General features: G+C 37.2%; 4 protein-coding genes across 21 annotated transcripts in view; 3 read left to right on the top strand and 1 right to left on the bottom strand.

The window, feature by feature from the left end:
- The window catches only part of LOC127649212 (kin of IRRE-like protein 1), a 52,517-nt gene extending 27,604 nt beyond the window's left edge, over positions 1–24,913 (top strand). The window contains exons 2-15 of the mRNA XM_052134216.1: positions 3,055–3,207; positions 4,511–4,664; positions 5,625–5,781; positions 6,868–7,018; positions 7,115–7,220; positions 7,300–7,448; positions 8,040–8,167; positions 8,727–8,853; positions 9,474–9,574; positions 15,158–15,374; positions 15,556–15,663; positions 16,363–16,487; positions 18,043–18,123; positions 21,191–24,913. Coding sequence (XP_051990176.1) covers positions 3,055–3,207; positions 4,511–4,664; positions 5,625–5,781; positions 6,868–7,018; positions 7,115–7,220; positions 7,300–7,448; positions 8,040–8,167; positions 8,727–8,853; positions 9,474–9,574; positions 15,158–15,374; positions 15,556–15,663; positions 16,363–16,487; positions 18,043–18,123; positions 21,191–21,748 — 2,315 coding nt within the window. The 3' untranslated portion in view covers positions 21,749–24,913. The remainder of the gene's footprint in view (positions 1–3,054; positions 3,208–4,510; positions 4,665–5,624; positions 5,782–6,867; positions 7,019–7,114; positions 7,221–7,299; positions 7,449–8,039; positions 8,168–8,726; positions 8,854–9,473; positions 9,575–15,157; positions 15,375–15,555; positions 15,664–16,362; positions 16,488–18,042; positions 18,124–21,190) is intronic.
- A 12,590-nt stretch (positions 24,914–37,503) lies between these two features.
- Positions 37,504–74,646, top strand: zeb1a (zinc finger E-box binding homeobox 1a). Of its 5 annotated transcripts, none has more exons than XM_052133655.1 (9): positions 37,504–37,587; positions 48,500–48,661; positions 51,021–51,183; positions 52,299–52,501; positions 53,779–53,884; positions 67,087–68,780; positions 70,745–71,326; positions 73,017–73,197; positions 74,050–74,646. In XM_052133655.1, the coding sequence occupies exons 2-9, from the start codon at positions 48,587–48,589 to the stop codon at positions 74,643–74,645; spliced, it is 3,600 nt and encodes a 1,199-aa protein (XP_051989615.1). In that variant the 5' UTR covers positions 37,504–37,587; positions 48,500–48,586; the 3' UTR covers position 74,646. The 5 variants fall into 5 exon arrangements, with proteins under 5 accessions (XP_051989615.1, XP_051989617.1, XP_051989613.1 ...); XM_052133653.1 differs by lacking the exon at positions 37,504–37,587 and adding an exon at positions 38,707–38,898; XM_052133656.1 differs by lacking the exon at positions 37,504–37,587 and adding an exon at positions 48,782–48,832 and having other exon boundaries at positions 48,529–48,661.
- Positions 74,647–74,670: 24 nt separating this feature from the next.
- On the bottom strand, positions 74,671–128,768 carry LOC127648861 (rho GTPase-activating protein 12-like). Of its 7 annotated transcripts, XM_052133659.1 has the most exons (18): positions 128,599–128,768; positions 119,255–119,977; positions 92,604–92,861; positions 91,777–91,908; positions 90,300–90,398; positions 89,881–90,012; positions 87,546–87,614; positions 86,172–86,233; positions 85,970–86,051; positions 84,562–84,660; positions 84,102–84,200; positions 83,896–83,998; positions 83,694–83,813; positions 83,460–83,558; positions 81,754–81,831; positions 81,538–81,672; positions 81,340–81,445; positions 74,671–80,105 (listed from the first exon to the last, which is right to left on the bottom strand). In XM_052133659.1, exons 2-18 carry the CDS (start codon positions 119,897–119,899, stop codon positions 79,931–79,933), a joined length of 2,493 nt encoding a protein of 830 aa, XP_051989619.1. In that variant the 5' UTR covers positions 119,900–119,977; positions 128,599–128,768; the 3' UTR covers positions 74,671–79,930. The 7 variants fall into 7 exon arrangements, with proteins under 7 accessions (XP_051989619.1, XP_051989622.1, XP_051989624.1 ...); XM_052133662.1 differs by lacking the exons at positions 119,255–119,977; positions 128,599–128,768 and adding an exon at positions 97,520–97,668; XM_052133664.1 differs by lacking the exons at positions 119,255–119,977; positions 128,599–128,768 and adding an exon at positions 97,520–97,668 and having other exon boundaries at positions 92,604–92,807.
- Positions 128,769–131,897: 3,129 nt separating this feature from the next.
- On the top strand, positions 131,898–143,087 carry LOC127648670 (E3 ubiquitin/ISG15 ligase TRIM25-like). Of its 8 annotated transcripts, XM_052133387.1 has the most exons (9): positions 131,898–132,532; positions 133,417–133,512; positions 133,705–133,938; positions 134,163–134,298; positions 134,434–134,493; positions 139,147–139,253; positions 139,571–139,618; positions 139,710–139,767; positions 139,895–143,085. In XM_052133387.1, exons 1-8 carry the CDS (start codon positions 131,942–131,944, stop codon positions 139,740–139,742), a joined length of 1,305 nt encoding a protein of 434 aa, XP_051989347.1. In that variant the 5' UTR covers positions 131,898–131,941; the 3' UTR covers positions 139,743–139,767; positions 139,895–143,085. The 8 variants fall into 8 exon arrangements, 5 of the variants coding, with proteins under 5 accessions (XP_051989347.1, XP_051989346.1, XP_051989348.1 ...); XR_007971197.1 differs by having other exon boundaries at positions 139,147–139,618; positions 139,710–142,218; positions 142,354–143,087; XR_007971196.1 differs by having other exon boundaries at positions 139,147–139,618; positions 139,895–143,086.
- Positions 143,088–144,179: the final 1,092 nt, after the last annotated feature.

Here is a 144,179-nt window from a genome sequence, read left to right as displayed (position 1 = left end):
CAGAAGAGCTTGTTTTGACACAACAAAAAGAAAAAGAAAATACTACCAGCTGGCTATATGTTTCACCATCATAGGCCCCATACGTCACTCTTCCTACAGTTCAGAACCACTGAAATAAACAGCAGCAATTAACTAATCTGACCACCGAAGACAACAATCTTAACCTGAATTCACAAAGAAAATTTAACAAACAGGGCAGCCTAAATTTCTTAAAGGACACCAATTATGCCCCTTTTCAGAAGATATAATTTAAATCTTTGGTGTCCCCAGAATGTGTCTGTGAATTTTCAGCTCAAAATACTCTACTGATAATTTATTATACCATGTTGAAAATGCCCATTTTTGGGTGGGAATAAAAACTAGCTGTTTTTGTGTGTCTTTAAATGCAAATGAGCTGGTGCTCCCCGCCCCATATCCAGAATAGGGCGGAGTTTTGACATCTCTGCTTCAGATAACTAGACATCAATAGCAATATGACTGACAGTGAAAATAGTGGTGTTCAGTCCTATATGTGTGAACCAGAGTCAGACACTGATGAGGGAGAGACTCCGTCAGAAGTAACAACTTTGAGAATGAACCAGGAAGATTCCAAATGGTTATTTGATACATTTATTTATATAAATGTACAGTTTTTTCAGCAGTTTTGCAACAATGGATGAGCAACACACAGAAATACTGTTACAATGTTCGCTATGTGTTATAACAAAACAACACAAACAGACATGTCCGTCGGCAGTGTCCGTCAGCAGTCATGGGCTGGGCCTGTACAAAGTGACTTTACTTTTATACAGAATCTGCTTGTTCTGTGACAGTGAGACAGATACAAAAAAAAAGAAAAAAGGATTGGGTGGATTTTTATCATTATAAGGTGGTTGTGTACACACACTCCCAACACATTTATGTTAAACAGACACTGCGCCATAACATTATAACAATAAAACAGACATAACACAAGAAGGATGATTTTCAGATCACCACTTCATAGCCTAAGACTAACCAGAAACAATAACTTAGTATTTTGCTGTTTATACAGTGCTGTCACAGAGACAGGATTTTCATAGTGAGGTATCTCGAGACACTTATTTCAATGATATATTTCAGGGAGAAGGAACATTTTCTGCATACCATTCCATAAAATATGACAAAATAAATCACTTACAGCTCCTTTAATCTCCCCTTTTTAAAAACATGTTTTAAGTATAAAGTCATTAACATTGGCCTGCAACTCAAAAAGTGAAAATCATCTAAATCCTGCTCCAGTTGCTTAATTTTTATTGTAATCATGTCTGTAACGTTTCTCTCTCTCTCTGTCTCTCAATGACGTTTGCACTTGCTGGCTCTCCTTTTCTAAATGCTTAAAATTTGGCAGCAGTAGTTTAGGGATGTTTTCCTTATACTGTAGCATTTGGAAATACTTCAGAGTTTCTGAAAATACACACGGATAGACTCGCAGACGACGAACCAGTCTATGAATCAGACATCAGATGTTTAGTCTTTGTTCTAAGGGCACATCTTCATCACTGATGAATAGTTAACCAATGAAGATACTTTGAGCGTTCGGAAGGTCCTGACCAGTATCTGTGTGATTTTATGTATTGCGCTGATGCCACGAATGGCTGATTATATAATTGCATGAATAAGTAGGTGTACAGGTGTTCCTAATAAAGTGCTCAGTGAGTGTATATGTATTAAAGGAGAAGTCATGAAAATTCCCACTCACCATGTCATTTCCACTATATCTCAAATTCTCTATTCTGAGGTGGAAACGATGGGAATGGGAACATTTTTAATTATTCATTTGTCTTGCTTAGCTAAAATTGTATTTATTCTAAATAAACACAAATGAATACACACAAATAATATAAGTTTTTGCTCATTTGGCAAAAATAATAATTTCACACAATCAATATTTACATTTTCTATGTTTATTTAAATCTGTGTAGATTTTCAGTTTTAAACATGAAATAATTTGTATTTTTATAATGGATTTTCATAGTTAAAATTGAAAGTCTTATTTGATTTTCAGTAAATAGTGTGTCATTGTCATTAAAGGCGTTTGGTCACAATATTCAAAAACATATGGTGTTTGGCATCAAATGGCATCGATGGTGTCCATGTGACTTTTGAAGTCCATTGTAGAGCTTCAGCAACTTAAAATGTTTTCACACAAAGCTATAGATTAAAATGAGTTGTAATGGTGCTTTTTATTTTATTTTTTTATTTAATGGTGTTTTCTTTGTCACTTTGGAACCTTACAGCCTCTGGACCCACTTAGTTTTGTGATATGGAAACAAAAAAAAGCATCCAGTACATTCTTCTGCATTTCTTTTTTCATGATCCATGAATGAAAGAAAGTAAAACAAGTTTGGAACAAGGGTGAGTAAATTATTAGATTTGGTTTGGGTTTGGATGAGGGTGAGTAAATGATAGCAGAGTTGTCATTTTTGGGTGAACTGTTTTTGTGTGAGGAAGAGTTTTATGACTTTAAGTGAAATTCTCTGGAGGTGAACACTTTCTTTTTTTCCTCCTTTATATTAACGACTTTTGCCTTAATTAGCTAATTGGACTGTTACCAATAATCCTGGAGGAGTGGAGTGATCCTGAGGGGGAGAGAAAGGAAGAGTGACGAAATTTTTAGAAATATGTCTTCGCCAATGACGTAATCGTGAAAATATTTGGGATTTGGCCTCAAGTGCCTGTGTCTGATATATGTTTGTTAAAATGAACTTTTTAGTAAACTCCTTTTTGATGATATATGTTAGGGGATACTATGGTATTTACTCATGTTGTTTCAAACTCGACCTTCTTAAAAGGAGTTTAAGGAATAAAAAAGCAGACGTTAGGCAGAATGTTAGGGACTGGCAGCCTCAGTCACCATTTAATTTAATTGCATCTTTTATCATTCAATAAAAGTGATTGTGACTGGAACAACATCAGGTTAAATAAATTATGACAAAATAATTTTTTATGGAGGGGGGGTAAACTAACCTTTTATTATTTAAGGTGGAGCCTCATCTCTCTCTCTCTCTCTCTCTCTTTGTCTGTGTCTCTCAGTATTTTGCGGTCCGCGGTTCTCGCAGGAGCCTGCAGATCAGTCTGTTGTGGTTGGGGAAAGAGTGGTTCTGTCCTGTGTGGTGTTTAACTATACCGGCATTGTACAATGGACCAAAGACGGGCTCGCTCTTGGCATCGGAGAGGACCTGAGGGGTGAGCACACAAACACACACAATCAATCGATCACACTAACATGGACCATGTCAATAAAACATACAATACATGGCCAAAAGTATGTGCACACCCAAACAACATGAAATGCTTGTTGAACATTTAATTTGAAAACCATGGGCAATAATCCCTCCATTTGCTGCTGGAACATGCTGGAAGATGTTGGAACATGACTGCAGGGATTTGCTACCATTCAGACACAAGAGCATCAGTGAGATCAGGCACTTATGTTGGGGTTCATCTCAAAGGTCACTAGTTTTTTGCACGCCAAACAAGTTCTTCCACATCAGCCTCAGTAAACCATTTCTTTATGGACCTCGTTTTGTGCATAGGGACAATGTCATAATAGAACAAAAAAATAAATAAAAAAAAATCCTCCCCAAGCTGGAAATTACTGGAATAGCCAAACCCATTAATTAGAAGGGGGTGTCCACATATTTTTGGCCATGAAGTGTAAATGTTTTCCCCCTCCTTTAAAAAAATGATGCAAGAATTCATTCTTCATGTGTTTTTCTTTCATTGTCCAGACATTGCTATTTTCTCTTTGTCCTCTGTTTCATTTCCTTTTTGTCTGTGTTTTGACATGTTGATCTTTTGTCTGCGTTCTAATCTCAGACACATACACATATAGAAGTGCAAACACACACACAGGTTAAACATCTGCTTGGTGATTGGTTGAGCCAAAGGATGATGTAATCATTGCCAATACTTTTGTCCTCCTGGTATCCAGATCAATGATGTCATAGTTTGTGTGTGTGAGAGAGAGAGAGAGTGTGCAGTCAGAATGCCAATGTGCTGGTGTGCTGCCCTCTGCTGACGAACACATGTACTGCAAGACACAACAAAAGATGTGAATAAGTGTGTTTGCCAGTAAATGCTGCATGTGTATGTATTATTACACTGATTGTCTAATAATCAATTTTATTTGTCGGAAATCTGTATGGGGGTTTTGAAATTGTACATTAGCTTGAGTTATTGCCATTTGTTGGATGCATTTGAGCTGTCTATTAATAATGAGCTGAAATGATATCCATAAAACAGCAACATTCATGCATTCAGTTCAATTATGAATTTAATTGTGTATATGGGTTATGCTGGGAATTTTCCAGCACTTACAGAGAAGTCTTAACAGCATCATTAGAAAGGAAAGGGCATCAATTTTTTACAAAAAACAGAAACACTTGCCCAATCCACAATGACACATACAAGGAACCCAGAGATGGCAGTTCATTGTCTATAATGTGATGGTGATTGTATAGCAACAAAATGCATGTGTGTTTTTCAGCATGGCCGCGGTATCGTGTATTGCGTATAATGGATGTTGGACAGTATAATCTAGAGATCACGTCAGCAGACTTGTCAGATGACTCGCTGTACGAGTGTCAAGCCACAGAAGCCGCTCTGAGGTCCAGAAGAGCCAAATTGTCTGTTCTGAGTGAGTACACATGACTATGTTCAAAATAGCATACTATTATACTATTTGTACTAATATGCTATGTGCAGTATGGAAAAGTTCTGTATGCATGTTGTATACAACAATGTGTAGCATATTATACAATGCTGTCAACTTAATCTTCAATTTGCTGTGTAATGAATTAATCAAAAGCGATATCAGCCATTATTTTAACATCACTTGCTTGAATTTATTACATATAATTGGATCAAAAATGCAAAATAGCATACTTTTTTTTTGGTCTGCGATAGTGGAAAAGCACTCACTGAATTAAATGTGCAGTGTTATGAAGTCATGTGACAACAATGTATTTTGACATGTCAATAGCAATTTGATTTTTCATAAATTTACACATGATTGCATAACTGCTTGTGTATCTTTTCACATTAAATTTTAAAAAAAATAGTATGCAGTATACAGTATGCACTGCGCAGTATGTAGTCAACTAGTATTCCATTACAAGCGTAGCCACTGATACACAGTACAATCTAATTTAAATATTAATTGTTCTGTAGGGACACTAATAAGAGTTGCACTGCTCCCTTACAGCAATTTTGCCAACTTTATTCTCTCTGTCTCCTTTTTATATGTAAAGCTTTACTGACATGATGTACAAAGGTGTACATTTCCATTACACATTCACTATTGAGAAATCAAATCACTTTATGGTCACGTTACCACGCACACTGTTTTAATTATACAAATCTTGAAGTGTTTGTAGCACAACAATGCTGGAACACAAATTCCACATCTGTAGAACACAATGTACACAGAGCACAACATTTTTTTTCTCATGTTGGTGGTATGAATGGTATTTTGTATATAATTTACTGAACATAATAAGTGTTTATAAATATTTAATCTAAAATATAAAAATTTTATCACAGTGTGCAGGTCACCTTCAGCCTTGTTGTCCATCTTTCTGGTTGTCTGTCTTTCTGTGTAGTCCCCCTGAAGGTCCTGTAATTGAGGGCTCTCCAGAGATCCTATTGACTGCAGGAACCTCATATAACCTCACCTGTGTTTCTAGAGGAGCAAAGCCAATGTCAACCATAGAATGGTACAAAGATGGGATTACAGTGGAGGGAGCTCATACCAGCACTGTGAGTGAAGACTCTCTCTCTCACACACACACACACACATACATACACACACACACACACACACACACACACACACACACACGTTACTTAGCAGAGGACATGTCATAGACTTTATTTTTTTTTATATCAAGCTAATGGATTTACTATAGATTAAACCTAACCCGCACCTTAAACCTAACCCTAAAAGAAAACGTTCTGCATTTCCAGTTGAGGATGTTCCAAAATGTCCCGAAAATAGGTTGTCAGTTTTAGTCCATTTTGTCCCCTAGCTATTGCTACATTAACAAAGAACAGACATTTGTGAACATAAGATCACAGACATACAAGTGAAAAACATGCAGAAACATACAAACATATGAGGCTCAGGTGGTAGAGCGGGTCGGCTGCTAATCGCAGGGTTGGTGGTTCGATTACCGGCCCACACGACTCCACATGCCCTGGGCAAGACACTGAACCCCAAGTTGCTCGCAATGGTAGGCTAGCACCTTGCATGGCAGCACTGCTGTCATTGGTGTGTGAATGTGTTTGTGAATGGGTGATTGGGACACAGTGTAAAGCGCATTGGTAACCTCTAAGGTTAAAAATAGTGCTATATAAGTGCAGACCATTTACCATACATTTGTAAGGACAACAAAAACTCAAAGTGAATGAATGTACAGCATTCCTAATAGATTTTCTATCATAAATTGGTACTAATCCTCATGGATCCTAATGAGATCATTTTAAGATCCTACTGGACAGTAGCGATTCTAGAGGGGAGGGCGGTGGCAGAAGCTCCCAGCCCCCAAAGTCAGATGATGTAACAACATAGATCATGGTTAATCCAGTATGATCTTATTTGATTCTTAGAGAATTATTATTTTATCCCATCAAGAGTTTTATGATTGTTTCAAATTTATATTCAAATTTTATGTTAAATATGTCCTGTAGGATTTTTGACTCTGGTAACAGGGCATATGTGACACAAGTACATTCACACATATACACACAAATGTAAAAACAGATGTTTTCTTACCACACACTTGCACAAAAGCAGTTAGCTTTCATTATTAATGGCCTCTATTTCTCAATCCCCAACCCCCTCAGGAGCTGTTAGCAGACAGAAAGAGAGTGACAACGCGGAGTTTTCTGGAGATACAGCCAGCAAACACAGACACAGGACAAAATTTTACCTGCATGGCCTCAAATCTGGCCGCCCCTCTAGGAAAAAGAGCCACTGTTACCCTCAACATCCACCGTAAGTGTTTTTGTGTGTACATCTACTCACTCTGCTGTACTAGCATACTCTACATCCAAAACAAAAACAGAACCCTGATGATCTCTGTCTCTTCAGACCCTCCCACTGTCATTCTGTCCATAGAGCCTCGCTCTGTTTTAGAAGGAGAGAGAGTTGCTTTTACCTGCCAGGCCACTGCCAACCCTCCCATTATGGGCTACAGGTTAGTGTGTGTTGTGTGGGTGTAAATGCTGTTGTCAGTGGTGTGCTGTGCTTAATTTGCCTGTGTGTGTGTGTTGTAGGTGGGCTAAAGGAGGTGTGATTCTGGACGGAGCGAGAGAAAGTGTGTTTGAGACAACAGCAGATCACTCGTTCTTCACTGAGCCTGTTTCCTGCCTGGTCTTTAATGCAGTGGGCAGCACAAACGTCAGTATATTGGTGGACGTTCACTGTGAGTATCTCTTGAATCCAGCCATCCATCTATCCATCCTCCTCTTCATCTCTCAATTCATCCTTCTCTTCAGTCATCTATCTATCCAGTCATTCATCTCCTCATCCTCTTCATCCATCAACATATCATCCTCTCCATCCACCCTCCTCTACATTAATTTATTCATCCATCCACCTGTCCATCCATAAATCATCCTCTCCATCCATCTATCCTCCTTTTCATCCATCCACATATCATCATCTCCGTCCATCCCTCCATCCATCCATCTATCTATCATCCTTTCCTTTCAACCGTCCATTCATTTTTTTCTTTATTCATCCATCCAGCCACCTATCCACATCTAGTACCAGAGTTCATTATGCTGTGTTTCCATTTTGGGGGGAAATCACTCTACTAATGGCTTATTTATAGACTGAATATATTCTGCAGCTAGTGAGCAAAATTCCAGTAACCATTTTCACAATCCATTGCACATAAAACCATTTTGTGCTAGTCTTTGGATATGTGAGTGATGTGAAAAGATTACATGTTTGAGACTGTAATGGACATTAACATTCATTCCTCTGTTCATTTTTTTTTTCTCTCTCATAGTTGGTCCGATTCTAGTGGTGGAGCCAAGGCCTGTAACAGTTGATGTTGACTCTGATGTCACTCTCAATTGTAAGTGGGCAGGAAATCCTCCACTCACCCTCACATGGACCAAGAAGGGCTCTAGTATGGTGAGTGTACACTAGATATGCACCATACACCCTACAAAATGCACTACCAAAAAATAATGTAGTACAGCAGATGTACACTAGCGGTACCCAAAACAAACATCTGTCCCATCCCTGCTAAAAAGACAAGTTTAGCTCAGCATGAATTTCCATGCTCATCCAAGCTGGTTTTTGCTGGTTTGTTGCTGGTCTACCTAGTGGTCATGTTGTTCATGTTAGTCTTGCTAGTTAAGAAGCCTTGCAGAGACACTAGCATTCGACGCTTGGAACCAGCTTCCAAATAACACAACATAATGTATGCTGATGCCTAGCAATGCTGGTCTTTTTAACAAGGAAGAACATGCACCAAACCCTATATATGCTCTTCGACTATACCAAAAGAAAATAAACACACACATGCCAAATCATTATTCATTATTCTAAGCAGGTCCAAGAGGATGTTTTTATGGGGTCTGCTAAACCCACACAAAAAGACATATCCTACTGTTCGTCAAGAAACATTAAATAAATGGCAAACGATAACGATAACTTATCTGTCTGTGTTCCACTCTTTCCTCTTCAGGTCCTTAGTAATAGTAATCAGTTATTCCTGAAGTCTGTAAGTCAGGTAGATGCAGGACAGTATGTGTGTAAAGCTATCGTGCCCAGAATCGGCGTCGGAGAGACAGAGGTCACACTCACTGTCAATGGTCAGTAACACACACACATGTACATATAAGCTACACAAAAGTACTCTTTTGCAAATATACTGTACACATGAGTGAACCTGCAATTCAAACGTATTTGCACAGCTGTAAATGATCTGTGGTGTTTAAAGGCATAGTTCACCACAAAATTACAATTCTACTCACCCTCATGTTGCTCACCTCATGTGAAAGCCTCAGGTTTGAACATCTGGAAAATACCCACATTTTAGAGCTTGGATTCAAGGCAAAGTTTTCAATAAATAAAAATAAAATTTTAGTCTGATCCTCACACATATATATTGATACTGAATGTCTTCAGAAGACATGGAATATTTTACAGGACTCTTATGGATCACTTTTATTGTACTTTTTTGTCCTTTCTGGAACTTCACAGCAAATGTCACCATCCACTTTGTGCTTTTGTATAGAAAAGAGCACCCTGGACATTCTTTGAGCTATTGACTTTAGTTTTTCCATAAAACATTTTTAAAAACTACTCAAAAGGGTAATGACAGCATTTGAATTTTTGAGTGAATTGTCCCTTTAAACACCTTGATAAACCAGCTAAAAAAAAAAAGTGGACAGCATGATATGCATCTCTTACGATCTGATTGGCTGTCCAGGACCTCCAATTATCTCAAGTGAGTCAATCCAGTATGCCGTGAGAGGAGAGAAGGGAGAAATCAAGTGCTACATTGCCAGCACCCCTCCACCAGACAAAATTGTGAGTTGAAATCCTACTCTACATACACGCATAGCTTTACAGCATTTCATCCCTGTAGCTTAAATAAAATTCAAGGATATTCATAATTTAATGTCTAAGAACAGCCTACAGAATTTAGCATGCTATGGATTACCAGAGACAATCATTTTTATGTGCTCACTTACAATGGAATTCTAGAGGGTGTAAAAGTTGAAATGTGCAGTTCAAATTTTTGTTAAAGCACTTACTGTACATAAAAAAAAGCCTTTTAAAAGTGTACATTTGTCTAAATCATCTTTTGAGGAGGGACTATTTGTTCAGTGGAAGAATGGCAAATGCATGGGAGTGTTGGGAATCCTGTATGCAAACAATAATACATATTTCATCTCTGTTTGGTGCCACTAATAATGTAAGGTAAGGTAGTTTATTTATATAGCACAATTAAAAACAACGGGTAGTTGACCAATGCGCTGTACAATTTGTAAACATATGCAAAGAACAAAAATACACAAAACACTAATATTGTACAGCACATACATCTAACTTCTCACATAAAAACAAGCTACTAATATATCGGCAACATATCAGTAAGAGTTTGACAAGAAAGCAAGAGAAAAAAGATGAGTTTTTAAAAGAGATTTAAAAGATACCACTGTGGATGCAGTTCTAATATGCAAAGGCAAACTATTCCATAGCTTCGGAGCCATCACTGAAAAAGAACGATCTCCCCAACATTTTCGTCTAGACCTCGGGACAATCAATAATTTTTGGTCAGAGGACCTATGTGATATTGACGGTAAGTATATCTGTAAGTGTATCTGCGTAATAGGGTGGTGCCATACCATTTAAAGATTTCAAAACAAACAGCAAAATCTTAACTTCAATCCTATACCGGATTGGCAAACAATGTAAAGAAAACAAAATTGGAGTGATGTGGTCCCGCTTTCAAGAACCTGTCAACAATCTTGCTGTGGCATTTGGAACAAATTGCAATCGTGTCAATGTTGACTGAATAATCCCTACATATAATGAATTACAGTAGTCCAAACGTGATGACACAAATGCGTGCATTACACACAGCAGCTTAAATGGAATATTCCATTTATGCCATAATGTTGATTGCCACAAAGATTTATCTGGACTCACCCCTCGTTTATTAAATGAAAGTGATTACAGTAAGAAACTTACAATGATAGTGAATGGGGCCAGTTCATAAACGCTACAATACATGTTTCAAAATTTAGTTTAGTGTGATAAAATCGCTTATTAACCTTATCTGTGTAAAGTTATATCCAATGCCGGTTTCGTTGCATTACTTTTCACATATAAGGTTAGTGATTTAAATCAGGTATAATGTGGCTATATCTTGTATATTTTAGTGTTTATGGACTGGCCTCATTCACTTCCATTGAAAGTGCCTTTCTGTAATCATAATTTGGCTTTTTTAAAATAAAGTAGTCAACTTTTTTGTGGTAGTCAACATAATGGCACAAATGCTGTTGATTGAGCTTAACTTGTATTGCACCCAGAATATTCCTTTTAGGACATGCTGCCTCTGAAATATGTAATTTGACTCTTTTCTATGCCAGTTTGGTGATTCCTTCTGTAGATTTTTATTTGTTATATTATCATAATCTTCACACTAGACCTGATTGAAAAATGTGTGTCTAATAGAGAGAGAGTGAGACACTGCAATGTCAATGGAAGCATGAAAGAAATAGGTCAAGTAGATATTAAATGAGATAAAAGATGAGGCGGGCTGTCAGGAGGGGGAAGAAAAAGAAGCCCTGTACCTTTCAGTGTCGATTATCACCAGCAGCTGACAAGACATGACAGACAAATGAGTGAGCTTTTAACAATCTCAGCACTTTACTCAGTGCTTTGCCACTTTACTTTTCTCTCTCTCTCTCTTTCCTTCCCTTCACCTGTCCTTGTATCCATCCCCCTCTTTATCGCTTTCCTTCATCCACCTTTGCATCAAAGCAGTACATGTACCGTACCATTAATCCACAGCAATAGTACATTTGTGTTGCCAAAGCAAAGCAGAAAAAAGTAGTGCAGAATAAGTGCCAACAATTAAAACATTTTTTAAATGGTGTCAAATAAAATCACAAACAATCAGCTTTTTAAATTTTGTCATCACCCTCTAAACCCAAATGACTTTATTTTATAAAACTTAAATTATACATGCAAGGGACTGAGAGCATCAGTCACCATTCACTTTCATCATATGGACGAAGTATGCAATGAAAGTGAATGGCAATTGAGGCTATAATTCTGCCCTTTGTGTTTTATGGAAGAGAGAAAGCCATAAAGGTGTGGAATGGCATGGGGTGAGTAACTGATGACAGTATTTTCATTTTTGTGCTAATTATTCCTTTAACAAAAAGTAATGACTTACACAATGTAATGAATGCCAAGGTAAGACAGGTGGATCTAATCACAGCATTTAATAAAACTCAAAACAAATCCAAAATGTCAATAAATTCAAGAAACCGGAACACAGAAAACACTACAGCCTGCAAAGGATAAGAACCGACAAAGGCACAGGAAACATGAGGGCATTAGAAACACAAGACTTAATAAGGTTAACAAGATTAATGAACAAAACACACCTGGGAGCAATAAAGGGGAGCACAGAGACACAAAAAACCAAAATCCAAACTTTAAACTAAAAGTCTTAAACCTCCTAGTGACCTCTAGTGGCCACTAGGAAAAATGTCCCAAATATATTAGACAAGGTAACATAAATTGAAAACTGTTATTAAAATAATAAAACAAGATTCAAATAAGACTACAATAATAGTAGTCAAAATTATAGAGGGCATTAATAGTCAAAATGAGCAGAAGTTTAGTTATAAAGGCACATACTATCTCTCTCTCTCTCTCTCTCTCTCTCTCTCTCTCTGACTGCTCTCTGGATAATGAGAAATGGCACAACATGGCAGGCCTTAATGTGAAGACAGTACTTATGAAATAATAAATAATGGAATGAATAAGGCAGGCGAGGAAAGGAAAGGAAAGGGTCCGTATGCTTTTGTTCTTCATCCTCTCATCTTTCTTGTCGCATCCCCTCTCTCGCTCACTCTGTTGTTAGGTTGAGAGGGACATTAGTGCTGTGAATATTTGATGAAGTGTTGTTCATTTTGTATGAAGTATCTGCTCTTCCACAGTTCAGAGCAAAATCCTAAAAGTGTGTTAGTGCCTGTGAACCCTTGCCCATATGTGTGTGTGTGTGTGTGTGTGTGTGTGTGTGAGAGAGAGAGAGAGAGAGAGAGAGAGAGAGAGAGACAGACAGACAGACAGACAGACAGACAGACAGACAGACAGACAGAGTAATGTGAATGTAACAACTTTGTATGACCACATTTCACTTTTGACCAATGTGTGTGTGTTTGTGTGTATGTACTGAGCTATAGTTTGAGGACAAAATTGTCAACAATAGTGAGTTAAATCTGACAAAAGCTCAGTTTGGGGGCATCCCTGATTGGAAAGATTTAGATTGTAAATAAAGCAAAAACTGATTTCCTAATTAAAAAAATGCAAAAAGTTTACTTTTAAGGGTTGGGTTAAGCTTTGTGGTTTAAGACTACACAGGAAGCACGGCCTCCCCTAAAATCAACCTTCTATAAATAAATAATAGTAAATTACTTATTACTCTATGTGACTTTCAATATTTTAGTGAATAAAAGTGTTAATCACTTCAGATCACTATGGCTCTGTTTGTTCTAGTAACGTAATGAACTTTTTTTCTATATGAATATGTCCATAAAATCCAGTGGACGCACAGCCCACATTGTGCTATTGAAGCCATTTGTCAACGGAAGTCTAAGGCAGATACCTGTACCATTCAAATCAATGGCGCAAAAGATCGATGTTGATTGGATGAAAGGATATAAACACATAATTTTGGTTCCCGTCCGGACGCTCTTCTTTTCTGGGAGTCTATGGAATCTTCATGAGAATCTGATTGTCAATTAGAAATTTAAATTTCACTGTATTTTTGTCCCGCCTGGAAACCTGGCTTCTCTATATGATGATAGTTTGGGCTCTCAAATGGGAGGGACTTCACAAAAAACAATAATTGAAATGATGTTGTACATGAATGACAGTGTGTGAAAAGAGTGTTCAGTTATTTGCAATCTGGCGTGACATCTGTTTCACCTTCCATAATTGGATTATTTGCCTATTTTGTTGAGATGGAGGGGGAAAAAAACAGTTTTGAGCTTATGTAGTTATTTTCGTTAAGTCATTTCACTGTTTGAGTAGTAGTTTGAGCAGCTTCGGAAGCAACAATGCAGATACCAAAAACTATCTGCTTTCAAAAAGCACCAGCCACCACATGTTTAGTCTGGAGTAATTCGTAATTATCTTTATATATTAGTGTGAACTCAATAAGGTGTGTGTGTGTGTGTGTGTGTGTGTGTGTGTGTGTGTGTGTGCCGTTGTATTTTAATCAAAGTCTTTCTAGCAAGTTAGTTCACTTTCAGCCATCTTTGGAACACTCTCGAGAAGCTATTTCCAGTCATGAAAGTGCAGATTATGATCAAAGAACATATTTCAAATCAGCAGTAAAATCTGACAACACTAGAATCATAAATTGTGCTTCTTTACTTGTTCCCGGCTTGTATAGCTAATGGGCGTGTGCGTTCTCGAGTTGAATGGCAGGTGATGTCTGCATTTTCTTTCATCTTCATTTGACAAAAAAGGTTTTATTTAAAAATACAATGAAAACTGAATGAAAAGTTACACCTCACTCCAGGGGTTGCTTGGCCGCTCAGAAAACCGAATCCTCCATTCATCTGCATTTAACTACCAGAAAGTTTGATATCTCAATGGAGACAATTTTACTTTAGAATAGCAATTTTTTTTTATGAAAAATTATAATTGCAAGGATTCATACCTATGAATGGAAATAAGCTTCAGCAGTCTCTATAAAAGTTTTTTTTTAAATCCTCATCCAGTAATTATATTTGAATGTGATTGTTACATCCTGGCCAGCACTGAAAAAAGTAACAAGTATCACGTGACAGTGCCGTCTACATGCTGTTTCGGTAGCGGTCAGGACCTCTGGACAATAATTTACATTTGATTAATTCTACTGATAAACTTTAATAAAAACAGACTTTTCTGCCATCATTTACTCACCCTCATCGTTCAAAATCAGTATGACTTTTTTCATCCGTGAAACACAAGATTGAGGATGTATCTGTATCGGCCGTGCCAGGCTAAAGTTTAAACAAGGCAGGAGAAAAAGCAGAGGAACAGAAATTGTGCACATCGGTTCTAATGTTGTATTTTCACTATATTTGTTGAATGTGTGAAAGTGAACAAGATTTGAGGACAGGTCAGTCTTCCGCACCCCCCATGGGGCATGCCCCACACTTTGAGAACCACTGATCTTAAAAGTGATTGGCTCTTTTACCTGTAAGGCTGGACTTCCTTTCTAAATCTGTTGACCGTTGAGTGTTCCAATTTCTCCCATTCATTTTAAGAGAAGTGGCTCGTCTCTGCTAAATTGTCTCTGATTTTAATTAAAACATTACTTTAACATGTCACTTTACTAATGTGTGTTTTGGTATCCATGCATGTTTTGTTCTAAAGGTTTGGGCCTGGAAGGAGAATGTGTGGGAGAAAGAGAGAGGGACATTATTAGAGAGATACACAGTGGAACAGAGCACACCTGCGTCACAGGGAGGCGCTGTTCTCTCGACACTCACCATCAATAACGTCATGGAATCTGACTTCCAGTCAACTTATAACTGCACTGCATGGAATGCATTTGGACCAGGAACCATGATCATCAACCTAGAGGAAACAGGTCAGAATACACAATACACCGTGGATAGAAAAGAGGATACAAAAGCTCTATATGGCAAATATAATGTATATAGACCTACTACTGGTCTCTCTCTTAAGATTTAGTACCTGAGATTTAGTATCTCTTTCTCTATTTTATCAGTAGTGTCTGTAGGTTTTATACCTGTCTTTCTCTCTCATAGATATAGTGCCTGTAGGTGTAATAGCAGGTGGATCTGTCGGATCTTCCATTCTGCTGCTTCTCCTCCTGTTTGCTCTGATATTCTATCTTTATCGACAACGGAAAGGCAGTGAGTACACAGTCTGTGTGTGCGTGCGTGGCTTGTGCTCCATGTGAATCTGTTTGTGTTAAATCTATCCAGATTATCATTGTGATTCAGAAAGATTATAAAAATGAAAATACAAGTGCATTAAAAGGCAATATTCTACAAATTGGATAAAATCAATAAATTAAGTACATACTTCTTGATTGGACATTATGTAGTTTGATGCTATCTTGTGGCTAGGAGAAAGCAAGAAATCAAGCCTTGGTAAAGTATAGTAAAACATTCTTGGTAAAAATCATTTTCTTCTTTTATTGCAACTTTAGGATCAACTAATATCAAATACAAAATATCAGTTTTACTTAGGTAAAACAGGGAATAATTATTCATTTATGCTTCTACAAAAAGTTCAGAATACTTACAGTTATGGAACTAGCTTGCTAACACAAAGGTTGCAAGTTCAATCCAACGTAACAGTAAAATGAATAAGATCACAATCATGCTTTCCAGGCCAATGTGCTTTATATTAAGTGTATTATGACACTTAATATAAAGTACTGATACTCCAGGACAAAACTGTATTAATACAACTAAATAAACCAAACATATTGCTCTAGTCTACAGGTCATTCCTATTAAATGTTGTTATTTAATGGAAGTATTCAATTATGATTACAGTCAGTGATCTGCTATGAAAATACAAATAACTTGACTGTTGCATTTACAGGTCGTCGTGGAGTCACATTGAAGCCAGACATTAAGGTGGAAACGGTCAACAAGGAGACGCACAGTCTTGAGGAGGAGACCGCCAGCGCCTCCACGGCAACACGAATGGTAAAGGCTATGTATTCCGTGAGTATCATTAGCAAAAGCTGAACATCCAGGTTGTCTGATTTAAAGGGATAGTTCACCCAAAAATAAAAAAATAAATCAGTAATTGTTTACTGACCCCTGAGTTGTTATAAAGCTGTATGAATTTATTTTTCTTAACCCAAGAAAAAGAGAAATTGTGAAAGAATTTTGTGCTCAGTGATGTCATACAATGGACACCTCTTCAAGATTCAAAAGAATGCAAAAGTGTAATTCAGAAAGTCTAATAAATTATCCCATGAGATTCATGATTGTTATGAAAGTATACGATAAGGTTTGGTGAGAAAAAAAACTAAATCTAATGTATTTAGTGAAACTGCTGACCGGCCGTTGATCTCCTGTGCACATTCATGATAGGGCATGAGAGCAACAGTTCATGCAGCTCCTGCACACTACATGGGGCATGGAAGCTAAAGCTCACTTTGTTTGTCTAAAAACAGGTCCGCCACAGCGATAGTGACAAAAGAACACAACACAGTTGCCAGAGAACAGAAATTACCAGAGAACAGAAATTACCTAATAATTTTCTGTTAAGGTCCATACATATATATGAAAAATTTAAGTAATAATACAGTTAATAATTTTATCCAAAGAATTCCTAAAAATTCAATTTAGAGGTGTCTAATTCAATTATTGTATTGGGATCAATATCGGCGATATTGGCCTAAAAGTTCTTTGTATTGGATCGAAAAGAAAATAAGTTGTATCGCCCATCCCTAATGTTTAGCAAGTTTTGTTCTCTGGTTTTTGTGTAGCGGTGTTGTGTTAATTTGTCCCTATCACTGTGGCTGAGCAGTTTTAAGATGAACAAAACGGTTTTCAATTGAACGCCCCATGAACGTGCATTGGAGATCAAAGATCAGTCAGCAGTTTTACTAAATAATACATTTGATTTCGGTTTGTTTCTCACCAAACCTTATCGTATGCTTTCATAACAATCATGAGTCTCATGGAATAATTTATTAGACTTCTGAATTACACTTTTGCATTCTTTTGAAGCTTGACGAGGTGGTCACCATAAACTGCCATTGTATGACATCACTGAGCACAATTGTTTTTCACAATTTCTCTCTTTGTGTTAAGTAAAAGAAAGTAAATCATATAGGATTTACAACAACATGGGGGTGAGTAAACAATGACTGAATTTTCATTTTTGGGTGAACTAATCATTTAAGGTCAGACTTACTGTTTTGTGGTCAGCAGCTTTTCTTACGATTTCGGTACTATGCCTGAGGTTCATATGGTTAATGAACAGCAAGCATTTTACTTCTGGATTTGACTCATTTCTTGGGTTGTTTTCTAAAGGGTGCTCTTTTACAGGTAAAAACAAAAAAGTGAAAAAGGTTCAATGATCGTGAAAGACACTTTCTTGCCTTTTCCACCACAAACTAAAGAACATCTATTGTTCAATTCTGATAAACCTGATGTCCTGTTTTCCTCCCCCTCCCTCCTTCTCTTCCTCCCTCTCTCTGTGTGTGTGTTTTGTTGTTTGATGGTTTAGTTTCTTCCCTCTGTCTCCCTCTCTCCCTCCACCCAGCCTTTCAAAGATGACATGGACATGAAGCAAGACTTGCAAAGTGACACGCTGGAGCCCAAGGTGGAGGAGTATGAGCCCAAGGTAAGAAACAGAGATGCTTAAATGAGAACACTAGTGTACTATTTATGAAGGCTATATCTTTAACACCAAGTATATCTGCTGACTCTGTTGATTTTCTCCTTGATTCTTTTAACTCAAAAGTTAAAAGTGTAATTGATGATATTGCTCCTGTGAAAGTCAGGAAGAAGAGTGGAAGACAAAAAGCACCTTGGAGAAACTCAACAGCAGTGCAAAAAATGCCTTGAAAGGTGATGCATGCACAATTATTAGCTAAAATACTTTCTCCTCACCCAGTTTAATATGCTCATTGTGGTAAATAAGCCATTGGAACATTAACCCGCTTATGTCAGCAAGGGTCAGAGGTTCTATATATACAATGGCGAGAAAAAATATGCAAACCCTTTGGAATTACCTTTTTTTGTGAATACATTTGTCTTAAAATCTGGTTTGATCTTCATCTACAATGAAGATCAATGTGATTTAATCAACAATCACAATCTGTTTTAACTAATAATATAAATTATAGTTTTTTTTATTGTAAATATTGGATACATCATTCAAACATTCACAGTGTAGGTTGGGAAAAAGTATGTAAACCCTTAGGCTAGTGACTTCAACAAAAGCCAAGTCAGGAGTTGCCAAGCCTGGCATACAATTAATGAAACGTGATTGGAGGTGTGGGTTAGAGATACTTTGACTTATAAAAAGCCCTCAAACATTTTGAATTTGCTATTCTCAAGAAGAGTCTGCTGACGTGGACCATGCCTTACAAAAAAAGAGATCTTAGAAGACCTACAATCAAGAATTGTTGCTTTGCATGAAGCTATAAAGGGTTACAAAGTCATCTCAAAGAGCTTAGATATTCATCTGTCCACAATTAGACAAACTGTCTATAAATGGAGCAGATTAAGAACTGTGGCTACTCTCCCTAGAAGTGGCCGTCCAGCCAAGATGACTCAAAGGGCACACCACAGAATGCTCAATGAGGTAAAAAAAAAAAAACTAGAGTAACAGCTAAAGACTTGGAGGAATCATTGGAACTGGTTAACATCTCTGTTCATGAGTTGATTATAAGGAAAATATTAAACTGTCATAGTGTCAATGGCTGGACACCATGAAGGAAGCTGCTGTTTCCAACAAAAACATAGCTGCATGCCTGAAATTTTTTGACACCTCAATGCCACTGGGATAATGTTTTGTGGACTGTTGAAACTAAGGTTAAATTGTTAGGAAAGAACTCACAGCACTACGTATGGTGTAAAAGGGCACCACATTCCAACAGTGAAGTATGGTAGCTAGGAGCCTCATGATTTGGGGCTACTTTGCTGCTTCTGGACCTGGACCACTTGCCATCATAGAGGGAAAAATTAATTCCCAAGTTTATCAAGACATCCTACAGATTAATATCAGAGTGGTTGTGCACCAGCTGAAGCTCTGTAGAAGTTGGGTGTTGCAGCAGGACAATGACTCACTACAGAATGGCTTAAAAATAAGAAAATCCACCATTTGGAGTGGCCCAGTCAGAGTCCAGACATTAACCCAATCGAAATGCAGTGGAATTACCTCAAGAGAGGCGTTCACACCAGACATCCTAAGAATATGACTGAGCTGAAACAGTTCTGTAAGGAAGAATGGTCCTAAATTAATTCTGAACATTGTGCAGGTCTTATCTGCAACTACTGGAAATGCTCACTATATGAAAAAAGTCATTTTTGATCAAATCTAGACAGGCCCCATTTCCAGCAGTCATCACTCCAACTCTTTATCCTTAATACGATTAATCATGCTAAATTGCTAATTTTGTTCTAGAAAATCACTTGCTATTATATCAAACACAGTTGAAAGCTATTTGGTTTGTTAAATGAAGCTTAACATTGTCTTTACATTTGTTTTTAGTTACCACAGTATTCAATAGACTGGCATGTCTTAAGGTCAATATTAGGACAAAAACGAAACAGCTTTCTCTAGCAACTTGTGTAGTCAATTGTTGTTTTGAGGAATGAAGGCTATACAGTGCTTGAAATTGCCCCCCACACACAAAATTTCATACAAAGGTGTACACTACAGTCTTCAAAGACAAAAGGACAGAAAGAGACGTGGAATGCCAGATACAACTAAACAAGAGGATAAGTACATCAGAGTCTCTAGTTTGAGAAATAGACACCTCACATGTCCTGAGCTGACAGCTTCATTGAATTCTACCCACTAAACACCAGTTTCATGTACAACAGTATAGAGAAGACTCAGGGGTGCAGGACGTATGGGAAGAATTGCAAAGAAAAAGACACTTTTGAAACAGAAATACAAAAAGAAAAGGTTAGAGTGGGCAAAGAAACACAGACATTGAACAACAGATAATTGGAAAAGAGTGTTATGGATCTTAACTTCATTGAGCTTTTGTGGGATCAGCTAGACTGTAAGGTGCATGAGAAGTCTCTAGAATTTACTCAGAATGGTATCAAAAACAAAAAACATCCTGTGAGCAGAAGTTCTGTGGACAGATAAGCCTTGTGGATGTGAGAGTTCAACAGAGAATGGCCAGACTGGTTTGAACTGACAAAGTCTACAGTAACTCAGATAACCGCTCTTTACAATTGCGGTGAGAAGAATATCATCTCACAATGTTATTCTGAGATTCGGTTTGGCACTGTTTTGGTGGCACGAGGGAGACCTCCACAATATTATGCAGGTGGTTTTAATGTTGTGGCTGATCGGTGTATAAGCATCTTGTCCCATTTAACTGAATGCAACAATATACCGTACGAATGGATTTACAGACAATTTACACATTCATTTTGCTATTGTATTTATGAATAAGCCCCATTGATTTAACATTTACACAAACATCCCCATCATACACACACACAATGAGTACACTAACATACATAATGAGCTATACAGATACACAGAGATTTGCTCAGACCTATACAGTGTCCACATGCACATAGACCAGACACATACCTTCTATCTGCACACCCAAGTAAGGAGCTTTCTTGACACTGTTTAGACAAACTCTCATACAAAAATGCACCCAGGTGCAGCACAGTCATTTTTTGACTACTGTCATTTTTTTTTTTTATCATTTCAGGACCCTACTAATGGCTACTACAATGTTCGAGCTACGACGCATGATGAGGTTCGCACGTCGACCCGCTCTCTTCTGTATCAAGAATTCCGCCCACCTTATCCTGCATCGGTTTCCACTTCAGCCGGCGGCCTAGTGACCAACATACATCCCGCACCCACAGGCCGTTATGAGCCTCGCCCGGCTTCGCGAATGCCCCACAACACTTACACCCATTTTAACACAATTGCAAGGGCATCACAAATCCAGCCCCCACCCAACCCTGTCTCAAAGACCACAGACTATTGTGGAGAGCGTGGCCTACTGGAATCAACCAATCCACTAGCTTTGGACAGCTACACTTATTCAACGACACCTCAGTACAGGATGGGGTTTGCCCCACCTTTGGAAGCAGGACAAGCCTATGAAATGTATCCTACGGGACAGGGGGTGGGGACAAGTCAAGGCGTGGGGCAAGATACTGGTGCGGGGAAGTACACTAGCTCCACCCAATTTCCATATTCAACCCCTCCTACAGAGTACTCTCAGAGACACACGCAGAGAATGCAGACTCATGTGTGAGACAAACTCACTCACACTGTCCATCTCATGAAAGCACTTCTCTGGACGCAAATATGTGGCACACAGAGGTAGTGTACTCTTTTATACACACCAGTTCATAAAACAGTTATGTCCCAAACTCTCCGTCCATCACAACAATGTGCAAACACACACTGCGTTTTCTACCTTTACAACAGAACTTTCTAAAGGAAAAAGTGCCAAATTACAGTTGATTAAAAGAAAATTACTGAAACAGAAGAGAAAAACGCAGGTCACAGAGAGCACGACAACATATGGAGCATCGCCAACCATACACTGAAAAACAAACCATTTTCCAGTAAAAATATCTAAACATTCTTAAAACAAGATCAATGTACTTGAGAAGCAAAACTGCATAAGATTTTAAAGTTAGTTTATCCAAAAATGAAAAGTCTGTCATCATTTTCTCACCCTCATGTTGTTCCAAACCCATAACGCAAAAGGAGATGTTGGCCAGTCTGTAAACTTCACTCACCGTTCATTTTAATTTCATCTTTTTTCCAAACCTTGAAAATGAATCGTGACTGAGGCTGTCTGTCCCTATAATTGTACTTAACATCTCTTTTTCTGTTTCATGTCAGAAAAGTCATGTAGGTTTAAGTCAATGGAGACTGAATTTCCCATTAAAACTTTTTATATATCTTAAAATAAGTTTATTCTTCTTACCCAATTGGCAAATAGTTTTCTCTTGTTTTAAGTGTAAATCTAGCGAAATATTATATATGCAAAAGGAATATTTGGGGTTCAATACAAGTTTTGTACACCATTTATTTCGACTTGTCCCTACTTAAAAACAACATCTAAACCTTAAAATACTCACTGTTACAAAGTATAGCCACAATATGTAAATGTGTGATAAAATAGCTTACTAACCTTTTCTGTGTAAAGTTATAGCCAATTTTACAACTTTGTTGCCATGACGACGTAAGCCCTGTAATCCTGCAAAAACGACAATATAAACAACTTCACAGCTCAAATGATACACGTTTTAACAGAAGAATTCATTTAAGTGCTTTTATAAAATTATAAGCTTCACATTTCAACCTTTTAACCCTTTACAAATTGGCCCCATTCACTTCCATTATAGGTACCTCACTGTACCCTCCATTTAAAAAATGTATATATATTTTTTGTGGTAACCAACATGCCACAAATGCTGTTGAATGAGCTTGTATTTAATTCCTTTCTGGATGCTTAGATATTTTCCTGCTGGAATACAAGACAAACAAACTGATTATTTGCAGTGTATGACATTACCATTCTTCCTCCTTTCCAAAATGATCTGCAAATGTGGCAGAAGTGGCAAATCCCAAACTCTCCAAATCTCTTCCTTCTTGTATCAGCATATCGTCCCTCCACACCAAAATAAGCCACTGCAAAGCAGCCATTAGATGTTTCTCCATGTGAAGTGTGACTGAGTCACTTAATGGCTACTCTTTAAAGGACCAAGAAGAATTATAAAGGCTTGAGGGCACCAGAAGCCATAAACAACTGGTAGTAAAGCCCAGTGAAAGCCTTATCGCTATGCACTGGAGTATGCACTGGACAGGAGAGTGTACACTGCTAAGACCTGTTCCACCACTCAACCTAATAAATATGATGTTGTACATTGAGGCCATTTCAGGTGGGATCACATTGATTGTATAGTTTACTGCGTACTTAAAAAAAAAAAAAAACAGCAAGTAATATTGCAGAACAAATCAATCAGTTGAAAAATACTACTAACGCTGTTGACAATCAATTGTGAAATAATTTGCCGAATGGTCAACATTCCAACGAACAACTCACTTGAGTGCAGATGGGCCAGCCGAACAATATCTCTACAGCATAATGCCTGCACTGCCCGAACTCCTCTTAGACTCTTCTTATTGGTGGACTTGGATGGTCAAGGGAGATCTGAGTATCTGGGTAAATGCCACCAGTGCTTTTAACTCTGAAAAGCTGGACTTTATGTAACATTTTAGGAATTTTTAAACACAGTTGCTACTCACAGTGTGTCAAAGTGAGCTTACAGACTCTTTTCTGAACACACGCTCTGCCTCCTTCCAAGAAAACCTCACAAGTATTTGACACTTTAAGTGTTAATAAATGTGTGCGAGTGTATGTTTTTGCTCATGTTATGTGAAGGAACATTTTGAATGTGAAACTTTGGTTTGTTCAATTTCCATGTATTTGTCCTTAACACTTTCAAAAGTAGATTAGTGTGCTTTTCCATATTTCCGCATCTAAACGAAACTGCTTTGAAAGCGCTTTTATAGTATTTTTCTAAGAGGGTGTAAAAATGTTTTTTGGCAAGTAATATAAAGGAGAAATGGTCAAACTAATTCGTTATGTTTAGGATATGTACATCTGTCTTTGTTCTGTAAAGGGAAGTTGAACCAGATAACTGAAAAGTTTGAAATAATTCTAAAAATGGAAGCAATTTGTTTCTAAAGCACTATTCCTGCATAACACAAGACAACTAAAATTGTCCTTTATGCAAAATATAGAAGGGCTTATCCTTGTCCAAATTGTCCCTTGGTCCAGAATTTTGCCAATAGTTTTTCAAACTCAAAATATGTAATGATCAAAATAGGAATAGTTTTAACAAATTAGCAGCACTGTTCAGTTAATCAAGTATACATTTTATAGTAAAATGTTTATTGGTGCTGAATCAATGAAATCTTTTTAAAATTGAAATCATTGCATCTATTGAAAATGTTATTAGGCAAACGATTGAAACTATAAATGTCTTTTTATATTCTCTATATATCCACATATCAAATATTTTGGATATCTCACAATGGTTTCGAGACCTAATTAGCACTTTTTACTGAAGACAGGACAACAAATCCCAAATGAGCAAATTTACATATCAGAAATGGAAAAATTAGACAATGAATGCGCAATATTGTAAGTAAGTATAAGTGAGCGTGTGTGTGCGCGTGCGTGTAAATGAGAGTGTGAAAGCATGTGTGACTCCATTTCATCATACTCGTGTTAAAAAGCACTGTACTGTGCTTATGATTTTTAGTCATAAGCACAGTACATACACAGTACAGTTTGATTCATCTTTTAAAAATGTACAATTCGAAAGAAAAATAAGATTCATATGCATTTGCCCATAACAATTACATTATTATTTTTTCAATTGTGTTTATTTTTCCACAGTATTATGAAATAAAAACATCTCTTTCATAGAACCTCAGAATGTCATGTCATTTTTTTGCAATTCAGTGGACGTAAATCGCGGCCATTTTATCTTGTTTTCCACTGCACAAGCATATTATGATTGTTGCCATTCTAGATCTGTGAAGGAAGCAATATGGGATGTTGGAACACTTATCACTGGATTTGCCAACTTTTCTCAAGTTTGAAAGATACTTTGAGTTTTGTCTTACTGAGCTCTGCTGGTTCCAGACACCACTTCAACAAATAAATGTGGTTCTTTCTCTTTCAGCAGTCAATTCTGCTTTTACAGCAGATCCTCCAGAGTGATGAACCGTGTACAAAATTCTAATTTTCTCTTGCTGTGGATTTGCAGCATGAACTTTACTGTACATTTCATCAGCAATCATGTCTTTACTCTTCAGACAGTCAGCTATTTCCATCACTTATTTAACTCTCTGAATGAGTTTATCTCTGTTATTGTCCACAAAATCAGAAGACTTTTTTTATTATTATTTAGAAAAGTTGATTGTGTATCTAATTGAAAGGTTAGGAATTGAGGTTATACCTGTAAGTCTGTGAGCAGGAGGTTCTACACCATCAGTTAGTGCTATTAATAAAAAAGACATTTGATCATTGAAACATTTCTGTCATAAAAATCCAAACTACACAATTGAGGTTGCACAGATTAAGCAAGAGATAATTTACTAATACAGGGACAATCCACCAGGAGTGAGATGGAGATTAGTACTTTACTCAAGGGTACAATGGTTATACCTCACATCTTGTTCCCTACTGGGTTCAAACCACTAACCTTCTGATTACTAGCTTTAAAGGGATAGTTCACCCAAAAATGAACATTCTCAAATTATTTATTCACTCTCGTGTCATCCATGTGCACACGATGAATGAGTAAACAATGTGTTAAATCCTGTTGTGTACTGTCAGATCGTCTGATCTTCACTTACCATAGCTCTTTACACCTATACAGTGCAGGCTGAAGAATCCTCAGGTCATGAGACGCAATATTGAGTTTAAGGTCTCTAACATGTGTGCAGCATTGTAAACGGTACAGCAGCACCCAAAAGTCTGTCCTTTTCAGTGGAGTATTAGACACATCTATCAACATCAAACCTTCCAAAACTTTCCCAATGAAGCTCTTCTCATGGAGCTCATAGAGACAATGGAGAATGAACAGCATGTATTTATTTTGAAATCTCATCCATTCCTTCAGCTGGGTTTCTATGTTGATAAAGACAGCCACATTGTGCTTTTCAAAGATTGAATTGTTAAATTATTTCCTACAAAGACCACAGAGGAAAATAATTATATTGTAAGGAACGTGGAAATAGAGACTCCAGCCACTATTGTTAATTGTATTTCGGGTGCCAGAGCGTGCCAAGTGCTGGCTTATGCTAATCATAGATTTTCAAAAGATTTTATTCATGACACTAACGATGTCCGTCTTCACCAGTCGGAGATCACTAAAGATAATGTTAAAGAGGTGTGTGAATTTGCAGACACTGTAATATACTCTGGTCCACTCCCTGCTCGTCGTAGTTACGAGGTTTATTGTAGATTAGTGTCACTGAATGCCTGGATGTCTGAGTGGTATCTGGAGGATAGAATAGGATTTATAGACAATTGGAAGAGATTTTGGGGTAGACCTGACCTGCTAAAGAGAGAGACGGACTCCATCCTCCAGGGAAGTAATTTGGCTCATAAACTTAATAATGACTGGGGCCCAGGTCAGGAAGCAGACAGACTGGTAAATCCGAACGTCTGCTAGCTGCCTTGATACGTCACACAGGTCACATAAACTGCAACACATAGAGACAGATAGATATCCCATAGAGACTGTGTCTGTTCCCTGAACCATCAACCACAAAACCCTCAATCATTTAGAATTTTATTTTTGATTAAGGTCAAACTTGAACAATACAAACAAATTAAAGATAAACATCATATAAAAATAGGGCTACTAAACATTAGATCTCTTTCTACCTAAGCACTAATTGTCAATGAAATGATTACAGATTATAGATTGGATGCGCTCTGTTTGACTGAAACCTGGCTTAAACCGGATGAATATATTAGTTTAAATGAATCTACTCCCCCAGGTTATTGTTAGAAACGTGAACCTCATCTGAAGGGTCGAGGAGGAGGTGTTGCTACAATTTACAGTGTAATTTACAAACATTTTAAGTTTTTGGTGTTACTCAGAGGACAGGATATAAATGTAAGTCTTTTGAACTAATAATACTAAATGTGACACCGTCAGATATAAATACAAAATCTGTCATCTTTTGTCCTTGCTACAATATATCGATCACCCGGGCCTTATTCTGATTTCCTTGGTGAATTTGAATTTTTTTTTTATCAGATCTTGTAGTTACTGTAGATAGAGCTTTAATTGTTGGTGATTTCAACATTCACATAGATAATGAAAATGACACATTGGGATCAGCATTTATCAATATTCTCAACTCTCTTGGAGTCAGACAAAATGTAACAGGACCAAATCATTGCCATAATCATATGCTAGATTTAATTCTATCATATGGAGTTGATGTTGATAATATAGAAATTCTGTAGCAGAGCGATGACATCTTGGATCATTACCTCGTCTCTTGTATGGTGCAATCAGCTAATGTTACTCAATGTACACCACGCTATTTTTCAGGTAGAACTATTCTTTCGACCACTAAAGACAGCTTTACTAATACCCTTCCAGATCTATCTCATACACTCAATAAACCCCAAAGCCCAGAAGAACAGAAGAACAAACAATATAAATGCAGTCTTCTCTAGCACTCTTCATATTGTCACCCCACTTCGATTAAAGAAATAAGCCCTGTACCATGGTACAATGATCACACTAATGCTCTCAAGAGAGCAGCTAGTAAAATGGAGCACATGTAGAAGAATACAAAATTAGAAGTATTTTGTGGTGCATGGAAGGATAGTGTCTGTAGCTACAGACCGGCACTAAAAGCTGCCAGGTCTGCATATTTTAGTAAACTCATAGAAAATAACCACAACAATCCTAGATGTTTATTCAGTACTGTGGCTAAATTGGTTAGGAATAAAGCCTCAACAGAACCAGATATTACGTCACAGCACAAGAGTAATGACTTCATGAATTTCTTTACAGATAAAATTTAAATAATCAGAAATAAAATTGGAATTATGAAATCATCTGTCATAGCACCTCAGAAAACAGTGTCTAATAATTTTCCTCACGTGCAACTTCAATCCTTCGCTGTCATAGGTCATAAAGAGCTAACAAAACTTATCGAAAAATCAAAAGCCACAACATGTTTGTTAGATCCAATTCCAACTAAGCTCTTAAAAGAGGTATCTCCTGTAATTTCAGAACCTCTTCTTAATATTATTAACTCCTCGCTATCCTTAGGACATGTCCCAAGAAACTTTAAAATGGCAATTATCAAACCGCTTATTAAGAAGCCACAACTTGATCCTGGAGAATTGGCCAGTTAACCAATGTTGTTAACTAATGTTAACAAATGGAACCTTATTTTAAAGTGTAACCACAATATTACTATACTGTAGTACAGGGGTACTCAGTATGTGGATTCCAGTCCAGATCCAGATGAAACATAATTTACTGTATGTACCACTTGCAGGTGTGGATATTTTAACATCAAACAGTAAATGTGGCGCATTTAGACTGTAATGTTTTTTCCCCGCCTAAATTTAGCTTTATTAATCAGCATGTTATGAGCCTTTCATTATATATATATATATATATATATATATATATATATATATATATATATATATATATATATATATTACAATTTATTTTATTTTTTTACTAAGTAATATTGATGCCAATGTGGCAAGTTATAAAAAACTATTTAAAAAAGATACATAATTTCTTTGTCATATAACTACTGGCACCATGTAAGCTACATATTATTATCCTGATCTTTACTGGGACGAAATGTAGAGAATGGACCTATTGGAACTTTAATCGAATACCCCTGCTATAGTAAAACCATAGTTAAAATATGGTATTTGCATAGAAAAAAACATGATACGCACAAAATTATGGTTATTACCTTAGTTTCTGTTTTCCTGTTTTATCACTATGGTTTCACAAGGAATATCATGGTAAAAATATTGTTACTATATTAAAACCATGGTCAATTTATTGCGAGGGAACAAAAAACGATTTCAGAAAAAAATAAAAATGTCCCACTCTGAGCTCTAAGGGGCTCAGTAGTATGGAAACGAGCAGGAGACCGCAAATTTTGTATGCATTTTCACTGATCGATAACAGAACACTGCAAAAAGTAGATGGAAACTTGGTTAGTGAAAACGCATTACATATAGGTAGTTGTGGCAGGGCAGAGGCCAGGCCAGGTGGTGATTCTACACACCCGGTCCCTTATCAGGCTAATGTAGCCTCTGAGAGGTATAAAGGACGACTGCGGAAGATGGTGCGGGAGAGAGAGCTCGTTTAAAGGCATGTCCGTCATGTGTGTGTTTGTGTCTTTTGTTTGTTTCTTATTAAACTATTATTTATATTGTCAAGCCGGTTCTCGCCGCCTCCTTGCCCGTTTAAATCCCTTTACACTAGTATACACATTTCAAACAACAATTTAAAATGTATTAGATTAAAAGGTGTAACTTTTGTCTACTCACCATGAGGATCTGTATCTGCCATCGCAATCGGTGCTGGGTGCTTCTACACAAGTGGATAATGCAAGTGAATTCTTCAACAACAACAACAAAATTCATACTGTTACTCAAGAAGGAGGGAGGAGAATTTGATCATCTAACAGAACGTCGCTTTTCTATTTTCTGCTTGGGTAGTGCTCTGGAGCACACGTGGTCTTATAAAACTTAATATGGACAACAATGGCTCTCTCGATGGACAACTACTTCCAGGCTAAAATGCCCTACCTCTTGTTCTGTTTCTGTGCATTGTGGATTGACTGCTATAATAATGTTCTGCAAACACAGATCCATAAGTACATGCCCATACAAGCACAGATAGCTACTATGTGTGACTTGCCCCTAGGTACACAGAATTTGTAAGTAAATCTGGGATTATCTCTTATATATCCACATTTAATTTAAACACACAAGCACACTTTCTCTAATCGAATTGCTTCCTAGGGGCGTTGTGTGGGGGAGGCTTTGGAGGGTTAAGCCACTGATGTATTGACTCAAGCCTAATATTTTTTTTTTTTTTAGATTTACACACAACAAAATATGTTTTACTTCTTTGACTTTGTCCAGTTGTTATTCTATCTGTAATGAAAATAAATGACCACTGGCTGGAGAAGGATATAGCAGCAGACAGAGCCAGTAATGAGCCCCTAACTTAACCCTTTAACTAACCTTAACTGTGAGTGGAAGTGATGCCCCCTTTGAAGTTGGCGCAACCCCTTTTGGAGTAACCCGTCCCCATTTGGAGGGCTCTGGCCTGCACCTATACCTTGACTGGCTGTGGTAGATTACCGCTTGCACATTCATTCAAGTTCACCGCAGAAACACTGTCTGCTGGGTTTTATAGTCCTCGCATTTGCAGGCAGAGCTCCAAAAAGCGGCGAGAGCTCAAATTTATTATAATCCTGCAATTACAAAAAGCAGCACCAAAAACATTTTAAAAATACATTTGGTCTTAGTATTTGTAGAAAACCCAAACAGGCAGCTAGAAAAGTTTCTTTGCATAAGTGACGTCACAGACAGCGGAGATTGCAAGTGACGTCATTAGCAGAATGATATGCAGGTGAGTGAGCGTTTAAGTGAAAGTCTGCAGCCAGACCCTTCTCGCATTTATAGCCATCTTTTTGAACACTACCAGTAGGTGGGACGGTTGTCACTCTACATGTTTCAACAAACATTTGTTTAGGAAAAACTGTTGAGGTAATACGCATGTGTTACCAGGTATCCACTGTTCAGCGAAATGAGATCTTATGTCCAACTATCCTTAATGTTGTGTTGAGTAAAATAAAGATTCAAGATTCCAGACTCCTTTTCCATCACGCCTCTTCTCGCACTCTCTACTGCCCCCTACTGCCTTACTATATTATAGGAGAACTAGAATCACTATACTACAGTTTACAACTTAAATTTTAACAAAACTTTTCCCTGTCAGATTCTTAAATGTACACTTTAACAAAATTTTGTAACATAACTTTGTTTCTTTCTTTTAACACAACTTTCTTATAACCAGAATACAACAGTCACATTTGAAGTAACCATATCCTTAAACTTTACAGGTTTCTTCACAACATGACTACTTCTAGTCATGATTTGCTTTTCAACAGGAAATTTCTCCTGACATTCTCACTTCTTCTGCAGACACACTTGTCTCCATTTGTTCAACTTGAGTTTGTTTATTTTGAGGTTGTGAACTCTTTCCTTCTCAAGATCAGGAATCTCTGACTCCATTAACAATGGTGCATGTCTCTTGTGTTTCACATTTCTCTTAAAAGAACCATCCACTGTATTTACAAGTTCAAATGAGTTATCTGAAGTCTTGATCAAAAGTACATACTTGGAATCTTTGAACTTTGCATCCAATTTTCCTTTTTCCATGTTTACACAATATCTCCAACATTGAAGAAATTACATTTGCTCTGTTTGTTTTGTCAGCATAGTCTTTCATTTTCTCATTGTATGCTTGGTGATGTTTCTTTACATTTCTTTTGACAATTCCACACTTGGCAATTTTGTTCTAATATCTCTTGAGAACATTAGAAAAGATGGAGTTTCTCCAGATGCACGATGAGGAGTTGCACGGTAAGCCATCAGAATTTTTGGAAGCTCCTCCTTCCACTGTTGATCACCATGAAGAGGTTGATTCATCACACACGCAGCACAATCACTAACTATCCTTTCCACATCCGAATCCATATTAGGCCAATCAAATTTACGAGAAATTTTTATTACGAGTAATAAGAAGTACAATCCTACCTCCACGAAGAACAAGATAATCATATGTTGACAATTCAGTCACACATCTCTGATAGGGCATCAGTGCTTCTGTCACTAGGTCTGGCCATTGTTTGGTTTGAATTACTTTTAACAACTTCTGCAGCATTTCATCCTGCTTAGTTGCTTCTCTGATCTCATCAAGTGTCAGTGCTTTTAGATCATGTGTCTGAACTAACAATATTTTCCCCACATAATCCTCTACATAATCAGTAAACTCCGTTTTTAGTAAGGGAAGTCTTGATAAAGAATCAACAATGTTTGATTTGCCCACAATGTGCTTGATTTTATAGGTTTGCAATCTCGGCAACCCTATGAATCAGTGGTAGAAGTAATGTTGCTTTCTCTGGATTGAACATGTGAATCAATGGCTTATGATCAGTCTGTAATGTGAATTTTCCTCCCCAAAGATATGTTCTAAAATGTGCAAATGCCCAAACACAACCTAGAGCAACTATCTGTGTCTCTCTGTAGCTGTTAAAGATCTACTTGCATAAGCTACTGGCTTGTTATGTACTTCCTCTTGCTTTTGTATCAGAATTGCTTCGAGACCTACAGGACTAGCATCGCTTCATCACATATGTCGGTGCATTGAGCTGAAAATATGCAAGACACGGTTCACTTGTTAAAGCTACTTTCATGCTTTGGAATGATCTTTCCATTTGTGATGTCCATTCCCACTGAACATTTCTTCTTGTCAACTTTCTGAGTGTTTCTGAGATGTTTGAAAAATTTGGAATGAACGTAATCAGATATTCACATGTACCCAGGAAAGATCTCAGTTGGCCTGGGATCTGGTTTAATTCCTTCTGATGATATCATATGACCTAGAACCTCTGCTTGTTGAAAACCAAATTAACACTTGTCCTTGTTTAGTTTCAGTCCTTTCTCCTTGAATCTTTCAAATACTTTTCTTAGTCTTCCAATTCACTTTTAGTTTCAGCAAACACTACGTTATCCATATACCAAACTACTCCTGTTAATTCACAAAGAATTAAATGCATGGCTTTCTGATATACCTCTGGTGCACTAGAAAGGCCAAAGGAAACCTTTCGGAATCAATAGCACCCCCTATGTGTGATACATGTTGTCAGATTTATTCACTTATTTGGCTAAATCAACTTGCCAAATTTTTTCCCTTGCATCCAATTTAGCAAAAAAATGTTTGCACCTTGCATTGCTTGCAGTATACTATCTACTGTGGGAATGGGATGTCTTTCTCGTATGACAGCTTTATTTACTTCTCTCAGGTCTGCACGTAATCTCACCTCTGTTGTGTCTTTCTTTGGTATGAGCAGGAGATTGGAAATCCATTCGGCTCCTTCATTGACTTCTTATAATTCCTTAATCAGTCATTTTGTGAAGCTCTTGATTGACAGATTTAATCATGTGATACGGAACTCTTATCAATCCCTGAGCAACAGGTGAAACCTTTTCATCTACTGTGACTTTATGGGAATATCTTGCAATTTGCCCAAGTCCTTTGAAAAGTGACTCATACTCGTTTGCCAATTTACTAAATCTATCTGGGACAAATTCAAATTTGTTCACAGTCGACATCTGTAAAACTCCCACCTCAAAACAAGCAGTGGCTCTACAGTTCCTTTTATTATAGTGTCTTAAATGCTTTTGTCTCTGTATGTTAGGCAAGCATAAAAAACTACACATTTCAGAGGAATCTTTTGTCCATAAGCAAAGAATCTTTTGTTCGTCTGTCTCAAAGTGATACCTTTCTGAGCAAAAATTGTTTTGTACAGTTATTCACTTATGAAATTTTTCTTACTGCCTGTATCAATTACCATTTTGATCTTTTGTCCTTGAAGTTTTATAGTTTCTATCCCTTCAGCATTGATGGAATAGACGAATTCTTCTGAATCATCTGAATTGACTCTTTCACAATTCTTACCTGTCTTTATTAAGAAAGTTTCTTTTCTAAGTTTCTTTTTGTCCATTTTCTAATCTGTTTCTTTCCACACATCCGTGCAAAGTGACCTATTTTTTTACAGTAAAGACATTTTGCTGTCTTTGCTCCACATTCGTTGGAGTGATGTGTTGCTAACCCGCATCTGTTGCATTTCTCATCTTTCTCCTTTTGCATGCGTTTGGTGCGTGTGCACTTTTGCTAAGTGAAACGCACGTGACCCTCTTTAGAATTATTTGACTTCTCTTTAAGCATTTTGGATTCAGCTTGTGCTGCTTCAAAGATTAATGCAATCTTTAATGCTTTATCCAGATTTAACCTTCCTCTTGCAGCAATTTATCATGCAGTTGTTTCTCTTCGCCCTTTTCCACCAGTTGATCTCTTAACAAGTCTGACTCCAAAGCCCCAAACTCACATGATTTGGCTAACTCTCTTAATGAATTAAAAAATGCATCCGTTTCATCCGATGACTGAGCTCTTTGTCTAAACTTATGACGTTCCATCACAACATTTCTACAAGGAGTGAAATATGCATCCAGCACTGCCACGGCCTGTTAATATGTGTTTTTCTCACATGGTAGTTGCACCGGAGCTCCTATACAATGCAGCAACGTAGCTCATTTCACATTATCTTCTGCATCGGTTAATCCGCTTGCTATTTCAAAGAAAGTGTAAGACTCTTTCCACATTTTATACTCAGAGTATAAATCTACCACACCAAGGTTGAGTGGTCCAGGCGGCGTTAACTGTGCTGAAGTTTTTCTTCCATCCGTTATTATCTGTAATTGTTCAATACTCAGTTCAAAGAGTGTACAGATTTCTCCTTTTCACCCTAGTCGCCACTAATGATGACACGACTCCTGCCGTGTAATCATTATTCGAGTCCTTTTCCATCACTCCCCTCCTCTCACTCTCTACTGCCTTACTATATTAGGAGAACTAGAATCACTATACTAGACTTAATAATTGTTCACAGTTTACAATTTGAACTTTGACAATTTTGGGGGGGGGAGTTAATTAACATTATTCAATGAAATTGTAATGGAACACTGCTCTTGTACATTTTAAAGAGATAGATATTAGGTAATATTATATAGCCAGCTAGGTAGCTGTCTGATAACATTACTGCAACAATACTTACCCAATATTGGGCAAATCAGTTGTTTCTACTTGAACTCAACAAGCTGGCAAGCCAACTCACTCAAAGCCAGTTAATAGTTGGTTAGCTTGCTGTATCTCAATTAACCACTTTGCTCAAATTAGTATGCTTATAGCCTTGTAGTAAATTGCTTGGAGTCTGCTACATAGGCTTACATCTTAAACCATATTATAAATCATATTTTCAGATGTGAATACCTGCAGACAACAATGATACTTTTCAGAAAACAGACAGACAGTGCCAGTCAAGAGGAGATAGAGAGCTCAAGAGGTATGACATGACCCATGACAGACCTGTAAATGAGAAGAAAATTGATTTATGCAGACAGTTATTTTTAAGGGGCCAGAATTATGTCCATCCATCCATCCATCGTCAACCACTTATCCTGTGTACAGGGTCGCGGGGGGCTGGAGCCTATCCCAGCTAACATTGGGCGAAAGGCGGGGGACACCCTGGACAGGTCGCCAGTCCATCACAGGGCCACACATAGACAGACATACACTCACCTCCACATCCACATCCACACCTAGGGCAATTGTTTTTTTTTGGAGACACCAATTAACCTAGCCTGCATGTCTTTTGGATGGTGGGAGGAAGCCGGAGTACCCAGAGAGAACCCACGCAGACACGGGGAGAACATGCAAACTCCACACAGAAAGGCCGGGGCAACCAGGGTTTGAACCCACGACCTTCTTGCTGTGAGGCGACAGTGCTAACAGCTGCACCACCGTGCCGCCCTGCCAGAATTATGTATTTCAGGAATTTTTTAATGTAAATTAATAAGTGAATAGTCATCCAATGTTATACTTTAGAGTTGGTCATTTGGTCTGGGTATTGATACAGACTCCCGATTCGATTTGTTCATTTTTAAAAAGCTAAAATATTATATTGCATATGTTTTGTTATGTTTAATATTGAATTGCATAATTTGTACTATTTACAGGTATTTACATTGATTTGTTGAACATGTGCTAAAACCCGGCATTTCTGTAAGTACAGCATCTTTAAATAATCGCACGAGAGAGACTCGAATGGCTTTATCTCATCTGTGCTATGATTAGAATTAAATGTTTATTATTCGTTGTTATTGATTTTTGACTTTTACTCTCAACATGCAGTGTAAGGACCTCACTGTTGAATACTCCACCACTGTACTACACATTTCATTCACTAGTGAGTGAATAGTGCGAAATTTGGTCACAAATGAGAGTGAATTCCTCTCATTTTAGTGGAGGGTTACTCATAGAATAAAGATTTAGGAAACAATATCGAGATTGTTCAAATGAAGATCTGTAAATCAATATTTTTACCCACCACATTGGTCATTTACCTCCATGCCATGTAAACAAATAAAATGTCAGTAATTTCTGTCTTCCCTTTTTTAGTTCTTTATTTCAGTCAGATCAAGCATTGATGTGGTTAATATCCAGAAGGTAGCTCACTGTTCGCTTCAGTAAACTAAATGCCATTAACCAAAATCTTAGACTCATTTTAAGTTAAGTTATGCAAGTATTTCTTTTAAAATGATTAAAACAGGTGTAGTGAGGAAAACAGTTTAGTACCACACCATTTGCTTTACTTGTGTGATTTCTTTAAAATCAAGAAAGAGGATCATCAATACAGACAACAACTGGGAATCATAATTGTGTTTGATCAAAAAGCAATAAATGCAGGATTTTAAAGGTAGTGTGGTATATCATTCATTACAATGTGTTCAATTAGTCATAGGGGCTAAAACCCTTAATATTTCAGACCCTAGCAACCCTGCTGTTCCTTCCTTAAGCTGCATGTGATTTATTTCTTATAGATTTAAAATAAAAAATACAGCCATTTTTAAAAGTGCTGTCTTTTGAGCTGTCACAGGAAAAAAAAGTAACCAATTTAAACAAATTAAATTAGCATTAACATAAATATTGCTCAATTGATATTCATATTCAAGTCATTTGAATATTAAAATAAACATTACATTTAATTTCATGTTGTGTTAGATTAAAAAACATTTGATATTTCAACAACAATGTGCAAAATATCAACGAGTCAATATACAATGTTGTAACTTGTGTCAAGTAGTTACAATATACATGTAACCAACCAACTTAAAATAATGTTGCCGTAATTATGTTGATGAATATTAAAGATAAAAAGGATACAATACAAGAGAGAAACTAAGAGAACTGTGTTCGGGCGCGTATGTTCATTATGTGCCAATCGCACTCACGCTGATTTCTATCTCGGCTTATAAAGGGTTAAACTACGTCATCGGACTTCCCTACCAGTCGGGGGCGCTGCCGATATTACAATAAACCTGTTGGCCGGGAAAAACTTTAAAAAATTTGTTTAAAAAAAGTATTACATTAAAGCTGTATCTGGACATATGTTTAAAAAAAATGGTTGAGGGCTGCTTGGAGAGGGAGAGGTGTTCTCCCAGCATAAGAAGGTGATGTCGTAAAGCAGAATGTCGTAAACCAGGTGGGGAGGGGCTGCTATGGGGAGGGGGTAATGGAGGGGGAGAGCTAGGGGGCTCACTTCGCAAGGCAGCAGCGCTTTTAGACAGTGCAAAAATCATGGCGGATGGCCCCAGGTGTCAGCGCAGAAAACAGTCACAGCCACGACGCAACAACGGTGAGTCCCACAGGCTGAAATCAGATTGCACATACAAGAACTAAGGAGAAAAAAAGTTGTTTTAATTTTGGCCCGGATGGCTTTTCCACCTCTGGACTAGTTTAATGGCGACTTAAGAAAGTTCTGGGGAGCTGGAGAGTAGGTTGTCCCAGTGTGAGCTGCACCGTTATACCTGAGACTGTCCGGACCGTTATACGTAAGGACGCACGTCTTTTCTCACGTAATAGCTTTCAGAGCTGAACTCTGAAATAACTTTCAGAGCTGAATGTTCATTTAACAACTTTAGATCCAGACATGTAGTCTGATGTAGTCTATCAGCGTTTGTTTTGATCAAAAACGTGTGGAGCAAAATAAGGCAACCAGTGCTGTCTCTTTAAATTAGTCAAATCAGCTGCTCTGGTATAAAGTACTTGGTTTCGCATCTTTATTATTTTTCTTGAAGACTGATGGTGCCATAAGCCAATTACCATCATCATTTACTCACAAATGTAATGTAAGACACAACAGCGTCAAGTCTTGCATCCAAAATGTAAATTACATTTTCCGTGCCAACTTAAGATAAATATATCTAATTAAAAAAAGAACAGCCTTAGTTTGAAAAAAAATTCTTCCGTAATTGGTGCAAGACTTTACTACGAAATTATGAGCTAACATAGCAACAGCGTAACTGAATGTCCTTGAAGATGTATTATGTTTGTTTGTTTACATGCACTTATTGACATTACCATGTTATAGCAACGATGCCTGTCTGGGGTTTACAACAGCAGATATCTTTATCAAGAAAATCCATAATCCAAACTGGTTTATCCAGTTAATTTCTTAAATGACAGCTTTAATGCACTTCATTATCTACAATGTCTAGTTTACTTATTTTTTTTTTTTTTTTGCATTATCAGTAATGCAGTAGTCTCCGTCTCTCGCCTGGTAACCCGAATAGAATGGATGTTGATATGTGGTTAGATGTCGCTCTCTCTTTAAATAACCTCTCCAGTAATCTGGTATAGTCCACCGTGCCGTCATGAACTGCAAGCAGCGCGCTACCTTTTCCTGCCTGCGCGTGCGTACGACAACTAGCGTCGATCCGCCCGCGACGTAACGCGCACAGGAGCCGTCAACGTGTTTACCTGAACGGCGAGGAGACAGCGGAGCGAGCCAATGTCCTCTTTAACCGTTCATCACACTCCTCCCGTCTCCAGAGCAGTGATTACACAAACGGCGGAAAGGAAACGGTGTGTGAAACGCGATCTGCCTGACAGAAGCGAGAGAGACGAGGCGCCCAGCAAACGCAACAGCAAATGGCAACTTGTGCAGGTAGAGAGAAGATGGTGTTTGATATCAGACGTGCATGTGGCATCGTTTTCATCACACCCGTGTGTGCCTGTAGCTCATATTTCTGGTTCTGCTGTTTTCTTTCGCTTTCATCCACTGGTGACATTTAACCCGTCCTCTCTTAGCTGGAACACGGATTGTTTGGTTTATTTTTATTTTTCGCTCGGGTGTCCAGTTTCAGTGTCTTTAAAGTGCTTGGACTTGTTTTATAAGGAACTAAAGTCGCGCATAAGGTGGTTGTTGGCGCTGTTTCTGGTCAGCAATAAAGCAGATCTCCGTTACCCAGTTATTTCCCCCGTTAGGTATTTATGTAATGGCGGTGTGGACCGTTATTTGCTGCAGTGAGGGCGGGGCGGCTGATCTCGCATATCGGAGACGAGCCAGGTAAGATAGGTGACGAAACACCTACATAGGTGCTTTTATTGACGTGCCTTAGTAATGCATATTCGAACGTAAGATATACACACATATGCTCGTATTTAAGTCATGTTTATTTTTGTGGGGGAACAAAGGCAATCTATACATCCCAGCGAGGACAGGTCCAGGGAGGAGCTGCTTCACTGTTTCTATCCTAGTCGAGCGTAATTACACGCGTGATACACAGCTTAGTCTCATGTTGTAATTGGGTTTGACTGATCTGAGCAATTGTTAATGGGTTATAAATGGTATTTAAATACACAGCCGGAGTTTGGTGAACAGGTTTTTGGCGCGGACTGATGTATTGTGTGATGAACGCAATGCGTGACGTAACTTTTGTTTGCATTCTTCATTGCACTGCTGCTCAGGAGGACTCGCGCCTGAGACATGTCCAACAGACCATACGAATTTAGGGCATTACTGCACGTGGGAGGCATTCGGAAATGAGATCACACCGTGGTCCACCCGAGGCTTATTTTCATTGGTGCTGTTTGCCAGCCTCATGTTTCAAGAGAAATGGTCGCATCGGACATCATTTTTGTATGCGTCTGTGGTTAAGCCATTGATGTGCTTGTAATTTTAACTGATGTGTGGACTCAGTGCTGCAGTCCTCTCTAAATGCTAGTAGAGAGGACATGCTATTGCAGGTGAACAGTACATAAATGTATTTGTCTTTAGTATGTCACAGAAAGACAAAGTGAAACAAGAAGAATTTTGTTGTTTTGGCTTTTGATTCGGGTGACCCATATTTTCAATAACATTTTGACATTAAGATGAAAAAAGCCTATGCTTTAAAAGAGGACAGTCCTTTCTTTCCCTTGCTCTCCCCCCTGGCCTTTTCAGTTAACCTTTGACCTCTACAACCACACATGTTAGCATTTATCTCTTCTCTCTCTGGTCACCAGCATGCTGGTTTTAAGTCATTGTGTGTGTTACTCTTCAGGAATACCCAACCTCTGGTTAAAGTTAGAAAAAATATGCACCCTGTTAACAAGTCTCATAATAATTAAAACAGCATATATAGTAATACATATGTTATTACTTATGTTTCCCTCAATTGGTATGCATCATTAACTGTAAAAAGTCTTTAATAGTTAAAGTCTGGTAATATACAAATGATTAATTTGTTTAAAAGTCACAATGTGCATTTATCCTTACCATCTTATTAATATTATTATATTTATGCTACATTAGAATATCATGTTAATGTTGATTTAATAATCAAGATACATGTGAAATGGTGTTTTTAAAGGTGTCACCCAAACCATAAAGAATTTATAGATTAGATGCTGCTAAGAAAAAACCATGAGTGTAATTTGGCACATTGTTACTTTTTGAACAAAACAAATAAAATAAAGCATGGTGGCATGTAGGGTGACCACCTGTCCCGCTTTACGTTGTACTGTACAGCAATTTTACCCTTTGTCCCGCCTCACGCAAATTGAGCATCTGTCCCGCTTTTTCATTGGACCCTGCCTAAATACACGGGTGCGTCCATAGGCGTACTGTTAACTTATGTCCAATACTGCAGAGGAGAGCAATAAATGCGGCAGTCGATAGGCTATCGTCGTGTGTCAATCAAACTGTTGACTGGTGCACGAACGCCTCCTCAACATTGTCAACAATCTCAAATTGGAGGGCGCGCTGTTCGGTCGGTTAAGCAGCCATGGCCAGTGCTGCGGCCACGAAAAAGAGAAGATGCACTTTTAATAGCGAATGGACCACAAGATACTCTTGGTTAAGACCCGTAGATGGTGAAGCAGAGAGAGCTTTTTGTATTTTATGCAAAAGCAGTTTTTCTGTGGGACATGGTGGAGAGTACGATGTGAAGCGACATGGTGCAAGTGAGTACCACAGAAAAAAAGCACATCATCAAGAAACATGCAAATCAGTGCAATCGTTTTTCAACAAACCAAATGACCCACAGGCTGACAAAGTTTCGGCAGCAGAAGTGACGAGCATTTATCATGCCGTACATCACACACATTCATATCGCTCTACTGACTGCAGCAATAAGTTAGCCCCAGTAATTTTTCCAGATTCTGAAATAGCGAAGAAAATGTCGTGTGGCCGCACCAAAGCAACATCTATTGTAACAGATGTCCTCGCTCCGGTCTCAGTGGAAAAATGTATTCAAGAACTGACATCACCTATGCTTGCGGGTGGAACGCACACACTTTATATAGGCAAGCCCTAAATATTTTGCACTGTATTGACTAGGCCTTATATTTTGTTGAACTTAAATAGGCTAGGCCTAATATTTTTTGTCTTGTATTTTAAGGTGAATTTTATTCACTGAGAGCATTTTTTTTAGTTCCGTAATGCCTGGTCCTTTTGAAACAGTTGATTAATTTGATAGTCCCAATAAAGAGAGATGGATGGAAATTAGTGTTTTGTCTTTTATAGGCCTATGCCTTAAGCTGTAGAAACTTTGGGTGATATTTTGGGTCAGGTAGTGTCTTAATCTTTTAGTTTAAAGTGGGTTTAAAAAATTTTCTGGGTAAATTAGATAGACAATATATCTTAAGTTTAAAGTTATTACGTCTGTCCCACATTGTCCCACTTTACCATGCTACTTGTCCCACATTTTGTCTGACTGGAGGTGGTCACCCTAGTGGCATGTGACACAAGGCAAAAAATATGGCATAATTCTGAGCTAATGTCTATTCTAATGGACACCCAGAAATAACTTAAAACATTTAGGGATGGCCCGATGCCAATACTGGTATCAGAATTGGGTCCGATACCACACTCATGTACTCCCAATTTTGGTGCTCCAATACCAAAAACTATACCATCCGATGTACGCATGTCATTATGTAAACATTCAGCGCACAAATTAAAATCATATTATGTCTTAAGGAGATTATTTAACTGCAAAGACTGTGATTTAATGAGATAAATATAAAGTTTATATGTGAGTGCTTGTGAATGTGTGGAGTAGACATGCAGACATAAAGCCACAAATTGCTCATACCTTTTAGAGCTTCTTGGCTCATATACAGAAAACACCATCATGAGCATTGCATGCATTTTTTGTAGCAGATGACAGCGAGCAGAGTTCTAATTCACTTTGTAGCAGGAGGCACATACAGACTACATATTTATTTAATGAAATAGCAGCCTTTTGCAGTTTAATAATCATATTTGGTCACAGAGTGACCATAGCTTCTCACTTCCGGAAACAAATGTCAAAACACACACAGAAATGGAAAGGGCTTCAAAATAAAAGCTCAATTTAAATGGAAAAAAGTATGACAGAAAACTATATTTATGTAATATTCACTGTAATACTACTACTAAATAAATCCATAGTAAATGTATAATATTTCAGCAATATCTCACATCTGTGATGCTCTGTAGTGCAACACTTTATTAGTCAAAAATAACTACAAAGTGGTATTTTTGGATTGTGCTGTGAGGTTCTGTATAAATGCACTTCATTTTTTTAAATTAATACAATATTGTTGAAAATGTTATTGTTCAATTTTCTTTCAATCAATATTTAAATGAATTTATTTATTTGATGATAAAATTGAATAAATAAATAAATATAGAATTCAGAAAAAAAGGAGAGAAAAAAACTGGTATCTGTATTGGCGAGTACCAAAAGGGAAGTATTGGAACTCGTACTTGTTCTAAAAAAATAAATAAATGGTATCGGGACATTGCTAAAAACAGTACCATAAACTGAATTTATTGATCGATTATAATTTATGGCTACATTTAGAGTAGTAAATAAAGCATGGTCATATTTTTGGTGTCCTTAGTTCATGTAATAAGGTCTGTGCTAAGACACAATGTTGCATTTATATCTTTAGGTGGTTGGATTGAGGTTTGTGTGCCTGACCTATCTATTTAAGATAGTGACATTTATTATATTTGAAATGACTCCCTTTGCAATTTGTGTCCAGTAAGTCACTTTGGATGCAAAGGAGCCATAAATGGCATCTTCCTGTGGATTACAGACCTTTACAGGCCATGTTAACCCCTGGTATTTAAATGCATTTCTGGCGATCAATTTGAAATGAGACAATGCTAAGCACAGGTGTCCACTTCACCCAGTTTTTAGAGGCGACCAAAAACGAACATGCTTGTAGTGTAAACGCGTATACTTTCGAACACACTGTGGTGGTGATGTAATGTATGCAGTCATCAAATCAGAGACAATCCCCTTGAAATCTGAACACAAGTTATGTTACGAGATACATTACAACCAAGTGTAATTATGTTTCTCGCCTGACAACTTGTGATAGGATCGCCCAAACGCATCCTAATAACGTGTAAACAGGGCCTCAAACACACATCTGACTGGCTCTGTAGATTTCGAAGTCAGATGCAGATTTTTAGTTGTTTCTTTCTAGAGTGTTTATTTAGAGAAAAATTATATTGCTCTCATCATATTGTTCAAATTTTTCTCTACATCTTCCACTTAATTTTCACCCTCTCCCCCAGAGTGTGTATTATGCATGTGTCAATGTGTTGTAAAGGTATGGTGCAAGTAATGTGCGGGACAAACAAAGACAAAACGAACACCTGTAGCCTGAGTTCTTTTCACACTTCCCTGTTGATGAAAAAGGGAAATGGAAGGGCATTAAAGAGCTTTTCACATTTTACTCTGTGCATGTATAGGGGGGGCTTGTGACTGCGGGGAATCTCTTTTTGCATGCTAATCACTCCCAGTGGTTTGCCGCCTCTTTGTACGGCTGGGGTAAAGTTTTTCAGGGTAAGGGGAGGGTTCTTCTCATTCTTTTTTTAAGGGTGGGGAGGGGTTGTAGAGAGGGACTTGTGTTGGTATGACTGGACGAAACAGAAATATGTTGAATGAGTTTATATGGATGCACCAACAGCCTAGATCGTGTACAGTGTTTAATTGGTCTCACGTGGGCCATGTGTACATAAGAGCTCCTATTAAGCAAAAGGCAGGGGAGAAACAGCAATCTTAGGTGACAGCTGCTCCCAAGTTATTCTAAATTGATTATGTCTCTAGACACACATGAATGCACACACACAACACTCAAACATAAACACACATGCACACTGCATTACATGCCTAAAGGGATGGTCACACTATGCATTCCCATTGAGCATGCACATTTATTTGGAAAACTCAATGGACCAGGATATGATGTCATGTGGGAGGGATTCTGGTGTAAGTAAATAATATACACTGCCTGGCCCAAAAAAAAGTCGCTGTTTGGATTTAAATAAGCAGATACTTAAGGGCCAATGATTGGATCATTATTTCAGTGATTAATATGTTTCAGTTGGCAACAATTCTTTTAACCCTACCTGATGCAGTGTGTAGCTTCTCATTTCTTAAACAACCATTTCGGAAGACGTATCCCGTGGTCGTGGAAAATATGTTACTGTGTTTCAGAAGGGGCAAATAATTGGCCTGCATCAAGCAAAGAAAACAACTAAGGAGATTGCTGAAATCAATGGAATTGAGTTGAGATCTATCCAATGTATTATTAAAACCTGGAAGGATAGTGCTGAACTGTCAGCTTCGCAGAATGTGGTCAGAAAAAAATTATGAATGATGATAGAACGTGATAGACCCTAAAGGAGAACACTAAAACGCTTGAAGTCACGTTTATAAAATCAACAGTAGAACTCACGGCTATGTTTAATAGTGAAATTGAGAGCATTTCCACAAGCACAATGCGACGAGAACTTACATTATTGGGACTAAACAGATTTGTGGCCAAAAGAAAGCCATTTGTTTGTTAGGCTAATCAGAAAAAACTTCTTCAATTTGCTAGGGAGCATAAAGAGCAACGGAAAAATGTCATGTGGTCTGATGAGTCCAGATTTACCCTATTCCAAAGCGATGGGCACGTCAGGGTAAGAAGAAGCGATGCACCCATCATGCATAGATAAAGTTACTGTTTACAAACAAACGCTCCACCCCGCCACTTCCGTGTTTTTTTGATAGCTGAGAAAAGAACTGATGGCGCTTCGCTCAAACTGTGCTGAAACTCCTGTTGAAGTGCTGTTTGTGGGGTTGAAACACCCCATTTCCCACAGATTATTGGAGATTAGGGCTTCTTTAAATTTCCACCTGATCATTGCATCAGGAAGAACTCACTGTCACTGTCATTATCATGTCTGCTACATTAGACACAATTGACTCGCAGCAGCTGTTGGTGGATATTAACATTGTTTTTTTTTGTTTTTTACAAAGAAACGCAAACGCCTGTTATTAATTTCCAAAGTGCTGTTGCTGTGACAGATATGAGGTCAAATATGATCTAATGATGATCTTATATGATCAAGATCACCATATACGATATCATGGTAGGAACGGGACCCGTCTACACCACCGCAGTGCATGGACTACTGTTTGTGAAAGGATAAGTGAATAAAAATGATGTCATACTGCTAAAATCATGTCTTTGCATTGATTTTGAATGCAGTAAAGAATATTGTTCATTCAAAAATATCTGTTATTACATTTTGATATGGAATATGATCATATTGAAGTAAGAAAATTATTATCTATTGTATGTAGGTTAATAATTTAAGCATTAAAGACACATATTGTATGTCTAGTGGTAGGTTTTATTTTAATCACATTTCTTAGGCTTTAGGAGCGTGTTAAACATGTGTATTCATCAACCTGTTACATGTCCGACATGATCATACATGCTCATTGGACCAAGTTGTATTGCTGATATTTCAGAAAAGAACTTAAATATTTTTTTCTCTGTAAACTCTCTCCTCTCCACCAATAGCTGGTGTGTGGTGAGTGTACTGGCGCACTATGGCTGCTATCACATCATCCAGGTGTACACTGCAGTGCACACTGGTGGTAGTTGATGAGAGTCCCCTGTTCACTGTGTAAAGTGCTTTGAGTGTGTCAGAAAAGCACTATATAAATGTTACATTAATTCATTCTTTCATAGATAGATGCAATGTTATGCAGCAATAAAATGAAGTCAGCTGACTACATTTCCATTTCTTTTTTTGTAATTTAGCTGTCATTTTCGCTGAATGCACCTAATGACCAGGTTATCCCATCAATAGATTTTTCTTCCCTGACAGCACAGGCATATTCCAGGATGGTAATGCCAAGATTAATCTGGCTCAAATTGTAAAGGGTGCTTTAGGTAGCATGAAAGTCTTTGGGATGTGCTGGAGAAGACTTTACAGAGTGGTTCGACTCTCCCGTCATCAATACAAGATCTCGGCCAAAAATGAATGCAACTCTGGATGGAAATATATTGTGACGTTGCATAAAGTTGTCAAAACAACGCCACAAGGAATGCTTGCAGTAATCAAAGCTAAAGGCGGTCCAAAGAAATATTAGAGTATGCCACTTCTTTTTTGGCCAGGCAGTGTATCACAAATAATATTAGGGCTGGGTATTGATACAGATTTCACAATTAAGATTCACAAGCTGTCAATTCGATTCCAATCTCGATTTGATATTGATTCATATGGGTACATTTCTGTTACAATGTCCATTTTTATTCTGCCAAATGAATAAATGTAAATGTAAAACTGTGATTACATGAGACTTGAAATCATCTGGTTATTCTCTGCTTTTTTTAATATAATTTTTAAAGCAAAATCAATAAAGCAAAAAAATTCACGACCCTCGTTAGGGGCGTTTGACAATGTAATCGGATATAACAATAATAAGGTGATTATCGCTAAAATATACATATATATATATATTTTTAAATATCGCCCAGCCCTAGAGTCTGCATGTATGTGTCTGATGTTAAGTCAGTGGGGGTGTGTGGTGGCAGCAGGTGCACTCTATAATGAGCCAAATCACCTCATAATAGGAAATGCCATAGGAAATGCCACATGAAATGGTGGTTGCCATGGTGACTTGATTTTTTTTATTATGAATTCACACAGGAACAGTTCTACCTGTCATTACTTTGTCACTCATGTGGTGCTGTGCAAACACACCCATAAAAGCAGCACCAGTGTGTTTGAGAGTCATTCAAAGTTCACCCAAAAATTTTAAATGAAACTTGTCATCATTTATTCTTTTATTTTCATTTATTCATTTGTTCTGAACAACACCTTTGTTGTTCATATTTTAAAAGCATACAAGCCCCAAATGGACAAAAAAAAGTACGACAGAAATAGTTCAACTTTAGATAAAAATTTAAGTTACCCTTATTCGCTGACCCCCCGACACACACTTTTTATCTTTATGAGGCGGTATGTTTTCTAATCATATAAAAAAGGTCATATACTTTCATTTAACCAATTTATTAAAATAATGTTTTTACGCATGTTTTATGTTTTACGCAAAGATATGTATATCTAGGCCTAGAATAAAATTTCTTTGCCACCACATTTTAAATTTCTGGGGCATTTTTATCACTTTTAGTAGCATTTTTGCCCCAAGCCTCAGTCAATTTCTGTCCCTGACGTCAATTCAGATACAGCATTCTGGCCTCCACAGCTATGTGCAATTAGGCCTACCTTGTTACAACAGATGTGAAAGAATAGAAATCTTAAACAGGAACTGTTTTTTTCATAATCTGAACACCTTTACATCACTTCCTGTTGGCATACTCTAATTCTGCCTGCAGTAAAGGCATTATAAGAAACTGGACGAGCTCCTGATGAACAAACCATGTTTAAACATCAGATTCAGTCGGTGTATTCAAAAAACACATTTGATACATGCACATCTGGAACTGTTCTGCAGACAGACACACATGCATACACACACACTGTACACTGATCTAAAAATAACTGAATCTCACTTCCTGTCTTTAAGGCACCAAATGTACCTGCGATTGTATGTGTGCACATATTTTTGTGCCTCAGGCATGCAAGTGTGTGTGCATGTTTGACTATGCATGTAACCGCTGTTCATAAGAATCTGAAATAGCTTAGATGTACAATTAAAAATGATGGCTCAATATCTGTACACTGACACAAAAGACTAAAAAATGACTGTAACTGTCACTGAATAGAGACATCAACACATAAGAAAATATGCCATTTGCAAACAGGAAGTAGTCTCAAGAGGTGTAAATGGGTGGTGCGTTAGTTTGGTGCTAATCTGTTTGTTTTTGCCAGGATAACACATGGCCAACAATTCAATGAGAGTGTGGATAACCCTGCAAATGAAAGTTTGGGAACATTGCTGAACCTAAACTGAATGGTTTATTCTTTCTCTCTAATGTAGTAAGGAGTTTTAGCGGTGTGCCGGAGGCAACCTCGGATTCAGATGATGAAGACAAACTGCACATTGTAGAGGAGGACAGTATTCCTGATGATCCTGACCAAAAGGCCTCAGTATTCCAACTCAAATCAGCACAACAGCTCTCTAACACATGCACAGAGGATGGTGGGTAAACAAACAATGGAAACAAATCAAATATTTGCTAAAAACTAAATGGAACCCAAATTATATTTATCCAAACAATGAATAAATAGTTTTTTTTTACTTTACTTTACTTTATTGCAGCAGATGGCAGACTGGGGCCAGATGCTATGATAGAAGAAATAAGGGTCAAAGGTCAGTCTAGTGCAACAAATACTCTCGGGGCTCATCTGAATATATTTATTTTTGAAAGTAATTTATAGACCTTTTGTCTTAAAAGTATAGGACAGGAAATAGAGGGAAAAGGGTCTATGACACATAGAATAGGTAAAATAACATCATATTTGAACTGAAGTTATCTGCACATGCACTTCAACATGCTACCAATGAGTTGGAGCATGTGTTTTTCCCACCAGGTCACATCTCAAAGCTGCTTTTATAAGGGATATTTCTGTTCACCCAAAAGTTAATATTATGTTACTATTTACTAACCTTCATATTGTTTTAAACCTGTATGACTTTCTTTCCTCCATGGCACACCAAAGGAGATTTTAGGCAGAATGACAGCCTCAGTCACCATTCACTTTCATTGCATGGAAAAAGAAGTGCTATGTAAATTAATGTTGACTGGAGCTAACATTCTACCTAACATCTCCTCTTGTGTTCTAGAGCAGAAAGAAAGTCATAAGGTTTTAAAAAAACATGATGGTGAGTAAATGATGGCAGAGACTGTAAGAGGGTTGGGTGCTTTGGACAGTAAGCTATGCTTGTCATGGAAAAATGCTTAAATGACTGGAACGACTGTCTGTGAGAGGGTATTATGTTAAGATAGCTGGAACAGGTGTGTGTGAGGTCATTTCTCTGTCTCCAGGCCATTATTCATACATAATATGTCACCTAGTCTTTACAGTCCTTCATAGCACATAGACGTTGGTCTTACTGGGCCATTTCCCAGTCATATACAGTATAAATACACACCAGCTTAATACTTAAAATTGCTGCTTGTTACTAACCAACATCCAAGTCCAATGTGTACGTTATTCAATTTTATATTAACCTGTTGTGGGTTTTACTTAACTAGGTCCCAGTCAGGTTGTTTATGTGCTTTTCTGTACATCTAGGTGTTTAGCTGTGTGTGTGTGTGTGTGTGTGTGTGTGTGTGTGTGTGTGTGTGTTTCAAGGTGGTAAATATATTTGATGCGGAAGCTAGGAATGCACAAGGCGTTTACTGAAAAATAAAAGCGTTACCTACATTACTTCATAATGTAAAAAAAGACATCTCGTTACTATTATGTGTCACACAAAGCAACACCGTTTAGCACAAACACTGAATGGATGTCAAAAAAAAGAAAATGTGAACTCATAATACAAGGACAATTGTTATACATAGAAATTACTTAAAAAGGTTTACTATTCTAATGAAGCCAACTGATTAATATCTTTTGAATGTTTAACAATACATTGTTATTCAAAAAAAAGTTATGAATTTATGATGCCTTGGCGATTAGCTATAATTACCTGTTTTTGATGTGATAGTCGAGTTAATACTTCATGAAAACATTAAACACGCAACCTTCAAATCATCAGTCAGGCCACTGTTTTGGAGTTATGTTGGCTTGACAAAGTCTACATACAGGCTATGGTAACACAGATAACCTCTCTCAGTACAATTGTAGTGAGCAGACTAGAATCTCAGAATGCAAAACACGTCGAACCTTAAGGCGGATTTGGCTACAACAGCGAAGACCATATCAGGCACTTTATTATGACCATAGTGTTCCTATTAAAGTACTCAGTGAGTGTACTGTTATTCTCCAAACTTGGTTTAGGGTTATTTTCAAAATTCCTAAACCGAGACCAACATTTCTAACTAACTCAGAGCTTTCAAGCGACATCCACCAAACTTGGTATAGTTCTTCAGACTGTTCTTGAAAAGTGTGCCATGTATTTTCTAACTAATCAGACTTACAGTTTTTGCCCAGCAGACAATCAAAAATATGGAAAAAACCCATAGACTTACATTGATGGAATGTTCAAACGGGCCAAAGGGATGCTTGATTTTCAAACTCCCAACTGTCAAAAAACAAACAAAGAGTTTGTTCTGCTCTCAGAGAAGAGACAGCTTGCAAGCTGGCTGTTTGTCTTACTGTAATGTCTGTATAACCATCAAACATTTCAAACTAGTTTAAACCTTTAGGCGAGGCTATGGCAAATTACACCTTTACTAAAAATACAGGTATCAGTGAGTACAAAAAATAAAGTATTGGTGCATTTACTCTTTATCCACAATACAGTAATTGTAGCAGTAGATGAGAAAATCCTATAACAGAGAAGGGCATTTGTGTGTGTTGTAGTTGATCTGATCTGCCTCTGTATTTAAAAGAGGAGTGTGTCACTGAGGAGGAGGAGGAGGAGGGAGGAAGAGGAAGATGATTTTGATGAGGAAGTGGCCGGTCAGGAAAAACAGATGGAAACTAAGAGTATTTACCCAGATGCCCCAGAGGAGACCCAGAGCACGCCAGAGAGAGGGGTCCATGATGAGAACGGTACCCATCCAACAAACACCTATCTCTCCACCCTTCTCATTTTTTCGTCTCTAAAGCCGTGGCCAAAATTATTGGCAGTGACATAAATGTTGTGCGTCTCAAAGTTTTCTGCTTCAGTTTTTGTGGTGTTGATTCACATTGTTTCTAGAATATTGTGCAGAGTGATCAGATGCATTTTAAATAATTGCAAAAAGCTTCATCACAAAAAAACTAATTTCACAGTTTTTTTGCCCTCGCACAAAATTACCAGCTAACATCATTTCACTAATCATATCAGCAGCACCTGGGAAAGTGTGAACAAGTAGAAAAGGTGAATGCTACCATGAGTCTTGCCAACAGTGAAGCATCCTGAGACCATCCATGTGTGGGGTTGCTTTTCATCCAAGGGAGTGGGGCACTCTCATAATTCTGCCCAAAAAGACTGCCATGAATTAAGAATGGTATCAAAATGTCCAGCAAGAGCAACTTCTCTCAACGATCCAGGGGCAATTTGGTGATGATCCGTGCATTTTCCAGCATGATGGAGCACCATGTCACAATGCAAGAGTGATAATGAAGTGGCTCGGAGATCATTACATTTAATTTTGGATCCGTGGCCAGGTTACTCCCCTGATCTTAATCCCATAGAGAACCTGTGGTCAAACCTCAAAAGGAGAGTGGACAAGCAGAAGCCCACAAATTGAGATTGTCAACTCCGAGCACTAATAAGGCAAGAATGGATCGCCAGCAGTCAGGATTTGACCCAGAAGCTGATATCCAGCATGCCAGAGCGAATTGCAGAGGTTATGAAGAACAAGGGTCAACACTGTAAATATTGACTCTTTGCATTTATTGAATGTTTTTGCCAATGAAAGCCTTTCAAACTTATGAAATGCTTATCATTGTTTTCCATAGAAACATGTTAAAAAATAATCTACAAATACTGAGCAGCAAACTTTGCAAAACACTAAATTGATTTCACTGCCAATACTTTCGGCCACAGCTGTACTAGTTTCTATCAGCTTTTCCTGTACAGTCTATCATATATGTCCTATTTACACCTGGGCAATACCAGTGCACTGAACAACTCATACATTTTCATCATCTGTCCACCCCTCCCTCTCTTTTTCTCCCAGGTACCCCGGATGCATTCTCTTATCTGCACACTTGTCCACACTGTTCTCGTGGTTACAAGCGTCACACTTCTTTGAAGGAACACATTAAACTGCGGCATGAAAAGAGTGATGATAACTACTGCTGTTCCCTCTGTAGCTACACCTTCACCTACCGCACACAACTTGTCCGTCACATGACTTCACACAGACATGTCCGGGAGCAGGTACGCCACCCCAGTCACACCTTCATGATCTTCACACGTTTATGTGAGGAAATTACACTGAGCTTTGTTTCACAGTCACATCTAATTGTCACCTAAAGCAAAGTGTACACTACACGACTCAAGCTCGTCTCCTTTGATGTTTTGTGTCTGCGACAAGAAGTCTCAGACCTCACGACCAATGGTCTTATAGTGTGCGCTCTCCTGTGAAATGCTGAGACTAGTCACAAACGCTACGACAGATTTTTAAAACTGCTTGACATCTAGATATCTTGTCGTCAGGTAAGCGCACTGTCCGATGAGCAAGAGATTGACAATGAGCAACAGCCAATTCAATATTGAGAGAGTGCATGAGGAGAGCAAGGTATTAGGAATCTGGAGACAAAAAATTCAATAAATCATCACCTACATCTCATTACCTGCTGTCTTTATTGTTTTCAACTGTTTTTCTTTTCTTTCTTTTTTGCAAATTTTTTGCAATTTTTTGCATGAAAACGGGGGAAACAAGCTGTGCTTAAATATTTATTGACATGTTATCAGGAATAAACAGTGCAAGTTTGAATGAATTTCGGCATCTTCATTTTAAGATGCATTTTGGGCAATCGTTTGAAACAAGGACCATAGACCGCATTAACGGGTGTTTTTTTGCCGGTTATGCAGATTTAAATGGAAATAAGTTTACGATCTGAAAATTAAAAAAGCGTATGAATGAACGTGCACAATAGAAACACAGATTTGAGAAGGACACAGATTAGAAGCTCAGTTACAGGTACAGAACTAAAATAACTCAGAATTCTGCTCTAAACGTCATTTTTGTGAATTATTAAGATAAACTGCACTGGATTTTAGCACTTTCTTTTGTTTTTGTGCTTTTATTATCTATCATTCAGTAATACACAGTTGTAATGACTGATGTATGTCCTCATGAAATCAGAGAGTCTCTCCTCGAAATACAAACACAAGTGGTCAAAAGAGACGAGCAGGTGTGACGGTTATGTCTTGCTTGTACACTTGTGATCAGATCACCCTAAACTCATCTAAATACCAGGTGAACACAGAGCCTCAGTCGAGGATGAATGGTTGTGTAGTTGAAACACCCAGTCTGCGATCAGTCCTGTAGTGTTCGCACCAGCACGATGGAAAACAACACTGAATCGCAGGGTGCCAACCGCAAGTCGTGTAGTGTACACTAGGCCTTAAGACTATACTTTATACTGTATACTTTCAACCAACTTTTTTTTTACCTCTATTTTGACCCTCCTCTCTCTTTTTCTTCCCAGCGGACTATTTCTCAGTCAGGTGGAAACAGAAAGTTCAAATGTACAGAATGTTCCAAGGCCTTCAAATACAAACATCACCTGAAAGAGCACCTGCGCATTCACAGTGGTCAGTTTTATACAGAAACTTCACACAGAAATTATTTTGACAGTGCTCTTTAAAACTTTTCAAACTTTGCTAAACCTATGTTAATAGGTTTTTAAACCCAGAGTAACCCTGGGTAAATCAGCCTTTTGACTTTTGTCATTTATGAAGGGAGTTAGCCATGCTATCCCCGGGTTATAAAAGCCTCCTGAGACCTGAGCGTGACTGCTGTGTTCATTTTCCATTTCCCTTTTTGATTTGTAACTAGTAGCACCTAATAAACAAGCCAAAAAAAAATAAAAAATTCTAGAGCAAATTGTTTTCCTAAAAATTGGTGTCCACATACAGTTTAAGTCAGAAGTTTACATACAAATTAAAACTAATTTAACCACTCCATAGATTTAATTTTAGCAAACTATAGTTTAGGCAAGTTATCTACTTTGGGCACAACTCAAGTCATTTTTCCAACAATTGTTTACAGAGAGATTGTTTCACTTTTAATTGACTATAACACGATTCCAGTGGGTCAGAAGTTTACATACACCAAGATCACTATGCCTTTAAGAAGCTTGGAAAATTCCAGATAATGATGACAAGCCTTTAGACAATTAGCCAATTACATTCTGGTAGGAGGTGTACTGAATTGGAGGTGTACCTGTGGATGTATTTGAAGGCCTACCTTCAAGCTCAGTGCCTCTTTGCTTGACATCGTGGGAAAATCAAAAGAAATCAGGCAAGACCTCAGAGAAAAAAATTAAGGTGGACCCTCACAAGTCTGGTTCATCCTTGGGAACAATTTCCAAACGCCTGAAGGTACCATGTTCATCTGTACAAACAATATAAGTATGCAAGTATAAACACCATGGGACCAAGCAGCCATCATACCGTTCAGGAAGGAGACACAGTCTCTTAGAGATGAACGTAGTTTAGTGCAAAAGTGGAAATCAACGGCAGAACAACAGTAAAGGTACTTGTGAAGATGCTGGAGGAAACAGGTAGACAATTATATATATCCACAGTAAAACAAGTCCTATATTGACATAACCTGAAAGATTGCTCAACAATGAAGAAGCCACTGCTCCAAAACCACCATCAAAAAGCCAGACTACAGTTTGAAAGTGTACACAGGGACAAAGATCTTACTTTTTGGAGAAATGTCCTCTGGTCTGATGAAACAAAAATTGAACAGTTTGGCCATAATGACCATCATTATGTTTTGAGGAAAAAGGGTGAGGCTTGCAAGCCGAAGAACTCCATCCCAACCGTGAAGCATGGGGGTGGCAGCATCATGTTGTGGGGGTGCTTTGCTGCAGGAGGGACTGGTGCACTTCACAAAATAAATGGCATCAGGAGGAAGGAAAATATGTGGATATATTTAAGCAACATCTCGAGACATCAGCCAAGAAGTTAAAGCTTGGTCGCAAATGGGTCTTCCAAATGGACAATGACCCCAAGCATACCTCCAACGTTGTGGAAAAATGGCTTAAGGACAACAAAGTCAAAATATTGGAGTGGCCATCACAAAGCCCTGACCTCAATCCGATGGAAAATTTGTGGGCAGAACTGAAAAAGCGAGTGCGAGCAAGGAGGCCTACAAACCTGACTCAGTTACACCAGTTCTGTCTGGTGGATTGGGCCAAAATTCCAGAAACTTATTGTGAGAAGCTTGTGGAAGGCTATGCAAAACGTTTAACCCAAGTTAAACAATTTAAAGGCAATGCTACCAAATACTATTAAAGTGTATGTAAACTTCTGACCCACTGGGAATGGGAGTGTTTGTTATTCATGTTATTGAGACATTTCAGACATTACATCAGAAATTAGCATAATTAATTCTGATTCAAAGTAATGGCCAGCAACATCCAATCACTGCCAACCATGTTAAAATATAATTATTTAGTAAATGCACTTAGCTACAAAGAGGATGCTATAGGATGCTTCCTTGCTTCTTATTTAGTGAATGACTTAACTTCCATTGTGCTGTCTGTCGAAATGCAACTTATTTTCATCCTAACTCCATGTAAAGCCTCTGAATGCAAAAATGTTCAGCTTTTGGATGAACCTGTTGATTCTCAATGTAAAAATGCACAGTGAATATCGGAATGCGTTGTTAATGAATAGAACTGCATATGAACCGTAGTGATAACAAAATAAAATAAAATATAACAAAACTTATATTAAAATGAAGCGAAATGACCCGCAGATGTGTTGAAAGTTTTCAAAACAACTAACATGTTTTCAACTTTTGAGGGGGATAATGTCCCAAAATCCACATTTGTGGACATCTTTTTTTGTAATGCGGCATATCAAATGAAACTAGATATGCTAGTCTTTACACTCAAATAGGTTTAAAAGAAAAAAACTTTTTCTAATCAGAGGCACTTTTTTTGGCATAGAAGAGCTTCATGGAAATCAATGTCATATTGTTGTGACACTGTGTGCCAGAAATTTAACACTTAAATGACTGTCTAGAGTGTTATGAACAGTTTAATTTAAATTATGCATTGCATATAGCGAAGCCAAATTACCACATCCACACATGGACGCAGGGTCACTCAAGGCTATAGAAAGGTTAGCCCCACTTTTGTGAGGGGACCATGAAATTGAGCTGCCAAAGTAATGTATTTTGAAATGATGTGGTGCCAGATTGTTACAAGTTGTTTAGTAACGGACAACCAATCAGAAACTAAACATTACTTACCTCATTAAATATTAATATGCTTTGTACAGATGCAGAAACTTTCATGTGCTGTTTATTTTCAGTGGCTGAGGGAAAAATGTTGAACAATGATGGCTTTACAACTTGAGTGATGAAGAGACAATATTATTTTATAGAAGAATTAAGACAAGATGAACATGCAAGTAATAAAATGGGTCACATGTTCATTGGGGCACGTTGTCCAGTCATTGTAGTAAGCCTCACAAATATACAAATAAGAATGTTAACCCAGGGTTTATAAATGTAGAGTATGAAATCTCAAAACCTAACTCAGGGTAAAGTATGAACAGTTTGAGAATGGAACAAGATAGTCAAGGATTACATTAACCCAGGGTAAAAAAAAGTCTATAGTCTAACAATTTCATTTGTAAAAAGGTTGTTCATTCCTCAAATACCAACCAACATTTTTACTATGCTTATATAATCTTTAAAACACTGATGACATTTGTATTTCATATTAAAGGAATGTTCCAGGTTCCATACAATTTAAGTGCAATTAACAGCATTTGTGGCATAATGTTGATTATAAAAACCTTGTCCCTGTAAAAAGTGTTACAGTAACACCTGTTTAACATCGTAAACATGAGCAGCGCATGAGCAGAGTGGATTTTGTTTGGCACCCATTTTAACAGGTTACAGCATTCACATCGGGAGCGTCAGCAGCACAGAGCACAGCGTCACGTATTCACCTTATTAAGCCCCGTCCCTTTTCGGTGCTCCGCGTTTCCATGTTTTGTCTCTTCACTTCCGGATTGCATTGAAGCTACTAAGAGGAGTCAATCAAAATGGGTTACGTGTGGGAACACAAAGTATTTTTCGGCAAGAGTTGATGGGGTGAGTCTGCACCACCCCTTTCCTACATGAAAATGCTAGTGAGGTGTTTTGTGGTCACTGTAAATGTTCGTTTTTCTGACACCTTAAAAAAATATCCTCACATTACCTATAACACGATGGGTGCATGATAAGATGGCCAGAGGTGTTCTACAGAGAGATCTTTATGAATTTGTGTTGTCTCATGGAGTTTCATGAGCACAAGAGTCATATGAGTACTTCCACAATGTGAAGGAAGGATCTTGTGTATTTATGAATGAAGAACTCTTGTTTTTAAACCACATACGTGGACGAGTGATAGTAAAAGTCTACGGTACAGTCAAATGGCATGCAAAAGTTTACCTGGATGTTTCCCCCATTTGTACATTTTCTTCTGTTTGTCTTAGCCCTTTAGTAAAATATTTCTCTCTCTTGTGCACCTGTGTAAATGCTGAATGACAATAAATTGAATTTTGAATGTACAACACTAGCATTTTTTACTTTGTTTACATAAAGCAGTCGGACTTGGAATAGTTAGCGTAAGCGTGTAAGGTTGCTTTCATATCTTGTTTGTAGGCTCTTATTTATTGAATATTCCAAAACTAAGTGTTTGACCGTGTCTTATTTATTACATTTATTTTTAAGTAGACAATAATACATTCAACGTAATACAAAACTTAGATTGGTCTCGATCCACCAGTTACGTTTATCTTCATATTTATCTTCTCATAACAGCTTCGTGAAATTTAATCCAGTGTTTCTATATAAACTGAAATATTTTTTGTGGACACAAAGTTTATAATTTCTTTCTTTATCTCGTTGGTACTGGATAAAATGCAGTGCTTTGTTTACCGGTTTTACGGTTCAACTGGTTTTCATGTTAACTGTTGACCTTCTTTCGTTTTACACCAGATGTGAACTATAGCAGATTTGTTGAATCCAAAAATCATGCTCCTGCCTCAATATTTTGCTCTTCATTCAATGTAAACTTACTAAACACTAGCGGTTAATCAATTTGAGCTACCAGATGACGTTAAGAAACAGCTGCCTCTTCGTATTCAAATCGTGGTGTGTGATCGGTGTGAGATTGTGCACATTATCCAGAAATGTGTCCATGTTAACTTGTGCCTCGCGTTCACAATATTATCGTCTTGTCCGATTATTAGATGAAATATGAACGTCATTTTCTTGTCGAAACCCAAATATTATGAAACCCAAATATTATGCAGCAGAATTAAACCAATCAGTAATTGAATGAACAAACTGCCTACATTCATAAAGCCTTTCGGAGTTTATTAGTGCAGACATGCTCAGTAGGCTTGTGTCTCAATAGTGACATTAATGTAGTCATTAAGATCAGAAAAACAAGTAGCCAAAACTACCCATTGTCAAACAGTTTACTACAGTAATTTTTAACATTTGATGACATAGATTGTCATGTTGGCATGCCTTATGTTAATGTGTCTAATAGTGTAACCATTTGTACCAGAATGCAGACCATTCGGACTATATTTTTGCAAACTTCAAAAGATGTCAGTGACAGTTTACAACCCCATCAAAAAGGTCTTGCTCAAATAAAGGCAATCAAAAACACATTGCCATGGTCAGTTATTCTATAGAATAGTTTTGTGTGACATGTCATTTACCACTTTCTCCCTGCAGCCTCTTAGCACTGAAAAAGTCTCCGGTTACTCATGTAACCTTTCCCTGAGATGAAGGGAACGAGACATTGCATTTGAACGCAATGGGGAATTATTTTCCCATGATCTATTTAAAGCCCTTGTATCATAATGCAAACTTGTGATTGACAAGGGTGTTTGAGCCCACACTTTTAGCCATGCATTTATCCTATAGAAGTGTGCACTCAAACACCATTTCTTCAGAATTTTCTGACTGAAGGACAAGAATGCATGCTCATACCTACTGCAGAAGTTTTGCAATGTCTCGTTCCCTTCATCTCAGGGAACCGAGGTTATAGGAGTAACCGGAGAGGTTCCCCATCTTTTCAGTTCACTCGACATTGCATTTGAACACTATGGAGAACCATCACGCCGCACTACATAGTCACATCCTATGATGTACCAGGGTACAAACACAGGCCCTTCGGGCGGTGACATATTATGATGTCTCCAAGTGTGTATGAAAATGAATAACCCCACATGGTGAAAAAAAGATGGAAAGTTAATCTTAATCTGAGGATCTATGTGAGTCATGTAATACACACAGAATAATTTAACCCCTTCATATCCAGAGGTAGGGAGGGAGGTTTTATTCTATTGGAAGAGCTTGTGACTTCTAGTGGGAGTAAATTGGATAGCGGACTACACAGGCTGCTGTATTAAAATTATAACGAAGCGATGGACGCCACATAAAGATTATAGAACCTCACGAACGTGTTCTGCGAAGACCATCCTGCTGTAAAGCATATATCCTGTAGGGATATACCATTTGTCCATGTCCATAAGGAAGCAATGCCTCTATTTGAATGTGCCTTTACGCCAATAGGGCATCAATGGTTTCTATTTACGTGTTTTTGCAGCGGTTGAGTTTTCTAACCAATCACTAACATATCCGTTGAGCAATGAAATGGCAATGGCCAATCAGAGCCGCTTAGATTAGTCCTCCGTCCTATCTGTAATGACAACTGATCCTAATGCACAAGTTTTAAACTGTCTAAATGCCCAGATGCTTGCTTTATGTTCTTGCTCTGTTCGCGCAGCACACGAAAATTAACACCGAAGAAACATCACCTGACACTTGAAAAGAAGCTGTAGAACAAGAGCGAAAAGCACTTTGTAAATATTTTGGATTCATTGCATATTGCACCGCTCGCTTTGAACGTAGATGTTAAATACACAGCAAATAAGCAACAAGACAAAACTAAAATGATCCCATTCTAATGCGGGCACAGATGCGGTGTAAATAATTGAGTTGTTATGATGATTAGACAGCTTTGTTTTTAATGAGAGCATTCGTGAGAGTGCAGAACTTTCTGTGGAGCGTCACTGTGCTTTCACAGAAATGCAGGTCTCAAACAGTGTAAACCTGCAGTGAGTGACAGCAGTCATTGTAATGGGAGAGTTTGTCATGTTGCTCAATTTCGGTGTACAATTTATTAAAAATGTAATAACAGTTTTGTTTTGTCATGTTAATAAGTAGGCCAATGTGAATTTGACTTGTACAAAATAGCAATAAAATAATTCAGCTTAACTGTTCTAAGTGTGTTTTGGAGGTGTGGCCAACATAAAGAATGGCTTGAATAGCATATTTCAGCAATCACCATCATTGTTATTGCGCCTGCTCTTATAAGACCCATTTGCCATGCAGCTGGTATTGGTAGATTTAACATTTTCACGAATCGCACAAACTCTGATCGCAAATGACTGTTTTTAATATCCAAAGTGCAACCACTGAGGCCAAAAATGATCTAACAATGATCTTACATGAACAAGATCACCATTGAAGATCTAACAGGATGAATGGTCCCCTGTCTAGCCACCCAAGGGCTTACTGAATGCAATAACTTGGTCGATTTAAATCAGCTGTTAATAAGTTTGAATATAGATTATTCCATATTATTTACAGTACGTGGACTAATAATTTAAGCAGTAATTTAGCAATAATTCAATTTATTCTATACCATAGATATCAATTTACAATCATTTTCATTTGCCTTACCTTAAACATTATTACAATATAATGCTTAAAAGATGCTTAAAAGAAACTGGAGCGCAGCTCACATCCACCATTGAAATCTGCTACTCTGAAGAACCACAAGGTTGCTTACTTTGTGACGTCATGGTAATTAAAAAGTATAATCGACATTACTAAATCGCGATTACAATATCAACGAGCAATAATCGATCATTATTATTTTTGCTATAATTGTATTTTTGCTACATGTGGTATAAACCTACCACGTGTAGGTTCCACAGCTCCAGCTGGGGATGCCAAATCGTGCCCTGTGCTTGAGAGAGCAGATTCCTCTGCAGCAGTATTTCCCATGGAGGGCCACTCAATATCTCCATCTTTTCCGGAAACCATGCCTGGTTGGGTCATTTTGGTGCAACCAACAGAACCGTTTCCTAGTCCTCTCTGACTTCGCTGATGATAGAGTGAAGGAGACATACCGGTGGAAACACATATTTGCGTTTCGTCGGCCACTTGTGGGCCAAGGCATCCACTCGGCTTGGAAGGGTGGGCAGTGCTGGATTTCCATCCTACAGTGGCAGAAGGACAGAGATGGGCTGCAACCGCCTCTTCAATGGGGGAAGCTTAGCATACCCCTTATCCTAAAAGTCCACTTTTGTGAGGAACGCAGCTCCTCCAATCTGGAAGTGAGAGAATAAGTGAGAAGCTATATTACCTACCCTTTCCGTTTCGATTGAATTGCTGTTGTGTTTTCTGATTTGCTGTTGTGATTTCTGAATTGCTGTTTTGTTTTCGGACTTGCCGTTGTGTTTTAGATTTGTTGATGTGTTTCTGAATTGTTATTTTGTCTTTGGATTTGCCGTTGTGTTTTTAGATTTGTTGTTTTGTTTTGCACTTCACGGCCACCAAAGCTGTTTAATCAAATAATACCATTTAATCTGTACAATGATGCCAGAAACATTTAGTAAGATTACATTGAATGAAGAGCAACATATTGCGTCAGGAGCATGATTTTCAGAATCAATTTTGGAATATGCTGCCAGTCATTCAGATCTGGTGTAAAACAGAGGAAGGTCACCAGTATATCATGACACTGTAACACCGGTGTCTCCATCCATCATGGCGGTGGGGGTGTGTTGAATGACGTAATTGAATAATAAGTGTGCTGGCAAATGTAAACTATGCACACAATGCCACGTGTGGTCGGTAAATTCTGAACTTACCTCAGTCAGTACAGTCAGTATTGATGATGGATGACAAAATATTGATTGTGGAGAAACCCTCAACTTAAATTTTTTACTTAAACTCAACTTAAATTAAATTAATGACTGACTAAAGGAAAAAGCATAGGTATGTAGTTACTTTGGCTGTTGGTGATGGGCGAGTTCACATTTTTTATTTGGAAGTGCGTCCTTATTCTTATTAAGAAAGTATTCAACAGTTTTGGCTGATGTTTGAACATAAATGTATAATCTCTATTCAATGGTTGTACTATAAACTTATTTCTGACTATAAACTGAGTGATCTCGTCCTGTGTACAAACATTCAAAGGCCCCCTCCCCCTAAGGAACAAACATTGAATGATGTTTGTAAGAGTCAGAGCTTACTATGTTCAATGCCACTAAATGAAATACTTCTTCAGGACTTTATTAGGTTAAATCAGTATCATTTAAATAAGATTTCATGACAATCAAGTTTGTAAAACATATCAATCGCCCACTCCTGATAACCATTTTATAAGTTATGGTCATTAAGTAAAGAAATACTTATTGTAGTTACATAGAAATCTCTTTATTTTTCTGTATAGAGCTGCTGCTGCGATACTGTAAAAACACTTCCTGTGTGAAAATCCTGGCGAGTCTTCAGCCGTAGTTAGGCACACGCCTTGCTCAAGCTAGCTATGAAACAGGCGTCAGGCACTTACAATGTAAGAGAATGGGCCAGTCCATAAACGCTAAAATAAACAGTTTCAAAAGTAAAGCCTACTTAAAGATTTAAACATTATACATGTTAACATGATTTTGGTGAAAATAAAAAATATATATAATAAAATCGCTTACTAACCTTATCTGTTTAAAGTTATCCAATATTACAACTTTTGTGTCATGGCAACAAAACCCTTTAATCTCGGTAAAGGATATCATGTTACTTTGTGTTTTGCGTTCATGAACAGGCCCCGTTCACTTACATTGTAAGTGCTTTACAGTAACAGCTTTTTTAAATTAAACGAGGGGCGAGTCAAACTTATTTTTGTAGTACCGGTAATCAGCATTATGCCACAAATGCTGTCGATTAAGCACAACTCAAATTGAACCTAGAACATTGCTTTAATAGTTAGTACTTCTCTAATACCCCGTTCCACCTGGTATTACGATGTGTCTCGGGTGATCCAGTCACATGTGGTCAGGTGAGGCACCTGGTCACGTAAATGTTCGGATTTGGAGTTTCATGACAACATACATCAATCACTATGTCAGTGTGTTACTGCATGATAGTAAATTGCAACTAAGTCAGAAAAGACAAAGCAAGCACAAAAAATGGTGCATGATTCAAACTTAATCGAAGCACAAATCTCGAACAAAATTATACATTATTTTAGTGTATTACCTGCAGTGGTGTAGTAGTGACTGAAGAGGTGAGTGTACTGTGTTTTTATCATAGTCTCATTTGAACTTTCAAAATGTATGTCAGGGTAAGGTGTACAGTAAACTATTAAAGCTTGATATTAAACATCTATTTAAATAAATAGGTTTGATTAATTAACAGTAAAATGGGCTTTATAATTACTCTAATTAATAAGCTAATAAATTATTAAATACAGGTCTCCAGACTGTGACTAAAATGGTCACAAATGCAACCAAAAAATAATTGATTGTGACAATAATTTAACATCTAGTCGCCACTGGCGACAGTCAGGTTTTGTGCGTTCATATGCGGTTTCGTCAGATATCATATTGTAAGTTATTGAATACATCTTTAGAGTCTCGTGCTGTCTCGTGCTGCATTACACCCATTCTGTTTCTGAAGAGCTTGTTAGTCACTACACTGCACACAACAACAAACCCAGTGCGAGAGAGTCGTGAACAAATTACTCTTTTGAACCGGGTCTTTTTCATGAATCACCCAAAAAGAACTGAGGGTCTGAACTCAGGAGCTCAAGTTAGCAGTTTGAATCAGATTCACTTTCTCAGCAAATCAGCCGTCAGTGTCCTCACATCTGGGAGTGCAGACATTTCAAAATAAGAGTACCAAATGTATGTCAGGCTTCTTTATAATTAAAAGTCCAATATTGTGTACCACTTTTTTATTCTTCTGTTAATTATTGATTGGGATTGGAGTAGCACAATAAACTGCATCTGTAATTTCTTTCAATTTGCTCTCTTGTAGTCGGTGTGGACCAGTCTGGGCCATCTTGTATCAGTAAAGAAAGACTTAAGACTTAAATTATATATATATATATATATATATATATATATATATATATATATATATATATATATGAGATCAAGCTTTTAACACTTGTACACAATATGCAAAAATTGATTGATGCTCAAGAAGGCAACACACTACTATATGCATGCTATACTTATTAATTATCTGTAATGTAGATTCTGAAGGGCAGTACTAAATTAAAAAAAAAATCTATCTCTTATTTTTGTATAAATTATGAAAGGGGTGTGAACATTTGAGACAAATGGGGAATCCAAATTTATATTCTCAACAATATATTCTGTTTACTAAACCTCTGATTAATGGGTTATCAGCTGTCTTCCTTTTCTTTGGCTTTCTATCTTGTTTCTGAACAGCAATGTAAATTGAGCAATTCTGTGATTTGACGACTAAAAACAACAATTTGGCTCTTTAATGTTTCAGTTTTGGAGCCAATGGCTCCTAAGCCATTTTTCACTCTGGAGCCCTGCATACACTGGCGGGCAAACTTTTGGAATAATGTAAAAATGTTGCAGTTTCAGAAGGAAATTGGTTCTTTAATTAACCAAAGTGGCATTCAACAGATCAAAAAGTATAGTCAGGACAATACTTGTGTAAAAAACAGCACCATCACTATTTGAAACAAAGTCATTTTGATCAAACCTAGACAGGCCCCATTTCCAGCAGCCATCACTCCAACACCTTATCCTTGATTAATCATGCTAAATAGCTAATTTGGTACTAGAAAATCACTTGCCATTATATCAAACACTGCTGAGTGCTATTCGGTTTGTTAAATGAAGCTTAACATTGTCCTTGTGTTTGTTTTTGATTTGCCATGGTATGCAATAGACTGGCATGTCTTAAGGTAAATATTAGGTCAAAAATGGCAGAAAAGAAACGGCTTTCTCTAGAAACTCATCAGTCAATCATTGTGTTTGTTGAGGCTATACGATGCTAGAAATTGCCATAAAACTGAAGATTTCATACAAAGGTGCACACTACACTACAAAGACAAAGAACAACTGGCTCTAACAAGGACAGAAAGAGATGTGGAATGCCAGATGTACAACTAAACAAGATGATACATTAGAGTCTCTAGTTTGAGAAATAGACACCCCACATGTCCTCAGCTGACAGATTCATTGAATTCTACCCGCTCAACACCAGTTTCATGTACAACAGTAAAGAGAAGACTCAGTGGTGCAGGCCTTATGGGAAGAATTGCAAAGAAAAAGCCACTTTTGAAACAGAAATACAAAAAGAAAAGGTTAGAGTGGGCAAAGACAACAAATAATTGGAAAAGGGTGTTATGGATCTTAATACCATTGAGCTTTTGTGGGATCAGCTAGACTGTAAGGTCCGTGAGAAGTGCCCGAAAAGACAGCCACATCTATGGCAAGTGCTACAGGAAGTGTGGGGGGAAATGTCACCTGAGAATCTGGACAAACTGACAGCAGGAATGCCAAGGATCTGCAAAGCTGTCATTGCTGTACGTGGAGGATTTTTGGATGAGAACTCTTTGAAGTAGTTTAAAAAGTTCTGAAAATGTTTTCAAATTGTAATATTAATTTTTCACATTATTAATGTTCTGACTATACATTGTGATCCACTTTGGTGAATAAAAGTACCAATTTCTTTCCATAAGAGCTAAATCTGGACATTATTCCAAACTTTTGGCCACCAGTGTACATAACCTCATACATAATAAATTGTTAAGCATTGTATAGGTATGACTGAGTGTAGTAATGTTCACGTTAGTATGTTATCTTATATTACGATATACAGTACATAAGTGTTAATGGTCAGGCTCTTTGTTTTATGTGCGTACAAAAATCTTCTTTTCTATGTAAAGCTTTCCTATTAAGAAATATAAATTAAGATGATTTGATATTAGGAGGAAAAAAGGCACCACCGACGGCAGTAAAGACTGAAAAAAATGGCATTTGATATGATTAAGGAACAACTCGTCATCTGCGAAGAACATAAAAAAACTAGTACGGGTGCATTGACACTCAGTATTTTCCCAAAGTTTAATAGCATTAGTTTTTATTTAAAAGCATTAATATTTTCACTTTTAACAGCGAGGTAAATATACAGCACAAAATAATTATGGGCATCTCACTGTAGATGCTAGAAATGCCCGCCCCTTATTGAAACAAAATATGATTGGTTACAAAATATCGAATCGTGGCTAAAACCAACGTTTTGTTTAGTAGCTCAGCTAAGTCGCTAAGTGTTCGTGCCTGTCATCTGTGTTGATATGAGACACACTGAAAAAGATCCATGAAGCTCCCGGGAAACTTTAAACTTGTTTTAGCGCTGTGGTTGATTGACACGTGAGGTGTGGTGCTTCACTGCTGCCAGGATGCATTCAGGGTGGATTAGCATTTACACCTCAAATGCAATTTTTGACCATATTCGTATGTGGGTTTTGTGATCTGATCACAAAACGTTTCAGACCCTGTTTAGACCTGTATTTAGGGCTGACCACATGTCATAGAATTATCCAAAACGCATCTTAATACCAGGTGGAACCAGGGTCAATAGGTTTTATGTAAATTTCTCATTATCTCTGTGTTTTAAATTCCATGCATGTCTTTTTCTTTTTATCCAGGTGAGAAGCCGTATGAGTGCTCTAACTGCCAGAAGCGTTTTTCACACTCTGGGTCCTACAGCTCACACATCAGCAGTAAGAAGTGTGCAGGTGGGACCCCTGCAGTCAACAGTATGCCTCGCATGCCTGGAGTGAAAGCAGCCATTACCCTCTCTCACCCCACACACATACTTCTGAGAGAGAAGGTGGACATTACCAACAAGCCTCTTCAAGAGCAACTCCCCCTGAAGCAGATCAAACAAGAGCCTGTTGAACATCAACCCAAAGCTGTGTCAGCAACAGCAACTATAACCACCAATGGAGTTACGGCCACAAATGCTCAAGGTGTTGTGCAGACTTTGGTCGTGCCCACTGTCGGGCTGGTCCAGCCAATCAGCATCAATCTTAGTGACTTACAGAATGTGCTAAATATGGCAATGGATGGTAATGTTCTTAGGCAGGTGTTGGCTAGTGCCAATGTAAATGGAACAAACACCAAAATTTTAGGTCAAGTGCAAACGCAGGCGCAGACACAAGCTGTTGTGTTGCAGCCGCAGCAGGCACAACCACAGGTGATCTCTGCCATCTCTCTGCCGATTGTGGGACAAGATGGAAATGCCAAAATTATCATCAATTACAGCCCCCAATTAGACTCACAACTCAATGCCGCTAAAGTAAAAACAACACAGCCTGTTGTGACACAGCCCACTGTGGCACAAGCCGGTACGGCACAGGAAAAATTGACTGTGTCTGATGTCACACAGCCAAAAGTGGTGCAGGTTCATTCAGCACAGTCCAACTTGACTGAAACCCAAACATCAAGTACTGTCAATGCAAAACCTACCCAGGTAAATATAATCAAACCAGTCCAAGCCGGAAACCCCATCAAAACTGCATCGATCATCAGACTAACCCCCGCACAGGCTACCAGGTTGGCCCAAGCCCGCGCTACACAACCAAAGCTCACCCAGCAATCTTTACTGTTGGTGAGGAGAGCTGATGGAACACAGAGTCTCGTGGTTCGACAAATAGCTATCGCCAATCCTAACACACAGGGTAATTCAACAGTCGAGACTAAGCCCACAGAGACAACATCAACCCCAGAAAAGACTACAAATACAGTGCTTGTGACACAAGCCGAGAGGAGAGAGACATCAGAAAATATGAATTCCTTAGAGTCAAATGATTGCAAACAAAACCTGATAGCCAATGTGCCATCGGGCATCAAAATCAAAACTGAACCCGATTCTCCATCTAAGATCGAGACTGAAATGGAGAGGGAGGGAGAGAAAGATATGGAGACAGAGGGAAATAAAGAGAAAGGGAAACAATCTGCAAATAACACAGTTTCACACTCGGGAACAGTTCACAGTGGTGTTGCATGTGGAGACAACTTCCATAACTACGCAAGTTGTTTGCTTTGTGACAGTGGCCCAAGCAAACTTAAACTCCTTGACTCTCTGAATGGTGACACTAATGGGTCTAAAACTATCTCTCTGTCCTCTCTACTGGATAAGGATAAGAGTGGAGCAGCAGAGCGCCTCCTTCCTCTCCTGAAGGCCTATAGTCAGGACCCTCATCCCACTGAGGAGCAGCTGTCTCAGGTTGCCAAGTCAGTTAAGCTGCCTCTAGAGGCAGTTAGCAAGTGGTACAAGAGGATGCGTTCCAAGAAAATCTTGCTCAAGGCTGCAAGCAACCTGAAAAACAGCCAAAAGGTAAGTACAAAACACATTTTGTTTAACTAGGGTTGTCATTAGGAATGGAACAATAGGTAGAATTTCGAAATAACTAGGGTTGAATGATTAATCGAAATAAAACCTGAAAATCCCGATTTGACGTAGTGCGATTATTAAACCACAAATGGTGGGATTTAATTAAATAAATAAATAGTCTGCACACGCAGGTCTTATTGTATGTGTGCAGCACTGTTCTCGGTAGTGTTACACATTCTAAATGCACACGTGAGGTTTATCTGCTGAGCGTGTTATATTTACAGTGCTCTAGATTTACTAATTGCACATTTGCATAATTCCAAATATGCTTGGCCGTTACTGTTGAAATCTAAAGTAACCTCATAACACTGGGTTTTTGTTGTCAGAAGTGTGGATGAAAGCATTTTTCTGCATTAAAAGGCATTGTCAACTCTACAACAATCAGAAACGTCAAAATAAAGGCTTATAAAGGCTTATAAAGGCATAGTTCACCCAAAAATGAAAATTCTCTTCTCGTTTACATCCCAGATGTGTATGACTTTTTTCTTCTGCTGAACACAAATATTTTTAGAAGAATATCTCAGCTCTGTTGGTCCATACAATGCAAGTGAATGGTGACCATACATTTGAAGCTCCAAAAATCACATATAGCCTACATAAAACTAGTCCATATGACTCCAATGGTTAAATCCATATCTTCAGATGCAATATGATAAGTGTGGGTGAGAAGAGAGTTCAGTGCAATATTTAAGTCCTTTTTTTTACCATAAATGTCCTTTTGCTCTGCAATGATTATCCGGTTCACTGATTGAATGTTTTTACTACGAGTGTGATGAAACATCATTTTGTGGGCGTGTGAGCATTTGCGTTTGACAGCGGTCTAGACTAGAGTTTGTAAGAACCATAATGTTATGATGGACAGAATATTTAAACTGGCTGTAAAAAAAAAAAAACACTTCTACTGTCTCTATGACTGATGTTTTCATCTGTTTGTGAGCAAGCATTTGTGTTTTAGTGTGCAGTTTGATTGACCGGTTGACATCAATTACATTTAAATTATGTAAAAAAGTTTCTTTGAACTGTAAATTGAAGGACCTTCAGATGATGACAAAAATGTGAATTATATTCCAGATTGCAACCTGTCATATTTTTCAGGACATGTTCTGCTCTGTTATATTGCTTGTCCTGCACCTGATCAGCCTGAATGTAGCTATTTTTGAAGGTTTAATTGTTTCTTATAGAGAAAAGTATATGAGAAACTCTTATTATTTGATCTTTAAGCATTTAAAATGTGTTTTAGGGAAATTTATTCTGATTAGAAATCATTGTGCATTTTGATCACATTTCTAAAAATAAAAAATAAATCATACTTTGTCATTTAAGAATTGTTATAATGCTTTGAAATTATATCAAATTGTGAACCTTATATTGTACATCAAACCAAATCATGAGATAATGTTGTCCCATTCATAGTTGTCATGATACCAAAATCGTGTCAAAAAATGTCATCAAATTGGACAAATGGTGAAACTAAAGGGTTTACAGGTTACTTATTTCTTGTTACTTAAGGTAAAATATCTAGCCTCCTTCAGGAACGAGGTGTACACAGATCAACAGCTAGGTGATCTGGCATATGACATCAAAAGTTTAACTGCATTTTGGTGCTGACTTATGAATGGTAGAAAAATAAATAAAAGATGAAAAGCTGTTGTATGTGAATAGCAGATGTGGACACAAATCAAGGGACAGTTCATCCAAAAATGTCAAATCTGTTCCAAACCTGAATGACTGGTTTGGAACAACATGGGGTGAGTAAATGATTAAAATGTTCATTTTTGAATGAACTATCCCTTGAGAACAAACCAACCGCTTTTAATTTTTGCTGTAACAAGCTGGTCACTAATAATGCCTTGAAACAAGAATCAGTTGTTCCAAAATGTATTACTAATGTCCTGCTTTCTCACCAGACCAAGGAAAATACCCCATGTGATCCCACTGATGCATCTCAAGAAAATAACTCAACCCAAGACACCTGCGATGCTACTCAAGCTCTTGATGACACCTCAATGGAAACCCAAAATAGAACCCTCAGTGCCACTTCACCTGACTCATCTACAACCAATTTCTCCACCGATGATCTTGTCATTGTAAAGACAGAAGACGTAGAAGAGGAGTTGCAGTCTGAGCCACTGGACCTCTCGGTCCCAAAGTCCAGCCCTACTCAAGCCAACACCACCACTAAGCAGCCAATCTCCAACCAAAAGGAGCCGCTCAACTTAGCCTGCCTCAAGAAACAATCGTTGCCAGGCAACACCATCTATGTGGCGCAGGCTGGCACGAGTCCATTAAACATTGTGACAGGGCCATTGCAAACACTGGTTGCCATAGAGCCAGGCGGTGTTCCGTGCATCGGAACTGCATTATCCACCAACAAACAAACTATCCTCATCCCTCAGCTCACCTACACCTACACCACCAACTCTAATATCGAGAAAACTGACAATGCCTCGGCAGATACAAAAGGGACAGTAATACTCAACAACTGTCTGGTAAGGACATCAAATATGCACATATGTTAAAGAGATGATTGTTCCAAACCAGCATGTAGGGCTGGGCGATATTACCAAAATCTTATATAACGGAATGAGACATTTAATATCACGGTAACGGTATATATCACTATGTATTTGTTTTAGGTTTTTTTTTTTGCTTGGGCCACTGTTGCAAAATAATTTATTTATTAAATAAACTATGTAATGGGGTGGAATGTTTTGGCCAATAACAATATATATGACTATATAGCCTACGCATTTTAATGGAAAAAGATTAAAAAACTATATAAATTATTTTTTTATTTAAAACTATGTCCAAAGTAGCCTAATGGTAGACCTGTCATTATCGTTGGATGATAGTCAACAGTAATATTTGTTTTATCTACTCTGCATCGTATTTCAATCCAAGAAGAAAAAACACTCTCTAGTTGAAAATAAGCATTTGTTTTGATTTTAAAACAAACACCAACATCACGTATATAGCAGCCATATCACCCCGCAGCTCTTTCCTGGTTGCCCACTAAAACTAAGCTGGGTTGAGCCTGGTCAGTACCTGGATGGCAGACCCCCTGGGAAAACTAAGGTTGTTGCCTGAAGAGGTATTAGGGTGGCCATCAGGGGGTGCTCACCATGTGGTCTGTGTGGTTCCTAATGTCCCAGTATAGTGACAGGGACACTACACTGTAAAAAGGCTCCTTCAGTCCTTTGGATGAGACGTTAAACCGAGGTCCTGACTCTGTGGTGATTAAAAATCCCAGGGCACTTCTCATTAAGAGTGGGGGTATACCCTGGCGTCCTGGCCAAATTCCCCCATTGGCCCTTATCTATCATGGCCTCCTAATAACCCCCATCCCTGAATTGACTACATCACTGGGGAGAATGGTGAGCATTCTGGCACACTGTGGTCCAGGTGGATGCTGCACACTGGTGGTGGTCGAGGAGATTCCCCCTATCCTATATAAAGCCTTTTGAGTGCCTAGAAAAGCACTATGTAAATGTAAGGAATTATTATCACGAAGAACACAGCATTTTATGAACAAGCCCTGCCTCGTTTTCTCTTTATAATGTAAAGTGATCAGAACTTGAGGCCCTCTCCCTGCACGTGCTGTGCACGCACGTCACAAAGAGTGCTTTAATTCAAGAATGTGATCAACATTTTCTCAAGAAAACAGCACCTATTAATGCAATAAATAACTTCCTCCTCCTGCAATTAACTTGATCGGAGTTGTCCCGTGGTCCTGTGTGTTCATTTTTCTCCATATTTGTTTGTCTCTCTCTCACTTTCAGTCTCACGTGCAACCAGGAAGAGCATCGCGCACACAGATATTTACATATCGCAATATAGGTGGTATAGAAAAATCTCTACCGGTTGACACTTTATATCATCACCACTATACATAGCGCCATACCGCCCAGCCCTGCCTGCATGACTTTTGTTTATTTATGGAACACAAAAAGAGATATTAGGTGGAATGTCACCAATTCATGATTAAAGTGAATGGTGACTGAGGCTAGCATTCTGCCTTACATCTCCTTTTGTGTTCCTAGGAAGAAATTGAAATGGGTTTTCCAACTGCATGAGGGCCAGTAAATGACAGAATTAGCATTTTTGGATGAACTATTCTTTTAACAACGGTCTGCTGTTCCCTTTCTTATTGTTCTTGTTCTCGGATTTTGTCTCTCTCAGAATGTGGCGGACACTGCTTCTGACTGTGTGTCAGGAGTAGAGGACCAGAATGATGAAGATGTACCTCTCATGAAGAGGAAGAGGAAGAGGAAGACTTCCAGCGGCCAATATGCCTGCAATCTGTGTGACAAAATCTTTCAGAAGAGCAGCTCACTGCTGCGACACAAGTATGAACACACAGGTATGTAAAACACAGACAAGCATGCAATACACATGATGTACAGGGCCCCCCTAAAAGTATTTATATACTTTAAAATATATGAACATCATTGCATTCAATAACAAAATATTAAAACAATTGTGGATTATTTTGAAGATAGATTTCTCAAGCAAACTTTTGATGCAAAAAAGCAGCTCATTAGCTTTTAAATGATGAAACAATAGATAAACGGTTTAAAATTAAGTATTTGGACACTGATTGTAAAACTCAGAGGAGCATGTCGTTAAAGAGATCATCAAAATGAAAATAAAAAATATATATAAATTTTTTGGTCATCATTTACTCTACTACTTCATGCATCCTCTAAAAATGACCTTGAGACGAGTTGTCTACAAGTAACTAAAAAACCGTCTAAAAGTAAAGTTAGTTCTTGTTCCAGAAAAAGTCTAGCAACATTTCTTTGCAGATGCCACTAGGTTTGATGTTTTGTTATTTAATCAGGGATGCAAACTACTCACCTTTCAATTAGTCATCTTTTCTGAAGCTAATTTGCCCAAATTGTTAGGTATGATTTTCTACATTTTACTTATTAAAATAACTTAAAAGGGTTACTTTAAACTTGAACACTTGAATTGCTTTTTTAAATACAACAAAGAAATAAACTGAAAAGATACATCTGGAACATCTGTTATGACTTTCTCACCTTTTTGCCTCTCATGAGTTTGCATCCCTGTCTAATTCAATGACATGATACATTTTCAAAGTCCACAAAATACTTCTCAGGACCATTGTAATTACACTTATAATGTACACTTTTTTGGGGGGAAATCTTGCTGTTATTGCTTACCAATGATTGCTTATCACCATTCTCAGGTAAGCGACCTCATGCGTGTGTCATCTGTAAAAAGGCCTTTAAACACAAGCATCACCTGATCGAGCATTCACGACTGCACTCCGGAGAGAAGCCCTACCAATGTGATAAGTGTGGGAAACGCTTCTCGCACTCCGGATCTTATTCTCAGCACATGAACCACAGATACTCCTACTGCAAGAGAGACACCTATGAGCCACCAGAACAGAACAGCACCTCCACACCTCCCTCTCAGCTTGACTCTGATGAGAGAGAGAGTGATGGAGAGGAGGAGGAAGAGGTGGATTTCTCTGGTCTGGACATGAGTGATATACGGGTTGTTCGAGTAGGAGAGGAATACGAGGATGAGATTGCAGGAGAGGAAGACCAGGAATGCAGACATGAGGAACACGAGACTGAGGAAGGAGAAATGGTGGTGGAGGTGGAGCCTGGAGATATTGACACTTTACAGGAGAAAGTGCGGGAAACCGTGGAAATGGAGGTGGTCATGGAAACCGAGGAATCAAGGGAGGTGTCAGGCAATGCAGAAGAGGACAGAAATTTCTCTAATAATGAAGAGAACACAGAGATGACAACAGAGAAGCAACAACATGTCTGAAGGAGATCTTTCATTGATGTGGGACTAAGGAAAGAGAGAAAGACCTCTTCATCATAAACTTACAACTGTCGGTTGATCTTTACTGTGTATAAAACCCAGGTGTGCCTGATTTACAAACAATATTTTCCTTGTTTAAAAAAAAAAGTATTCAACTATAACAAGGAAAAACAGAAGAAGAAAAAAAAACACACACAACATGACTAAGACTTCTTAGGACTCGAAATTGTTTTTGCTTTGATTTGTTACTGAACCGCCCTTGGTATGTCAGTTTATCAGTGTTCACGTCTTTTATTGTTGCTCTCTCGTTTCACTGTATGTACAGTCAGATTTCTATATCTTTATATTGCCAATGAAGTTTACGAAAACAGTATTTTAAAGTTTTGAGAAACAAAACTGAATTCTGCACTGCAGGTATAACTGGTTTACTTAAAGCGGTGAATCTTTCAAAAAAATATCATTTAAAAAATGTTTTGCAACGTGGCATTACAATTAAACACACTCCTGTCTCCCTCCCAACTGTAAAAAAAATACAAATCTCAATACTTAAATGCAATTTTCAGAGATTTGGTGAAAGATTTAGAAGAAAAGTGCAGTATACAATTATTCATTTAGGTATAATTTAGTGTTGCCTACAGCAGGCAAATGCGCAAAGGAAAATCAATTTGTGGTGTTCAAGTATTTTTTTTTTACTTGTCGACAAGGTGCAGAACAAGTACTCGATTAGTCGATTACTCTTGCACATCCCTAATTGGGTATGAGAATTTTATTTATTTTCCTACATTGGAGTAATGACAATTTGGGAGGGGAATGTTCTTAACTGTCAAGAAAATGTCACAAATATCCTAAAAAATAAGCTTTATTATCTTTATACAAAATATAACTTATATTTTTTCTCTTAATTGGGGTGCAATATGACCCAGACATTTCTTCATGAGATTCACCCTTGGATACTTAATGCCTCAAGTTTAAGATACCATTCAGTATTATTATTTTGTTAATCAGGCAGGTTCTTGTTAGTATTGCCTCTTGTTTTGCCATCTGACGGTTTGTCTGCCTTATGAATGAAATTAGATTGCACTTCACTATTTAGAGCTCATCTATAAAGATTAAGAAATAGTTGAGAAACAAATCAAATGAATCATTACTCACCGAGATCTTCATAGGAATGCTTTTTGCCATGTATCAATATATTAATTGGCATTTAAACTATCATTTGTAACAAGCTACTCATTTTAATAATTTTGTTTGTAACAAGCACTCCACAATATTTGCCAGTTACGGTTTAGAAAAAGAAAAAGAATGGATCTTTATAGACTGTTTCTTTAAATTATTATGAGACTTTTCATAATCATGACATTGTAAGATAAATCAAAAAACAAAAAGATCAGTCAGGGAAAAGTGTTTGTTGTCTCAACCTCTAAGCCAGTTTTATGTATGTCATTTCATTTACCTTTATGTGGCTGTGTTGTAATGTGTCAGTCTGTGTGTTGGTGTTCATAGAAGATGCTCTTAAGGAACTGCACACCCACAGCCTTAAGCAAGACCGCCCAGCTGTAAGTGCCATTCACCGATTTTAACATAGTTAGCTGCTCCAAAGTCAGACTGGACAATTTAGACTTTGTTAACTGACCATTAACTTAAATAAGATAAAATGTAAACACTGGTCAAGAACCCAACAACATAATTTTAGATGCAAAGATGTCAAAAGATGCTACCTGTAATAATAAAAATGGCACACCATTAAATGGTGGGAGTGGCTTTACATGGCGCTCATACAGATTTTCAGTGTTAAGAAGTGTTAATGGTTTGTGAAGTGAGGAGTACTTGCTGTTCACACTCTGAAATCAATTTTATGAAGTCAAGCCAAGAATTGTCAAGACATCTTTATTCAGAATTCCAAACATTTTCTGCTTTAGACCATTTTTTATTATCCTCGTTTTTGAAACCATTTGATAAAACGAATAGCTGACCTAAGTAATGAATTACAAACAACTAGTAAGCTAAAAATGATTTCACCAAGCTACAATTGGGGTATAGGATTGAATAAATAAAGTGAGTGTACAGCTGAAGACCTCCAACCCTTTTTATTCATTTAGATAATGTTTTCACTCATTTATGAAGGTGCATAAATACAATAAATTCTTGCATCCTAAAGTCACCCAATATTACTAAAATCATTTACACTTTTACAGCAGGCAAATATAGACAGCATGTGAAATGATTGCAAAGGAAAGATACACTAGTGAGTATAGGAAAGCAAATATCTCTATTTTGTTGGTTAGAGGAGGCCACGATGAAAGCAGCACTTGGTCGAGGCGTATAGAATAAAAAAGAAAATGGTTGATTATGTCAACAGTATTATTCATTTCAATGTATTTCTAATTGGTTATTCTTTTTGTTTATGCATGTGTATATTGTGTCTGATTTTACCATCAGTATTATTATTATCAGTGACAAATGTGTTTCATTTTTAGAACCTTTTATATGTCTTATTTTTGTATTGCTTTATTTATTTCATGTGTAATACACAATACTGTATTCAACAATTCTATATTTTAGAATTAATCTCAGTGCCACGAAGGAGTTTAAACCTTGATATACAGTATGTAAAGCTGAACTTGACAGTATTAGTTTTATAATTTCACATTATTTTATACTACCACAGAACGAGTCAGAAGGCCATCATGCAATTATTTTAAACCATTGCGAGTTTAGTTAAATGTAGAACTTTTTAAACAGCTTCACAGTAATTAACTGACCCCTAAACCTGTGATAAAGAGCATGAATTTATGTTGTTGTACTGTTGTTGAAATTGCCATTCAGAAACCAAAATTAGTCAACCCATTTTATCTACGTTTGTTTTAATTTGTGCCAACTTTGCATTGTGTGTATAAATGTCAAATTTTCCACAAGGTTATGATAAGTCCATATTTTGTAGGATTTTTCATCCTTTGTTTCTTTTTATGATTTCCCCATAAAATTAAAGGAAGTTAAGCACCAGCTTGTTTCTCAAATTACTTATTCATTCTTTAACAGGTTTGATGAATACTGATGATCAATATTTCGTTTTTAATGTTATTTTTAATTCTTCACATTAAACACAATTGCTCTACATTGATCTGTGCAATGTTTTCAATTACAATCGATTAATAATTTTGACTTTCATCAGTTCATAAAAACAAACAAAAATCATGTTTACATTAACACACAACAAAAGTCTGAACCAGAACATTAACTAAACAGCTGCCCTACAATGTGTTGTGATAAAATTAATTGTCAGGTAAAAGACGCAATGGTAGGTTTAAATATTAAAACAATAAGCAACGAGAAGGCCTGAGTTACAATTAATTTACCAGTGATATAGTATATTTACTCTTTACAGTTACATTTACCATGAATAATAATCTGAATAAACAATTCTTCCGGAAAGTAATATAGTTCAATATCCTTACTATAAGGGTTTACTGTTGCCAAGCAAAATAGCAACTTTGTGCATTTAATATAGAATGTGTGATCACAGGTGTGGGTTTACAGGCATTTAATAACAGCTTTCAAATCAGCCCATTCAATCAGAATTTGAAGTCGGAACTTGTATATGTTATCATCAAAACCACAGTGGTGTGATTACCTGTTATTTGCTGCCCTCTGGTGTAGAAACTCACACCCAAATGGTGACAAGTTTGCCTTGTTAACTTTATTCTGATCAAGACAAAGCTCTGCAACATACAGCAGAATGTTGAAAGAATTACATTCAATGGCTTTTACCAACTAACAATGCCTGGGTTATATAAGAATACTTATTAAAAAATTTTTAATAAACTATATGTCTATAATACAATTGTGCCAATTTTACCTCTTTTCACTTACCACATACACATACACGCAGTATCATCAAACTCTCATCTTTACAAAGAGCAGTCCAGTATTCAAGTACAAACTTGAATACTGGAATACAAACCAATATATTTACGATATTTTCTATACAGCACACTGTATATAAACCCTAGTGATGGTGAAAGCCACATATTAGCTTTTGTGTTTGAAAACGAGGCTGTGAAGGTTAGATATACAGTCTGTTCATTGGATTGAACGATTAAATGTCACAAGTCACGTCTAATTATCAAAACCCATATTTTCCCGAATGTTTTGTAAAAAATTTTTTTTTGTCTTAACATATTTTGACAATCTATGAAACATTAATTTGTCAGCTGAACAATCAAGACCAAGGACTATAACAGTTCAACCCATTGAACAGATGGGGTGTCCCACAGAGCCTTGATTTCAAATCACAAAAAAGTAAATACGGCGAGTACCCTGATCAAGGTATATCCAAATAATCAGTAGTCTGACAGTTTTCAATGCGTGACTGTTGGGTCTGGTGTGGAACAGTAGCAAGTCTAATGTCCTCACAGGGTTAAATGTGTCCTGCACACATTCATTCTGATGTGTCTCTACGGAACCACGGAGGGGAAACTCACACAGACTGAAATTTAACTTACATACACTTACTGAATGAGTTGTCAGCTGTACATCCAGAAACTCACTTTGATATTTTACTATCAACAGGAATTCAAGACTGAGACCCAAAAAATTAGACAAAAAACCTGGAGTGTATGTGATCGTGTATTTGTGTTCTAGACAGTCAAACGTAGTAACTCCAGTGTGTTTCCCAGCAGGGACCATCTCTGTAGTCAGTACCAGAATTCTAGAACAGAATGCAATCCACTGCCACAGAGATTTTTGAGTTTTCAGTCTAGAATAAATTCCATATCCATCATGGTAGTCATATCCATGAAATCTTGTTCCAAATCGGATCTAATGTAAATTGTAGTACTAGAAGTGAACGGAAACCTAGAATGAAATTAAAATTTCTCCCCCGAAGCAATGCTGTTTTCACATTTTAAACTCTCGTTGGTCCAATTTGGAGTATGATTTGTCCACAAAATTGTCCAAAAATGATGTAGTCCAATGGGTGGCAAATGTTTATATACGTGTATTTAATCCAGTCAAGGAAGCAGAAAGCAGTTGAGAAATTATGCTTAACTGCACAATTTAGTCCAATAAAGATACTGGAAAAGGTGTTTTTCTTTTATTTCAATGTTGAAGCCGGGTAGGGTGGAGTTTTTTCTAATATGGGCGGTCCTCTCATGTAAACGTACCAAAACATGTCCAGTGTTCAGACTGCCAGTCAATGTGCAGTTAGCTTGGCTTCTCCAGAACAGGCTGGTCTTCAGCAGTACATGGCCCATTGAGTTTGGTCAAAGGGTTGCTGCTGTGGGTGTGACCTACCTTCCAAATATGGTCTCATATTCCATAAGAATGAGCTCAACAATCTGGTTCTGGTAAATCATATGCACTGCCATATTCGCTGTCTCTGTCTCTGGGCGCAGGAGTGTTGGGCCGAACACGATTGCCACACTCTGAGTAGTCATCCTGTTCTTGTCTACGTGCTGTATCACGCTACAGAGAGAGAGACAAGAAGGAGTGTCAATATGTGACCATTCTTTCTTTTCTTTTTAGAAGCATTTTGTTATTTAGAAAGTCAATTAACATACAACAAAGCACTTCATGAACACACAAGGGCAGTTGACATATCACAGCATTGTACTGAAGTGTGACAACTACACACACTGAGCACTTTATTCGGAACACCCATACAACTACTTATTAATTTATCAGAATGCGGAAAGAATTTGATCTAAGTGATTGACTGTGGCATGATTGTTGGTGCCAGAGGTGTCAAAATGTTTCCTTTAAAGGGCCAAAATTCAAACATGATCGAGGGCAGTGGGTCAAAAGTAAACGTTACATATATCAAACTGTACTATTTTACAATTAAATATTAATACTGCAAAACACACAGAACTCTAAAATTAAAATCATCAAGTGTCCTCTACTTGCACACTACACATAAATTATTTCATTATAATTTTTGTATGTTGAGTCTCTTTCTCATTTGTGAGTCACTTTGATTCAAATGTCTGCTAAACGACTAAATGGAAGTGTCTCTCAAAACATGGTGACCGTCTCTTTAAGCACAGCGCATCACCTCACATTGAACACACGGTAGTTCTGTTCAGTTTTGCAGAGATGACGATACAATGGCATGACGTAATTCTATCAAGTAATATTGTTTTGTTTTGTGACAAAGATAAACAAATATAACAAAAACATTTTTAAACAAAAAGATTATTTAAAAATGAAGAACTGCATCAATGCCATATATATATATATATTGTATTATTATTATTTATTTTTTCATCTATGGCAAGGTGGGCCAAATCAAAGGTATCACAGGCCAACTTTAGCCCGCAGGCCCTAGTTTGGGCACCTCTGCTATAGAGTTTAGTCAGAGCAAAAATAAAAAACATCCAGTAAGAAGCAGTTTTGCAGACAGAAACGGCTTGTTGATGAGAGGTCAACGGAGAATGACCAGACTGGTTCAGGTGGACAGAAAGGCTTTTGTAACTCAGATAATCAATCTGTACAACTGTAGTAAGCAGAATAGCATCACAGAATGCTCAGCACCACCATAGTGTTCCTAATAAAGTGCTCAGTGATTGTATATTCCATATTGTGGCAGGGCGGGACCGGATCATAATGATTCAACCCTCCGCTTCCCTTTCGCTTCTTCAGCTCAAATTGAGCAAAACACTTATTTTCAAGTTGCTCCAAGTCCTTGGTGTCTACTCACTTCTTCAGGTGTTTGAAGAGTACCTGTATGGTGTCATGGTTGGGCGTTGGCAGCTGCTTTATTATATCCTTAACAGCTTGAACTTTCTGCTTATAATCTGACATTTCTACACACAAACACACAAAAATGCATTACATTTGCATTACATTTCTGTCTCAAACAGACAGGCAAATACACATTTAAATTGTCTCCACTTACTTATAGCACTGATGAAATTGTTGAAGAAAGCATAGGTAAACAGAGGTTCAGGTAACTCGCGTAAAAACATCTTCAGCGCTCCTGTGGTCACGTGAATGTCCTCCCATTTGCTGTCCTCCAGGTCTACTAGTTCATCTGTATTTGTTAGAATCACAGTTACACAAAATCCAAAAGAACTCTTATTTTATAGAAGGTGTGAAAGAAGGTGAGACTTACCATGATTGACAGCAAATCTCAGTTTTTGTATAATGGCCAAATTTCCACTGACTCTATACAAACCGTCCACTTCCAACCCTGCAGAAAGAAGCAGCACAACACATCAGAATGCATGTACATTACACACTTTTTCTTAATTTCATATTATATTAGCAGCATAACAATTGGAGTAAAAATTTTAATTGAAAAATGTGTATTTCCCCCTTTTGCTTTCTTGACAGCATGCACTGAAGCATGAGTTTGTACTGAACCTAATGATCCATGTTATACCAGCATGATTTGGGAATGCTCCAAAGAGCATCTTATGTGCCTTAATGGAAGCAAGAAAATCTGCAGCAAGTTGCAAACAACCCCTTAAATTAAGAAACCCATAGTGATACACACACATTTATAACCAAGGGTTTTCTTAAATTAAGGGGTTTCTTGCAACTGGGCCCAGACCTTTACAAAGGAGTTGTCACGGTCAATGTCACAAATCTGCTTATTTCATTAGTGACCTAGAAGTAGTGCAGAATCTTTAATATTTCTTCTTCATTTATTTCATAATGTTTTAAATGTTGCATAAATAAGATTTATTACCAAGTTGTAATTTTGAATCCCAGATTTTCAATGTAGACTCTTTTTTGAGCCTCACTATTTATATTTGTAAAAGGGTGCAAGGATTCTGAACGGTTTAGAGAGGAGGATAATTTTAGGAATTAGAGGGTCAACATTCAACCTCACATGGGATATTGTCTTTCTTACGCTGGTTTCACACTGCACGCATTAGCAGCGTGTAAGCAGCGCAGGAGCAGTGCGTACGGTGAGCGGAAGCAGGACACGCGCGTTTTGCTTTCATACTGGCAGTGTTTGACACGCGCGGCATGTTTACAGACAAAGTAGGCTATGGGTAAGTTGGCATTGCTTTATTTCGTTTTCAAATACATTTATATTATATTATTATAATAATATTAATATAATATTATATAACTTTTGGTTCATCTTTGTTTTTGTTGACCGTGTAGTGCGAGTTGTTGATAGAAGGAAGGCCATTGCGCTGTATTTGCTATTACGAAAACTACGGAAAAGACGCAGACTTTGGGTTCACTCCATGAACCGACGAAGGAGAGAATATGGTGCATATTACCATCTTGTCGCCGAACTCCGACTCGACCATGCCGGCTGTGACACCACGTGCTTTTGTTTATGATTGTCAGCATGATATCAGCATGGCATCCTTATGACAATATATATATATATTAGTTATGTGTATATACATTTATACATTAAATTAATCTAACTTAAACTAAACTGGCAGTATAAATTATTTAAACTTGTTTTTGTAGTTTGGGCAACAAGTTTGTTTTTGGACATTTGTTTTCTTTTTAAATTGATGAAGGTCATTTGATTGACTGTTTACAACATAATAGATATCATCAATGCGCTTTTGGTAACTGCTGTGTATTTTTGCCATGATCAATGCATTGTCACTCTAATTCAGCGTAAGCCGCGTGGCAGAAATAGACAGGACACCGAAACGATCGCGGCACTGCTGCTCCTGCTCTGCTCCTGCTACGCGCTGCCGCGCCGCCTCTGCGTGCGATGTGAATGCTCTAATCTGTTAACATGGGCGGCGAAAAAAATACGCGCTGCTAACGCGTGCAGTGTGAAACCGCCATTATGGTCAGGACTAGGTTGTTAAAGTTCGAGGTGGATCAGAAATATACCATTTTTTTCCACTTGTTCGATGCACATCCAGACAAAAAGAGGAACAGAAGAATTCTCTCTCTGACAAAGACTGCTCAAACTGGAGCCAAACACGACATCTACACAGAGAGTGAGAGAGAGAGAAAAATTAAAAAGATAAAATGATTAACCTTTGTAATTATGACGTTTGAATTTTACTGATATCCCTGTGACCAACCGATTTGGATATAACAGTGAGTTTGAGTGTGTGGTACCTTTAATGTACCCCTTCTCCTTCACAGACTGTAAAGTTGGTCTGCGTGTGAGGAACTTCTTCAGTTTGGTCTTGGTCTTCTTCTGGTCTGAATTGTCCATGCTGAATGAGTTCTTCATAGCTAGAGCATTATGGAATTTGAAGTATATTTAAAGAATGGCAAAAGAACTAATGCTCAGTGTTGATGGGTAACACACACAAACCTCTGCCTTTCTTGGAGTCTCTGTGCTCTTTTTCTTTGTCATGTTTCTCAGTGTCAGGAGATTCTGGCATGTCCTCTTCAATGGCTTCATCAGACTCCCACGCCTGTAACATGTAAGAATGGTCGAGAGTCTGTGACACTAAATCTGTAAATGTCTGTAACTGTGTGGGCATGTTGAAAAGTAATCTTATAAGTTAGTGTACTTACATGGGTGTTTATGGCTTCATTCAGGGCTTTTTGCCAATCATTGATGACGCCATCATTATCTGACTGCAAGAGGAGCTCCATCCCCTGCCGGGTCTTCAGCTACACCAACATATAAAATCAAACGATATTTGTCACACACCACAAGAACACAGGTAAATTAACGGAATGACAAAACCAACAGTCCAACATGACATTTAGATTTCTTTCAACCACAGATATTCTGATTGGTTTTGAATTTGTCACTTCACGCAGTAAAGTTTAGCTTTCAGTGAGTACACAAAGTTTCATGAGTGGTCCCATGTCATTTATACATGCTTGAAGTTGGAAACTTCTCGCATCATGCCTGGATATTACATAGTGTTGGGCCAGCACAGACACAACAACATTCAAACAACTCCGTAATTGCTAATCACTTTACAGGAACAGTGAGATCTCACATAAGCTCCATCTGTGTGTTTACCTCAAGAACATGTTTCTTGCTAGATTTGTCTTTAGTTGCCCAATCCACTGACCCTCCTTTCAAATCCACACTGAACTCCAGCTTTTGTTCTCTTCCAAACTGGTGAGAAAGACAAGCATAAAATACATTCATACACATAATCTGTATTAAGTAATCAGATTAAGTTACATTTTGAAAAATTCATAATCGTACTACATTAACTTTTTATAAATGACATGATTACATATTAACAAAGCAACGCAGTAAATTGTTAATAATTAATTGATCATTTTCAATTTCATCATATTTTTACCCTGAAGTGCACAGATGAACATTTTGAGCATGTGCTCCTTTTACGTTACAACAGTAAGATATGCACCTCAGCTAAAGAATAGGTTATCGACTACTACTAAGTAGTAAGGTTTAAAAGTATGTGTGTCAGAGTTTTGTGCTGTTAGCTTTGACCTAGCACTGTAATTTCTGTTGATTTGAGGTTCATCGAACTAGAAATGTTTTAAAAAATATAATATATATTATTTCTTACTACCTTACCAACGATGTGCTCACACACTGAACTTATTTGCTTCAAAGGATCTAGTAGATGCCATCTCTAAGGGTCTTGCCCGCAGGGAACACAATAATTAAACTGCAAAATGTGCAGCAATATGGAACAAAGCCCATCACTCTACTGTTGCTGCTGATGCAGTGGAGTCCACCGCATGAAACATGACATAAAACTTGATACAATTGTTCCTGGTGGGACTCAGTGAAACTTTGCTGTTTTAAAGTATTCTGCTCTTTTAGAATATTCTTGCTGTTCAAAAGATAAAATGTTGCACCTCAGTTTTGGAATAGCTGATGGACTATCAGTAAGCAGTAAGGGTTAAAAGTGTGTCAGTGTTTTTAGATAAAAGCTTTGACCCAAGTAACATTGCTCCTGCTGATTTCATGTTCATTCATTTTCATTCATTTATGATAATTTTTATGGTTATAATACTGCTATTGTTTTATGCATTTAAAATTAACTTGATATTATTGCTGTTAAATGTAATATTTATTTAATTCATGTAATGTTAATGCAGTTTTTAAAATCTCATAAGCAGCTCTTTTTGTTAGAATAAAGAATGGAATAAATTGTTTTCCTTTTTGTACTTTTATGTTAAACATTATTATCCTAATCAAAGGCATGTGACATAAAATAAAACACAATTAGATTGAAACTAATCCAAAAGAAACCTAAAAGTAATCTGATTAGATTACCCCAAAAATGTAATCTATGAGAATACATTACTGACTGCATTTATTTGTCATGTAATTTGTAATCAGTACTTGATTACAATTCTCAAGTAATCAGCACTGTTAAAATACATAACACATGGCGTGCAAGACATGGGCTACTATTAACCCAAAAGCCTGAGTAGTTACTCACCCAACCAGTCCCACTTCCCTGGCTCTTATTGAATAGTAGTGAAGAACCCTGCAAAATTGTCCAATATGAGGTCCAGTTCTTCCTGTGGGCATCACATACAGCAAAGAAACGAATCAGAGCACTAAAAACAGTCAGTACAGTATGGCCATTTATTCACTCTGTCATCTCAATGTGAGCATTTCCACCTGTCTCTCTTCCTTACCTGACCTTCTTTCCATGTTCTGTGATTTTTGTCATGTTTAAAGTGCCACATTTCTCTGACGGCTGAAAGGTAGAAGAGAGAAACTGATGTGAGTAAACAAAAAGAGAACAAACTAAACAAATACAGACTGCAGTGATAGCGATGAACAGTAAGTGGTAACAGCAATAGACCAAATAAACAGCTTGATTTTGTCCAGTGATGGAAGAGACTGATCAAATACAAAAGGAAAATTACAAGCACACTGAGTGTTTTGATATTTATAAGCATACAGAGAGAAGCAGTACATAAGACACAAACAGCAAACAGATAATTTCGCCTCTAAAATTGTATTGGATGCGCCGTATTTGAAGCTGTTGCAAATTTAGCAAAGAAACATCTGTGAACACCCATCAAAATAATTTTGTATTGATGCACCAAGTTGTTCTTTCTTTCATTGCTACATTGATTGTGAACCATAAACAGCAAGCAGTAAGGCTAATAAACTACATTACGGGCCGAAATATTTATTGCTATTATTATAAATAATATTATTATTCATAATAAATAAAATAATGTCACACTGGTGTCTTAAGCCCTATTTGGACAGGATTTGATTTCCTGACATGTCTGTAAAGTAACAATTATAGCAGACCCAAGATGCAGTCCCAGTGAGAGACAAAAAATAAATGTGTATGGGAAAGAGGCTTAATGTAAGTGAAGTGTTTATAAGAAAATAATCTACATAGAATCATGTGTAAAGCCACAATAGATGCATGGATCAAAATTGACCCGCAAATGAAGAATATGTAAAAAAGTTTTAAAAATGGTTATTTCCCTTTAATTTTCACATTAATCATTATGTGTACCAAATTATGTGTATTTTGATAGCATTTTGGAGCACTTAAGAAACAGCAACATTTAAAGGGCTCAGGGCTGGAAAGTGCAGATTTAAGGGCTTGTTAACATGTCAATTTTCACAGGATTTACATTAACAGGGGTTAATGTTACATGGGTGTTTTGTAGTAGTTAAAAACCTGCACTTTATTTACCGGTGCGGGAACACGCAGTCTGTAAAAAATCACTGTCATGACTGATTCGCACTGGATTGTAATTACTGAGAAGCTCATGTAACATTACCCCATGTCCCCACATTAAAATAACCACTTCCGAATAGTGCTTTATATTGCCATAAAAAGCTACTCAAGCATGTGTGTTACAGTGATTTTACCATGGTTAAGAGGGTTTTATACAAACACACTACAAGCATTAAGCACAGTCAACACTCAGAATAAAGTTAGAGGAGAATTCAGGACAGGAAAAAGATATACAAGTGTTTCTAATAGGAGGGACAGGAAGAGAAAAATGTGACGGAAGAAGGATTATACTGATACTAACAGAGTGGGGTGGGTTGGGAGAGGAAGGACAGGAAGAGTCAGAGTCGGGTGAGCCTGCTTTAGTGGAGTCCTAAACAAGAGAACAACAAATTACATTCAAACTTATTAGAATTATTAAACACTGTAATGAGCCAACAAACACGGATCAATAAAAAGTTATCAAAAGTCAATACAGTCATAAATCACAGTGCTTATACAGTACATCTAGATCAATGCCGGCCAATATGTTAATCAACATCACATCACAAACAATAACGGAGACATACAGTATTTATACATGTGATTGATTACACCGGTGTATAAGCATTTCTTAAACCATTAAGCAGGATGATACAGTTGAAGTCAGAAGTTTACATACACCTTGGCCAAATACATTTAAACTCCTGACATTTAATCATAGAAAATATTACCTGTCAGGTCAGCTAGGATCACTACTTTATTTTAAGAATGTGAAATGTCAGAATAATAGTAGAGAGAATGATTTATTTCAGTTTTTATTTCTTTCATCACATTCCCAGTGGGTCAGAAGTTTACATACACTTTGTTAGTATTTGGTAGCATTGCCTTTAAATTGTTTAACTTGAGTCAAACGTTTTTGGTAGCCTTGGGTAGGTTTCATCAGACCAGAGAAAATTTCTCCAAAAAGTAAGATCTTTGTCCCCATGTGCACTTGCAAATTGTAGTCCGGTTTTGGATCATTGGCTTCTTCCTTGCGGAGCAGCCTTTCGATATAGGACATATTTTACTGTGGATATAGATACTTGTCTACCTGTTTCCTCCAGCATCTTCACAAGTTCCTTTGCTGTTGTTCCGGTATTGATTTGCACATTTTGCACCAAACTACGTTCATCTCTAGGAGACAGAATGCGTCTCCATCCTGAACGGTATGATGGCTGCGTGGTCCCATGGCATTTATACATGCATACCATTGTTTGTACAGATGAACGTGTTACCTTCAGGCGTTTGGAAATTGGTCCCAAGGATGAACCAGACTTGTGGAGGTCCACAATTTATTTTCTGCGGTCTTGGCTGATTTCTTTTGATTTTCCCATGATGTCAAGCAAAGAGGGACTGAGTTTGAAGGTAGGTCTTAAAATACATCCACAGGTACACAGGTACAATTCAGTACACCTCCTATCAGAAGCTAATTGGCTAATTGTCTAAAGGTTTGACATAATGTTCTGGAATTTTCCAAGCTGCTTAAAGGCACAGTTAGCTTAGTGTATGTAAACTTCTGACCCACTCGAATTGTGATATAGGCAATTAAAAGTGAAACAATCTGTCTGTAAACAATTGTTGGAAAAATTACTCATGTCATGCACAAAGTAGATGTCTTAAACGACTTGCCAAAACTATAGTTTGCTAATATTACCCTGGTGTTCCGGCCAAATTCCCCCCATTGGCCCTTATAAGTCATGGCTTCCAAATAATCGCCATCTATTAATTGGCTCTATCACTCCACTCTCTTCTCTCCACCAATAGCTGGTGTGTGGTGAGCGTACTGGCGCACTATGGCTGACGTCGCATCATCCAGGTGGATGCTGCACACTGGTGGTGGTTGAGGAGAGTCCCCTGTTCACTGTGTAAAGCGCTTTGAGTGTAGTGTCAGAAAAGCACTATATAAATGTTACATTCATTCAAATATTAAATCTATGGAGTGGTTAAAAAATTATTTTTAATGACTTCAACGTAAGTGTATGTAAACTTCAACCGTAAATGTGAGAATAATTTTTCATGCAAAATGGCCGGTGGACATACACATTGTACAGAATATGTTCACTGAAATTAGTTGCAATCGGCAATCGGTGGAAGTGTGCATGCAGAATCTCATTTGATGTGATTGATTGCTGGGACATAAGGGTGGGGCAGCACTGACTTGTGGCTTATAGGGGTGAGAGCGGGCAGTGCCTGTGCGCCGCGGTGGAAAGATTCGCCGGTCCTTGGTGGACATCTTTTTAATCTTCAGTCAGACATAAAGCACATATAAACTTGTGAACATTATCACCAAACTCAGGGTGGGAGTCAGTTAAAGCACACAGTACCCAATAAATTCATAACAGTGCTTGTGTTTGAGTACTGATTTCAGTATGTGTGTACATTTGGTCAGCTTGAATAAATAAAACCAGTTTTATTATGATGGGAACACCATACATTCTTCAAAACTATAAAATAAGAGGTTATCTACAAACTGAAGAAAAAATTATCTTAAAACAACGTATTTGGTCATTTGTTATATGTTAGTATTCATGCATTTGTGTTGTCTCCCGTATAGTTGTGTGATGCCATTATTTTATTAGTGAATCTTTTAGTATATATGTATATTCCTGTGTGTCTACCTTATCATTGGACTCCGGTGAATATGTGCTGTGTCTTGTTCTGCTGATTGGAATGGGATTTGGCAGTCTCCGGTCAAGACTGCGAGTTTTGTGTGAGTCCCCACCTCCTGGCAGCAGAGGGGATAGGTTAGACTAAAATGAGTGGGACAAAAGGTAAAAGAGGCACCATCATTAGAACAGGTAATCATGTATAACACACATTGAAATACACTCATAACTGAAAGTTATGAACTTACAAATTCAATCACACAAAAGCTATTCATACACACACTTTGAAGTACCAAAACGTGCACTGCAACCAAGATTAGTCTGTTTTAATAACAGAAAGGGATTTATAGAATTTCTGGGACTTACTGATCTAAAACTGACAGGATGTCTTTTAAATGCTGATAAGCAGCAGAGTCATTTGTTAGCCTCACCTGTGATTTTAGACCAATTTTAGGAAGCTCCCATTCAGATCTAGAGCCATCTGCACTGTAGTAATACAGTCGGCCTCGCTCATCTGTGTGTCTAAGCCACTAAATATAATTAAAAAACACACAAATGCTTAGAACAAGGCATACAGTGGCCCAAACATATTGGGCACACTTAAAATAAATGAATTTAATAGTATTATATATAAAATATCAAACCAAATGGCATCTACAAATAAGGCTGGGTATTGATACAGATTTCCTGATTCAATCCCATTTACAAGCTCTTGATTCGATTCCGATTCAATTCTATATCAATTCATAGGGGTACATTTCTGTAACAATGTCCATTTTGCTGACATATTAAAGAAATTCACTCACTACTATAAGGGAACCTTCTTGACAACCTTCTTGAAGGCAAACCTTCAAGGTACAATTCGAAAATATAAATTGTACAAATTACATTTTATCATTACTTTTATCATAATGAGCTTTTGAAAAATGTTCTAATTCATTCTATTCCATCAATTAATGTCTTCAAATCGCATACAAATATATATGCAACATAATATGTTACATGTTTTATTGTTTACTAGCATAATTTGTACTATTTAGAAGTATTTAAATTGATATGTAGAACACGTGCTTAACTGGTACTGTCTCTTTAAGACTAGCGTCATCAGCCAGTAAGCGCGTATAAAGAGAGATGTGCGTAATTTCGTTGGGGAACCATGTGAGATTAGAATTAAATGTTGAATTATTTTTATTTTTTTTATATTAAAAGAGACATTATTCAATGACATATGGATCCGTGGATCTCGTCTTTGGACACAGAACGACTTAAACCAAACTTATTCTCTCAACACGTAGTGAAAGGACCTCTGTGTTAATAACTTCTTCATCACTATAATACTTAATCACTGGTGAGTAAAATCTGAACATTTATTAGCCAGTGGTTAATCACAGACATTCTTAGTTGCATGGCTTGAGATTTGGTTCCACATGCAATTGATTTACTTGCATTAAAGAGGGTTGCCAGTGAAAGATCGATCTTGGAATTTAAGAACCGATATCAAGATTGTTCATACGAAAATTGCAAAGCATTGGAAAATCGATATTTTTACCCAGCCCCATCTGCAAACATATGATGCTAAATGCTTTTCTCATCTAATTCTTGTTAAATGTCAATTTTAACCAATTCCAAAGGTCAAGTTTAGTGGGTGCAAGAAGTAAGTTTGGCATATGTGTCCAAATACTTTTTTGGGCCACAGTAAGTTAAACTTCAAATAAAGGAGGCAAACCAAGCATGCCCACATAAAACATATGTTTATTTTCAACGCAATAAACAAGCTTGTTTATCTCAATTTGTTAACAAAAAGTTAGTGAAGCATATCTTGTCATTAGTAGATTAACACAGAGATTTTAAAGAGATACCAGCTCATTAGTATAGTCACACAAAGTTTGTGTCTGCCTGTGTTTGTACCTTCTCATTAGTATTGTCAGACACATACAGTGTGTGTCCATGCTCATCCATTTCCTCAGACCAGCCTCTAGGGGGCGAACCATATTGGCTATCTGATTGGCTGCTCAGACAGTTCTCCTCCGAAGACAGATTCTTTCACAAACCAATCACGAAAAGAAGGATGAAAAAGATTATAAAAAAGAAAGAGAGAAAGAGAGCAAGTCAAAGAGTTAATTCAGAGAGGGAAATATGTCAGACTATAAAATGGGGAAATAAATATGACAGAGGAATTTGAACCATCACCAAAATCAATGCTTCACCCACAGAACAAGAGGAAGTCAATCACTCAGAATGCTTTGCATGCATATATATACACCTCAGGATGAGATAGAGAGATCTCACATCATGCATTTCTAAAGGCCACAGAGGATATTTGTAGTGTTTTACCTTAGTAAATAATATGATTAGATTATATTAAAAAATAATGGTATCAGTACAAAATTGTACTAATTTACTAAAACCCAAGCTTCTAAAAATGCTCTGATACATACCAAGGATAATATGTACAAAGCTCATTGTGTAAACACTGCCATGTAAAGAAACGCAGGGAGCAGAAAACAAAATGTCAGTGGTTTGGGGTTGGTGTTTTATATTGAAATGTTTTCTATGGCATATATTCAGTGCCAAAAAATACTGGCATTTGTATTGCCTAGTACCAGAGGAAAGGAAGTATTATTATACTCAAAACTCTGTTGGTCCACCCCTAGCAATGTAATGGGTCATAGATGTTTTGTCTAACCTCTCATGTGCATTAAGAGAATTGTGTGTCCGTTTGTATTGTTGTGTACCTCAGCGTCAGTCGTCTCTTGTCTTTCCTCTTTCCTGGTGAGGCTGTCCTGTGCCCGGGGGGGTTTCCAGGTCCTCTCCTTCGTGCTGCGATTGTAGTAAAAGTGTCTGCCATTCTGATTTTTGTGAGTCTCCCAGTCACCATTGGTGTGAAGTGGAGAAGAGGACGGCAGTGGCGGGGTAGAGGACTGAGAGATCTTCAGCTCCTGAAGATTTATGGAGACAGGAGAATCAGGCCTACCCTGTCCTGCAGACACAGGCTATATAAACAGAGACAAACAGAGTGAATGTTTGATAGCTAGATTCATAGATAGCTAGATTGCTAATTACAGTGTTTGCAAGGCAGAACTGCATTGATATTCCTCAAACATTGTAGGTAGGATGTTTCTAAACCCCTACTTTCAAGAATACAGTAGGAACAACCTTCCGCAATAAATTCAGCCAGAACAATTAATTCTGCAATTAATACATCCTGAACCACTTAATTCGGCAACGTATTCAGCCAGAACATACAAACTCCATTCAAACTATGTTTTGTAGATAGTTGAAAATTTGTTTTTTAAAGTAGAAACTATAAATATTAAAGTTTGAAAATCACAGTGCACAGTGACTATGTACAGTGGACTGAAAACAAGACCCATACTGAGTGTCATGACAACAGCACAGTGGCACTGATGCAGAATTTAAAGGGGTCATGACATACAATTTTCCTTGATCTTTTGACATACAAGAAGTCATTCAACTATAAAAACATACTGCAAGTTTGAGAACTCAAAACTTCCTTCTCAATAGCGAAAATGGCTAGTTTGGAATTTGTGGACTTTGTGACGTCACAAGGACCAATAAATCAGCAAAAGACTGCCTCAACAAGACATCAATGCCTACTTTTACAATGTCGAACCCTTGGCCCCACCCACAGTAAATCAGTCAGACAGGTGAAGAGGAAAGAAGAGATGGGCTTCATCAGTCAGGGAATATTTATCTACAAAGTGGACTACCACAGGACACCTTCCTAATTGTTTTTCTACATAAATATACACTAGACGGCTGCTTTGACCATTATCATGCATATCGCATCACTTTTAAAAGAAGACCCCCAATCATAACAGTGTTAGCCAATCATAACAGTGGGCATTAACATTGGAGTTTAAAGGAGTTGTTTATGCCAAAACAGAGCATTTCAGACAGAAAGCCAGAGACAGGGTAGACAATTATCATATATTACTAAATTATAGTTTTGGGGGGGAAAATAACAAACTTTACCATTATCAGTGGACCTCAGGGAACATAAATATATATATATATATATATATATATATATATATATATATATATATATATATATATATATATCGCATATACAAATATTTGCTGAGAAAGCCCCTCATATAACAATAATTCAATATTATTGATGAAATAATTATACATAGTTATCTTTAAATTTAAAAATTATATATATATATATATATATATATATATATATATATAATAAACAAATATTCAGATAATTAAAATGCATGAAATTCTTGTGGCAGAAGAGTTCATCATTGATAAGACAATATAAAAAGTAGCTTTAGAATACAATGTATTGTTTACTACCATATTATTGATCATAAGTCAATCATTGGCATACAGTTCACAGCAATCCATTACACAAGTGAATTTATCAATCAGTTGGAGATTTATTATGAGGGCTAGTGGATCCGTCAATGTACATTTTTTTTCTGCGTCAGACATTTTTTTTTTTTTTTAGAAACAAGCCAGGGGTACATAGTACACAATACTACAGATATATTTTACAATAATGCCAAGACATTATATTAATTACATAGTGCAATGGTTTTCAATGCTTTGGAGTTGTTGGAGGTACAAAGAGTATTTAAATTATATTTCAAGTCTTTACAAAAAAGTGCAAATAGGGGCTTTATAGACAATATTAACTTAAGTTATCAAATCTGTAGCTAGCAAAGAAAAACTAGTTAAAATAGAGGTATGTACAAACAAACAAACTTTTCATCTACAGCATTACAGGAGCAGCAAAGTGGATCTATTTCAGGGAGCATGTTTCTTAAATAAAGATTGACTGGGTAAAAATGGTGTAACAGTTTAAAGGACACCTCCTTAACCTCTTGGTAATTAAATATGTATGAGGTAAAGACTGTACGACCTGCATCAGACATGCTTGTGTCGCGTCTCGGGTGTGTTGCGTCATAAAAATAAAATGTTTAGGTCACTGTGTCGAGTTAAATATAGTTTAATACTCAATCTTTAAACACATCTTAAAATCCCTTAAAGATCGCATTTGCGCTCCAAGTGTTTTGAACGGGAGAAATTGTTTTCTTCACTGTATAAACTGTGTGTTGCTCACGCAGCTGAAATTTCGATTACTGCCCTCTAGAGTAAACAGGTGGTACTACAAGCTTGAATTTCTCAGTTAAATATTGCGATTAAAGTGCGTACATTTTTTTTAACGCGTTAATTTTTGTCAAATTAATCGTACGTTATTAACGCGTTAAATCCACAGCACTAATATATATGTATATATATACACACACACACATATACATACAGTGCATCCGGAAAGTATTCACAGCGCTTCACTTTTTCCACATTTTGTTATGTTACAGCCTTATTCCAAAATTGATTAAATTCATTATTTTCCTCAAAACTCTACAAACAATACCCCATAATGTTAACGTGAAAGAAGTTTGTTTGAAATATTTGCAAATTTATTTAAAAAAAAAAAAAAAAGTCGCATGTGCATAATATTCACAGCCTTTGCTCAATAATTAGTTGAAGCACCTTTGGCACCAATTACAGCCTCAAGTCTTTTTGTGTATGATGCTACATGCTTGGAACACCTATTTTTGGGCAGATTCTCCCATTCTTCTTTGCAGGACCTCTCAAGCTCCATCAGGTTGGATGGGGAGCGTCGGTGCACAGCCATTTTCAGATCTCTCCAGAGATGTTCAATCGGGTTCAAGTCTGGGCTCTGGCTGGGCCACTCAAGGACATTCATAGAGTTGTCCCATAGCCACTCCTTTGTTATCTTGGCTGTGTGCTTAGGGTCGTTGTCCTGTTGGAAGATGAACCTTCACCCCAGTCTGAGGTCCAGAGTGCTCTGGAACAGGTTTTCATCAAGGATGTCTCTGTACATTGCTGCCCTCATCTTTCCCTCAATCCTGACTAGTCTCCCAGTTCCTGCCGCTGAAAAACATCCCCACAGCATGAGGCTGCCACCACCATGCTTCACTGTAGGGATGGTATTGGCCAGGTGATGAGCGGTGCCTTGTTTTCTCCAGACATTACACTTGCCATTCAGGCCAAAAAGTTCAATATTTGTTTCATCAGACCAGAGAATTTTGTTTCTCATGAGAGTCCTTCAGGTGCCTTTTGGCAAACTCCAGGCTGCTGTCATGTGCCTTTTACTGAGGAGTGGCTTCCGTCTGGCCACTCTACCATACAGGCCTGATTGGTGGAGTGCTGCAGAGATGGTTGTTCTTCTGGAAGTTTCTCCTCTCTCCACAGAGAAACGCTGGAGCTCTGTCAGAGTGACCATCGGGTTCTTGGTCACCTCAATTTTTCTGTACCCTTCCCCGATCTGTGCCTCGATACAATCCTGTCTCTGAGGTCTACAGACAATTCCTTGGACTTCATGGCTTGGTTTGTGCTCTGACATGCACTGTTAACTGTGGGACCTTATATAGACAGGTGTGTGCCTTTCCAAATCATGTCCAATCAACTGAATTTACCACAGGTGGACTCAAATCAAGTTGTAGAAACATCTCAAGGATGATTGGTGGAAACTGGATGCACCAGAGCTCAATTTTGAGTGTCATGGCAAAGGCTGTGAATACTTATGTACATGTGATTTTTTTCATTTTTTATTTTTAATAAATTTGCAAAGATTTCAAACAAACTTCTTTCACGTTGTCATTATGGCGTATTGTTTGTCAAATTGAGGAAAATAACAAATTTAATCCATTTTGGAATAAGGCTGTAACATAACAAAATGTGGAAAAAGTGAAGCACTGTGAATACTTATATATATATATATATATATATATATATATATATATATATATATATATAATAAAAGAAGTATTTCATGACCCCTTTGATTTACATCGAATCAAATGCAAAAACCCAAGCTTACCTTAAACTTATTAACAATATTCTTTTGCCACTTTGCAAGCACTGGTATATCCTTCTGAAAATGCTAATCAATTACATAATTTTACAGTTCTTACAACACAGAATTAATCAAGAAGCACAAACATAAAATTTTGCTCAATACAGGAAGAGAAAGGGGAACATCACATTTGAAAAAGTTTGTGTTTAAAAGAAGTGTAAGAGCTAAAGTGTATGTGCTAAAGTTTCAACATCATGGATATCACACAGATGAAGTCCAACCCTGTCATTTCGACATGTCACAAAGATTTCATCACTTATTTAGAGGACTTCAGCTTCGCAAACGTATACTTCAAATTCAGTTCAAATCCACTCAAACACCACATAAAAGGTACAAGGTTGAACCACTTTGTGGAGGTATAAAAATTACATTCTTTGAGCAAAGCAAAACATGAGATAAGTGCAGATACAGAGGCTCGTCAGCTTAATTTAGCCTATCACTGTTGCCCAAAACATTTATGACACCCATACTGTTCTGAAATCAGCCTTCCAAAAGATTTTATAACATATAGTATTACTGGATGAACTTTTTTCATTTTTGTTGAGAATGTTAATGAAATATAAAATATAGTGCATGTGAGCAAAACATGCATACAAATATAAATAAATACTTTAAAGACCTCGATACCTGACTGTCATATACATACATGATAAAGTTACAACTCCATGTAAGAAGCATACACACATCATGCATTTTCCCATTCAGGCCATGTAACACTCAGTCTACCTGTGTGCTGCTATAGGTGAAAACTTCATCATCCTCTGCATCTGGAGAGAGCCGAAAGCTGACTCTTAATCGTCTCAACATAATGACTCATGAACACAGTGTTTACACTACGCAGGCAGCATCTACTTCCATGTGTGTGACTGACTGTAAATTACTTTGCGATGGGAGAAAGGTGCCACTGGTTGATTCTAGCAGTGTACTCAGACTTAGAGGCTCCACAAAGTTAGGATTAGGGTGGGGCTAAGGCATCTGCTGCCTCCCAGGAACAAACTGAGACCCCTTTGCGCAATGGGCAATTTATTTATTATTTGGGAGCATTTACTTAATTATACTGCCCTCTACTGGTGCATAATGGCATATTCTGGAGAAGCTCAGCCTTACAGGCACATAGTTAGGGTGAGGGTGGGGTTAGGGCATCTGCTGCTTTTACAGGAACAAACTGAGGCCCCTTTGTACAATGGGAAAATTAGTTCGTATTTGGGCACATTTACTTAATTATACTGCCCTCTACTTTATGGATTTATGGTGCTTTATGGAATAGTCTGGTGAAACTGAATGTGTGACAATCACCTTTTTTACTGCCTCAAAGTAAAAATAAAAAACATGCCCTAGTTTTAATAATACAGATGCATAGCTGCTAACATGGCAACAACAATAAGAATACTAATACTGTTCACATGACTTCAGCAAACAAATATAAATATATTTCTTTCTATTTAGTATGAAAGAGGATGGGACTACACTGAGAGAGAGAGAGATAGAGAGAGAGAGAGAGAGAGAGAGAGAGAGAGAGAGAGAGAGAGAGAGAGAGAGAGATAGAAATAAGAGAGGGAGTCACATTCAGAGAGGAAAAGGGAACAGAGAGACAATCATTCAAACTTGACACTATTTATAGAAGAACCAGTACAATCACATTCCAGATCCCTCCAACACACCTGAATCCTCTCTCTACTCCATTATCACAGGAGAGAATTAGATGAGATTTGCAAGCAAGAGAGCAGGACTTTAAGTTGCTTAAAGATGTCAAAGGTTTATCAAAATTATTATGCAAATTAACCACTCAAGATCTACCTTCCAAGCATTGCAGCATGCAATGAGGAACTGTCTGAAACAAGGTAACTAGGGCTGCAACTAACAATTATTTTTATAATCGATTAATTAAAAAATTATACAAAATAATTATAATGATTATTCGACTATTCGGATGATTAATCATTAGCTCTTAACCGATTATTCAGCTTGTGCCCGGACTTAAAATTCTGTATTAAATGTGCCTACTAACAATAAAGTGGACAAAATCATCTTTTAAAAATACCTCTAAATGATAATCATTGAATAAACTTAAAAAACTACTTGGATTAATTAAAAAATTCACTGCAAATCATCCTACTGTTGTCAAGTGTTTTGGTCTTGTTTTCCATTTAACATTGTCTAAAAATCCTTAAAACAAGATACATTCATTTGAGAAGCAACATAAGATATTTAGACTTTAAGAGAATGTATCTTAAATATAAGTGTATTCACTTGTTCATACTTCTGCCAGTGCAGTAAAGAAAATATATACTCATATTCAAAACATTTGTTATAAAAGCAGGTCTAAATATATTGTATATTGTAAATATATCTTGTCTAAAGGATTTTTCCTTATATTCATAATAAATTAAAATATTAATATAAAAATTAAGTAAATATTATATTCAAAATTCTCAGATAATTTTTTTTTCTTCTGCCGTATATCTGCTAAAGTAATTGTACATAAGGAGTTTTAGATATTTAAGAAAACAAATAAAAAAAGACAAATCAAAAAACTTTCCCTCATTAAAATGCAACTTTTTGACATGAGTTTTTCTGGATTTTTTTTGTTGTTATTCTGTCACTCACAGTTCAAATAAACCTACCATTAAAATTATAGACTGATCATTTGTTTGTCCGTGGGCAAATACTTTTTCCCTCACTGTATACAGGTGTAAAGAGTACATGGTTTACACAGTGCATGTAAACACGAATGCTACTTTCTCAAAATAAGCTGCTTTCTCGCAATAAGCTTCTTTCTGGTGTCCATGTAAATGTAGTCACCGTTTCCTCCAACACGATTTAGCAGCGGGGATGCTGTAATTACAGCTCCACGTCGAAAAAAATCATATTTTAGCCAAGTCTGCAGTTTGCATTTAATATGACAAGAGAGAACAACTGAGCACTAAAATAAAACAGAACTTTCTATTATAATGTCCTCTGTATGATGAAAGTACAGTGCAACTTTGTACAAATCATGATGTCCAATATGCAAACGAATCACTTGTATGAGTGTAAAAAGAAGAATAGTGATTGTAAACCAAGAGATTATCACTGATGAGCACACCAAGAGCAACCATCACTTTGCAATGAAACAACAAACTAGTTTCCACTATGGAAACTCACAAATAAAAAGCATGTCACATGCACACTGAATAAGGACCCTACACTGGAAAAAGACCCACATCACAATGACACATGGCATCTGGAAAAATAACACAAAAGGGAAAAGGCTATAATTAAACACACAAATACAATGAGTATTCCAAAAAATATACATAGAGAACCAACATGTTGTTCAGTCTTTAAACACAAAGTCTGTTCCTGATAATTCAAGCATTCACATATACAGTATTTTTTGTGGGAAACCACTTGTGAAACCTATGGAAGCCAATGAAGGAATAACTTATCAATCTATTAATTTGAAAATAAAAATGTGAATAAATAAACCAATTTATAAATGAATAAATAGACACATTTAAACCCATTTAAAAATTTACACAATTAAATGTTTATTTAATTCATGTTTTAAAATGTCATTATATTTAACAATAAAACTGTGGATTAATAAATCATATTTAAATGCACCTTTTAAATTGTGCAATTTGGCAATTGCTTTTCTTCATCCATTTACTAATTGCTTTTCTTTATTGTTTGACTTTTCCTTTTCTTTTACCATTTGTCAATTCATTTGTTAATTTATATCAAGACAGAACTCCTTGTCTTTCCAGCCAACCCTGCTGCTGAACACAAACATCACTGTGCAGCTGGGTCCAACTACAGTTTCGCCTTCCAAAACGGTCAGAAATCTAGGGGTAACCATTGATGATGAGCTAAATTTCACAGACCACATTTCAAAAACTGCAAGCTCTTGTAGATTTACACTCTACAATATCAGGAAGATAAGACCCTTCCTCTCTGTACATGCCACACAACTGCTCGTTCAGTCCCTTGTCATAACTAGACTGGACTACTGTAACGCTCTCATTGCAGGCCTTCCTGCATGTGCTATTAGACCTCTCCTAATGATCCAGAATGCAGCAGCACGTCTGGTCTTTAATGAACCTAAGCGAGCACATGTTACACCACTCTTTGTCTCTCTCCACTGGCTGCCGGTTGATGCACATATTAAATTCAAGGCTCTGATGCTGGCATACAAAACAGTCACTGGGTCTGCTCCAGCATACCTAAAAACATTTATGCAGAGCTACGTTCCCACCAGAAGCCTGTGGTCGGCTAAGGAACGTCGCCTTGTCGTACCAAAACAAAGAGGCACCAAAACACTTTCCCGGACTTTCAGTTTCATCATACCACGGTGGTGGAATGACCTTCCCAACTCAATCCGGGAAGCTAACTCACTCTCTATCTTCAAAAAACGGCTAAAAACACATCTTTTCCAAAAGCACTTAACAGGTCACTTAAAAAAAAATAAATAAATAAAAAAAATAAAAAAATATATTTACATTTCTTGTTGCATTTAAATCTGTTTTGTATACTATTATGATGATAGTGAAACTTTGTAATATGGCACTTTTTGTACCACTGTCTCCCTAAGATGATTCGCTGATGTTCTTCCTCTTTTGTAAGTCACTTTGGATAAAAGCGTCTGCCAAATGAATAAATGTAAATGTAAATGTACCAGCTGAAGCCCAGGAGTGCCAATTAAAAATGAATAATGAATGAATGAATAATTATCAATCTATTAATTTGAAAATAAAAACTTGAATAAATCAATTTATAAATGGACAACTAAAGAGAGACATTTAAATGTGTTTATTAGTTCATGTTTAAAAATGTCATTATATTTACCAATAAATTTGTTAGTAAATTAGATTTATTTCATGTTTAAATTATCATTAAATGTAGCAATAAATGAGTACATGGAGTCTTTTAAATGCACTTTAAAAGCACCTTTTAAACTGCCTTTTAAAAAGGTATTTGCCAATTTCTTTTCTTTTTTGTTTTGCCTTTCCTTTTCCTTTTCTTTAACCAATTGAGAATCGAGTTAAAAAATGCCATTGGACTGTTGATACGTGAGAGCAACCGATGAACTTTTGACTCAGTTATTGTCATTGGTCGACGGTACGAGCAGTTACTTGGATCTGTGAATCCTGCGCACAAGAAACGGATGCGAAACATATAAGAAGTTAATGGTGGTTCGTTTGCTGTTGCTGTGAAATACTGAATGCGGCCCTACCTGAGGGAGGACATGTATATCACAGCATGATACATGTCCAGGATGGGAGTTGGTAAACGTGATGCTGTGAACAGAACCAGCCTCCCAACCCGGGCAACAGAGTCACCGGAGAAAGCCGATGGACTTTCCAGAACTTATACAGAAGAAAACGCACATCCCCTTTCAGTGATATCACGGTCATAAAAAAAAAAAAAAAAAAAACTACACTGTATGATTATTTTTTTTCTCCCATTTTCTCCCCAATTTGGAATGCCTAATTCCCAGCTGCTCCAAGTCCTCGATATATATATATATATATATATATATATATATATATATATATATATATATATATATATATATATATATATATATATATATATATATATATACACACAAATTATAATTTTTTTGTCTTTTTCACTTGTCTATTTTACAATTATGTTAATAGAAGTTTTAAAATTTAGGAAATATTTCTTTTTTACATCATGTTTAGCCTGTAGTATTGTATACTTAATTTTTCATGTTAGATTTCATTGTAGAATGTTTGAAGTTTTGCATAAACATAGCAATTAACTTCTAACAATTGCATCTAACAATTAGTTTGACTTGCTAAAGACGCCATAGAAAGCCTGTTGCATAAAACAAGCTCACAGTCGTCTTTAGTAAGACAGTCTAATTTGCATTGCATTGTGGGAAAAATAAGACACTGAACAGCTTAAAAAAGTGGACGCTCCATAATTTTTTTATTTGCTGAGAATATTTGCTTATTAGAGGACTACAATGCTTCAAAATGTATTTTAATGAACACAATTAGTGATTTAACCCAAATAATTAAAAACCCAACATTTTGTTACCATTTTTGAAGTCAAAGTCTTCAACCAAGTCTCAACTCAAGCCCCTTTCAGCCCCCACTGGCTCAGCTGACAGTTATTTTCAATGGCAAAATGGAATGTAAACAAAAGTTAGCCTGAGGTGTGCTGTCTTACATTTTGGTCTTTAATTAGACTGATCTAAGTTTTTATGCAACTGGCCCCATGTCTACAATTTTGTTAAAATATCAATTGAACATGTTAAAAGTTATTTTCTAATGTATTCATTTCTAAAATTGTGTTTTAATATTTCAAGAAACATCCTTCAATATCAGGTCAAAAAAGAGCAGCAATGTGTCTCCAGAGATTTCTGAATATTTAAAGATTAAAAACAAAGAGAGATCACAGGGTCGTGCCTCTACAGCTGCAAATGAAAGAGAGAGAGATCCATAAGCCACAGCTTTTTGTACTTCTTGTACATAGTCAATATAAAGAAAAGAAAAGGAACGTATAATATTGAGATCATATTTTGAATAATAAAAGATTATAAAACTATGAGAAATGTTCTAAGGATCATTTAAGAATTAGAGTAATAGTCCAGCTTACAAATTATGCTTGCTGAAATGGCACAGCTGTTGTTATAATTTCCTGCCATCACATTAAAAAAAAATAATAAAAAAAAAAAAAAAAAAGCTCATCGTTGCAATACAATACCGACTTTGACTGAGATTCACAAAAATTGCCATTACACTTTGTCTCTTCATATATACACTGTGGGAAATCTGGTTTAAATTACAAATAGATAATACACCTTTAAAAACACATTATTTCCCACATCAACCTGCTGTGTATAACAGTTTATAACATCTCAAATAAAGTTTGTGCTTCACCTTTTGTTGTGCTCATCTTCATAAAGATGTTTATTGACTGACATCAATAAACATTGATTGTGTATTCACTGTGTGTATAGCTCCTGTCAGTCAATAAACATCCTTATGAAGAACAAACTTTATTTGCGACATTATATACAGATATAAACAGCAGGTTGGTGTGGAAATACATATATTTTTTTAATTTTCATTTGAAAGAGACACTTTCATAATACACATAAGTTATACACAACATTAGTTTTAACACTGCCATTTGTTCCACAAAATTGTGCTCTCTTGCCTTCTCTGTATCATCAGCTGAACGTCATTCTGACAGTCCACCTTTTCTCGATCAAACAAAGGCAATTATTTTTGTTTGCTGGAGTCTGCTTTACAATGTATTTTATGTTATGTAATTTTGCCTCACAAAATTTGTATAGAAGCACTGGGCTTGAGCAATCCGACTGCAAAGTTGTCGTGGAAGCTCTCATAGGCGTGCATCTCTGAATTTAGAGGGAACGATGCCGGTTGGCACTGTCGTGCGAGGGGTTAATGCGCAAATGTTTATTTTTTTCTGTTCGTTTTGTTTGGGGGGGAATTTCAGGGTTTTATTGTTGTACTAATGCTGAAATGTGGTCTTTATAATTTTGTTTTTGAAACACAATTTATTTTTATATTATATCAAAATGTCAAATGTTAATATGAGTGGATTGTCTCTCTCTCCACATGGAATGTGAATGGGATGGGGCAACCTATAAAACAAGGAAGGTTATTTCTTTTCTTAAACGTAAGAAATATGATATTGTGTTTTTTCAAGAAGCTCATCTTTCCTGCAGGAAGCTGGAAAATTTGGGAAGATATGGGGTGGACATGTTTTCTTTAGTGCTGGCTCAAGTAAAAGCAGGGTAGTCATTATATTGATAAACATCTACAATTAAAATTTCTCAAACAGATTCATGATAAATTAGGAAGAGTCATTATTGTTTTAGATGAAATTCAGGGGCAAAGATTGATTTTGGCTAATATTTTCACACCTAATGCTGATGATCAGGGCTTTTTTATAGAACTTGAAGGGATGTTGCAATCCGCTGGCACCCCTCATGATATAATATTGGGAGGAGTCATTAATCTGTTGATGGACTCCCTAGAGCAACATTGACACTTCACAGGATGTGTAAAAATGTTGGTCTTACAGATATTTGGAGACTTTTGAACCCATCTGGTGGGGACTATACATTTTTTCATCAGTCCATAAAATTTAATCTAGAATAGATTTTTTTATTATATATCCAAGTCCCTCATTTCATCTGTTGTGGATTGCTCAATTGGAAACATTGTAGTCTCAGATCATGCCCTGGTGGGTTTAGAGATGTTGCCACATACGGAGGAAAAGACATCATATAGCTGGCATTTTATTGTATCCCTTTTGCAAAATCCTGATTTCGAACCAATGTTAAAGACTGAAATCAATGTTTATATGGAGACCAACTGGTCCTCAGTATCCTCTGTGGGCGTGGCTTGGGAGGCACTTAAGGCAGTTCTTAGGGGTCTGATCATACAGTATGCCTCATTCATCAACAAATCCAAACCACGCAAACTCTTTGGAAGTTGGAATATTAATGAGGAAGTTGGAATATTAAAAGTGTAGAAGCAGAGCTGAAGCGCCGAATTGACCTGATTGAAATACAGATATAATATAATAATACTATTTTGTCACGTATAGTGGAGTTTTGGTTATTCAGGGCAAGACAGTCATACTTTGAGTCAGAGGACAAAGCATGGAATCTTTTGGCTAGATATACGTATAAAGCAGTCATTTTCTACCATTCCCTCAGTAAAATCTGCTGGTGGTGAAATTTTTACCTCGGCCATTAATATCAATAATGCCTTTAAAGAGTTTTATCTTGATCTCTATAGTTCTAAGTCTTCGTCTACTGATGAAGATATTAGAAAATTTGTGGAAGCATTAGAACTCCCTAAAAAGACTACTGAGCAAAAAAATGATCTTGATTCTGAGATAGCTTTGGAGGAGATTTATGAGGTAGTTAAGGCCTTACCTACAGGCAAGGCTCCGGGGCCAGATGGTTTTGCCGCTGAATTTTTTAGATCTTATGCTACAGATTTGTCTTAACTTTTGTTAGAAGTTTATACAGAATCATTAAAGCAGTGTTTCCAAACCATTTTTCTGCCATGGCACACTACTTTTCTACACAAAATTCTACAGCACACCACTATCCCACATAGGCTAACCACCGTTAATATTTTTTCTTTTCCATGTTTTCAGTCCATCTTAGTAGCATGTTTAATTGTAATGTTTGAAGTTCAGCTATGCAAAAAAAAAACAAGTCACATAGGTAGGCTACTCTGTGTGAGGTCACAGGTGGCAAGAGCACTAAATGGGTAATGAAAAAACAACAAATTTGCTTCTTTTCTAATTTGTAGATTTCTTCTTGCAATGCCACAACAAATTACAGGGATGCAAACTCATGAGGGGCAAAAAAGGTAAGACGGTCCATTTTTATATATATATACAAAATAAGCTAAAAGCACCAATTCCAGCTATTTTAGTGATTCAAGTTTACAATTGTGCAGAAATGGCTGCGAAATAAAAGAGTATTTTAGTGAGGCTTGCTTCTGTTTCACAAATATGTTCAGTTTTATTAACTGATTAGTTCAGTGACCCCTTTGGGAAATGTCACTAGATGGTGACAAATGAGCATCTTATGTGCTATGAGTGAATCAGTGAATCATTTTGAGTCATTCATGACTGAAATCTACCAAGAGACTTTATAGTATTTAAGCATTAAAAGAACAAAGCAGATAGTCTTCCTTCAGTCTCAGCATTATATAACAGACAAAAATAATAGTGTGTTTCAATAACGTCCTCACCTTCTCCTTTATTAAAACTTCAGAATAAGAATTATAAACACAAAGCAGATCTATGGTATCATTTTCCTACAGTAGACTATTTAAACTGCTGAGCATGGCTTTTATCAGAAAAGACCACAATAATAGACTAATAATAATAATTTTGAGTTTCATTAATGTTCTTTCGTCATTGTAAAGCGCATTTCACATGAGATGAGTCAAGGCGTCAATGCTGCGTTCAGCACCAAGTGCCACATTCGGAGTACTGAGATCTTTTGATAATTTGGTTCAACATTTTAAGATTTCAAGATCCCAGTTCTTTAGGTATTTACAGCTGTGCCACGTGCTCTGTACTATTTTTGGGAGTAGTGTACACCCTCCTAAAGTGGCAGATTCTCTGGAAACGGTGATTACTGCTTTGGGGAAAGGTCATGAAGCATCAGTGTATTACTCACTGTTAATTCAGAGTCTGGGGATGGAGCTTCGTCTTCTCTCAAGATATTATGGGAGAATGATTTAAACCTGGTATTGGAGGAGGGAGTGTGGGCTAGGATCCTAAAAAGCATCAAGTCTACATCTAGAGATGCAAGGGTCTGTCTGAAGCCCTCTAGATTGTATAGGTTGGGTCTTAAAGACACACCCACCTACTGGCGGTGCCAATCAGAAGATGGGGACACAATCCATGTATTTTGGGGATGTGTAATGATCCAAGAATTTTGGTTGGGAGTTAAGAATTTTATGTGTAAGGTGTTGAACACTGATCTTTCATTTAGCCCCAGACTCTGTATCAATTAATATGGAATAAATAAAATTGGAATCAATGAAATTGTTAAAAACAATTAATAAAAAAAGATGATCATACAGCATTTATAAAAAAACATTTTTTTTTTATGAGTGTGATATCACTGAAAGTGATGTGCATTGTCTTCACTATAAATTATGGAAACTCCATTTCTCCAGCGACTCGAACCATTGCCCTTTCTCACCTCAGTCGTTTCAGTTCGGGCTGTAGGTCGGGAGGCTGGTTCTATTACCAGACACGATTACCAGATCCCTTCCTGGACATGCATCAGGTGAGGCCGCGTTCAGTATTTCACAGCGAGCGAACATTAATTTCTGATATGTTTTGCATCCGTTTCTTGTGCGTGGGATTCACAGATCCAATAAAATCACCTAAACTGCTCGTAACGACGTTGAATGACTGGCTGTTACATCCTCTTCGAATGGCACTTGGGAGAGGGGGTGTGTCTTATAACGGAGTCAAAAATGTATTTGGTTGCCATGAGTCAACAGTACAATTATATTTTTGTCAGATATAAATAAAAAAACAATGTTGTCTTTTACCCTTGCTGCAGTATATAGACCACCTGGGCCTTATTCTGACTTCCTTATTCTGAATTTGCTCATTTTTTATCAGATCTTGTAGTTACTGTAGATAGAGCTGTTGGTGACTTCAACAATCACATAGATAATGAAAATGACACATTGGGATTAGCATTTATCGATATTCTAAACTCTCTTGGAGTCAGACAAAATGTAAGAGGACCAACTCATCGCCATAATCATACGCTAGATTTAATTCTGTCATATGGAGTTGATGTTGATAATATAAAAATTCTGTAGCAGAGCGATGACATCTCAGATCAATACCTCGTCTCTTGTATGCTGCAATCAGCTAATGTTACTCAATCTACACCACACTATTGTTCAGGTAGAACTACTCTTTCAACCACTAAAGATAGCTTCACTTATAATCTTCCAGATCTATCTCATACACTCAATAAACCCCAAAGCCCAGAAGAACTTGATGAAATAACAAAAAATATAAATGCAGTCTTCTCTAGCACTCTTGATAGTGTCGCCCCACTTAGATTATAGAAAATTAAAGAAATAAGCCCTGTACCATGGTAAAATGATCACACTCATGCTCTTAAGAGAGCAGCTTGGAATATGCTCATTTCTACAGAAAAATAGTATATACGAAGAATTTCAGTCAGGATTTAGGCCTCATCACAGTACAGAAACGGCACTTATCAAAGTTACAAATTACTTGCTCTTATCATCTGATCGCGGCTGCATTTCTCTTCTAGTGCTTTTAGATCTATCGTGTCGAATGCAGCACTAAGATCACGACATTCTCTTGAATAGGCTGGAGAATTATGTTGCCATTTGTGGAGTTGCATTAGCATGGTTTAGGTCCTATTTAGCAGGCCACTACCACTTTGTCTATGTAAATGTGGAATTGTCAAACCAAACAAAAGTAAAGTATGGAGTGCCACAGGGATCAGTTTTAGGACCTCTGCTTTTCTCCTTGTATATGCTTCCCCTGGGAGATATTTTCAGGAATCGTGGAATAAGTTTCCACTGCTATGCCGACGATACACAACTTTAGATTTCTTCAAAACCTGATGAGATTTCACAATTCTCCTAATTAGCAGAGTGTATCAATGAAATAAAAGATTGGATGGCCAGAAATTTCCTTCTACTCAATTCTGACAAATCAGAGGTACTAATTATTGGACAAAAAAACTCAACAAAAAAAGCCGCTAAAATACAAGATTCTATCGAGAGTCTTAGACTCTCGATGGATGTACCATTACATCATCTTGAACAACGAAGAACTTAGGTGTCATATTTGATACCAATCTGTCCTTTGAAAATCAAATTACCAATGTTTGTAGAACAGCATTCCTCCACCTAAGAAATATTGCTAAATTAAGGCATATGATCTCGGTTGCTGTTGCCGAAAAACAAATTAATGCATTCATGACCTCAAGACTAGATTATTGTAATGCATTACTGGGAGGATGTCCAGCAAGATCAATAAATAAACTTCAATTGGTTCAAAATGCAGCAGCCAGAGTGCTAACGAGAACCAAGAAATATGATCATATTAGCCCCATTTTATCATCGTTATATAGGCTACCTGTTAAATTTTGTATTAATTAAAATAATTCTGTTAACTACATACAAAGCTTTGAATGGTCTAGCTCTGCAGTACTTAAGTGATCTTCTACCATGCTATATTCCATCACGTTCATTAAGATCGCAAAATTCTGCGATGCACCTCACTGATCTCTGACTGCATCCCCTCGGTCTATTGATGGACTACACACTTGAAATGGAATAAATAGACTATCAACTGCCAACATAAGCCTTCATCAGCCAATTAACAAGGACAATTGCATCTATGTAAACTTCTGCAGTTAATCCAGGATGGACTTCAAAGACATTGGTCATTAATCTTACAGTTCATACAAAATCTATGTTTAAACACTGTCCCTTAACGCTTACTTAGTTTAATAGTTTTAAACCATGACATGCACTATACATAAGAAATATTGACATTATATTCATGATGTTAGCCAGAGGGGATCAGGCCCCCACAGTGAGTCTGGTTTCTCCCAAGTTTATTTTTCTCCCATTAACCAACATCTTTTTGAGTTTTGTTTTCCTTGCCACAGTCGCCTTTGGCTTGCTCACTGGGGTTATTAATACAATTATTATTTTATTACTTATTTTTATACACGATTAACAATCTTATTTTATCTAATTACACAATGATGACTCATCAACATTATAGACATTACAGTTTTATCTTCTGTTAATTCCTGATCTTCTGTAAAGCTGGTTTGAAATGATGTGTGTTGTGAAAGGCGCTATACAAATAAAATCGACTTGACTTGACTTAAATTATTGGGCATAACTTCCTAAAATTTATCCATCTTTGATTGGCTGATATTCCCATTCCTTTGAACAGCTGTATGTTGTTGTCTGAAGTTTTATCACAACTATTAAAGCATAGTCTCCACCACATATGAAGATAATTCATGTATAATTAAAGTCTTTCGTTAGAATAAAAAAAATCTAGTTGCATTTAATGAATATTTCAAATACTGTATAATACAGTATTTCCCACATAATTCTGTTTTTGCAGTGAAGGAGCATGTTACGATTTACTGGTTCATGTTTCGGCGTGACTAAGGGTTTTTCATGAGTCATTTTAACCGACTGATTAAAAAGATCTGGCTACTGGTTCATACATTGCTTGTTTTTGTTTGCAGCCAGCGGAGACAATGCAAGAGAACAAAGTGTTGTCTTTGTATTATTTCACCATTCCCAGTCATTTGATCTCAACACATTTAATTCAGACTGCTTTCATACTCATAACTCTGATAAAACAAAACTTTTTAAAGCAACACTGGTATAAGTGGCAAGCTGTAAGTGAACATTTTGTAATCTTTGTAATTGTTTTCTCCCCAATTGAGTCAATAGCAGGTTTGGTATTCATTTGTGCTGTTTGTGGAAAGCCGTGGCTACAGAAAGACATCTACACAGAATGAGCATGTATCTATTTGAGTGTGTGTCAGTAGGAGCACTAGCAACATGCGAGTGCTGGAATGAGGAAGCGTATGTGCTCAAGCGGCATGTCAGAACAGAATCCCAGAAGAGAGCAAAGCTCCCTCTACCACACTATGTTGTCTCTCTCTACCTCTGGAACTCCTCCAGTTTGCCTCTCTTAGTCTAGAACTATGTTTCTCTCTCTCCCTCTAGAATTCCTGTTTTCTCTCAGTACTTATATAGCACCCTCTCTATATCTCTCTCCACCTCGATCACTTATTTTTTCCTCTCCCTATACCTCTATTACACTGTCTACCTCTATTTAACCCTCTCTTCTCTTCAATTTTAATTGCTTAGGGCTCAAAGGTAAGGATTATTTCTGCTGCCACAGTCAGTCCTGTGGTTCCGATTTTTACTTGCCTTATATTATCATTGGCCCGCCACAAAAAAAATAAAAAATACATATACACATATTGACAAAAATACTTTAAATACTTTTTTTAAAGGCATTCGCAAGGCATAAAAACAAATTTAAGGGCAATTCAAACAGAATGCATTCTTGCACAAAAACAAAGCACAATGGTCAAAGATGTCCGTCTAGTGCATGTATAGGAATTAGGGCTGTTAATCGATACAAATTTGTAATCGAATTAATTATATTATGTCCCAATTAATTAATCATGATTAATCGTATATACAAATATTTGCTGAGAAAGCCCCTCATATAACAATAATTCAATATATAATGCTGAAATAATTCAAGTCAAGTTAAATATAGTTTAATACTTAGAACACATCTTGAGATCCCTTAGTTCGAATTTGCGTGAAAGAGTTTTGAACGCAAGAACGTAAAGAATGTCTGTTTTGTGCTGTCTGGTTGTTTTCTTCACTGTATAATCTGCGAGTTGCCACACAGCTGAAAAGTCAATTACTGCCCTCTGGAGTAAACAGGTGGTACTACAAGCTTGCATTTCTCAGGAGTCTTCCTTATTACAATCCGGGGGCATAGCGATTAATTGCGTTAATTTTATTACCGCGTTACTTTTAATCAAATTAATCACACTGAATTAAGGCGTTAAATCGACAGCACTAATAGGAATAAAACTGAAAAACAGCATGGGCAGATTCAAAAAAAAAATGATAATAATCTAAGTGATTAAATGATTAAAAAAAAAATAATAATAATCTAAGATTTTGTGAAACTGCCCCAATGTCCCAATTGGGCAATTAACAGTTCATGAAGAACTGGCCTGAAACCCTCTCACACTGGCCCAGGGCTAATTTCAAACCTCAAAGTGTTTTAATTTGTTTATTTCAAGTTACCACTAAATCTCTGTCCACTGCCACGGTGTTCTCTTTTACCTTGTCTTCCTTACATTTTTGACATTATTAGACTTCCCACCAAAATCAACATGCCCTTACAAAACTGCATCAGACATGTATGTGCTTGAGTCTGTTTCTATGCCGCTCTCTAATAGGCCCACAAAAAGGATTGAGTGAATCAAAGAAAGAAATGTTCAAAAGAAAAGGAAACTGAAAAAGAGTATGGAGGGAAAGAGAGAATAAGAGCGAGAAAAAATCTATTCATGCCATTAAAAAAACTTCCTCAAAACACAGTAAAACAAAACATTTCTACATTTAAATATTTGGATGCTGTCCAGATCTATACAAAAAACCAGGCCAAAGTACCCAAGCATGCATGCACTTTAACTAGTGAATGAAGGAGAGGACACATTTACTTGTAATCTATTAATTTTTGAAAGAATCATTTTTAAGTGTCTCTCTCTTGATCACTAATGGTCCTCTCTGGGTAACAAACACACAGTTTCTAGTTTGTTGATGTATGTGATGTTGCCACATTTTGGTGATGTGGCAACATCACCAAAATGATCTGTGATCTGTGATCATGTATAGACTACACACACACACACACATCATGATTAAAAATCTAATCCACTCAGAGACACAACTGACCAACCAAGAGCTCCTCACTTTATGAAGAATAATCCTCTGTGTCTATGTGTGTGATATATATATATATATATATATATATATATATATATATATATATATATATATGAGAGAGAAAGAGTGAGAGAGCCTATACATCTGTGATTAAATCATAAAATAATACAAACCATGATTTATATTTTAGTGATTATTACCATCATTATAATTATGTTTAGATTTATAATACTAGATTTAGTATTAATAATTTTTCGCCTTAAACCCTCAACAACCCACAATAAGTGATGTATTTGCACAGACAACAAAATATCCGACCGGTAGCCCATGATGGAGAGAATGCACAAATGAAGTAGGTTAATTGCCAAAGAGATGTTTCCCTTCACAACTGTTGAAAAGCCATCTTTCAAAAAGTTGAACAACACCTTTTTTTCAGTTTCATTTGAATTTTTAGTTGAAAAAAATACAAATTAAAGTTCATAGATTGAAATCAAGCTGCCTTGCATTATTTTGTAGGCTATTGATAAACAAAAATGACCCCATATAGTACCACTTAGCGTCCAACCAGCAGTAATTCTGGTGTTAGTCGGTTTGAACGTGAACACATCACCAGTGTGAAAATACTGATGTTGTGGCAAGTCTACAAGGCAAGTAACCCTTGGCAAAACAATAAATAAAGCAAATTAAAAAGTTTTTAAAGGGCAACAATCTGAATTTGGCTTGATCGAAGTTTAACAGAAGTGTGTGTAGACTTGGTAATCATAATTTCTCTCCATCCATAAGTAATTAGTTCTAACAATTTATCAGAAATAACCATTTTAAATGTAACATACAACATAAACCTTTACTTGTTACTCAAGTGCCTAAAAAAAAAATCCTGATTATCTATTAAATATGTGATGCCACTAACACGGAAAACTTCAGAAAATCCAGTGATTAAGTTATTCCTGTCCACTAAACTGGGACATAAAAAGGTACACTTTAAACACTGTTGTGATTATTAAATAATCGCCTAATCGCAGATATTTGACCTAACCGTGGTTATTTGAGATAACCCCGGTTTTTGTACACTTCACATTTTACTGACCAAAAAAGGGAATGAACAGTGTGTTTGAGTTTCTCCAACTGTATCAGCAACACTACGCTCCGCACTGAGTGCAGCTCCTGAAAAGAAACCACTTCTGAACTGGTGTGAAGCTGCGATCCATGCGCCGTCTGCGAAGGTTCGCACCTGATAAATTACTTGTAAAGGTTTATGAAGCACACATACACCTATGACAGATGCATTACAATTTGTTTGACAATGAATCGTCAGTTAAATTTCAAAATTGTGACTCTAACTGTGGTTTAAAGTCAACTATATGCACAAAGCCTAAGACAGCTTAAACTCTTTAGCTGACAGCTGCCTTCTAAGAAGAGAATAGGAATTAGCATTAAAATCACAATCCTATTTGTGCATTTATTCCAGGGGGACATTACATAAAATGACCCAAACTTAATTTCACTTCAAGAAGAGTGAAGTTTGAAATAAAGCTGTGAAAAAATCACAAGTGATGCTGAGTATGGTGAAAGTTGATCCATGTTTACAGTCAGTCATATTAACAGTAAAACTGCAGTAATACCATTATGTAAGTTCTAGTGAAATAGGTCCACTGAACACTAAAATTCTGTCGACAGAGCAAACAGATTAAAACAGTTTATGTGTTTTTCTGAGGAATTCTGAGGAATCAGAATTCAGACCGTTATTTACAATCACATTATTGAAGCGCTGTGTAATGCAAAGCCAAATAAAAAACTCACATGTGTGCCAGTGATTTGTAGTGTGCTGTGTAGCGGTTTGTGTTAAAATCAAATGTGATGTGTAAAAGCTATGTGTATCTTTTTTTGCATTAGTCCATGTTTTTTATAATTTGGGTGTATTCTTGCTGTTCTCAGGCAAGCTGTCCATGTAGCAGAGCAATGCACATAACATACACATGCTAGAAACTCACTTATACTTACACACACACACATGCTTGCTTTGCCTTTGACACAAACACATGCACATCCTGGTCACATCACCCAGTCACAACAATTTTGGCAATACTTTAATTACATGTCCCCGCTCTGTTTCTTAATTTGATAGAAACTGCCGTTCTCTGTGTATGTGTACACGCATGCCTACAGAGAGTCCCGTGTTAGTGTGTGAATTTCAAGCTTCAAACTGCACTCGCATGGCTAAGAGAGGAAACATAAACTTCCATCATAAATGTAAAGTTGTCAATGGTCCTGTGACTTAAATGTTTGTGTATTGGAGAGGAGAAAGTCAAAGAGACAGAGAGCATGAGAAAGCAAGAGAGTGAGAGAAAAAATGCTTTTCCTTCCTCTGGTAAAATCAGTTATTGTATCTTTGTGCAGTAATTGGGGCTATGTGCATTCATCTGCTTCAATTCTGCAGAATGTAAAAAATGTTAATGTATGGCACAAATGGAAAGTGTGTGTGTCTATCTTACCGGTCCCTCTGGGTACATGGTGTCTCTGCAGTGCTGTTCAATGCAGAATATCCTATAATAGCGAGACGCCGCTGCAATCGACTGATACTGAAACACTGGATAGAGGATGCTAGAGCCATTGCACAGTGCCAATGCACACACAAACAAACACACACACACACACACACACACACGCACACGCATCAACACTCCCTCACTCCTCCTATTCAACACAGTCACATTATGCTGCTGAATAGCCTGACCCAAACACTCTCTCACTATCCCGCTGTCCCCCCATCCACCCCACAACACACACACACACACTCACGGCTGAAAGTGATGAGGTTGTGAAAGCAGACTGAGGGTTTTCTCTTTCTTCCCTCAAACTTTCAAAGTTACCACTTTGATGGACAAAGACTAAGAAAAAAGAGAGGAATTGTGGTGTGGTGTGCAGTTCAAAAAAATTCTCCACTTCCCTGTCAGTGAACTTTGGTCGCACACATTAACAGACAGGTTCACACAAACAGAACACGCCTTGCTCAAGCTGTTTCAAAGAGCAAAGACACATATTTTGGTTTGGAGATTTTCAATGTTTACAGTTTCCATTAAAGGTAGTATATCACAAAGAGCATGCATGGGAACCGTTGTTCCAAACTTGTATGATATTCTTTCTTCTGTGGAACACAAAAGATGTTAGTCTGAATGACGGTCTCTGTCACCATTCACTTTCATTGCATCTCTTTTCTAAAAAAAATAAAGTGAATGGTGACTGTCATCTCTTTTTTGTGTTTCATAGGAGAGAGAAAGTCATAGGGGTTTGAGAATGATGATGAGAATTTTCACAACTTAGATATAACAGTTTTTTATCCTGTGGTCCTGTAGCCGCCACCAAATAGTCAGAGAATTTTATTGCAAACAATTTTTTCAGCAAAACTGTTTGCACTGCACTGCATCCCTTACGGACTCAAAACAGCCCATATATTCATTACATTGCACACAAAGAGGAACCATTGCATCAGAGAAAGTAAAACAGTAAGAGGATACACAAGAATGTTTGTGTCAAACAAGTTCAGAGCACTGTATCCTGCAACATCATATCACATTGTAAACCTGATAACCAGAGACTGCTGCAGGCCTGTGTATGTGTGAGTGTGAGATAGAAAGAGGGTGAGAGAGTGAGTGTGAGACAGTGCGAGAGAGAGAAAGAGAGAGAGAGAGAGAGAGAGAGAGAGAGAGAGAGAGAGGGTGAGAGTGAGTGAGCATTTAAAATAAGGCATTCATCTCATCCTACACATGCCATGATGAAAAAACAGCAAACAGTCGCTGTTTAGCAGAAATGCTGTGATGATGCAGCAGGAGGAAAGACAGAAAAACAGAGGGAGGAGATTACAAAAATAAGAGGTTCAAAGAGGAGAGGTATTGTGACCCTGTGTGTGTGTGTGTGTGTGTGTATGTGTGTGTGTGTGTGTGTGTGTGTGTGTGTGTGTGTGTGTGTGTGTGTGTGTGTGTGTGTGTGTGTAAGAGAGAGAGAGTTAAAGCAAAAGAGAAAATCTATTCACATAGCCATAATTAAAACTGACTGAGTAATTACGGCTCAAAACAGAGCCATTGAAAGGAATGTTTCACAAATAGTTGTTTATGTTGTGGCAGAACGACCCGCTCATCCATCTCACCTTCGTCGCCCCGCCTCTTAGGGCCATCTTTCAGCCAGGCTCACAATGGGAGTGGGCTGAGACGAGGAGGGTAGCGGATGATGAGGTACAACTAAAGTGAGAGGAGCCTCATTAACGCTGCCGAAATGGTGAAAAACACTATAGATATAACAATAACTCGACTGGCTTCAGATAATTAATTAACATGCTTAAAAAAAAAATGTAAACAGTCATGCATTAAAAGACTTGTCTTAGGAAAGTTGGTTTTAGCTAAATGTACATAAACCTGCTCAGGACACAATTATTTTTCCAGCATAATAGCTGGTGTGCATATACGATTTTAAGGTGTGTAAACATGTTAATTATTTTGTAATATTGTGGTTCAGTAATTATATGGCACATGGCTTGACAAATGTAAGCTAACTGAAAAACAAGCAGAACAAGAAATTTAAATTTCACAATCTACAAGCTGTGTTGATATACAATTATGTGTAACAAATTATTTAAAAGTCATTAAATGTCATATTTACTAAGTTATATTGACATACATCAATATTTGATTTTGTAGGATTTCTACTCGGGCAGTGAATATAGTACTAATCAAAAGTTCTATGAGCAATGGAATCACTAAGAATCGCTATGAAGTCAGATGCGGACAAATTTTTATGGGCGGACTCATTTGATTACAACACTGTCTTCTATCTCTTTGTCTGCACACACTGATGTCCTTGCATGTCCAGGAGCAGAGAGGGGAGGGTACCGGCTGAGTTAGTTACGACACCGGGGGATTGGAACATATGTCGCGGCATGCTTCCTTCCCCTCACACTCGCCACGGTCCAGGGAAGCTAAGCTGCCAAAGGAACTGCCGCCACTCGTGCCACGGAGGGGAGTGCATGTGGATGCCTGACCCTGTTCCTGGATCCTCCTGTGGACACTCCCCATCCCTACACAACGTCCCTTTCACCGTGAGGTTGCCAGATTCCCCTTTAGTTTGGACACTTTTCACCTTGCACATTTTTATTGCCCTTTTTGGACATTTTATGTTTATTATTTCCAGTAAACGCCTCTCAGAGACTTGACCCACTGTGTCTGTCTCTTGCTCACCCCACCACAAGATATTTAAGGGTATCAAATATAACCTCAAAAAAAAAAAAAAAACTGCAGAATTAAAGTGTATCAAACAGGAAAAAAAATAATGTTTTTAAACTGCAGATTTTCCTTAAATCTGTTTTCAAAACACTGAAATAGTGTTAATTTTATTCTTCTAAGTTGTTCAAAAGGGGTACGAGACAGTAATGGCCAAGCAAGGTTTTGGAAAAAATTGAAGAGATCAGTAGGGGTCAGGGCTCCAGACTAAAAAAATGACTTAGAAGCAACTGGCTGCTAAACTGAAACATGGCTGTTGGCCGGAGCCAAATGGCTGTTTTTAGTTGCCAAATCAGAGAACTGCTGTTCAGAAACAAGATTGAAAGCCAAAGGAAGAAGCTGATAACCCATTAATCGGAGGTTTAATAAACAGACTATATTGTATATAGGATACGTTTGCATTCCTTTTTGTCTCAGATGTTCACACCCCTTTCACAATTTATACAAATATAAGACATAAAAGATTTTTTTATTTTGTACTGCCCTTCAGAATCTACATTACAGATATTTACAAGTATAGTATGCATATAGTAGTGTGTTGCCTTCTTGAGCATCAATGAATGTTTGCACCTTGTCTAATAGTTGCGTAAAAGTCCCTCAATTGTCCTAAGTGTCAAAAGTTTGATCTCATATATATATATATATATATATATATATATATATATATATATATATTTATGAATAATAATCACCAGAAGAAGAAAAAAGCAGTACACACTACAGGACCTTTAATTTTGAAATGCCTGCACTCTCAGATGTGAAACTGATTCAAACTGCTAACCAGAGCTCCTGAGTTCAAACCATCAGTTCTTTTGGGTGATTCATGAAAAAGACCTAATTCAAAAGAGTAATTTGTTTATGACTCTCTCGAGCTGGGTTTGTTGCTGTGTGCAGTGTAGCGACTAGCAAGCTTATCACAACAGAACGTGTGAAAAGCGTTACGAGACACACTGGTGGTGCACGCTCTAAAGATGTATTTAAAAACTCCAAAGATGATATCTGACAAAACCGCATATGACAACCCGACTGTCGCCAATGTGACTAGATGTTAAAACAATTATTTTTGGTAAACCATTTTAGTTGCAGTCTGGAGCAACTAATTGCAGTTATACTCTGCATGGAGGTTTACAAATTATTCTCACCTGCAGGTTATCGATGGAACCGCTGCTGAGCTCTTCCCCAGACTCAGAGTCATTTTGGTTCTTAACCAAGCCTCCTCGCTCTCTGGCTAACTCTTCCTGAATTGCACTTTTTTCCCGTCCTTGATCCCGCTTCTCCAACTCCCTGTTTTTGTCCCTTTCTCCATCAGTTTTGTGACTTGGGGACTCTGCTCTCAATAGAGGAAGCGAACCGTGGGTTGTGTTTATTTGTGTGTAGGGGGCATGCCCTGTAGGGCTGCCCGGGCTGCCCCGGTCATCTCTGGGTGGCAATAACTTGGTGCTTTGCCCAGTGGAGGGGGATGGGCTCTTCTTCTCATCTGATCGCTGGATATCCAGGGCAGATGGCCGAATGTTTCCAGTTCCCCCTCTTGCCCCCAACCCTGTTTGCGGGAGGGGTTTTGGAGGGGGCATGAGAGCTCGTCGCACTTCTCGTACATACTGTGCCGGAACATAGAAGGGCTTACTGCCCTCCTCCTTGCACACCTGCCACCAGTCATCATTGGTCTTCTTTATTAGCAGATAACATTCCCCCTGTTTAATGGTGATTAAACGGTCTTTGGATTTATAATCATAGTCGTATTCCACCTCTATGTACCTCTGACCAGGAGCCAACGGGCGGTCTGCCATCGTTGCCAGAGGTCAAAGGTCATCAGCAGGAAGAAAGGAGCATAGTGAGGTGCGTGCGGTGTGTTGATATGGATACAGCTGAATGAGAAAGAGACAAAGAGGGAAGACATTTTATTAGAAATACCAGTGACTGATGTCTGTTTCAGAGTGTGAAACAAAAAGTGAAGTTGTTTAACAGTTTAAAAATTACAGACATGGTCATTTATTTAACTTGCTTATTGAAGTAAGTGATGTGGTAAATGACTGAAGAGTGATTTACAAGCACATGTACATTGCTAATGGTTTCCCTTGACTGCTGTAAAATTACCCGGGCCCGACAGGAACTGAGAACTAGTTGGGTTTCGGGTCAAGTTTGGGTCAGGTTCAGGTTTTTAATTAATTAAAAAATAAACAGGACTACCGAACTTGTTTCGCACACGCGCTCTCACTCACAGACATGCTCAAATGGACAGGTTAGGGGCTTTTCCCAACGAACGTGTTTTTGCATGCTTTTTTTTGCATTGTATACTTAAATAAACATGGTTTTTGTGCCGGCTGGGCAATCAGAAGCCTATCGTAAACCAGTCATGTTTTGCACTAACATGAGAGTCGAACCGTAACATAAAGCTGCTTGGTAGGTTTTATGTGACTACCTCAAACATGGTGCATCACAGTGTTTGTGTAGCCTACAGTTTTAACTTCTGTTTTTGAGGACATATTTAAAAATACAGAGAAATGCAATCAAACATTATTACATTACTCATCAAGATTGCCAGAGATGATACTATGCCCATATGACAGGTAACGTAATTACATATATATAAACATTTTCAATTGTAACAGTAGAATCATTATTAACATTGATGGAGCAGATGGTTATATTTGGATTTTAGCCAGAGCATATAATATTATGTTTACGTCTTGTTTGAGAATCCCAACCATATTACATAACAGATAGCAGCGATCTTCCTAACTAAATAAGTAATCCTCTTTCTGAACAAAACAATGCACAAAATAAGAAGAGAAGAGTGTTAGGTAAGCTAACAAAGTTGGTATATATAATTAATTACCGACCACCAGCAGAGAACGCAGTGATTCGGGAGTTTATCTCAATTGAGACTGAATTCAATATTATGTAATATGGTGTCCAAACACAGAGTCCAAGACATCATTGCTCCCCCACTGCCACTTTTGCTTGGGTCTCTTATACTCCCTGTACTCTCATTGAAGTTTTCAATTTATTTAAGATTTGGAAACGCACGGAACAGTTTGCAAATTTGCACCGGCCCTGAAACCCGCCCCTGAACCGTCAGTGGAAAATGGTTAAGTGTCAAGTTAAAAAGAACTTAAGTTTCAAAAACACATGTCGAGAAGTATTTCATTCATCGCACTGCGTCTACATTGTTTTTAGCAGATGTGTAACAAAGATTCAACATTTTTAACAAGTTCAGGCTACAAAGAGTTGACCGTTACATTGTTTAGCATTATACCACATTGTTCTGCACCAGGCAAAATTTCAGCACTTGATAAATAATAAGGCTATGCTTTTTTCCCTTCTGCTCTAATGTGCTTAGGGGCTGCCATGCCTCATTAAAATGGTGTCACAATATGGTTACGAATGTTGCCTATGATGCTTACATAAAATACAGCCCATTGCAACTGTACTTGTTAGGAGAATAAATTATCAAGTCAGTGAGCGATTTCAGGTTTAGGTCGGGTTCGGGCTTAAAACCTGAAGTTACCGTTTGGGCGGGTAGGATTGGGCCACACTGTCACGGGTATGGGTCGGGTTTCACTTTAAGGCCCGTGTAGACAACAGAGCTCAACGTTAACGCTTGTCCGCATGTCCGGGACAATAATGAAAGAAATCTCCAGCTATATTTGTGATATGGTTAAGTTTAATTGTGAATTAGCCTAGGCCTGTGTCACTTATTACAATGATTATATTCTTATTCTGCTGTTAAAAATAATCTACAGTGTGTAGGCTGCCACATAGAGTAGAAGCAAGAGGTGTCTTTTTAAAGAACAGGTTAGAACAAGAAGTCACTTAGAAACAACGATGCCTTGCTTGATCAATATGCTTGAAAATAAATTAAAGGACTTCTGACCCGACACTTAAATAGCCACACTTTTATAGCCGCACTCATGTGGGAGCCACCGCGACCTCTCTATTTTTATAACATGCCCCCAGAAATTTTAAGATGGCAGTTATTAACCCCCTTATCAAGAACCCACATATTGGTCCTGTAGATTGGATAATTATTGATCAATCTCAAATTTCCCATTTATGTCTAAAATCCCAGAAAGTGAGTGAACTAAGTTTACTATTTTTACAGAGAAATGGTATCGGTGAAGAACTTCAATCAGGATTCAGGACCCATTATAGTAAAGAAACCACACTTGTCAAAGTTACAATTGACTTGCTTTTTATCATCTGACCTCGGACTGAATCTTTTTTTTTTGTGCTTTTAGATCTTAGTGCTGCCTTCAACACCACAGTCCACAAAATTATTTTGGGTTGGCATGAAATTTATGCTGGCATTTGTAGTCAGGCATTAGGTGTGCACCAATCGATCATCCACTGATCTAAATTGGCTGATCTTCATCTTAAATATGTGATTGGAGATCAGCTGATCATGCCTAGATTCAGGGCCGGTCTTTTTTGCAGTATGAAGGGAATCACATAAACTACCGGTCAAAAGTTTTGAAACACTCGACTAAAATTTGTAGTAATTATCCATATATTTTTTTAATCGGCAGTTAAGTTTTCAGCAAATGTAGCCCCCAAACATGCCAGTCTTCTTTTTTATTTCTAAATCGCAAGCTACAATGAATGAAAGCAATGTCCTCCTCTGGCTTTATGTCTTATAATGACGCTTATAAATAGTGCAAAAATGTGTGCGATTGCTCCGAAATTCGCCAGATCATTAAGTGGTGTTGTATACCACTGCATCTGTACGCTTATCAGATAAACTGACTCGTAAAGTGTGAAGGGGCTCACGGCCTCCTGAGTGTCAAACCTTGCAATGTGTATGCCTGGCTTAAGTGGTTATGAAGACGCAGAAATTGTATGCAATTTTAAGATCCATGAAAAAGAAACTTACAAGCTCTTGGTGCACTTCATCCTTATGCAGTTGTGCAAAGATGCTCTGGTTAGAAAAGAAACATTTAATGAAGCTTTGCTACAGTTGCCATGGTGTCATTCGGACAGTTTTAATGTTTATGTTGAGATTTTGCTTATATCTCATTGAGTTAGACAAGGACGCTGACATGCTGTCTTACTAGTATAGAGCATTTGATATATCTTTGACTGTCTCAAAGCATATGAGCAACTCTATTAAACATTCTCCCTGAGACACGATGATGGGGTCAGACATAAATTGTACAATCACCACAAGTGGCACTGCAGTGATTTTCTTCACACCTTTACACACCCACACTCTTGCTCTTCTCAACCACATACATACAGTAGATTTATTAAACAGCTATAGAAATCTTTAATCTTTAATCATTTTTGCATTAAATATAGTTTATACAAGCTGCTTGGGTTTATACAGGTTTATATAGTTTATACAGGCTGCTTGGGTTTGACCACAGATAAATTTGCGAATCGTATTAAATTGGGAATGGGCAAATTTCAAAAATACTATAGAAGTTTTAAAATACATACTGCACATTTCTACATTGATTTATTTAGATATCATTAAACCTATGCATACCAGGCCCCTTACAAAAGTGACTGAGCTCAACCCAAGGAAAGGCAGCAGGGAAGCTGAATTTGAAAGTATCATCAGATACTGAAGTTGTATCGAGAGGATTGATATTCGCACAAAAATATTGGTACCAAATGTTTTTATTAAAATATTGATCTCATTATTTACCTTGAAAACTACTGAATTTCATAAGATTCAAAGTGAGAAAAAAAATGTATATAAGCAAATAGTTGCATATGATTGGATGCATTTCTCCTTTGGTTCATGCCGAAATAATGAAAGACACAAGCAGTCGCAGACAGCGCTCATTTGTTTTTAATTAAAATCTGTTAAGATTGAAAATGTTCTGTTTTTAATAAATGATAAACAAAATTAGATGTATGAAAATTAGCAATTTTGGTCTATGTATTGAATAATTAATGGGTTTTAAATACATTGTAAAATGACCACTTTTATCTTCAAAATTCTCCAAAACAATTAATGTAATAAGACAGTTGTAGCACCGTTCAATAGTCCAATAGATTGTTAATGTCAATTGGCAACATAATTTATTTGCTTCCGAGTTTACATTTTATTTTATGAATGCCAGCTCACAGCGCTGTGGAGGAAATCAAACAACTAAAAAGACAGCCCAACATTCTAACAGCTGCAAAATTGTCATAGGGCAAAATAATAAACATCATTCCCCTTACAAAAATTCTGTTCAATTATGTAAGATATTAGAAAATAAACATACCATGTTTGCCTTCAGATATTTATATATTCTCTATAGAGATGACTTAAATAATTTAGAGCCTATAAGATTGTATTTTCATTGGATTATATTTTCTTATGTTTTATTTTCTTTGCTGCATTGCTTTGAGAAGATGTTGAGTTTCTTGAGGAAAGTTTAGACTGAAATGTTCATTATGGTAAGGTTGATTTAAAACCAAGTTGAGTGTGTTTTTTTCTTTGACTATATTAATCAAGATCCAAATAAGGAGAAAATTATAGTTTTCATATAAAGTATTTAATTCACTGAATGGATTATCCAAAAACAGACATTAAAATATAGTTATTTAATCTATAAAACACATTTTTATTGATTTTCCAGAAAAAATACTATTTTGATATATTTTGTTATCGTGTTAGAAAATTATTCATATCGTGATATAAGATTTTAATCATATTGCCCACCCCTATCAATGCTATTCCGGTGTCAAGAGCAAATGAGACCACAGGTCAAATCGAGTTCCCATGTGACATCATAGCAATTCCATTGGCTCATAGAACTTTTAATGGGTACTCTATACACTACCTGATTAGAAATCCTAGAAAAATCATTTTATGATGTGTGTCAATATAACTTTGTAAATATTTTTAATAACTATTACACATAATAGAATGAATCCATAAAAATAAAATAACAAAGTGATCAAAAATCTTATTTAAACACCTCCCCAAATCCAAACATTTACTGTCTCCAATGGCCCCATTTGCCATCACGCAAGCATCCATCAACTACAACAGGTGGAAAATAACTAATAGCCTACAGATTAAGAACTAAAGACAATTACAAATGTAAAGACAATAATAATAAATTCCCTTTTGTTCCCAAAATAATGCTGCCAAATGTGTGTTCTTATCGAATTTGTGTTTTGGTAATACCATTAATGATGTCTAAAGAAAAGAAAACTAAATTTTAGGTTCAAGGTGAACATGTCTTGTATTATTTTATGATTTAATCACTATCGTCTAAGTTTCTTTAATACAAAGAAATATATTATTAAACCTGCAGAGCCAACCACATTGAAATAAAGCAAATTAAACTCACAGAACCTCCAGGGATGATCTGAGATAATTAGCAGCTTTCTCATAGACAATGTTAATCTTACAAACAGAGGAAAAAAAAACAAAGTGAAAACTCTTTAAATGTGCTTGTTCCACGAGACTGTTGCACGTGACGGGACATGAGCTAATTAGACACAAGCATTGATGGCTTTTCTTTTGTCTGTACTTAAAAATATAATGAAATGTGTTTCTTCAAGCGCGTGTCTTTGTGACTAACAGCATTTCTTGTCATGTGTCACTCCGTCATTACACAGAAACATTTCATAATAAAAGCTTAATTTAAATTAAATTAAGTGTATGACAGAAATATATCACTATTGTAAAATTATGTAATATTCACCGTATTACTACTACTAATAATAATAATTCAATAGTAATTGTATTACATTTAAAGGTGCACTCAGTAACTTCTGTCTTTGTGTCATCTTGGACTTACACTGACACCTACCGGCTTGGATGCAGCATAATTTATAATCAATAGTTTTCCATTTCAGATGCCATTGTAGAAATCTAGTATTCGAAGTTAGTCATAATTACTTTAATCAATAAGTGTCAAATAATAGGACAGTTACTGTTAAACGAGTAGTATTCGGCTGGTCATGTGATTCTAACACTTTTATTGACAGACATAGTTGAGAGAGGAAAGAAAATCAAGGGAAGGACAGCGGGGATTAGAATGGAACATGACCCCGACTGGACTAAAACCTAGGTCTATATCACGAGCACCACAGCTTGATATGTCAAATCCACACTGACCACAAGGCTCTCACTTCTAAATTTTGATAACTTTATAGAGGGTTGTATCAATATTTTTGTTGTATCCTGTGGATTGAGCCAGGACTAATTAATTTTTGGACTGAATTACTCTGAACTGTTTAGAATCTGTCTCTGGGCTTTTGCTGCATGATTATTTTCAATAGTGGGCCTCATGGCAGTGTTCTCACATCAGATGGTATCGACTGCTTTGTCTCATCCAAGTGGTCCAAATCAAGCTCTGTTTTACCACAAAACATCAATCAAGAGTGTTCTGAACAACACATGGTGATTTTGCCATGACGGCTTTTATAAGGTTATTGATATGACTGGAGTCTTCATTTTAATGTGAGTGGTCATGATTTCCAACATATATATTGCAAAATTGCATTTCATGTCTTTAGGAGTTACACTTTTTGATGAGGAAAAAATTACTGAGTGCACCTTTAAGCAATATCTCAGTAGTGCAGCACTTTATTTGACAAAAATAAATACAATGTTGTATTATGGATTGTGCTGTGAGGTTCTGTATATATGCACTTCATTTGATAAAATATAATACAATATTATGTAGTAAATTAATGGTTATATTTTCATTTTTTTTCATGGTTTAACCATTTTCATGGTTTAACCATGTCGTGGTTGCTATAATGTGGTACTCAACTCTCAGTGGGGTGCGTGGTGAGTTGTGCGTGGATGCCGAGGTGGATGGTGTGAAGCCTCCACACACGGTCACATGCTATGTCTCCATGCGCTCAACAAGCCACGTGATAAGATGCACAGGTTGACGGTCTCAGATGCGGAGGCAGCTGAGATTCGTCCTCCTCCACCCAGATTGAGGCGAGTCACTACGCCACCATGAGGACTTTGAGCACATTGGGAACGGAACATTCCAAATTGGGAGAATATCCAAAAAAAATAATTTTTTAAATACAGGTATTGGACTCAGTAATGGCAAGTACCATAAATTAAGTATTGGTACTCGTACTCAAAAAAAAAAAAAAAATGGTATCAGGACATCCCTACCTACAACATGCCTTTAATGCATGAATGTTTTTTGTTTTACTACTAATAAATATGTTATTTATGTGAAGCCAGTCAAGTTATGTTAATATGTAGAGTGGCTATAATAATACACATCGTTTTAAATGGTTACAATTTCACAGGCAGACTAATTACATCATGACACCTGCATTATAGCCAGAGGCCGCTGAACACAGCAACTAAACACTGGCTTACTTAACAGAAGCCTGATCTAATGAGAGATGGCATCAGGAAGTGTAAATCCTGTGGTGAAATGTCTGAGCACAGGATATTTAGGATGAGAGAGAGAGTCTTTCTTTCTTTCAAACCTTTCTTTCATGTTTTTGGACCAGAAGAACAACCATGTTTCAATCACAAGAGCCAGACCAGACACACACTTTCCAGAATTTCTCTGAGAGATCTGATGAGTCATAATTTTACCATTTACTGTCACACTGACAAAATATGAACAAACACACGCTGCCTTTAAAACACAGACATTTGTCATGGGAAAAATACAGTAGATGAAAAACGGTAAAGTCAGGTAAATCAATACAAAATAATGCTAAATTCAAGTTTAACAAGACAGTAAGACCAAAGCATCTGACAGACAGTAGTTACACTTACACACAGAAACCTCCTATATCCAACACAATCACTCACAAACACACTGTCCACCGGTCAGCATGACAACAAAAATGCTTGTTGTCATTTTCTCACTTTTTTGGAAAGCTACAGTTGTGCGATGTCATGCAGTTTTAACCCAATGCTTAAGGAAAGTACATAGTATTTCGCTAAATGACAGCACGTAGAAATTGTACAGTTTGTCATTTCCATCAATATATGACATTAAAAAAATGTAATTACCTTGTCGTTTCCTTTTGCATGACATATAAAACTGAAGAATAATGTCTCAGGCAATGACACATCAATGTCAAATGAAAAATGTAAAACAATCCAAAATAACCCAAACCTAAACATTACACAAAAGGAGTCCAAACTCCATTCAATAAAATACAATAAAACCAGATTGACACAAAAGCGAAGAGTATAATCGGTGGTGAACAACTCCGCTCAGGTGAGTCAACACTCCTTAAAACTCACCTGTGTGAGACAGATTCAGTTCTCAGCTTGCGTTTCACGACAAAAAGTGCCCTTACAAACTTCCATTGCATCATAAAAGCCAATAAAATACTTCTCGTTTATGAAAAGCGGCGTTAAGCGGCGTTAAATGCTGTATGAATGTGTTTATTTCAAGAGAGAAAATGTGAGGAGACCTGAAGAAAAAGGTTCGCTCTCATTCCTACCTGCTAAACTGCTAACGCGGTACAAAAATCTACTCAACCCAGAGAAAACACATTTAACCGTCCGTGTTTTCACATATCACCGATATGAACTTACCTGAAGCGATATCCCAGGTGTTCCGTGTACTAAACTGGGTGAAATATGCTAAATGTGAGGGTCACTGCTGTTGTTGAGGAGTTGTGTGTCAAAGTTACTTGTTCCAGAGCCGCGGCGCGAACGAACTCGTCCAGAACGCTCGCGGCTACTTTGCCAACGCGCACTCCCACTGCTCCGCTCCCACGCGCTCCATACTGGCCGGTGCCTGGAAACTACACTTGGACTCCAGGAGGGATGATTGACAGGATTCGGACGCCACCGTGAGGCGAGAGATGGAAGACACTCTATATAATCACACACACCGAGAAGACACTTCTAAAACAAAATGGAAACAAAATGGAACCGCAAAAACTGCATTAAATAGAATAAAATATCAAACAAGTTTTAGTAATTTTAAAGAAACAGAGCAAGCAACCGTTTCAAGTTAAATATTTTTCAAAATAAGTTAAATAGGTTTTAGATTATATATATATATATATATATATATATATATATATATATATATATATATATATATATATATATATATATATATATATATATATATATATATATATATATATATATATGTACCCTTTATATGTCAGTTGGAACGTATTTGAACCTTAACTAAAGGGTAGATATTAGTACATTAGGCCTAAGTGTCGAATCTGTGCCTAAAGGGTAGGCTACATATTAGTAGTACCTTAAGGTGTAAAAATTTAAAAGTGCCCCAGTGACAAGCTGTTGTACCAGTTTTTTTACCAGCAATTTTTTTTCTGACAGTGTACATACATAATTGTGCATGAGGCTACTGAGTATTTTTTTAATGTAACATAGCTAGTTGACTATAAAGAAAAATAATTGCCACAGGTATCACAGTTGACCGGACCGTTTCGCCCCTGCTATTGTGGTCAGTTGAGACACATTGCTGTTTACACCTGGTCACTTAAATGTGTCTCCTGTGACCACTTGTGTTCGGATTCGGAGGAGGGTCTCTGATTTCAGGTCAATATACATCAATCACTGTGTCAGAGTGTTATTGCAAAATAATAAAAGCACAACAAAGTCAGAAAAGACAAGAAAACCCCCCAAAAAATGCCGCACTGTTTCTTCCAGATGCTGTTGAAATATAATCTAAGCACAAACGCAACATGTCAAGCAGAATTATCCATTATTTTAGTGTATTCCCTGTATTAAAAGAGCTTCAGGTGTTCCCTTACGACTTCAGTCCACTTGACATTGTGTTTACTAATGCATATGGGGAGTGCCTTCATACACAACCTATTTGAAACCTCTCTACAATAATGGCAATATTCTAATATTGGCTATGGTGATTGAGCCCCGCCTGTTTTGGCGCGAAACTGACCATTATAAAACAGGTCCACAGACACCATTTCCTCAGAATTTCTTCATTCAAGACAGCGATTATCTCTTGTCTCGAAGCCCTCTACGTTCACCGTCGGTACACACCAGTCAGCGGACGGAATCTTCACGGCCACGAGAAGACTCTTCGCTCCCCTGCAGTGCTCCGGCAAACATCACTCCGCCTCGGCGCTCGTCGCTTCGCTGGTGAATGGACCTCAGCATCCTGATTCTCCGCAGCGTGTCGGCAGGTGTAGAGTATCCTTTTAAAGCAAAATTTGTACTTGTGTGTTATAAATATAAGTTATATAAGTATAAATATATATTTGTATATCTAGAGAGCCACTTGAGACATGAGACTCAAGTCGCTTTGCTCACGAATCGCCCTCGTTCCGTCTACAATCAAAGACTTTCTCCCTGGATTGTCGATGCAATTACACTGGCTTAAGATTCGCAGGGTCAGACTTGCCCAATTGGTGTTAAAGCACACTCAACTAGAGGCATGGCCTCCTTATGGGTATGGACAAATGGTGTGTCCTTACAAGTCATATGTTTTGCAGCAGGATGGTCCTCGCAAAATACGTTTGCAAGGTTTTACAACCTAGATATAACGTCTCTTTCATCACAAGTCCTCTCTGTTTAGAGCACTTGCTATTCATTGGCCATATATATATATACACACTTATGCCCCCTTTTAAGTACGGGCTCGCATCATTTACACAACCGCCTGCATTCAGGCTGTTAGAATTCTAAAGTCACAAGCACTTCATTATAAATAAACTCCCTTCCCGGCCGGGTTCATAAGGAGTAATTCATATATGGCTATAGCTCATATATTCATTATGAGTGCTCTCCTCCTGGCCATCATGAGGATCACTCACTGCAGCATACACATGTCGATCGCCGTCCCAAACGACTGCACCGCCATGTTTCCTCTCTAGGAAGTTATGTTGTGTAGTGAGGCGTGATGGGATTCTGTTCCTCATGTGTGTTAGTAAACGCAATGTCATGTGGACTGAAGTCGTAAGGGAACGTATCGGTTGCGTATGTAACCTCGGTTCCCTGAGACCAAGGGAACGAGACATTGCGAACACTAGCCGCACCACAAGACTCAGAGTAAATGGTGTCTGTGCACCTGTCAATTTGTACCAAAATGAGTAGTCAGTTTTGCACCAAAACAGGCGAGGCTCAAACACCATATTCAATATTAGAATACTGCCGTTATTGTAGAGAGGTTTCAAATAGGTAGTGTATGAAGGCACTCCCTATATGCGTTAGTAAATGCAATGTCTCCTTCCCTTCGTCTCAGGGAACCAAGGTTACGTACTGTACGTAACCGAGACGTTCGTGCTTGTCATCTGTGTTGATATCAGACACACTAAAGAAGATCCAAGCTCTCGTGATCGTGTATCCACTTTTTTTATAACGTCCTAAAGCCACTCATAAACAACCAAGTTTAAACTCTTGTTTTAGCACAGCGATTGATTGACAGCTGAGGGGTGGCCCGGACAAGTTTATTTAACAAAAAAATTATGGAAACTTGCCCTAAAAAGCATGTATTTTGTAATTTGTAGTGGAATACATTTTTTAAAAGTAATAATCCCCATCCTGAACTCAGGTTACATTGATATAATTTCTTTCAGCTTAGAATGTTTTGAGATAATTGATCAAAGAATTAACAAATCAAGTGATTTAAGTAATGCACACTTGACCTGTTTACTTCAAATAACTACATTTAATTAATTCATTAAATGTATTCTTGGTACTGTTGTACTTTATCTGTATATTTTATGTAAAGTACAGAGTACAACCTACTGTACACATTAAAGTGAGGATGCAAAGGTTACCCATAAATTTCCTCCTTATATGAACCAGGTTTCAACCACCACACCCTGAGTTTAATATTTTACTAACTTATTCTGTTTTCCTGCATAGTCTGGTCGTGACAATTCCAAGGGGCTGTTGGTGAGCTGTTGTACGTGTCAGTGCGTACACTGAAATGGCAGAAGACCATATTGCATGGGATCAGGGCCAGTTCAGGTGTTCAATCTGCCTGAATCTACTGAAGGATCCAGTGGCCATTCCCTGTGGACACAGTTACTGTATACGCTGTATTACAGACTACTGGGATCATGAAGATCAGAGGAGAGTCTACAGCTGCCCTCGGTGCAGACAGACCTTCACTCCAAGACCTGTTTTAGGTAAAAACGCCATGCTGGCTGAAGTGTTAGAGAAACTGAAGAAGACAAAACTCAAAGCTGCTCTACCTACTGAATGTTATGATGGACCTGAAAATGTGGAGTGTGATGTCTGTACTGGGAGAAAACACAAAGCTGTCAAGTCCTGTCTGGTGTGTCTGAACTCTTACTGTCAAAATCATCTTGAACAACATGAGAACTTCTTCAAAAATAAGAGACACAATCTAATGGATGCCTCTAGACGGCTGCAGGAGATGATCTGCCCTCAACATGATAAACTGCTGGACAGTTTTTGTTATACTGATCAACAATGTATTTGTTATGCATGTACAATGGATCAACACAAAAACCATAAGACTGTTCCAGCTGCAGCAGAGAGAACTAAGAAACAGGTATGAACAGATATTGTTCATATTAATGCCAATTACAATGAGAAATTATTTAAAAAACAAATGGAAAATATATTACCATACCTTACTCATACTCAACTAAAATGAGTAACAATGCAAGTTAGACAGCAGCAGCGCTAGCAAACGTGAACAAATTTATGCTTTGAAATACAACTTATGCTTTTAAACTTTGTCGCAATGTCACAAAAATAGTTTACGCCTAAAAGTTTCCAGATTCATAAGTCATGTATATGTGGTGTCTGTAATGTGTAGGAGTGTAACGGTAGCCAGTTGGTAGGTAGCTGTGCAGTGTGTAAACCTCACGCCCCAAGAAGCCTTTTATCCCAAATCTTCCATTATTATTTATTTTCACACAAATGTTTTGCTCCATTTATACTCAATAAAAAGACTTTTACTGTTTGCCTTTAGCCCCATTGTAGCCTACTGTATAGAAGTTTGCTAATTGCTAAAAGACTTCATTGCTGCTTAATTGTACATCCTGCTGGGGAAAATAGCGCATTTCTACAATATACATCGGTAAACTGAGAGACTTTTGAGCGTGATGCTGAATAGACCCGCTAGGTGTCCGTTCAAAATTACCAAACGTAGGCTATTACTGAGTGCACGTCAAAAATGTAGGCTACAATAGTCAAATTTGTCATTGATAAATTAAAACAAATCAATTTATCAATTAAAAACTACAGGACCGCTGGATGCACCGTTCTTGTGACAGCACTCAAATGAAAAACATGCTATAGAATAGGCTAAGAATAAAACATATATACACAATAACTTATCTTTCCTGTTACACAATAACTTATTTTATTAAAAAGTTATAGATTAAATGACACACATAAAGTGAACTGTATACAACACTATCTTAACAGGCACATTTGGAGGAGACACAGAAAAAGTTCCGGCAGACAATCCAGGAAAGACAGAAGGAGCTTCAGGAGCTGAGAGAGACTGTGGAGTCTCACAAGGTGAGTTTTGAGCAGAAGAACAACTGCTGTCTGCTGGAAGAGCATTTTCACATTCAGTAAGGACTCTCATATCATTCAGTGAGGAGCCCCAGTGCTGGAGCACTTTCCAATCCCACTGAACCCCAATGAGGGTAACAGGCTGTGTGAAGTAAGAGCTGATTCTAATGGTCCTCTCTCTGTGTGTCCTTACAGCGCTCTGCACAGGAAGCGGTGAAGGAGAGTGAGAGGATCTTTACTGAGCTGATCAGATCCTTCAAGAGAAGCCGGTCTGAGGTTACAAAGCTGATCAGAGATCAGGAAAAGGCTGCAGTGGGTCGAGCTGAAGGACTCTTGGAGCGACTGGAGCAGGAGATTGCTGATCTGAGGAGGAGAGATGCTAAACTGGAGGAGCTTTTACACACAGAGGATCACGTCTATTTCCTCCAGGTAACATAAATGTAAAACAGCGGGTTTTTAAGGTCTCTTTACACTATTCATATATATATATAGAGATATTTGGTATGAAATTATTTCCATTAAATATTATTATAAATATATATAACTAGAATGTGTGTGTGTGTGTGTTTGTGTGTGTGTGTGTGTGTGTGTGTGTGTGTGTGTGTGTGTGTGTGTGTGTGTGTGTGTGTGTGTGTGTGTGTGTGTGTGTGTAGAGTTACCAGTCTGTCTCTGTCACTCGCAGATTTACAAACTCATCCAACATTATTATCAGTTCTCCTCTCTCCTTTGATGATGTAAGAAAATCTGTCTCTCATCTCAAAGAGCAGATAGAAAAGATAACTGGGAAAGGTAAAGCATTCTCTGTAACATTAATTGACAATCAGAAATTGATCAAGCGATATTGTGTAAGAATATGGAAAAGATGTACATTTAACATTCTTTTCACTTGAAAATGACATTGATAATATCTGTTGGTTTCCATAGTAACACGCATCAAGATGATTCCCAATATTGACCACAAAACCAGGCAGGCATTCCTCCAACGTAAGTTGATATATGCAAACAAGCAAGCACACATACACAGAAGTCAATGAGGTCAATAAAGAAATTCAAATCTTTCCCCATATCTCCATTAACTTTAATGTTTATTATTGAACATATTACACACTGTATAAGATCCAATTGCTGTTTTATTTTATTTTTTTAATTAAAAGATTTTCTTAGATTAACATGAAGATTATGTATTTTTTATATCCATCAGATTCATGTCAAATATATCCAGATACAAACACAATAAATAAACATCTCTGTCTGTCAGAAGGATACAGAGTGATTGCATATACTGACACCATCCAGCCGTATCCTGATCATCCAGACCGTTTTGATCGTTGGGAGCAGGTTCTGTGTAGAGAGAGTGTGTGGGGACATTGTTACTGGGAGGTTGAGTGGAGAGGGAATGAAGTGGATATATCAGTGTCATACAACAGCATCAGCAGGAAGGGGCGGAGTAATGAGTCTAGATTAGGAAACAATAATCAATCCTGGAGTTTGTACTGCTCTGGGTCTGGCTACAATTGCTCATTTTGGCACAATAACAAAGAGACTACACTCCCTTTAGACTCCAGCTCCTGTAGAATCGGAGTGTATGTAGATCACAGTGCAGGAACTCTGTCCTTCTACAGTGTCTCTGACACAATGACCCTCATCCACAGAGTCCACACCACATTCACTCAACCTCTCTATCCTGGGTTTTGGGTAGATGAAGGATCAGAAATTAAACTGTGTGATTTAACACAACCGATGATTCAGAGATCCTAAATATTACATATCTATGGTTGCATAGATATGTAATATCCGGTTTCACGGTATACCACGGTTTGAAAATTGACGGTTATCATACCATGTACATTTGCTTATCTACGGTATTGAGAAAAAAAATGCAACCAGACGGAGAATCTCACATAAATTTGAGATTTATACTTGCGCAAATTGGAAATATTCCACCTAATGTTATACTTATTTTGTGCAATCTGGCAACCATGACCCTTTTAGCATGTAAACGGTAAAGTTTTAGAAAAAAGTCAAGTAAACTCGCCCGCTTTGCGACAAACGTTATAAGTTCTATTATTAATAATAGATTTGTAATTATTATTATTAAAACTGAATAATAAATTAACAGGGAAATAGAGATGGCAAAATAAATTTATAATCTCCGCCTTTATTCAGTTTTTTAATGCCTGATATTAAAGTATCTATCTTTGTAGAGCAATAGGCTACAATACTTTAGGCAATTGCAGAATAGTCTCACTAGTCACGGATACATGTCAGAAAATTGAGTACACAACTATTTCTGGGCTTAAAAGATACAAAAACCAAATCAATGTAGAACATTGTATCTCAAAAGTAATACAATGTGGCTCCCTATGCACTACTTAAACCTGATGTGGGCCCCTTTACCAAAATAGTTAAAAATATTAATAATTACACACCATCACCTTTACAAATCTGTTTCAGGATTTTACATGAGTAAAAGAAACTGTTATATTTTGACAAAATGTTTCAGTTTCATATGAAATAATCTAAAGGTAGAATCTATTAGACCTCATTTTATATCAACAGTGGCAGTTTTAGTTAAAGTTTCAAGATGTGTTTCAGCTTGTATTTATTTTTCATAAATACTATAATTTGTTATTAATATTACTATTATTTAAGACTAGCTACACTGACCTAACCATGGTAATGAGGAGCCTTTCCTTCTGTGTAATATGTGTATAAATATGTAATATTAGTTAACAAACGGGATAATAATGGGCTCATATAAGTAAATATGCGCTTCAGTTTTTAACTTCCTTTAAATTTTGTTGTTGACATCATCAACAAAAATAGTGTCACTTGATGCATGTCCTTATACTGGAAAACCATGAACAAAACTATACAACATAAAAGGAAATGCAACCCAGGATACATTAAATGTTATGTTTAATCTATGGCAGGTCGACACTTGATTTCCAATGTAAAATCTGTCCTGAAGCAAAACCAGTTGAGAAACACTGAGATAAGGTACAGACAGGAGCAGTCTGGCCTTGTTGTCGCACACCTACAGTATATATTAATGGTTAATAATTATAGGACATTACTTTAAAAGCTCACACAGCTGATGTTATTTTTCATTTAGTAGTTCATTTAACATGCTATGCTAACATGTAAACTAACATGCTTTAGTTATATAACATGTTATAGTTACATTATATTTTTATAATTCTGTTTATTATAATTCTGTTAGCTTTCTTATTTTTTCTATTTATTTATTTTCAAAAGTGAGACTTTATTTTACACATATGTACCAAGACTGGACGCTGCATCATTCTTAAAAGTGTAACACATTCTTCAATAAAATAAATGGTTTCAAGTTTCAATTATAATAAAGTGTTTGCTCAAAAATAAATAAATAAAATAACCCTTCTGTTTTCACTAATAATAGTAATTGTGTAATATCGTATACCGTGAAACCGTGATATTTTCTGAGACGGTTATCATACCGTGAAAATCTCATACCGTTGCAACCCTAGTCATATCACTGGTTTGAGCTTGATCATGAATCTGTAACAATGAGTGTTATGGTGTCTCTTTTCTTTAACAATATATCAATGCAAAAGATTAAAATAACATGTATGATATAATATTCCCATCAGATTAATCTAATAATGTTTGTAGTGTAAAAGTGAAGAAGAATGAATGTGGAAAAATCTTCAGCATAAACAATATTCAAAATGTAAATTTATGAAATGTAATGCAAATAAACAAAAAAGGAAGCATTGTGTACTATGAATGTTTGCTTTACATAAGAACATTTATAAATATACAGTATAAAGTACAAATTAAACGTGCTCATGGGAAATAAAATGATATATATATATATGAATAATATAATATATGAACTACACAATTCACTCTACACCGATGATTATGACTATTTTGCTATATATATATATATATATATATATGGAAGAATATATATATAGTATGTATATGAAACATTTGCCATGTACCAATAAAATATATTTTAAAATATGAATTTATTTTATTTAATTAACTTTTTTCATACAAATTAACAAATCGAGAGCAAAACTATGATATTACAGTAATAGTTTTTAGTGTATATGATAATTACAGCTAGTTACTGTATTTTTACAGTAATATACTTTACAAATTACTGTAATCAGTAAATAATACATTGCAGTAGCTTGCTGTAAGCAGTCTTTACAGTAACTAGCTGGCAACAGTGTTGCTAGCATGTTACTGTAAAACAAAATGCCTGGTCAATTCTAACAGTGTAGATTTTACTCAGAATGGTGCCAAAAACAAAAAACATCCTGTGAGCGGCAGTTCTGCGGATGGAAATGAAATGTTGATGAAAGAGGACAATGGAGAATGGCCAGACTGGTTTGAGCTGACAGAAAGGCTACTGTAACTCAGATAACCGCTCAGTACAATTGTAGTGAGCAGAATATCATCTCAGAATGCACAACACATCAAACCTTGAGGTGAATGGGCTACAACAGCAGAAGACCATGTCTGGAACATTATTAGGACCATAGTGTTCCTCATTTGATGAAAAAACATCATGCAACAATGACAAACCACGACTGTAGGGCGCGAGCATGCAAGTGAATATTACTGGGTGTGAATGTGGAAAATTATTTTGACGTTCCGGTGCGAGTGACATCTGACACCTGTCATCAAAAATGATCAACCATCAGAATCAAAACTCCCTATGTTTCTCACCTTATATACAAATTATGTTTCAAACTGCGATTAAAAAATAAATAAAAACCACCTAAATCGTGGATGCCTGACAAGTGCGAGACTGGTTAAACAGAAAAGTATTAATTTTTTCTTGCTGTCACTAAGCTACGTCACCAACAGTGTGCTGAGCTAGACAAAAAAAAAAGATACTTGCGTGATGCACGAAGCATGAGTAGATTTACTGCAAAAAATAAAAGGTATTTCTGACCTTCATGACAACCAGCTTGGTGTTTCTACACTAGATGCCACAAAGTTATTTTTTGCCAGTGAGAAATACATGAACTCGGTTTGAATGTTACTTTAGACTGGGATGAAATTAAAAGTAGGTACATCTCAGAATTTTGTTTGCGTACCCTCATCGTCACCTCACATACCCCTTGTTACTGCTGTAGGGTTACTGCTCCTGCCTCCTAAATACTACAGTGAACAACGATCCAGGGGTTACTTCTCTCCTTAACACTCAAATACATGACTGACATACTGTAAACACACAACACTGGGAAATTTATACATTAGTTCAGCACCAATAAACATAAAAATAAGGGAACACAAAACATACATTAAAGGTGCAATACGTAATATATTTAATGTACTAAAGTATAAAATTATCATAATATGTTATCAGAGATTTAGCAAACATGAAGCTGAAATACTGGCTAATGCTACAGTCAGTATATTCTACTTTGAAATGTCCGTTCTGGGACATAATTTCTGTTAGCAGGTAAACAGCGCACTGCCGCAGCGGAAGCCAGCAATACATCTGGCTAACATTGACAGAGTTATAGAAAATGCACATGAGCTGGTTTATAGTTTGCAAGCAATAAAAAAAGTGCAAATGTATACATTAGCTAATCAACTTACATTGTTAGGCTCTTTGCTTGCCATTGTCAGTTTGCTCGTTCCTGTTGTGTGTCCTCAACCTGGCAACACGCGTGAGCTTCGAATCTGGGGAGGAGGGGGCGGGGGAGACAACTTTCTCCACAACAGAACAGAATTTGGTAACATGTACATTTTGCAGTCATTTTCATAAATATTTTTTTCAGGATTACTGTTCCATTTTGTATGTTTTAATGACTTATTTTACAATTTGTGTATTTCCCTTTTTCATCTGGCTTATGTCTTGGATAGAGCCAAAGATCCAAATGAGAATTTACTTCAACTGAGCCCAACCTAAACATTAATCAGAAGTGACTTTTGGTCTTTGGCCTTTGATGAGTTGTAATTGTCCGTTTCAATGCATTACTCAGCTGTTCACATAGGGTTGATGTAAATGTATCAGCAGTAATATCCTTCCATATCTTTCCATTTCAAACAGATTTCTAATCAGTGTTTCCAACTCATAGCTGCACTTGCAGCTTCACAGGTCAGTTTGGTCTTTTCTGTTGTGTTTGGTAATACATAATACAATGGTTATTAAAAATGTATAATGACAAAGATGTCTTTGCTGTCAGCAGTTATGTGGTGGTGACCTGGCTGCCACCATTTGACAACAATCCTCTGCCAGCTTTACCTGTTAGTATCCTTTAAAATATGTGGTGAACACAAAATACAATGATTTGCTAGCTGAATATTTTGTGCAGTACACAGGGAATGAATCACAATAACTATGGTTCACCATGATTCTCATCCCAACTCACAGGATGATGCTGCAACCAAGGACTTTATTTTACTCCCTTCATGGGAGTTGAGGTACTGGATTTTATGTGTAAGTTACCTATTTTTCCATATGTTGATGTAATGTATAGAATTGGGGTATGAATTTATGTCATTGTATTTTTCCCCCATTGCAGTTTTTTCCTTCTAGCCAGCCATGCACCTTGTACAATGTCCCTTGTAATGGAATGTCCCTTTCTTTTGTAAACTTGTTGTTTTACAGATCCTGAAGCCAAAAATAAAGGGAAATTTAATTTCTAGACTCCATGAACCCTGTAAACTTTGGGCATGGGAGCTACATTAAGACTTTCAGGTTTTGCTTTCAGGATAGCAAGTTCCGGTATTTCCAGTTCTACTGTTCTGCGTTCATACAAATAATACGCATGTGTTTATAGTTCATACTAACACAAAACTCTGTCTGCACCATTATGTAAACGACTTGTTTTACCCTGTGATAATAATTGTCTTTATTCATTTTTAAATGAACAGCTTACAATTTAATGTTTTTTACAGGTGTGAAAAGAGACGGAATAGTACTTTCGCTTGACTCCAAGAACCCATGTGGTTTGGAGATTGCTGTTATCTTAATGTTTTCAGGTTTTGCATGGTTCTGTTCAGTTTAATATTGAGGGCAATCTCCAGGTTTTTTTATATATAGGTTTGTTATCATTCTTGTCTTTTGACCTGAAACACCTGGCTGTGCACTCATGCCAGTGCCATTAATTGATAAATTCACTGATAAGACATAAAAGCCAGCTACACACTTCGGTCTTGGATAACGAGTTTACCCATTTTGACATCTATGGCAGCCGTTTGAGACCATACTTTTACGTTTCAGCGAGTTCTGGTTAATGTTTCCAGAGTTGGTATTTTTACTATTTTGTCATATAGTAAAACCAAACCACTGGCTGTAGCGAAGAGGGGTAGTTCTGTTTTACACCCCAATTATTGTTATATATATATATGGAGTAATCCAGGGCTAAGTGTGCATTAAATTATTTTAATGCACGACATGGAGGTGAAGAACCACCCGAAGTGAAGCCCACAGATGTAAAAACAGGAGTGTTTAATTCACACCTAGGCGTGGATTACCCCGCTTATTCCATGGTCTTGCCACAATTAATAAAGTTAAAGCTGTCATTGATTTTGGGAAGACACTGTCAGTGTCTGTCTATGTCTATGCAAACTGACTGGAATTACCTGTGCAGTAAACTGCTTTAATGCACACCACCTTCCAGCGAATCAGAATAAAGTATTGAGACTGACCATGGTATAATACAATATGATCAACTCAACTTTGTTTTCTGCATACATGTGACCGCTCCAGAAGATATATTGTTGTATAATAATTAAATGTGCTGTGTTATTGTTTTATTATAGAATCTTGGCAAATCAAGCCTTTAGACTATGTCCTTACTGAGAGACTGTGAGGTACAGCTTTTAACTTATTTGCATGTAAACCATTATTATCATCAGTGGACTGTCATCATATAATACATTCAGAGTACACTATATACTGTATGTACAATATGGTCTTATTCCACTCTTAATTAACAGGTTGCACCACTTAAGCTTGGAGGGAATGACTGTGTGATATTCATGTTGATGGTAAATGGTCATATAATTGCTATACCATTGTCTCTGTGTGTGCTAAACACTGCATTTGTTTGTCACGGTTTTTAAATCCTATGTCTCTTCCTTGTCTCGTGCTTTGTTTATTACTTGTGTGTGTGTGCGTGGATGTGTGGGCGTGACGACTCGTTACCGTGATCAGCGCTCAGCCGCAATCACTCCTCTTCACCAGCTGTTACTCATTTCAATTCCCTTTAAATACTCACCACTTTCTCATCTCGTCAGATCGTTTGTTTGTGATGTCCGGTTGTGTTGATCCCTCTGAGTTCCAGTCCAGTTCCCTCGTTGTCCCTGTTTCGTGTTCAGTTGGCTCTTACCCGGATTCGTCGTGTTTGTTCAGCACTCCTCATCACTCTTCTCACCCCATTCATCTGACCATTGGAGCCCCTGCGTTACTAAACCTTCACCCCGGACTTTTCCCCAATCTTCACATTTTGTCTGTCAATAAACTTATTGTCACTTGCAACTTGCTTCCTAGCTTCATTCGTGACATTGTTAATATAACATCAGGGTTTTGATATCCATTATGTGCATTCCCAGTATGCAAGTCATTTGTAATAAAAAAAAAAAAGCCAACAGTCAGTCACCAAACAAATTATCCAACCGGATCTAAACATTAAGGAGGTCACCCCATCTGTGCCAGACGTCATGGAGGTCACCCCAACTACAAGAATCCATGTATGCACAGGGAATGTTTATGTATTGTTTGACTATTGTTTGTTTATGTATTTACCTTTCCTGTTTCATAAAAGTGTTTGAGCAGCACTTGACTAATGACATTATTATTGAAATGTCTTATCTTTTTGCACAAAGGTCTCGGTGGTGATGAAACCGATTCTGCTCGCCTGTGACTGGGAGGAGGAGAACAGAACCCACTTGTATGATGCCATGTTGGCCATAACAATGCGAGACCTGTTTATTGACACCATTTTCTATGAAGGTGAAATGGATGAGGACAAAAAAAAAAAAAAAAGAGTTTTTCTTGAAGGAAAAATATGACAAAAGAAATATTTGTGTCTTGCCTGCACAACCCTCACTTTTAACAAGCTAACTGATGGGGTAGATCTGGGTAAATATTGTTTTGTATTGTCTTGTAGTTTTGGTTTTTTAACCAATTAAAGTTTTGTGGGGGGAAAAAGTGTTCTTGAAACGTAATATACTAAAACTCAATTTTGTATCTTATATCTTATTATACATTTTTGTTTCTAGATTGAAGATTGATTTTTATGTTAGCTGTACATTTTGCTAACAAAGGTTAATATAAATAAATAAATACAGCAACACTTGAAGGCAGTGAAGTATGTGACTAATAAATTGTACATTATGTAACACTTCCAGTCTACTAATAAATGTTCCTGGAATGGTTGCCTTGCTACTAGTCTCGGAGCACACTTGTCCTCTTGATTTTGTTCTTTAGTGTGACATGTGGCTGCAGCCATGAAACCATGTGTGGCAGGGTGGAGGGCGGGGCCGGGTCGTGATCATACGCACCCGGTCGCATATTAGGCTAATCAAGCCTCTGAGGTTTAAAGGTCGACTGCAGAGTATCGTGCGGCAGAGAGAGATCGTTTACGGACATGTCCGTCGCGCGTGCGCGTGCGCGTGCGCGTGCGCGTGCGCGAGCGTGAGTGTGAGTGATTTATGAGGACAATTTTGTAAGTTACAAATTAGTAATTACAAGGGTATTATGCTATAAATGTGATTTATGAGGACATTTCTAGTGTCCCCATAATTCAAATCGCTTAAAAATCATACTAAACAATGTTTTATTGAAAATGTAAAAATGCAGAAGGGTTTCTGTGAGGGTTAGGTTTAGGGGTTGTGTTAGGTTTAGAGGATAGAATCTATAGTTTATACAGTATAAAAGTCATTATGTCTATGGAAAGTCCTCATAATGATAGGTAGACCAACATATGTGTGTGTGTGTTGTCTTTAAGTTTCTCATTAAAATATTATTTATATTGAAAAGCCGGTTCTCGCCTCCTCCTTTCCATTGAATACCTTTACACCATGGTTTCAGACTACTGGACAGGTTACTTATTTCCATCCAAAATTATATTCCATCTAAATTATATTCACAACTACACTGTTGTATATGCATTCATGTTTCTTTTTGAGGTGGAGATCCTAAGTGTACATTTAAAAGGAATAAATGAGATAAGACAAGCAAATAGGTGATCATTTTATTTTTGTATCACACCTGCCAGGGAAACTCAGTTCCCACGTTTAAAAGCAAAGAGCATAGTAGGAGCATACTTTATTACATTGATTAGTTATATATGATTGAGATAAATTCACAAATAGCCACATAGCCTTAATACGGTGGGGAAGAAAAGAAAGCAGGGGTGCACATGTCTAGTCATGCGGAAAAATCAATGAAACATGTTAAGAAAGGTCAGGCAATATTAGCTATCCCAGCATCTCCAGTTCAATGCAAGTCTTATGGTTACTTTGACCTAATCTTTGCGCATCAACAATAAAAAAAAATCCTCATTAGGTTGAAGTCTCGATCTGACGAAGGGCTTGCAGCCACTAGATGTCACTAGATGTCGAAATGAGTGGCGCTTCACTAGATCCATAGAGGTGGAGCTAGACTAGGTAAGCTCCACCCATATGCTCTGCAGCAAGCACCACTTGAT

This window comes from Xyrauchen texanus, chromosome 9 (assembly GCF_025860055.1).
Source record: "Xyrauchen texanus isolate HMW12.3.18 chromosome 9, RBS_HiC_50CHRs, whole genome shotgun sequence".
Taxonomy (NCBI): Eukaryota; Metazoa; Chordata; class Actinopteri; order Cypriniformes; family Catostomidae; genus Xyrauchen; species Xyrauchen texanus.
The sequence above is the reverse complement of the archived record's forward strand: the minus strand, read 5'-3'. Positions and strand labels throughout refer to the sequence as shown.

What these genes read in the sequence shown, in the direction of transcription:
- LOC127648670 (XM_052133383.1), top strand. Translation starts at nt 131,942, where the DNA reads ATGGCAGAAGACCATATTGCATGGGATCAGGGCCAGTTCAGGTGTTCA. An exon ending in CAGAGAGAACTAAGAAACAG is followed by an intron (nt 132,533 to 133,416) that starts GTATGAACAGAT and finishes CTATCTTAACAG; the next exon opens with GCACATTTGGAGGAGACACA. An exon ending in AGACTGTGGAGTCTCACAAG is followed by an intron (nt 133,513 to 133,704) that starts GTGAGTTTTGAG and finishes GTGTCCTTACAG; the next exon opens with CGCTCTGCACAGGAAGCGGT.
- zeb1a (XM_052133655.1), top strand. Translation starts at nt 48,587, where the DNA reads ATGATCCTGACCAAAAGGCCTCAGTATTCCAACTCAAATCAGCACAAC. An exon ending in TAACACATGCACAGAGGATG is followed by an intron (nt 48,662 to 51,020) that starts GTGGGTAAACAA and finishes TGTATTTAAAAG; the next exon opens with AGGAGTGTGTCACTGAGGAG. An exon ending in ACCTGAAAAACAGCCAAAAG is followed by an intron (nt 68,781 to 70,744) that starts GTAAGTACAAAA and finishes CTTTCTCACCAG; the next exon opens with ACCAAGGAAAATACCCCATG.
- LOC127648861 (XM_052133659.1), bottom strand. Translation starts at nt 119,899, where the DNA reads ATGGCAGACCGCCCGTTGGCTCCTGGTCAGAGGTACATAGAGGTGGAA. An exon ending in CTCCCAACCCACCCCACTCT is followed by an intron (nt 86,234 to 87,545) that starts GTTAGTATCAGT and finishes TCTACCTTTCAG; the next exon opens with CCGTCAGAGAAATGTGGCAC. An exon ending in GCAAGAAACATGTTCTTGAG is followed by an intron (nt 84,201 to 84,561) that starts GTAAACACACAG and finishes ATGTTGGTGTAG; the next exon opens with CTGAAGACCCGGCAGGGGAT.